Below are 144,179 nucleotides of genomic sequence, written 5' to 3' on the forward strand. Positions count from 1 at the left end.
TTTTCTTATTCAAAGGAAACATTACAAGCACTAGCCATGTTTTTTCTTTTATTAGAATTAGTAGCTAGGTGACCTTGAATTGTACATCCAATAGATCTTCTTTCAGAAACACTCTAGTAATAACTTGAGATCCCAACCTGTCTTAGTACAGAGTTCCCAGAGCTGTTTCCTGAAAGAGTTTATGTTCTTCCTAAAGAAAAGAACATTTTAAAATAAAACTATTTTAAAATGAGGTTTGGGGATGGAAATTTAAGGTAGTTTCATGACAGTAACATTGATCTCTTTTGGCAGTTCTGATATTTATGTATTGGGTTTTCTCAAAGCTAGGTCACCTTTCTCTGCAACCATTTGGTCTGTTTTAAAAAGTGATTTCCTAAAGACCAAAGACTACCTTTTTCTATTTAGAGCCCAACTTCACACTGTCAGAACTTAAAATTCTCCAGATTCCCATGGCAGAGCTGCTTGAGGTCAAAGTACATCCAGGTATAAATGCCCAAATCTACCCTCAAAAAGGTCTCAGTCTTCAGAAAGGTTAACTGTACCGCTATGACACACTCTGCAACTGCCCCATTCAACTGTTGTGACTACAGACCCCCACATCCAGATCTCAGACTTGGGTTTTGTTAGTTCTGCAAATACTGGGTTGGACAAATATTTACTCAGCACTATACCACATAAAGTACTAGGCTCTCAGAATACAAATTTAAATAAAACATGGTTACTGCCCTTGAGAAATCTATTATATTTTGATCATTTCTTTACTCTGACAATATTCTACACTTACTTCTGTGTTTTTCCAGGTCACTGACTCCTAGCCTAATATCACCTTAATAACTGATTTCCCAGACATCCTGAATTCTAGAATGTTCTAGAGCTCACTGGTGCCATGACCCATGACCAAAGGTTTTTCTTATAGTCTAAAACCATTGAGATTTGACACTGACCCAACAGAACGAATAAAAATGCTTAGCAAATATTAGATAACACTATCTGTGCTCACTCTAAAGTTTACAGATTCGTCCAAATAAAAAAGGCCATGAGAAATCATCTAAGTTGGTGCACCACATGTATGCATTTTAATGTACATGATGAGCACCTGGACAGGTCGCTAAAATACAGATTCTGATTGAGTAGGTCTGAGATGGGGCCAGAGACTCTGCATTTCTAACAAACTCATAGCTAATATCCATACTGCCAGTCCATGGATAAGCTTTAAGCAGCAATGCTCACTAGATTTTTCCCACTTCTGAATGAAGGCAAAGCTGTGACAGATGTTCAGGATCCAGTTAATACGGTCTTAAACTCTGAAAAAAATAAATAAACATTATTAAGTGAATTCAGTCAACCAGTACAAAAATTAACTAAAAAAAAAAAAAAAAAGTCAGCAGCTACCTTAGTGGTGATGGAGTGAATGAGCAGAGTTCTCTCTATCTAATCGGGACCTAAAATTAAAGGAAATTAAAACTGTACAGCAGTATATTTAAAAATTTAAAAATAGAGGGGCGCCTGGGTGGCACAGTGGGTTAAGCCACTGCCTTCAGCTCAGGTCATGATCTCAGGGTCCTGGGATCAAGTCCCGCATCGGGCTCTCTGCTCGGCAGGGAGCCTGCTTCCCTCTCTCTCTCTCTCTCTCTCTCTCTGCCTGCCTCTCTGTCTACTTGTAATCTCTCTCTGTCAAATAGATAAATAAAATCTTTAAAAAAAATTAAAAAATAGGATTATTGTATGATTCAGCAATTCTGCCTCATGGCATATGCACAAAAATTGAAAGCAGAGATTCAAAGAGGTATTTGCTCATCCATGTTTATAACAGCATTGTTCTTAAGAGCCAAAAGTTGGGAGTCCCCAAATGTCTATTGACAGGTAGATGACATGCTACGACATAAGCAAACCTTGAGGACATGATGCTAAGTGAAAGAAGCCTGTCACAAAAGGACAAATACCATGTGATTCCACTTACAGGGGGTACCTAGGGTAGTCAAACACATAGAGACAGACAGTAGCAAAACAAAGTGAATGTGCTGAATGCCATTGAATGAAACACTTAAAAATGGTGAAGATGATAAATTCTATGTTCTGTGTATTTTGCCACAGTTACATTTTTTTTATTTAAATGAGGTTAAAAAAGACTTATATGAGGGTGTGAACTAGCCAATGGAATAACATTAAAGATGTCTTTGGAGTCAGATTTGTCTTACAAGGGTTCAAGTTCAAGGCAGCAGTAGAGGAAGTTATAAGACTTCTCTTTATTCAATTCAGACAGAAAATCAATTAATGGTATGACTTGTACCCAGGATTATGAACAATAGAACTAACTTCTTTATAGAACAAGAGCATTGTAGAGGAAACAAACAAGAATTCAATACATCTGTCAGCACTGTAATTAGAATTACCCTGCGTATCTGTAATCCTAGGTTTTATGTCCTGGCCAAAATTCCCTGGGCCTATTTTCCTGCAGTTGGTAGCCACAACTTTCTCAGAAAGATAGTATTTTTCACTGGTGGATAAATGTCTTATAACTCTAAGAAGTCTTTTTTATTCAAGAAAAAGTATTAAGTAAATCCAAATCCTGTTAATAATTTGTGTAAAGATTATTCTGCAGATTTGATATTCAAAGTATTCATAAGTTAGATAAATATCTTTAGGATTTAGCCTGATGATGGAATATGTAAATGAGGATATATAATCAAACATGCAAAATATATAATTAAATAATTGATTTTTAGTTTTCAGACTTTAAGTTGAAAGGTGTAAGTTTATTTCATGATGTTTGTAAACATTCTTGAATTGATTTTAAAAATGTGGTTTACTATGTTTATAAGTTCTAATTGTTAGACATAATAGCCTTTAGTACTTGCATTGTCTTACTTGCTAAGTTGAATATTTGAAGAATTTATAAGTGAAAGTTGAATATAGAAGGTGCCTGGGTGACTCAATCAGTTAAACTTCAGCCTTCAGCTCAGGTCATCATCTTGGGGTCCTGGGACTGAGCCCCACATCAGGCTCCCTGGTCACTCATGCTCACTGTCTCTCTCTCTTAAATAAATAAACAAAATATTTTTTTAAAAACTTGAATATATTGAACTTATAAACACAGTTTTAAATATTTAAGAATATTATGGGAAGAAGATATAAGCAGACACTTCTCCAATCAAGACATACAAATGGCTATCAGACACATGAAAAAATGTTCATCATCATTAGCCCTCAGGGAGATTCAAATTAAAACCACATTGAGATATCACCTTACACCAGTTAGAATGGCCAAAATTAACAAAACAGGAAACAACATGTGTTGGAGAGGATGTGGAGAAAGGGGAACCCTCTTACACTCTTGGTGGGAATGCAAGTTGGTGCAGCCTCTTTGGAGAACAGTGTGGAGATTCCTCAAGACATTAAAAATAGAACTTCCCTATGACCCTGCAATTGCACTCCTGGGTATTTACCCCAAAGATACAGATGTAGTGAAAAGAAGGGCCATCTGTACCCCAATGTTTATAGCAGCAATGGCCATGGTCGCCAAACTATGGAAAGAACCAAGATGCCCTTCAACTGACGAATGGATAAGGAAGATGTGGTCCATATACACTATGGAGTATTATGCCTCCATCAGAAAGGATGAATATCCAACTTTTGTAGCAACATGGACGGGACTGGAAGAGATTATGCTGAGTGAAATAAGTCAAGCAGAGAGAGTCAATTATCATATGGTTTCACTTATTTGTGGAGCATAACAAATATCATGGAGGACAAGGGGTGTTAGAGAGGAGAAGGGACTTGGGGTAAATTGGAAGGGGAGGTGAATCATGAGAGACTAGGGACTCTGAAAAACAATCTGAGGGGTTTGAAGTGGCGGGGGTGTGGGAGGTTGTGGTACCAGGTGGTGGGTATTATAGAGGGCACGGATTGCATGGAGCACTGGGTGTGGTGAAAAAATAATGAATACTGTTTTTCTGGAAATAAATAAATTGAAAAAAACTTGAATATATTGAACTTATAAACACAGTTTTAAATATTTAAGAATATTAAACTATTGAACTTTGAAAATAAACTGATTATTAAAAGCATTTGTTGTGTTTTATCTAAGTTGATTGAATATTGATCAAAAACCCCCTTGAAAATAATTGCTAAAATTTGTTACATATGGAAATCAAAAGGCTTAAATAAAATAAGACCTCAAGTTTAATGCTGTAATAAATTTAACACTAATTTAAAAGACTAAGGAAACATCATAATTGTCTCTGTGCTCAAAAACCCACCAAAAACTTCACATTGGCAATCCTAACTCAGAAAACTATTCAGCCTGTTTCACAGGATGAAGGAAGTCGATTCCAAAAGCTTGTTTGATGGAGTTATGTAACCTTTAAACAATGCCTTATTCCACTCGTGGTGGTCCTGAGGCAGGATAGGTTGAAAATCTTGAGGCAACATTGAGCACTGAACCACCATAGGCCTGTTGGAGAGGACCCTCGGTCTAGAGGAAGTCTGAGAAATTAGCTGTCAATGGCACACTGAGTGCCAGCAACCAACTGTATGGCATGAAGGATTTGAAAGTCAGAAATCAATTACGTAAATCATACCTGAGGAAAGGGTAAAATATCAGTGTTAAAGCTTACAAGTGGGACAGAAGCCAAGCAGGTAGACCAGAAGCCTAAAAGCAGACAAGGAGCTCCTTGAGAGCAAAGACAGCCTTGATCTTGTTTACTGCTGGACTCACAGGCAGGCATCACGTCTTATTCCTCTCTTATATCATCAGTTAACATGGTTCCAAGCATCAAACAGGTACTCAAATATCTGTTGAATGAATGAAAGACAAGATAACAAGGCTTTAAAAGATTCGGTAAGCAAAAACTAAGGGGGAGGAAAAGGCAAAAAGAGTGTTGTGTGTACAAAGACTTTAAGAATCAAAGAAACTAACATTCTGTCCCTTGATCTGCCTTCCAGTGTGGTCAGCATTGATTCAACAGGTAATTGAAAATAAGACAATTGGGAGGGTTTGTGGACAGAAGCTACTGTTGATAGACAGACAGTATCTCTGAGCCAGATGCAATCATCACTGAGGACCACAGACTTTCAGCAAGCCTGATTTGAGGCATGGATAGTTTGTCATTCCCTGAGACCAGTCTTTCTGGGAATGTGTTCTGTACACCATAAATCCTGTGGGGTGATAGTGAGAAAAAGATGTCCAAACAAGATTGCTAATGTAATTAATTCCTAAGCCTAAGATATTCAACTTCAGTTAACTAACTTTTTTAAACTCCCTTGATGAGCCTATATCCAACTTAAAAAAAAAAAATGTGAATAGATGTTACCCTCTCCCAACTAAAAGTGGGAGAGGGTTCCTCTCACCAAATAAGTTAAAGAAATGTTAGTTAAACAAAAATAAACACAATGGCTTTTTTCTTTGTGGGACTCCTCAGAGTCAATAATATTTTTATTTTCATTGTGAATTTTTAAAGAAGTATGCCATTGGGGCGCCTGGGTGGCTCACTGGTTTAAAGCCTCTGCCTTCGGCTCAGGTCACAATCCCAGGGTCCTGGGATCGAGCCCCGCATTGGGCTCTCTGCTCCGCAGAAAGCCTGCTTCCTCCTCTGTCTCTGCCTGCCTCTCTGCCTACTTGTGATCTCTGTCTGTCAAATAAATAAATAAAATCTTTTTTAAAAGAAAGTATGCCATTGTTTTCTAAATTTTTTGATGCTTGATTCCAAAGTGACCTGAAGAAATAATGCTTCATGGATCCTGCTTAAGTCCTTGAAACCAAGCCCAACTCAAGTTTGAAAATCAATTAGCAAACAATTCTTCATAAGATCTCACGAAATTTGGCTATTGGTATATATAATTTTATTTACTGTTTTACTTCATTGATTCAATTCTTGGTAAAATGCCCCCCCTTCAAATATAGCTATCAGAGTTAATGATGCAACTTCACAGAGAATTTTTAAATGTAATGCCGACTATTAAGGACTTTACAGTAATAGACAAAGTCTGCATATGACTCTCACACTTTTCAAAGAACTTTCTCTCATTTATTTAGGTGACTCCAGTACTCCTGTGAAATAGTCATGGTGTACGTAACAGCAGAACAAGACTTGTGGCATCTTATGGACAAGTCACATCTCGGCAATGTTTCTTGATTTAGAAGCCAGACAGTGTTATCTGTTTCTGAGTTGGGTTTGTTCATCACCATTGTGCAAATGTTTATTCGCTACCCTTAACAAGTATAGTATGGAAAGGGCCATGATGACCTACTGAAATGCAGATTTGAAGAATAAAATTTTTACATAAAGAATTTTTCAGGACAATTGGGTGGCTCAGTTGGTTAAGTATCTGCCTTCAGCTCAGGTCATGTCATGTTCCTGGGATGGAGCCACGTATCAGGCTCCCCCCTGCTCGTGTTCTCTCTCTCTCTCTCTCTCTCAAATAAATAAATAAAATCTTAAAAAAAATTTTTTTTTTCACAGGCAGAACAAATAGGTTAGTGATCAACCTAGAACCTTTGATTCAATTTTTTTCCAAATGAGTTGCTCTCCCACTCAGAATATGCGAAGTAAAATTTCTTCCATCTCTGTGTTTGTTTTTTAAACCAATTTTTTCAACTTTTGTGAATGGCACAGTCTGTTAAACCAATTCCCCTCACTGGTCCATCTCTTGAACATTAAACTAGCCAACTGGCTTGGCAAAAATACATCCCAACACGACTTAGATGTTTTCTAAATAATTTTTCTTTCTGAAGTTTGGGTGAAATATCAAAAAGCCTGGTCCTCACTCACATAGGATGCCAGGGTCAGAACCAAAAAGTATCCTAAGTTCTTGATTCTCCAACTGACCAAATCTAAACCAAGTGACCAAATCTAAAATGGATGTTACAAGAAATGTTTCATTCCAAAGATGCCCCAAATCAAGTTGGTAATCTCATGCTTTGAGCACAAAAATGATTCTAAAGTAGTGATAGATGCTGTTATAAATTCCCCACCATCTCAATTTCCTTTCTATAGACTATAAATAAGAAATTGTTGGTGCGAGTGAAGAGGGGCAAGATGGCGGAGAAGTAGGAGACCCTGTTCCAACCGGTCCCCTAAAGTGAGCCCCATTTAACTATGGACACATGAATAAATTTATATTTATAATATAATAAATATTATATAAATAATAAATTATTAAAATAATATTATATAAATAATATTATATAAATATAGTATAAATTTATATTCTCATTTAACTATGAGAACACTCTGAACACCTATGAAATCAGCCTGAGGTGTATGAAGAAGTTTTGATGATTACAGGATAGGAATCTTTTATTCATTTCATATTTTCCAAGCACTTGGTATAGTGTTTGGCTCACACAATGGGTTTTAGAAAGGTTTATTATTCTTATTTACTTCTCTGCCTGACAAAAGTAAATAAGTTTCCATCATTTCTTGGCCCAATCCCAGCATGATGCTAAGACACTGGGATAAATCCAGTCCCTAATACATAAAATTCCTTTCCCCAAAATATTCAGAGCATCAGATAAGTTGATGACACAGGCCTGAGATAAGAGAGCACCCATCAGGGTTTTGGTGTTTTGGTTTTATAAAAACCTTGAGAAATTCTGTTTTGAAGCTGATATTTTCAAAAAAGTTCTTTGAATTTTTTAGAACATTTCAATCACTGCTTTTCAAGGGAAATTTTAGTAATTTTTTCCAACTGAATGGAAAGCTGTGCTATGCAAACAACAAAGATTTCTTTCTTTTGAAAGTTATTCATGTCCTGCTTCTAGGATTGCCAGGGGAATTGAATTTTCAAAAAAAATTTAACCAAGCTGAATTACATTGTGCTAGAAACAACCTAAACTCTAAAGTTCAGAAGTTTTATGTTTCCTTCTTAACTTGGAGCCCATGGTTTTCGCATGGGTTCTTAAGTTAGCTACATAAGTTTGCATGACCTATAGCCAAATTTGTCTTATTTTTCAGTGTGTATTTGTTTTTGTTAACTTTTTAATTTCTTCCTTTAGTCTTATGTGGGCAGCACAAAAGGGTTTGAATTTGCACATGCCCCTCAGCTATAGAGCAAACTCACATTTGGGATAAAGCTGTACTCACATTTTTTTAAAAGATTTTACTTATTTATTTGACAGAGAGAGAGACACAGAGAGAGGGAACACAAGCAGGGGGAGTGGGAGTGGGAGATCACAAGTAGGCAGGAGGCAGGCAGAGAGAGGAGGGGAAGCAGGCTCCCCGCTGAGCAGAGAGCCCCCCGATCCCAGGACCCTGAGATCATGACCTGAGCCGAAGGCAGAGGCTTAACACACTGAGCCACCCAGGCACCCCTACTCACATTTTTTAAGATATCACTTTTTCAGTGCATTTCCTCTTGCACATTAAAAATTTTCTATAATTGCATGTGTTACTATCTATATTTTAAACTCAAGAATACTGAAGTTCAGTGTCAAATACCTTTGTACAACAACTCTGCCTCAAATCTAGAACTGTTCGGCTCCAAGGCCTACCTGTGCTCTACTTTCCAGTGGTTCTCAAATCTCGGTGTGCATAAAATCACCGGAGGTAGTTTCTATTCAGATTCTCAGGCATTGTTTCTGGAGACTGTGACTCAGTGGCTCTTCCTCAGGCTCAGAAATCTGAATTTTTAATAGCAATCCCCAATGGTTCTAAACCAAGTCATACAGATTCCAACTAATTGGATCACATTCTAATAAAGATGTGTCTGTACCTGCCTCCTCTCATCAGCCCCTGGAGATGAAGCAAGATTACACACGTCCACAGTCTCAGCTCTACCACCAATCACCATATGGTATAAACCGGAGCAAACCACTTCCCCTGTTTGGACCCTGGTTTCTTTAGCCTATTAAATGAGAAAAAAATGTATTCTCTTTACTTCAAAGGATTGATACAAAGATAAAATGCCAGGATAGATACCATACATTTATAAGAGCAGAAAATGTGATTTAAATGTTTTAAGGATATCCCAATGACAAAAAACATAAAATGCAAGCTTCTTTGTATGTTTTAATATAGGGTTGTCCAATCACAGTGCTGCAAAGAATAGTTAGACATTCAGTCTTTTCAATCTACTTCCCCTTCATCTATAACCACTATGAAGTGCAGAAAATCCTTTGTTAATGTATGCAAACGCACACACACACACACACACACACACACACACACGATGGTCACTGTTAAATTAGTTAGATATCATGAAAAGATTGAAGATATTTCCTTTTAAGACAATGCAGGTGGGTTAACAGCCAAGTGTTATTGTCACCAACACTCCCACCAAACCACATGGGAATTGTAGGACACCCCCCACCCCACCACCACCACCAAGATGACTCCTTTCTCAGGTGTATGGACATCTACTACCCTTTCAGTGGAAGGAAAGCTCTGAAACAATTGGTATGATAAAAGAGACTGACACCAAACAGACACAGCTTGATTTCATGGCACGCCACATGGAATTTTTCTAAAAATGAAGAAACTTTAGCATTTCCTTGTTATTTGGGGCTACAAAGCCATAAGCCTCCCACCTATCTTGGTCGGCTTTGAAATGAGCAGACCGGCTGGAAAACAAGAGGCAATTTGCATGTGAAGAATAAACAAACAGAAGTCTGCTGCATACCATGTCAAAAAAAACAGAGTTGATGTCTTTGTTTAGAAAGGAGAAGCAGCAAAGTTTAGCAGGTTAGTAACACAGCACTTTTCCCTTCCTGCCTCTAATACATATTCTAAATAAACCTAATTTGACCTCAATACATCATCAATAGCTTTCTCCCAGGCCTCACTGATTCAAAACTTTCGCCCAGTCCGGTATATCAGGCACAGAGCATCAAATGTCTTAAACATTGATCTCACCATCTCCCCTGCACTCTAATCGTGTAATCACTTTATATTGCATAACCTCGAGTCTCTATCCCCACCTTCCATAAATTCTTTGCTCTGTCAAATTTGCAATTATTCCTCCATTTGCATTCACCTCCCACTCCAGCCCACCTTGCATTCTCTAATTGTTACTCATTATGTCTCATCCTTTTTATGTGTTAGTGAATTCGATTTACTCAAACCAGCCAAAAAGTATTGAGCGAGGGGGCCCCTTGGGTGGCTCAGTCGGTTGAGGATCCCACTCTCAGTTTAGGCTCAGGTCATGATCTCAAGGTCCCGAGACTGAGACCTGCGCAGACCTCCACACTCGGCGAGGAGTCTGCTTGTCCCTCTCCCTCTGTCCCCCCCTCCCCCGCTCACTCACTGAGGCATCCATGCTCTCACTCATAAATAAATAAATTATAAATAAATAATCGTTTTTGGAAAAGTATCCAATGAGACGCCATGTGCTTAAGAGACTATGCAAAGTCCGAAGGGAAAGATTCCAAATGGTAAGATTTAAGGAGCTGGTCTCTACCATGGGTAGCAAGACATTTATTCACACACATAATCACAAATACCTGCCGAAAGGACAACTTATGTGGACACTAAAATCCATTTTCTATTTCTCCTAAGAACACACTTATTTTGTTGTGAGGCTATATTGTCTGAGTTCTGACCAGAAGACTGGGACAGAAGGGATATACGTCTCTTTCAGGCCTGGCTCATAAAAGCTTATGATCATCTGCGCTGTTTCTTCTATCTTCCAAGAGGGCTCTGGGACACTATAGTCTATTAGAAATATAATAGAAGTCCATGTGGAATTTTAACTTTTCTGGTAGTCACACAAAAAAGTTCAAAAGCAAAGGTGAATTTAATTTTAATAACATATTCTATTGCACTTAATATATATAAAATATTTCCATATGTAATTTTAAAACTATTAAATCAATGTTTTATTTTCTTTTTTAATTATACTACATTTTTCAAGATCTGTGTGTATTTCACACTCCCCATACATCTTCGTGCAACAGTACATCACATTTCAAGTACTCAGTAACCACATGCAAGCTAGTGACAACAATGTTGGACAGCATAACTCTAGCGGACCGTGAAGTCCCAAGATTGAAGGAGGTTTGTCCTTCTTTTTCTTAACTTAGTCCACCACGAGTACTCCCAGTAAAAGGTTGAACAGAAGAAGTGAAATTTGATGTACATTTATACTTACTGATCTTAAGGAAAAAGCATTTAGTCTTTCACAATTAAGAATGATGTTAGTTATAAGTTGTATATAGATGAACTTATTAGGTTGTGAAAGTAGTAAGAGTCTTAACTGATGTTAGATTTTAGTAAATGCTGATCTGTATCTATTGAGATAATCAAATAGATTAATTCTTTTGTTGGTTAATAATTCTTTTGTTGGTACACTACATTGATTGATTTTGAATGTGAAACCAACCTTGCATTCTGGAATTAGACCCCTGTTGCTCCTTTTGTATCATCCTTTTAATGTATTACTGAATTCAATTTGCATAAATTTTGTTTAGAATTTTTACATCTATGTTCACAAGGGATTTTGGACAGCAAAATCCCTTTACTTCCTATATCTTTACTTCCTATATCTTTGTCTAATTTTGGTATCAGGGTAATGCCCACCTCATGAAATGAGTTGGGAAGTAGAATTTTATAGAGAAGCCTCCATAGACTTCGTATCAAATGTTTTATAATATTCACCAGTAAAGTCATCTGGGCCTAGAGTTTGCTTCCTGGAAAAGTTTGCAACTTCAAAATTTAATCTCTTTTCCAGGTATAGCGATATTCTAGGTATAGTGATTTTCTAGATATAGCTGTTTCATCTTCACTAAGCTTTGGTAGTTTGTACATTCCAAAGAATGTGTTGATTTCATTAAATATGTCAAAATTATTAATACAGTTCTTGGTAGTATCCCCTTATGATTTTGGTGATATCTGTATAGCTTTAGTGATATTATCTTTCAGATTTCTAGTATTAGTAATTTGTGTATTTTCTGGTTTTTTTCCTCATCAGTCTCTAGAGATGTTTCTCAAACGAACTGATTTCAAGGAGCAGCCCTTAATTTCAATTATTTTCTCCATTGTGTTTCTATACTGTATTTCTTGATTTCCAGTACATTGATTTCCTTTTATATTTATTTTTCCTTTGGATTTTATGCTTACTTTCCTTTTTCCAGTTTTTTAAGATAGAATCTAAAGGCATTGATTTAAGACATTTCTTCTTTTCTAAAACAAGTGTTTAATGCTATAAATTACCTCCTCTAAGTACTACTTTAACAGTATGTCATCACTTCTGTATTTTGTGCTTTTGTTTTCTCTCAGTGCAAAGTATTATTTTTCCTTTAGATTTCCTATTTGACTTAGAGGTTATTCAAAAGTATGTTGATTGATTTCCAAATATTTGGTTATATTCCAGTGATTTTCTCTTATTAATTTCTGATTCAATACCATTGTCACAACATATTTTGTATGACTTGAATACTTTTAAATTTATTTGCACTTGTTTTATGGCCCACCTCTGACCTAACCTGGTAAATATTTTGTGTGCCTTCTTAAAGAATAAATATACTTTCATTGTTCAACAAATACTGATTAGATCAAATTGGTTAAGAGTATTGAAACTATACTGACTTTCTATTCGTTTTGTCAGTTATTGAGAGGTGGATGTGAAATTTCTCACTGTAATTGCGACGTTGTCTATTTTTTCTCGCAGTTCTATCAGTGTTTGTGTTCTGTTATTAGGTATGCAAACATTTAGGATCACTATATATTCAGGATGCCTGGGTGGCTCAGTTGGTTAAGCATCTGCCTTGGGCCCAGGTCATGATCCAGGGGGCCTGGGATGGAGCCTCACATTGGACTCCCTCCTCAGTGGGGTGTCTGCTTATCTTTCTCTTTCTCCCTCTGTGTGTGTGCTCTCTCTCTAGCTCTCACTCTCTCTCAAATACATAAATAAAATCGTTAAAAAAAAAAAAAAAAAAGGATTGCGGGCACCTGGGTGGCTCAGTGGGTTAAGCCTCTGCCTTTGGCTCAGGTCATGATCTCAGGGTCCTGGGATGGAGCCCCACATCGGGCTCTCTGCTCAGCAGGGAGTCTGCTTCTCCCTCTCTCTGCCTGCCTCTCTGCCTACTTGTGATCTCTCTCCCTCTATTTCAAATAAATAAATAAAATCTTTAAAAATAAATAAATAAATAAATAAATAAATTTTAAAAAGGATTGCTATATACTCTTGATAAAATCACTCCTTTATCATTATGAAATGACCTTCTTTGTCACTGCTAATAATCTTTGCTCTGAAATCTGCTCCTTCTGATATTAGTATAGCCACCCCAGGTGTTTTTTTCAAATTACCATTTCCATATTATATCTTCACCTAACCTTCATTGTTAAATTGGCTATGTCTTTATGTTTGAAGGGACTTTGTTGTGTACGCATATTGTTAGATTTTGCTTATTTTACCTAATCTGACTGGTTTTGCCTTTTATTTATTTATTTATTTATTTTTAATTTTTTATTTTTTATAAACATATATTTTTATCCCCAGGGGTACACGTCTGTGAATCACCAGGTTTACACACTTCACAGCACTCACCAAAACACATACCCTCCCCAATGTCCATAATCCCACCCCCCTTCTCCCAAACCCCCTCCCCCCAGCAACCCTCAGTTTGTTTTGTGAGATTAAGAGTCACTTATGGTTTGTCTCCCTCCCAATCCCATCTTGTTTCATTTATTCTTCTCCTACCCATTTAAGCCCCCATGTTGCATCACCACTTCCTCATATCAGGGAGATCATATGATAGTTTTCTTTCTCTGCTTGACTTATTTTTTTAAGGATTTTATTTATTGGGGTGCCTGGGTGGCTCAGTGGGTTAAGCCTCTACCTTTGTCTCAGGTCATGATCTCAGGGTCCTCGGATTGAAACCTGAGTCAGGCTCTCTGCACAGCAGGAAGCCTGCTTCCCCCTCTCTATTCCTGCCTCTCTGCCTACTTGTGATCTCTGTCTGTGGAATAAGTAAATAAAAATCTTTAAAAAATTTTTTAAAAATTTAAAGATTTTATTTCTTAATTTGACAGAGAGAGAAAGAACACAAGCAGGGAGAGCGAGAGAGGGAGACGTAGGCTTCGTGCTCCCAACTGTCCCGTTTACCTGTCTCCATTCTCAACCCTGTGCTATGGCTGTCATGCATGTTACTTCTACACATTATCACCCCACACAATATTGTGATTATGTATGTTAAAATACTTATGTTTTAAGGTGATTTAAGGAAAAAGAAAATACTTTGTGTCACTGTAATTGCGAATGTTGTTACCATTTCTGATAGTCTTCATTCCTTTTATATAGGTCTTTATTTCCATCTGATACCATTTTCCTTCTGCCTGAAGACCTTACTACAATATTTTTTGCAGTGAGGGTCTACAGGTAATAAATTGTTCAAATTTCGTTATGTCTGATACATTCAGACACTCTAACTAATGGCCAAGGTTAACACACATCCTCAAAGGTAACTTTGTGAAATTCTTCCTTTTCTTTTCTTTTTCTATAACTTTAAGGTTGAGTTTTTGCTTTACAAATGTATCTCCTGCCAATCAAGCCATGATTCTCATTGACTCAGCTACCATTTATTATACACTTAATATTTTCCAAGATCCCATGAGTACTGTAACATATCTCATTTAATTCCTCTAATAAAGATGAGATATTTTTATCCTCACTTTACCTACCTGAAACTCAGGTAGATTGTCATTGTCAAGTACACACAATGGCAGAGAAAAATGAGGCTTTTTTGAACTCAGGTCTCATCACTACTGCCATAAAGATTTTCCTATTTTGCTGGTGTACCAGGAAGCTAATTGGGTGAGAATCTAATTAACTGAGATATAGCACATCTTATTAATTTTAAAACACTAGCAATTGGAATTCATTTTATGGTAGATCTTATAATTTATCTTACAATTCCTGTTGCAAAGTTAGTGATCATGATGCAGCTATGGTTGCTTTTGCTGGTACAATGTCTTTCTAAAAGATAAAAAGAGCACTGCTGTCAAAATTTGAAGAATGGTTATCTCTACCTTGAAAGAAAATCCTAACAATAATAGTAGGATATAATTTTAAGAAATACTAAATCACCAAAACTCTTGATGACACAGAACACAATGTTATGTAGAAAAGCAGAAACATTGACAATGCTAAGTTTAAAAGCAATTCCAAGTAGGAAAGACTCAGTGTGAAAAAAGTTTGAGTATCTTGAACAATTTTACATTTATTGTTGTGTGTCTTCTTTTTTTTTTTTTAAAGATTTTATTTATTTATTTGACAGAGAGATAGAGAGAGCCAGAGAGTACAAGTTGGGTGAATGGCAGAAAGAAAGGGAGGAGCAGGCTTTCCGCTGAGCAGGGAACCCAATGTGGGGCTCAACCCTGGAACCTTGGCATCATGACCTGAGCTGAAGGCAGATGCTTAATGGACTGAGCCACCCAGGTGCCCCCTTTCTGTTCTTTTAAAGAAATCTTTGGATATGTAGAGGTTAAGGATATATTCTCTTACATTTTCTTCTAGAAGTTTATATTTTTAACTTTCACATTTAGGTTTATGAGCCTTTTCAAACTAAGTTTTGTGTATGATATGAATTAGAGATAAGAATTCACTCTTTTCCCATATAGATTCCTTCATCCCAGAGTCATATATTGAATGGTCATCCTTTCCCTTACAGAACTGAAACAATCTCCAACTGGTCTTCTTGTCTCCAGTTTTGCCTTCTAAAGAGTCTTTTCCTCCTGTAGCAACGAGATGAATTTTTAAAAATTGTGCATTGTATGATATTTTTCATGCTTAAACCTTTTAATTAGCTTCTCATCACACTATAAATAAAAGTAAAGAATCCCATGACACACAAGAACCCACATTACCTGGTTTATATGTAACCTGCCTCCATATTTGACCTCATGTTCTGTCACTCTTTCCATCACTCCTACTGCTGTAGACATACACACACACACACACACACACACACACACACACACACACACTGGCCCCTGGCCCTTGAACTCTCTATGGCCTTTAAACTAGTGTTTCCTGTTACTCAAAATGCTCATTTCCAGGTATAAGCATGACCTACTAGACCCTAGTTCTTCCAATGCCATTTCCCCAGAAAGTCCCCCTGTGACAATTGTCCTAAATGATCTGTATTAGGACTGAATCTCTGTTCCTCTGCTACTTTATTTTTCTTCATGGCACATTTCACTACCTGACGCTATACTTGTTTGTTTATTGTTTGACTCTCACAATAGAATGTAAGTGCCATAAAAGCAAGGACCATGCCTCCCCAAAACAGAACAGTAGTGATATATAGTAGGAACTCAACTGGTATTTGTTAAATGAATTATTGAATGCATGGAAAAATGAAAGTCGATGCCAGTGATGTAGAAAGACATAAAAGGATGCAGAGAGAAGAGGAGAATTGAAAATGTGCTTCTCTCTCTCTCTCTCCTTTGAACGCTTCATTATTTTGTGTTGTGATACTGTACTTCTGACATGTAGCTTTGCTGTTGTTTATACAACAAAATGCATATATATATATACATATATATTAATATCAAATTAAGATTTGAACCCATAGATATATCTATAGACATAGATATAGATATAGATATAGATATAGATATAGATATAGATATATCTATGGGTTCAAATCTTAATTCCATCATGTACCAGTCCTGTGATCTTTGAGACTCTCTGAGCTGCAATTTCCTGTGAAATGGGAATTAAAATACCTGCCTCACTGTGTCATTATTGTCGGTATTATAAACTACCCATGTAAAATGCCTACCCAGGCATGCCTGAGTCGCTCAGTGGGTTAAGCTGCTGCCTCTGGCTCAAGTCATGATTTCAGAATCCTGGGATCGAGCCCCGCATCGGGCTCTCTGCTCAGCGGGGAGCCTGCTTCCTCCTCTCTCTCTGTCTGCCTCCCTGCCTACTTGTGATCTCTGTCTGTCAAATAAATAAATAAAATCTTAAAAAAATAAATAAAAATAAATAAAATAAAATGCCTACTCAAAGGTACATATGTAGGATTCCAAAAATGGTAACTTTTTATTATTATATAATTTCCTATTTATAAATTAAATGAAGGTACTACAAATTTTAAAAAATCTCTTGGTATACTTCAGTCACAAGTAGAATTTTTTGCGTATGTGAAGAGCACAATAAATATTTTTAGAATAAATGAATAGATACAGACAGGCTATCTTAACTAAAATTCCAACAAGAGTCTGTTTTCTTCTTTCTGTCTGTATTTCCCATTGATTTATTGATTAATAGTGGAATTAAACTGTCCTTGGACTATTTTGTTAGAAAGATCTCTGGAGGAAAAAAAAAAAAAAAACAGTTTACATAGTCTCTTAGTCTCTATAAAATATTTTTGACTTTTTATTTCTTCTCTAACTTTAGAGTTAGACCTTTTTGATTCCTCGATATGCACAATTGTATATTTCAATGATTTTTTTCAATAGGCGAAATACTTCTCCCCCTTCCCTTTTCACTTCTAAAACCTCACAAGCTGTTAAAATGTCCATCCCTTCTGCTCCATTTCCTCACCAAAATCCTATCACATACCATATGAATTTTTAACCCTAACACCTGTCTACCCACATGGTTCCAGAGGGGTAAGTTAAAAACAACAACAACAACAACAATAAAGCTCACACATATCTTTATGCAACTAACCCACAAAATATATAAAACATAGTTTGTCTACACTGATTACCTACTGTGTGCAAAACTCCAGAGACCAAAAGAATGTAAATTGTGTGTATTAATATCACCGCTTTTCCACTCTCCTTGGTTCCTGACCAATGATTGTGTTACTCTTCAGTTTGTATGGCTTCCAAACCCTTGAATTTAAAGCTTTTGTCTCATCATCCAGGTGCCAAGCCATCCTCCAGGCTGCAGAAAAAGCTGTTCTGTGAGATCTGCTTCCGCCTTAGGGTGTGGTGTATGACAGGAAAGAACAAGAAGAAAGTGTGTTAGTGCCAATTTTAATTTAATTCATTAATTACACAAATGCTTGGTATTAATTCTTATTCTTGTATTGGGTGTGGATAGAGAAACCTTTAAAGAAAGCTTCTGCATGAAACTGTAGCTCTGTGAATATTTGAATTTCTATATACCGGAAATCAGTTAATGCTTTTGTAGGGTACCTGGGATGATTGACAAGCTTCTCCCCTAAGCATCCTCTTTTATCCCATACTTCATCATGTTAACATTTATGTATGTACGTATTTATGTATTTATTTATTTGTTTATTTATTTATCTGATGATCCAGTTTGGGGAACCAAGGGGAAATGATGTGTAAAAGTAGTTTTCCTGGGGCAGGAAGCAGTATTACTCACATTGTTCAGAAATGCTGGTACATGGTGATAAAGAAAAGGAGACTCCAACTTTGAGTTGGTTTTTCATTGTTTCATTTTAGGTAAAAAAACCTAACCATTGAAGAAAAGATTAAAAATTGGACTTCTTTAAAATTAAAAACACCCATTCACCAAAAAGAATAAAATTAAGAGAATAAGAAGTGTATGTAGGTATAATCCAGAAAATACAAAGAATCCCAACATAATAAAAATATGGCAAAGAAAAATAAAATAACTATAGAAATGAGAACCCATCATCCTTGTTATATTCTGTTGTTGCAAACAAGTCATGGTTCCCACCAACATTCAAGACACAAGGACACGAGAACCAGGAGGCAAGGATGACTGAGGGTCATAGTAGAGCTGTGCATCCCATATCCCACCCTTTTCTTACACGAGAGGAAGCCTTCTATATATACTATTGTCACCTGGCATTTTTTTTTTATGACACTCTATATTCTGTCACTCATTCCATAACAGGATATAGAAATCTTTCCCATTCCTTTTTAAAGTTTCAGAGTATTCTTTTGTGTGAATGTGCCATTTTTTTTTTTAAATCAGTCTCTTATTAATGGATATTTTGGCTGTTCCTAGTCTTTTGCTATACAAATACTGTGGCAATGAATAGCCTTGCACGTATATGATTTGTTTTTCCTTTTTTGTTTTGTTTTGTTTTGTTTGTTTTGTTTTGCCAGTTTAATCTATCAGATATATTTTTAGAAATAATTTCTTGGTCACCAGGTTAATTCATATATAATTTTGTAATCCCTTCAGTAATATATGAAAGTGCCCATTTCCTCACATGTTTGCCAACAGAGTGTGTTCTCAAACTTTTGGATATCATACCTCATTGTAGTTTTCTTTCTTTATTAAAAGATTTTTATTTATTTGTCAGAAAGAGCACAAGCAGGAGCAGTGACAGGCAGAGGGAGAAGCAGGCTCCCCACTGAGCAAAGAGCTCGATGGGGAGCTCCAACCCAGGACCCTGAGATCAAGACCCAAGGGAAGACCAGCATGCCTTCACTGTACTTTTCATTTGCATTCTCTTTTGAGCAATATTAAGCATCTTTTCATAAATTTTTTAAAGATTTATTTATTTATTTAAGAGATAGAGCAGGAGAGAGAAAGCGAGATACTTATCTTGAAAAATAATTATGTTCATATGTAGAAAAAAAAAGTTTAATTTCTTCCTTTCACATTTTTATGCTTCTATTTGTTCTCTCTTATCTAAGTTTATTGAGTAACATTGTATCAAATAGTACATAATGGGCATCCTTGTCTTTTTTCTAACTTCAGCCAAGAAGAAAAGCCTCTGGTGTTTTCCCATTACAAAAAATGTTGACTCTCTAGGGCTAACATCTGTGTGTCTATACAAGTGAATGTAAATGTAAGTATATAATCTGGTTAAGGTAGTAACTACCAATTGACGACTGTTTATTTTTAATATTAACAATTCTTGAATTTTGCCAAATGCTTTTTTTTCTTGACAATTGATAAAATGTTTTTCTCCTTATCTCTATTAATAATTTGTTGAATTATATTAATGACATTCTTATTATTGAACTGCCTTTATATTCCTGAAGTAAACGCCACTTGATCATTATGCATTTTTTAAGGTTTTTACTTTTTATGTCAGAGATTGAGAGTTAATGAGCATGAGGGAGGAGCAGAGGGAAGGGGACAAGCAGACTCCATGCTGAACACAGAGTCCATTGTGGGGCTTGATCCCAAGACCCTGAGATCATGACTTGAGCTGAGATCAAGAGTCAGACTCTTGACTGACTGAGCCAACCAGGTGCCCCAATCATTACGCATTTTTGAGTGCTCTTGAAATCTGTTCGTTAATTCCTGATTTATAAATTTGCCATTGATAATTTGTAGTTTTCTTTTTGGTACAATTTTTGTTGGGCTTTTATATCTATTTATAGTTGTTTCATTAAAAGAATTAGGAAGTTTTCCTTCTTTTACTAAGCCCAGGAAAAATATGATTAGCTTTGGGATAGTCTTATGTAAAGATGTATTTTATAATATTTTGTGTCTTTCACCTCATACTCATACCTAGAAGTTTGACCAATAGGTGGGAAAAAAGCATGAATTGTGCAGGCTACTTCAATAAGGTGTTGCTATGAAGAGAGATTCTTCAGACCGATACAGTATCCTTTGAAAAGAAAAAAAGTTAACAGCAAGAATATTTGTTACAAAAGATCTTTTTTTACCCAGACCAAGAAATTCAAGGCTACTATAGGTCATATTAATCATGCATTTTTCAGAATTTGCAAAAGCCTAATAGGCAATCTTAAGACAGGGTGAAAGAAAAAAATGAGGTGTAGAAGGGAAGGACATGAGGGAGACTAAGCTGTGATATGGGAAGGGTCAGAGCAATGTGGGAGAATGATCTGATAGGTCTCTCCAAAACCCTTCCTGAAATGTGCTCCAGACTAAGTACTATCTACATTATGAAAGTCATCTGTAAAAAAGAAGCTTAGGGGCAGGCACTATACCCTGTTCTTTCCTGTTGATCTAAGGATCAGACACAGACTAAAACCCAATGTTAGGAGGCTTAGGGAAATGGACAGAGTTCTCAAGCCAGTTGCTAAACAATAGAAGCTACAAAGGGAGGCCAAAGTGCAGATTATGATGATAGTTTGCATTCAAGGACCATGACTGGTTAAGAACACCAAGACTGATGAATAGCTAACTAGTGTGTAAAAGAAATTCCATAAAGTGGCAAGGCGATTAATTCTTTACCTGCTGTCCCCAACAAACCACGTCCCCAGAGTGTGAGAGGCTCAAGGGCTGCAGTTTCTAGAATAGAAATCCCTCTGTGTCTACTGCAACTGTGGCCATGGAAGACAATGAACAAGGCAGAGACTTCTCTTGGGCTCACCAAGAAACTATCTCCCCTGCCACAGCAGAGATTCCTTGTTCTTCCTGCCCAGGAGAGGGCTGGAGACAGTGAAATTCGTAATCAATTCATTGTCAAATCCTGTGGAGCCAAATCTGGACCCATCCTCAAGGAAAACCTATCATCTGGAATTGGGACTAGATGCAGTAGCAAGAAGTGACACGATGTGTCTCCCACTAGGAAGGAGTGAGATATTTTTAGTTGCAATCTGAGATGGCTCTTAAAATCATAAATGGCAAAAAGCACACAGGTGCAACTGTATGTATTGCAATATGTATGTCTTAGCTTGAGGGTGTAAGAAAGCAGTAAGTCAAAGAGAGTAGACTGTTACTTTATCTGTCTAGCAGCTCTCACCTCCTGGAAAAGAATTTCTCCTTTCTAATGGAGAATATTTATGCATCGTTTAGATAGGGCTGACCTCACCTTTTCCCTAACCTAAGTTCTGGGTAGTGGGGCTATAGTAGTGAATGAAATAGACCTTTTGGAGCTTTCACTCTAATCATTAGAGAAAAGCAGTAAACATAAAAATTAATACATTTCAAGTAGGTCTGAAAATGTTATGTATAAAGAGAAAGAGAGAAAGGAAGGAAGGAAGGAAGGAAGGAAGGGAGGGAGGAAGGAAAGGGAGATGGAATTGAATTATTTAATGACTAATAAGTCAGAACTAAAAGTAACATTTATTGGATTTTTATGCACAGTATACTCAATCTTGAAATGTAGGGAAACAGAAAACAAAAATCACCATGAGTAACTTTTGGAAACTTTTCTCCTCTTGTGGTGCCTCAGTGGCTCAGCCAGTTAAGTATCCAACTCTTGGTTTCAGCTCAGGTCACCCTCTCATGTGTCCTGGGATCAAGTCCCACACTGGGCTCCTCGCTCAGCAGGGAGTCTGCTTGAAGTTTCTCTCCTTTCTTTCTCACTGTCCTCCCTCTCCCAAAAAAATAATTAAATCTTTAAAAAATAAATAAAAAAAGTATCCTCCCCCATCAAAAAATTTATTAAATTTTTCTCCTACATCTACAGCTTATTTGGTCAATACTGAAAATATTTTGAAGCTAATGTATTATAACCACCAAAATAAACTTTTTATCTTATTTATGAGATGTTGGAGAGATCTGCAGATATTCCGAAACTTACTTTTCTTTTGTGTAGTACTGTCAAAGTAGGGTCTGTGACTTTAAAGTATCTTAAATTCATCTCTGCAGACTTTTTCTACTTTTTCAGAAATACACCATCGTGCGTAATCATTTTGTTTCAACCCATGTGCAGAGGAAACAATAGAAGGAAAGTTTTGCCATGTAATCATTTTTAAAGAATACGTTTTAAACCATATTCACAGAAATTCATGAAGCTTTAAGAAGAAAAAAAAGATTGTATGTCATCAGCTTAGCCATACCAAACAAGAAAACTCATGCATTAAACATCTCAAAAGGAAGTAATACAGCTTTAGTTCAATATGTAATTTGTGACCTATCACAGAGATTCTGGCTTGGCACCACTCAAAAATGCTCACTGAATGTCACTGCAAAGGTTTGAGAGGACTCTCCAAGGACCAATTAAAGGAATGGAGAACTAGGGAAGATTGTTCACTAGTAGGAAAAAGCAAGAATAATGGTGCAAGATGGATGTGGTTTTCCAATTTTCTTGTTTTGACTGTAACGATGGAAACCCAAGCCAAAAATAAATAATAATAATAAACATCTCATCCTGTTATGTTTATAATCATTAAAAAGGGATTTTTGTCCAGTCCATTCTGTTCTCATCCTCTCTAACTCCCAGTGGCCTTCACCTGCAAACACCAGACTAAGTTATCGACTACATTGTCACTGCTTCTTTACCATGCATCACACACACACACACACACACACACACACACTTTGAGTTTATGTTCATTTTATTAACAAGCAGTATATGATGCAAAAAAATAGAAACCAATATACCTATTTAAGTATATGGACAGAAAATTCTTTTTAAGAAATATGCTTTATCAACTTAAACTCCTGACTAACCATCAATTTTTTTATTTTATGTATTATATGCATGGGTCATTGACACATATATGTTGGCTTCTCAAACAATCCATGGCATATTATAGACACACAAATGTTGATTTAATAATTAGTCAACTAGTTGAATAACTGGACTGGTTGGACTATGATTTTTACTAAGTCATTTTAAAAAGAAAGTCTTTCCTCTTTTTTATATGTCTTGTTTACCCAAACTCAGTTGATATTTTCAGAAATTTAAGGAGAAATTTGCTGACTAGGTTCATGACAGAGAATGCCTCCTCTCACTTTTAAGTTTTTGTAAGTCTGGAATATGAACACAGGAGACCACAAAAGGAAGACAGACAGAATGGACAGAAAAGCAGGTTCTCTTGGTCCAACAATATTAATTTTCTCAAAGGTAAGGACCTTCTTCTATAATTTTCTATATGCCTGGTGATAAATAATAGATCTTCACCAATTACATGTTATATTAAGGAAAGGCAGAAATTTAGAGAAAATTTAAATCCCCCATAGTAATTCTTCCAAAGGTTTTTCACTTTCATTTTTCTTACCTTTTTACTTTCAGGTTGCTTTAGTTCTTTTGGAGTTGAGCCTCTGAAATATACTAGAGCAATTTCTGTTCTCAAACCACAGAAGGGCGGAAAGTCTGACAAAGTAGGAAAGCCCAGTGCCACTTCCAATTAGAATAATAAGTAAGAATGACCACACAGCCTTGTGTTGAGCAAAGTCCGGGTCTGGACATAGCAAGTGGTGAAGTGGAAAGAGCCCTAGGCTGAGTAACCAGGCATGTCCTCTTATACCATTTACCTTCTCAGTCTGAGATCCAGTTTCTTCATTTCTAAAATTAAGGGATGAGTCATGTTTCTTTCCAGCTCTAATTTTCTATAATTCTAACAATTTCCCTAAAGTGCATACTTATCAATCATTTACAAATACCACAGATACATTTTGCACAGACATGTCAAATATCAAAGTGAATAAATATTCCCTAAAGATCTTTTTTATTAACTTTGCTATGGCCAACTGGTATGTAAAAGATGAGTTCCATTCAGTGTAAAGTAAGGTGTGAACATACTTTGTACAACTAATACAGAAATTGTAACAATACTTTTTTATCATCAGTTTACAAATCCTTTAAACTCTGTAGACTATGAGCTCCTCTGGGACAGTACTATTTTTTTCATCATTTTTATATCCCCAGTACATGATTTTGGTATGAAAAAAAATTAAATGTTTTTAATAATTAATCTGAACAACTAATCCAGGCTGGAGAGAAGCATGTGGAAGAAAAACATGCTGAGTGATCTCACTTCTAAGGCATGACCAAGAGCCTTGGTGGTCCTCAGCCCTGCATGGAAATCATACTGTATTTCCCTAGATCATCCATGCTACACTCATGGATGTCTGTTACAGATTTCATTTTCTATCCTCTAATCCTCCAACACTTCCCACCTCGTACTTGCTTCAAAAGAGACCATTCACGATCTCCCATATACATCCCTCTAGCATCTGTATCATATGGTAAGTCTTCCTGTTGCTATTAAGAATGAACTTTTTATGCTCTTGGGCAAGTCAATGACTTCACCTGTACAACAGAACCATCCTCTTACATCAGTACAAGAATAATCATTCCTTCCTGAATTCTCCTCCCTCTCTATTGAATCACATGGATTCTCTCTCTCCACTGGATCTTTTTCCATCAGTGCACAAACATTTTATTTTTTCTCACCCTAAGAAAAAAAAAAAATGAAAACAATAACAGAGACTCTCTCTTAACCCCACCTCTGCCTCTAACCACTGTCCTATTTAATTTTTTAATTTATAATTGAAGTATAATTGACATATGATATTTTATCAGTTTCAGGTGCACAACAGAGTGATTTGACAATTCTATATACTATGTTTACCACAGTAAGTGGAATTATCATCTCTCACCATATGACACTAGTACAGTATTATTGACTCTTCCCTCTGCTTTACTTTTCATCCCCACTACTTACTTATTTTATAGCCGGAAATTTGTACTTCTTTATCCCCTTCATTTATTTCATGTATCCTTCCTACCCTCTTCCTTTCTGGCAATCACCAGTTTGTTCTCTATATCTACGAGTCTGTTTCTGTTTTATTGATTCGTTACTTCACTTGTCTTGCTTTTTATTTCATACAAATGAAATGACATGGTGTTTGTCTTTATCTGTCTGGCTTGTCGCATTTAGTATAATACCCACTAAGCTCATCCGTGTTGTTGCAAATGGTGACACTAAGTTTGCTTCTATATCCATACCTACCTTACTATATTCATTCTCAACCTCCTTTATGGGTCTTTCCTCTTCTTCCCAGACACTAAATAAACAATGATTAACATCAGAACTGAGGGTTTAGGTTTCTCTTTTTCCATTACTCTGTTATCTGAGCCAGATCCACGGATTTCTAATTCATAAAAATGCTCATAATTCAAAAATTTATAACAAATTTATAATGCACAGGTCAACCAAACTCCCCATATCCAAACTTGTATATCCAGTTGCCTTCTTACCATCACCACTTTGAAGTCTGATAGACCTCTGAAACTCAGTACATCCTCAAGTCAAAGTCATAAATTTCTGCTTCAATCTGCTCTTCCCTTAAGCTTTTCCATCCTAAATAATTATAACTCAATAATTCCAATGGCTCAAGCCAAAAACTCTGGAGCCATTCTTGAATTCATTCTTTCTCTAATATCTGTAATCACGTCCTATCAAGATAGAGCTGTAAGCTGTATCAAGAGTGCAAGTGTCTTTCACATCTTCACCTTCACCAGTCTGTCCCAAGCCACCATCATCTCGCATCTGAATTATTGCAATTGCTAATTCTTTTACCTGTGTTTGTCTCAAAAAAAATACTCAGCAGAGCAGCCAGGATGATCCCAGTAGGTCAAATTAGGTCAGAATTCTGTAATCTTGTCTCATCTCACTCAAAATAAAAGCAAAAGAAAAAATAAATAAAAGGTTTGTCGAAATTGTCGGGCCCTTTAGAACTCCCCTTTGTCCATCCTTCCCTGCTTTGTCCCACTCAGCCACAATGGTCCCTTTGCTGTCCTCTGAACACTGCTGGTACATTCCTATTCAGGCCTCAGCACGCGCTGTGTTGCACAGCCTATCACATTCCCCTCTCAGGTAGCTGGCTCCCTCCCTTCCCTCAGGTCTTTACTCAGATGTCAACTCAATAAGATCTTCCCTGTCCTACTTACCTAAATTTCAACCCTTCCCCACCAACCTCCAGCAGTCTATCCTCCCCTTTCCTGCTCTATTCTGAAACATAGCAGGATCTTACATAGTTAGTGAATGAACTGAAAGAAAGGAAGTCACCATGCCACACAGTCAATATTAGAGATAATTTTTGAGAAATGAAACTTACTTTCAAATGCCTCCAACATTCATGGAGAAGCCTCTGAAGACTTTCTACAATTAATAATTAAGAGTTGTTTGTAGTGAGTACATAAACGTTTTGGCAACAACTGGATGTTACTAATATACTTAAAATAGTTTGAAAAAAATCTCAAGAATAAGATATTGACAGATGATAATTTCACAGAATTAACGATCGTTTGTCTTTGCTAAAGACAAGCAGGAATTTATTCGTTTCTCTGTTGTAGAAAGACATAGGAAGAAGAAGAAGCAGTTTAAATCTAATTTGAATTTTATTTTCATTATCAGTAAGAACATAAAATTCAATAACACACTGAACATAAAGCACTCACCTCATACATGCACAGTAGAGAATTAATAAATGAAATGTCCCTTCCTCTAGTATATTACATTTATTATTATTTAGTAAACTGTTTTTACAATTTACTATCTAAACTATCTGTCATATCATAATCACAGTGCTTTCTTAAGCAATTGAAAATGTTTTTCCCATACATATAATTTTCTGGAAGAAAAAGATTTGGTCACTAAGTAGAATAAAACTGAAGACTTTCTTTTTTACTCATTCCAGTTTTTTATGGAAGGGGATTCGCTTCATTGAACCTACCTTCCTGAATTATCTTATTTAATTACTACTGCAGATATTTAACATTTTAAATAATAAAGGATCCAAAAAACAAAAGTTATGAACACTGTAATATTTGAATTAAAATTTTAAACTGCACCTGGTATTAAGGATTGAGAAGGTGGTAACTTGGTTAGTAACGTCTCATCCTATCTTGTAATTAAATGTTCAATAAAAAGAAATGCAATCATTATTTTTTTGAAGGAAGAAGATGTTTGGCCACCTTCTGATGATTTCTTAGCCTGGAGTGAAGCTTCTGAATATAAACTGTTAGAATGACAGTGGAGAACAGAAGTTCAGCAAAGTCTGGAGAGATTTAGGAAAACAAAGAAAGATGATATTTAAAAAAAAAAAAAAAAGAAGAAGAAGAAGAAGAAGAAGAAGAAGAAGAAGAAGAAGAAGAAGAAGAAGAAGAAGAAGAAGAAGAAAAAGGAGAACTCTGAAATTAGTTCTTAATCCAGAGGGCCAGACTCTCCTGGTTTCAAATGAGCTCTTGAACTGTAGCCAAGCTGTTCAAAATGGGGGTTGCTGATTGAAATTTTTAGGAAGAAGAAAGTGACTTGCTACTTCTGTTCATTTTCGTGATTTACCCTTCCTCCGGACATTGTATTACCCCCTTTCAAAGATGTGGCTGAATCTATTGTTTAGTAGATGGGAGTTTTTCATTTACCCATCAAAGCACCCTCCCTCCCTCTTTTCACAGTATTGTCCAGGGGTGCGTCCAGGAAGATGAAAGGAAGGATATGAGGTCGATGGTCACCGGCAGAAATTAGCTACAGTTATAAAAATAAGTAGTAGATATCCAGTGGTTTTGACTTTCTGTTCTTTGAAGGTCTCCCTGGAGAGATGAGGAAGGGAGAAGAAGGTCCCTTTAGTTCCTACAGAGTTTTCCTCTCTAGTTAGTCATAAACTTGAGTGACAGAGCAAAGATGATCCAAGGCCCCTGCTGCTCCTAGAAAAAGGAATCAGTATAAGAATGTTTTTACATACCCTTGCACAAAAACCATCATTATGTGTGTGTAGCCTCTTGCTGCACCCAAAACCAATCCCAATTAAAGTGAGAACAGGACTAAAAATCACCCAGAGAATCATTTCTCCAACCTCCACAGCACTTCTTTTTCTGAATAGAAGAAATAATTTCTCCTATCTTTTGGTAATATCCCTGTGCATTTCCACTGGTAGATGATGTAAAAACCTTGAACTATCATACTAGCCTCCATTCCATGACAAACTGCCACATAATGGATGTCATATCCCCTGTATTTTCATATGAGGCTCTGAGCCTTCCTTATGAATATAAAATATTAATATTAAATGTAGAAGTTACATTTACCATTAAGATGGATGATAATGCATTTTTCAAGACTTCTTAGTCTCTCTGTTTGCACTTGTGATCAGCCCAGAAAAGGGAAGAAAGTAAAATCTATCTAGAGTCATGATACTATCACATGATTGGTCTTGAGCCCTTGGACCCCACCCAGATCACAAATTTGTGAAAAATTCGTTCTGAGAAATCAATATCTATATCAGTTTTCCAGTTGATAGGGAACATAGGCCAAGTATGTATGGGTACCTGTGAGTGTGTGCACGTGTGAGTGTGTGTGTATCTTACTTCCTGCACTGACACTTTGGAAGGCCTACTTCATCGCTGTGGGAACCATGCAACACATTCCCACTGAAACAATGAGAAGTCAGATAAATCATAATGAACAGATCCTATCCTGAACCATCCCAGCCCCCAACCCAAACAACAAGGTTAGATGTTGCTCTGCTTTAGATTGTATATAATTGCTTTTGATTGGCCTGAGGAAACATGTATCACCTTGATATTTATGTGTCCTCTCTTGTGTCTGTCATGGCTAAAAGAAGATCATAGCTAAGCACACTGTTCACTTTTACTCCACACCTCGCCACCCATCATCACACCTACACTTTGTCAAGGACATCCTTACAATCCTCCTATCACATGATATTTGTCAGGAATGTTTCAAAAGTAGCTATAACGAACATGGATAATTCTTTAGTATTTGCATTATCAAGCCAACAAAAATCTTGTAATCTAAGCATCCTTACCACAGAGAGAACTGCAGAATTGACTCACCGTAATTTGATGGAGAGCTTATTTTAAGAAGAGTAAAGTACCATTAGTGAAATGTGAGCTAAGTGCGGCTGAATAATTCAGAAGGTGAGTCAAAGTCCCTCTAAAGAGGGTGCATCCCTAAAAATGATAAGGCCAAGGTCTGCAGGTTCAAAATAATCCTGGAGATTTCCAGAAGGGCAACTAGAAACAAAATTGAAAGTATTACTTAAATCTGATGCAAAATAAGAACTTCTCCCTGAAAAAAAAAAAAAAAAGCAGGGGGAGAACTTAGGGAAAATTGGGTAGAAGATCGTTAACTAGAGAGATGGAGGAATCTTAAGAAAATACAATTTCAAAGGGCAATGTTTGTACCTTGTGCTAAAACTATGAGTAAAGTCAATTAAACTTTCACCAAATTTGAAATCTTCACAACCAAGACCCACACCATGAAATTTGAAGGAGATATTTTTAGGATAAACAAATCACCTTTGTGAATAGGAATTTATCATACAGATTACCTCAAATAGTTGCATCAAGAAGAAGTATAGACATATACATGGAAAGAGATCAAAATAATAAATGTATTAACTAGATAAGGGAAATCCAGTTTCATATCTCAGAGTTTTTTAGGTAAAAGTAAGTAAAGACAGTGATGCTTTCACACAAAATACTATTTTGCCTTCCTGTCAATGTGTCAGGATTGGACACAATGGGCTGTTTGTCTCACCCAAAGAAGTGTTTCTTTGCCATGTCAATGTCAAGAGTGTGGGCTTTGAGTCTACTTGCCTCTTCTATGTTTGAATCCTGGATCCATCACAAGCCATAAAATAACTGCCATTGTTTCCTTAGCTCTAAAGCAGTAATAACACAACTACTTTAGAGCTAAAGAAACAATGGCAGTGTTAGGGTGAAAATTAAATGAGCTACTCTGTGTAAAGCATTTAGCACAATTCAGGATACATAGTAGGGGCTCAATTAGTTTTAAATATCATCCGCAGTATTGTAAAATAAGCATTTACTCTAAAAAAAAATAAAGCGATAGCTCCAAGGCCTTCTTAATAATTCAGTTATACCCTGGGAATTCTTTTTCCTTGTCTTGGTCAATGACTTCACCCTCTGTATCATCAGCTAGTGCCACAATAATGCTGCATAACAAATAACCTCCTATTCTAGATAGATAACATCAACAAGTACTTGTTTTTCTTGTTCACAGGAGCTGAAGTTTGGCTGAGCTCAGCCAGGCTCAACCAGACTTGGCTCTAGGACAAGGGCTAGGTCAAGCCTGTTCCATGAGTCTGATTCCAGGGTCAGGTTGAGGGACAGCAGCTACCAGGACATATCCATGTGGAAATGGCAGAAGTCCAGGAGTCAAGCAAAACTATGAAAGCTGTTTTAGACTTTTATAACATTCCATGGGCCAAAGCAAGTCACACGGCCAAAGATGACATTAAAGGGGGCAATAAAGTGTACTCTACCCTCAGTAAGAAGGGAAGAGAGCAAATATGTGTTGAACAATAATCTTAACTATCACACCAACTGATAGTGAAAGTGAGAAGAATTTTTTTAAAAAGAGTAGTGAGGTGGGGGGGGGTGGAATCCAGCTATTTGCAATAACATGGGTGGACCTTGAGGGCATTATGCAAAGTAAAATAAACCAGACAAAGGCACGTACTATATATCACTTACGGTGGAATCTAAGTAACTTATAAAAACCGACTCAAATCGTGGTTACCAAGGAGTATGGGTGGCAGAACTGGGGAGATGTAGTTTGATGGTACCAACTTTCTAGTAGATAAATAACTTCTGAAGATCTAATGCCCAGCACAGTGATTGCTGTCAAGGATACTACATCATATGCTTCAAAGTTGCTAAGAGGCTGGATCTGAACTTTTCTCACCACAAAGAAGGAATGATAATCATGGGACATTATAGAAGTATTAGATAATGCTAGCATGGCAATCATATTGCAATAGATAAATGTATCAAACCATGACGTCCTATACCTTCAATCAACACAATGTTAGATCTCAATTTAAAAAAAAAAAAAAATAGTGTGGGAAAAGATTCTCATTGTCTCTCACAGCCCAGAAAGCATACTCAAAATCTGCTTCTCACAGAGTCAAATTTGATAAATACAGAAGGAAAGTATAATGGGAACATCAGGCTATTCCCAAAGAGATCTCATAAACCCCAGTATCTAGAGTTTCCAAAGGGAGAGTGGCATGATCTCAAAAGGGCATTTCACACTGATATCACCAAAATGGTCATACTGTTACTCACTTAAGGAATATGCTCTGTTCAACATTGTGTTTATGTCTTTAAGTTAATACTCATTATAGGAAGTATATATACTATTCAAGTAAATGTAGTTGAGCCTGAGGAGCCATGCCATGGCCTATTTCGTCGTGACTATAAAATACTATTCTAAAGTTTGTACATCAATAATAGCAGCAACACAAAACAATAACACATTACCCCCGGTTATTAAAAAATATTGGAAAGAAGAAAAGTCTTGAAAGATAAAAGGTAGAGGGATCATATGTCCAGAAGCAACTGCATGGGGCCAAGCCCTCTGGTCAATGACATCAGTTACTTTGTAAATGAATTGGAAGTCCTAATTCTGCTTTAGCTTAGAAATCTGATTATCCTAGAGCTTGTAAGAAATCAGCTTTAATCCTCTTTTAAATGTCATTCAACAGGTTCTCTGCTGTACGTGGGATGCAAATGAATTTCCCTTATCAGATCCTTTCTAATTCACTTTTCTTCCACAGGACATCCTCAGAAATAATTTAAGACTGGACTCTGAAAATTGTTCCAATCTTGAATAACATATGTTTGAAGCATATTGTCTCTCCAATCAGCAAATCACTCCTGAATCGTTATTCAAAAACAGAAACCCTTGTTACTCTAAATGAAAATTAAACAAGAAATTTTTCTGACATATTATGTCCACAACTAAGCTGTTCTCTGTGTACTTCTGAGTCAGCTCAAAATGAAATTTAAAAATCCCAGCATGGTCTACTCCCATTCAAAATACATGACGTTTTCTTATTACTAGTATGATTATAGCCAAGATTGCAAGGAAATGAGGGATGTAACTCAAGTTTACTTACTCCTCAAACAAATTACAAGGAAAATGAACACTGAAATGGAGTCCAAGTCCTGGTTTCAGTCCCAGTCTGTAAGATAACATGGGAAAAGATCCATCTTTATAAATTATTTTGAGTTGGAAAAAAAATGAAATTTTGCAGTTGTAGTGATAATTAAGTCCTTTTCAGAGGCATAGCTGCTGAAATGTACCATTAAACAGTGAATTTTATAATGTGTTTGGTCTAAAACTAAATCCATACCGTTGTTGAATCCAATTGGGAGATTTAAAACGAAATTTATAAAGTGTTGTTAACCATGTGTGGACCTTCTAAGAAAGCCTTCGAATGCATGATTTGTGTTTCTCTCTTTGCTTAGATGTAGGCATTCATAAGTGTTAAATGATTTCATTTACTCTACACCAGTGTTACCTTTTTGATCTTTTAAATAAGTTGTCTTATCATTGAAGATCAATATTACACTTAGAGTTGGGAGAACATCAGTCAATAATTGTCAGTGTCTTTCCCCCCTAAGACAGAGTTTTGGGTTTGTTTTTTTTTTTTTTTTTTTGTATCATCCAGTCTTTTTATCTCTATATATGTACACATATAATATGTATATAATAAATTTTATTATGCATAAGATATAGATCCAAAATGGATATCCAGGTGAAATTAACATGTATGACTCCCAGTATTTTAATCCTATTTCTAGATTTTAAGAATTCCTTATTTTGTAGGACCTGGTAGGGGAAAGAATCTGTCCCCTGGTGGGAAGTGGAGAACTTCTGTTACAGCTAGGCAGGACTCATGAATTAGGACTGGCCAATCAGACATAGTTCTTCCAGGTCTGATTCCCAGAGCTTCTAGTAGAACAAAACTCCGGAGTGGTGGTGGATGCGTGTTGGAGGTGGTAACAATGGTTCAGTGTTCGATAAGCAGAGGTAGTCTTTCCCTCAGCAGAATGGTTCTAAGCCATGATTTATGCTTGAGGTTCACACTTCTTGGCTCCTTTACCTTGCCTGTTCTCCAAGTCAATTTATCCAATCTTCTGGCAATTCAGTGAGCCACTCAAAATCTTTTCAATAACTTCCTTTCTACATAATCAGCTAAAATCAGTTTGGGTTGCTTGTTATAAAGAATCTTGCTAAGTTGCACCATTCTGTGAATAATGGAAAACTTGGGCTTTGCAGGAAAGATATCAGGGTGTGAAATATGCTAGCTGTGGCATCTGGCAATCTTTGAGGGAACCGTGGCATACAATCTCCTAGTTGTAACTACCTTAATAAAATCATAATAGTTGGTCATCTAACATTAAACTAGTAAGTAGTGGAAAGTTCTCCTTTGACATGCTTCTTCCACCATGACTTACTGAGTTCAATAGGCCACTGGAAACCTGCATATCTGTTCTATTCAGTAAGGAGGGTAGATTTTAGGTGAAGTTAAAGACTTAAAATACATTTCTAGGGATGCCTGGGTGGCTCAGTTGGTTAAGCAGCTGCCTTCGGCTCAGGTCATGATCCCAGCATCCTGAGATCGAGTCCCGCATCGGGCTCCTTGCTCAGCAGGGAGCCTGCTTCTCCCTCTGCCTCTGCCTGCCATTCTGTCTGCCTGTGCTCGCTCTCTCCCCCTCTCTCTCTCTGATAAATAAATTTAAAAATCTTAAAAAAAATACATTTCTAAAATTACATTCTCTCTATCAGCACAGAGGGTCACTGCGCCACTCCCACTTCTTAAAATAGGCTATAAAAACCCTGTGCTAGTTTTTCTCAATTGGCTTCCTCTAGGAACCCTTTTATGGAACCCCACCCTTCTATGTCCTTCTCTGAATCCCAGTAGGCTCACCCTGTAATTTGGACTCTGTGGCCATTTATTTTTCCCTTTGGATTGGTCTGTGGGTGGCAACAATGTCTTCAGCAGAAGAAGCTGTGGGTCAGCTCCTGTTGCGAGCCCCTTTCTATCTGATTCAGCTCTCAAAAGTCTCTAATAATACTAGTTTTTTCTCCTCAGTCTTAGCCGTCTCCTACTATTACATCTACTGATTTATTTTTCTTGGGTAACTCAACATTCTTCGTTCCTTTAACCCCAGCCATATCTCTACAAATGACTATTTGTAGTCATTTCATTTAAGTCTCATTATTTGCATCATCGTAGTTGAATTCCCCTTTCCGCCATAACCTCTACTCACATGACAGTCTAAAGACAGAGGCTGGATCTTACTCACTTTTTAATCCCAATGGTCAGCAAAATGCCTTTCACACACAAAGTTCTTAGAATATGTCGATGCGTCTCAACCAATTATACAAGGAAAGCTCCCAGACAGCCTCCACAATTAGACTATACAAGTCTGATTTTCAGTGAGCTCCCCAAATCTACTCCACTGGAGCTCCTAGGACCCCTCCCCTTGTGTCTGGAACTGATATGCTGGAGTAAAACGAGCATGGAATTTAAAGATAGGTAGCTAGGTCTGTGTGACCTTAGAATAATCATTTAATTTACCTCAATCATTTAATTTCTTAGTAATAAAACTTAACTTAAAAGACTGAATTGATTATTTTATAGGCTAAATCGTGGTGTCAAATAAATATAAAAAATGGAATGGCATTGACGGAAGTAGTTTATTTCTCCATACATGAAGAGTGGCTTGCACTAGAGGAGCAGGTTTATTCAGTGTGGTCCTTCAGACCAAGGTTTTTGCTATCTCATTATTCTTTTACACTTGGGACAGTGTTTTTCTCTGCTTAGTAGAGGCTGAGGGATGACTATCATATGAGTACCTAAGCAAGAACATGGAAAACGGACAATTTATTTTTTAAATGTTTTCCTTTTTTCCATTTCTTTTATTCTAAAATACACATTATTAACCATTTTCAAGTTTACAGTTCAGTAATATTAAATGTATTCACATTGTTGTGCTATCATCATCTATCTCCGAAATACTTTTCATCTTGCAACACTAAAACTCTAGACCCATTACATCATAACTCCCCATGACCTTCTCCCTCATTCTATTCTCTGAAACTATGAGTTCTTCTCCTCCTCCTCCTCCACTTCCTCCTCCTTCTTCTTTTTCTTTTTCTGTTTGTTTTTTTTTGTCAGATTTCACATATAAGTGAGATTATGCAGTATCTGTCTTTTTTTAAAACATACAATGTATTATTTGTTTCAGGGGTATGAAGTCTGTGATTCATCAGTCTTACATAACACAAAGCGGCCCCCACAGTCTCCCCAGTGCCCCCCCATGTCCATCATCCAACCATCCCATTCCGTTCACCCCCTTCCGCTCCAGCAATCCTCAGTTTGCTTCCTGAGATTAAGTGTCTTATGATTTTTCTCCCTCTCTGATTTCTTCTTTCATTTTTCCCCTCTTACCCTTTGATCCTCTGACTTGTTTCTCAAATTCCACATATCAGTGAGATTGCATAACTGTCTTTCTCTGACTGACTTATTTCACTTAGCATGATACCCTCTAATTCGATCCACATCGTTGCAAATGGAAAGATTTCATTTTGATGACTGCATAATATTCCATTGTGAATATATACAACACCTTCTTTATTCATTCATCTGTCAGTGGACATCTAGGTTCTTTCCATAGTTTGGCTATTGTGGACATTACATGCAGTATCTCTCTTTCTATCTCTGGTTTATTTACTTAGCATAATGTCCTCCAGTTTTATCATATTGTCACAAATGTAAGGTTTTCTTCCTTTTTTAAGACTGAATAATACTGGGGCACCTGAGTGGCTCAGTGAGTTAAGCCTCTGCCCTTGGCTCAGGTCATGATCTCAGGGTCCTGGGATCAAACCACGTGTTGGGCTCTCTGCTCAGCAGGGAGGCTGCTTCCCCCTCTCTCTCCGCCTATCTCTCTGCCTACTTGTAATCTCTCTTTCTCAGTCAAATAAAAAAGTAAAATCTTAAAAAAAAGACTGACTAATACTCTACTATATACATATAATATTAATATAATAATTATAATCCATACAGTGAAATATATACAATAAAATTCCATATATGTGCATACACTTTATACACACACACCCCATTTCCCACTGACAGACATTTCAATTGTTTCTATATCTTGCTATTGTTAATAATGCTACAGTAAACATGGAGCTACATATATCTCCTTGAGGTAGTATTTTATTTCCTTTGGGTATATACTTAGAAATGGTATTGCTAGATCATATGGTAGTTCTATTTTTACTCTTTTGAGGACCCTCCTATTTTTCATAGTGGCTATACCATTGGTCCTCTGTGTGTGTGTGTGTGTGTGTGTGTGTGTGTGTGTGTGTTTTGCTTGAAGATTCTAAGAAAATGAAATAATTCCAGACTCTGGAGTAAGATAGTTAGTTTAAATCCTGGCTCCTATTCTTACTAGACAGGTCACTTTAGGCAAGTGACATAATGTCTTTAATCCAATTTCCTCATCTATGAATTATGGAAAAAAATAATGAATACTTCATAGAATTTTAGTGATAAATAAAAAGACAATATATATAGCTAGCACAGCTTCTAGAACATATTATGTGCCAAACCAATCATTATTAAGAACTGCATTTCTGTGGAAACTGAGGAAGGCAAAGATAGGTCTGTTTATTTCCCAAGAAAGATGGATTGGAGTGGAACACTGTGGCATTGCCATCTCAGTCAGCTGTTAGACCAAATAGTTTAAATTAGTATTAAACCTCATAAAGATAGTCATATTGTTATGTTCACCTTCACCTAGGCTGAGGATTATATAAGGACTTTAATTTATCTAGTTGAGGACATCAAAGGAAAGACAGATGTACAAACATGGCAAAACAGAAAAAAACAAAAAATTGACCACCTTGAACTATAATATTTTTTGGAGAATACTGTAAAACTCTAGCATCACTTATTGCTTCTTTCCCACTTCGAGATATAGATCTCTATATAGATCTATATAGATCGATATAGATCTATATACAGGTATATATATTAGAATAATAAAGGTATTCTTAGGCTGAACAAGAAAATAAGAAGCTCTAGTTCGGTGGCTCAGTCAGTTGGCTAGGTGGCTCAGTTGGTTAAGCTGGATGACTCTTGATTTCAGCTCAAGTTATGATCTCAGGGTTGTGAGATTGAGCCCTGCATCAGCTCTGCACTGGGCATGGAGCCTGCTTAAGATTCTCTTTTTCTCTCCCTGTCAAGCCACCCCTCATTTTCTAAAACAAAACAAAAAAACAAAAACAAAAACGAACAAACAAAAACACCTCCAAAACAAGAATCCCAGCCCACAGACAGGGTGGAAGCTTTTCCAGTTTTGTAAGTCATGCAGTAGTATCTCCTCTACAACATTCTATTAGCTGAAAAGAATAACTAATCAGCTTAGACTCAAGGATAAGCAGCACAAACACATTTCTTGATGGAAAGAGTGTAAAAAATTTTGCAGACATGTTTTAAAACTTCCATAAGGAATAACACGGAGGACATAGGGAAATGGAGGGGGAAATGAACCATGAGAGACTGTGGACTCTGAGGACCTAACTGAGGGTTTTGGAGCGAAGGGGGTTGGGAGGTTGGGTGATCCTGGTGGTAGGTATTGTGGAGGGCATGTATTGCATGGCGCACTGGGCGTGGTACATAAACAATGAATTCTGGAACACTGAAAAGAAATTTAAAAAACAAATAAAAATTTTTTTAAAAAGAAAAAAAATACTTCCATATAATGTATTATTATATTTTTGGACTCGGGTCCTAAGTTTTTATATACGTATTCTGGGTCTGTACTGAACATACCACGTATTCTGAAACGTAAAACTACAACTCAAACATTATTTAGACAAAGCCATTATATTGCCCATAATATATATTTTTTAAATTATTATGGCATCCGTTACCTTAAATTCTCTTTCCAGAGTTTGTAAATATGTATCAAATGTAACAGACAGAATATATTAGCAAAAAAGTGTTTGTCATAGCAAGAATTTTCTCAAAATGATTGTTAAAAATACAAATTAGATGTAAATGCTATGTATTTTTGTAGACAACAGATGACATTAAATAGTCTTGTAGATGTTTCCCCAAAACTTCCCTCCCTAGAATTACCAGTGCATTAAAAATGATGCACTTGCTTAAAAGGCAGTATCCTTAACTTAAGAGCTCATACAATCAGCTTTATGGTTCATATATTTTAATTGTCATTATTTTAATTAGAAGTTATTCATTCCAGATCACATCTAATTCCCGAGTTGGTGGTACTCTGTTTCCTAGATTATAGCTTTAGAAAAATACAATTTATTGTTCAGTGACAAGAATATCATCCTTATTTAAGGAAGGTTAAATAGTAGAACTGGCCTGGAAAGAATCTGACACAAGGAAAACTCACTAAACTTGACTCTAGCCTCCCGCTTTTGGTTTGATATGATATGACCCACACTTCTACCCTAATGTAATTCTCTTATCCAGTTATCATCTAAGCAGTCCCATAGGAAGTTGGGGTTTATGCTTTGAATGTAAGTATCATTTTCCTCCTAAGAGCAAAGAAAACATGAGATTTTTCCTGCAAAGAGAAAGGTTTAATGTAAAGAACAAAATAGAAGTGATACCCTCGTTCTAGCATAAAAGGAGAAAAAATTATCTGCCAAACAAGAGTTAGAGGTAGAAAATGTGAACTAATTATTATGATTCTGTAACTTTGATTTTTAATGCCATATATCAATGCTTAGGCTATGACCATGTTTTTTTTAGAACTCCTCTCCCCACCAAGTCCCAGGAAACTAACTTAAACCATTCTGCCCCATGTTCTATGTCACATTTATTACATTTTGCCATTTATGTAATTGACTGCCATTCATATAATTGATTTTACATGTGACTATTATTTCCTCAACTGGATTGTAAGTTCCTCAAATTCTGAAAATTATGCTTTATTCACTTCTTAAAGCCTTCCTTACTATCTAATGAGATATTAGGCATAAATAAAATAGGTGTTTACTTATTTTTTAGAATTTAATTGAATTATTGAGAATTAATATGTTAAACTTACATCTAACGGAGGGCAAAATACTAAGTTAACTAAGTCAACTTTAACAGTTGATACTCAGTTTAATTTTGTATATTCAGTCTCTTCAATAAAAACAAAACTTTGATATAAATAAATCATCATGACCCTGATTAACAATTAAGAGAGCAATAATAATCATTTATGTTTCAACAAAGAATTCATTATTCAATAATACTACAAGATAAAGTAGATGGGAGTAAAAATAACAGATAAACCATAAATTGTCAGAGAAAATAAGTAAAAGGTGAAATAATCTGATGATTTCAACTCTGATTGTTGACCAAAATTTCGATATTATTTATCTGTATTTGAAACAAACTAAAAAGAGTGACTCAAATAAGACATACCTTTTTTAAGATTTTAGATTTAAGTACTCTCTACACCCAATGTGGGGCTTGAACTCACAACCTGTAGATCAAGAGTCGCATGCTCTTCCAACTGAGCCAGACAGCCACACCAAAGGTGATACATTTTAACTCAAAAAAGAATGTCATGGGTGCCTCAGTGGCTCAGCTGGTTAAGCCACTGCCTTCGGCTCAGGTCCCGGAGACCTGGGATCAAGTAACGCATCGGGCTCCTGGATCCACAGGGAGTCTGCTTCTCCTTCTGACCTTCTCCCCTCTCATGTTGTCTCCCACTCTCTCTCTCTCTCTCAAATAAATAAATAAAATCTTTAAAAAAAAAAAAAAGAATGTCATGATAGGACATGGAATGAAAACTTCAGAAGTTCAAAGTGTTCAGTTACACTCATAGAAGGTCAGAACATGAAGAAATCTTAAGGTGTCTGATATACCTGCTTAACATAAGAGATAAGGATCAGAGACCAAGAGATTTACTACAGGTGTGAAAATTAGTGACTGAACCAAGAATAGAAAAAACATCTAAGTCTATAAGTGTATTTTTTATCACAACGTGCCCTTTATACCACAATAGACAGACATTCGCTTATCTATCATGTATAATAATACACACAGGCTCAATTATAAATACCCTAAAAAACTTCTTCTATTCCAAGGAATGCCTCAAATTGTGCATTTATCTTCTTTTTTCTTCTATTTATCAATAGAGTCTTTACGGCTCTATTGTCTATGTCATACAGTATGTCATGGACAAAGGAAAAACCTAAATTGAAATGGCCTCTTGTCTAAGGCTACTTTTTACCAGTAGATAAAGTTTGGGCACTCAAACATTGACTTCCTATTCAAATATCTTGTTGAATTCTTAAAAATGAATTCTACTAAAATTGGTGCAAACCTTGATTTTTTTAAAAAAATGCATTTAATAAGTACAATAAGCTTGTATTCTATGAGCATTCTGGCAAAAGAAAGAAAGAATCAACCCAAATTAAGGGCTTCTTTCATCAATTTGGGATGTGTCTCCAATACGTAAACAAAAAATAATTTCAGAAAATACACTATGAGTAAAAACCAGCAGAGTGCTTCCACAGAGTAGTTAATCAATAAACGTGTATTTAAGGAATACAGTTATTTTTCTAGATAGTGTTAGGGTTTTGATCCCCTTTGCCTGGGGACTTAGTGTCCAATAAAATTTTAAGAACTGTGTACAAAAATAAGTAGGAGCACCAAAAGGTAAATTATCAGTGCCAGATGTAGATGCCTAAAACAGACAACAGTGCATGCTCCAGTAGCTCAGTGAAAGAAGAAATGTTTGGCAGGGGGTGGGGAAAGGGATGGCTCATATAACCGGACTGGTAGTTGTTGCTACAACAGAAATGTCTCAGAAGAAAATAAGAATGATTCTGCAATTAAATCCTTTGAAGAGTTGTGCCACTGTTTCCATATAGACAGCTTTTGAATGCAATATGTAGGACAGCCTACCCAACTGAAGTGCAAAAATCCTTTTCAAAAAACGCATTTTCCTTATTACCTGAGGATCAAATAATAAATAATAATAATAAATGCAGCTTGAGGAGGAAAAGCCACACTCCCATTTATTCTTTTCTGTGTTTTACCTTAAAAGAAGCTTTGATATTTTTATACATCAGTCAGCATCCAGCTCATTTCCGTGCTCGTGTGTTAACCTTCTCCCTCTGGACACTTGGGATATTAATATTATCCTCTGTAACAATCAGCAGAAGAAATAAAGCATTTACGCAAATACTGCAAATTAGATTAAACTGCAGTTCTGATGTAACCCTGTGACATACAGTTTTTTGCGAATTAAGCCAAATGTACAAGCATTTAATGACTAATCCTTTTAGGTATTTTAATGCCCACATGAAGATTTATTGAGGAGAAAGGGAAAGCATATGCGGTTTTCCGTTAGAGCCTGCCTGCGGGCGGAGGATTGAGCAGATTGGCTTTTTTTAATTAATATTTCAGTTCTTTGTGTTTTGGCGGGCAGGTTGCACGTGGTCCTGGTACTGAACGGACAGCTCCTTTCTCTTAGGCTGTGCGCTGGGGGCTAGCAGTCTAAGAGGGCAGTGGCAGACCCTGAAGACAGGAGAGAAAAGAGACCAGGAGAGTGAAATCAAGTGCTGACTCCCCCTTTTTCCTTATACCCCACACAGCCATAGGCTTGCCTCCTCCAGAAATTAACCTACTGATCTATATTGGTAAAATTAGTTATACTAGAAGCTTTCTCAGTTCAGCCACAAAAGGGGAGGAGAAAGCTTGTCAGACCCTCCTCCCTCCCCTGGGCTTACTACAAACAACTTTTCTGATGCTAGGAGGAAACCTTTGAAGATAAAGGCAAGTTCGCCTGCATTTTAGGAATCCCTCCTGCAGATGGGAGGATTCTAACTAATGAAATCTCAAGGATCACATTCGTTTTTAATGTTATAAAACCTTGTTAAAGAAAGTAATACATGTCTGCGTGTATGTATGCATATATACATACATATATGTGAGTGTATATATATGAGTGTGCATGTACATACGAGTATGTATATAAGAGAGATGGAAATAGATGCATAGATTTGGATGGACATAGAGCCTGATCAACCAGCTTAAAAATATCAATGATCTTGAAAAGTTTCTTCTATTTATTCCACTGGCACACTGCTTTCAAACAAGATTTTAACTTTGTTTTAAAGTTCATCTGGGGGCACCTGGGTGGCTCAGTGGGTTAAAGCCTCTGCCTTCAGCTCTGGTCACAATCTCAGGGTCCTAGGATCGAGCCCGAGTCTGGCTCTCTGCTCAGCAGGGAACCTGCTTCCCCCCACCCATCTCTGCCTGCTTCTCTGCCTACTTGTGATCTCTGTCTGTCAAATAAATAAATACAATCTTAAAAAAAAAAAAAAGTTCATCTGCGTAAAAGAAAAAGATGTAAGGAATTAAGAGCTATCGGTAATCACACATTGCATTCATTTAAGTGCCTTGAAACATTAAGATGTTTTCACAGAAATATGAGTTGGAAAATTTAGGAATCTTTTGATGGTATGTTCAATATCAGTGCTGATATCATCTGAGTCAAAGTCTCCAAAATAAAATATATTTGGCATATATCATATATATCACACGTTTTTGTTAAACTAGGACCTAGAACATGCGTTCTATTTACATATGGGAAATGTAACTATTGTTTCTCAGTTGTAGTTCTCCCCACCTTCTCAGTATGTGGGAAGATTACGTTCTCTCCTTGCCCTGTAGTTAACCACAGTCTCATGCCTGGCTCTGGCTTGCAACAAAGAACTTATTTACTTGTGCCAGAACCTCCAGACCCCTCCCTAACATAACCTTGTGATAATGCAGAGATAAAGATCTCACTAGATCTCTGGACCTCCATATGGAGAATAATAGCCTTGGTGAGGTGTCCAGATCCATGATGAACTATATGTGTGAGAGAAATAAATTTTGTTGTGTTAATACACAGAGATTTGGGAGTTATTTGTTACCACAGTGCAACAGGTCCTAATCTGACTAATAAACTCCTTTAAAGAAAAAAAAAAAAATAGCAAACTTCCCGTGGTCAGAATTGCCAACGACTGACCTTTCTTGGGACATTATAAACCAGTGCTGCTCGACAGAAATAAAATGCAGGTCACATAAGTCGTTTTAAAAATTCTAGTACTAATGCTTTTAAAAGAAAAAAAAAGAACAAGTAAATTTCCTTTTAATAACGTATTTGTTAATATATCAAAATATTATCATTATGGTCAATACAAAAGTTTTGATATGATTAAAATTTTCTTTTTCAAATAAGTATATGAAAATCAGTTGTGTATTTTATACTCACAGCACAGCTCAATTTAGACTAACTTTATTTCACATTGCCAATGTCTTCTAGCTAAAAATCACCAAACACACACCTGTAGTTGAAGAAATTGGGTTTATGACTTGTATGCACCTCATAGGGAATCTTGGAACATAATCATAACATCTTAATAAAGGGGGTTAGGAGGGATCATATAGGATTTAAACTTCGGTTGAGTTTTTCCAGGAATGGTCCAAGGAAGTAGAGGTTCACATTGGATTGAGTGTTCTCAGAAAGAGGGGGAAATTTTGTGATTAGGTATCCCAATAAACGTTTTACACTGAGGGAAGACTAAAGCAAAAGCTATAATTAGTAAAGAAGCAGCGGTCCCTTCCATTAGCCATTAGCCAGGAAAGGAGTATGTTGAGTATTTCCAGGAGTGAACAATGTTCGTGTCTTGTCTGTGTTCAGACATGATTGCAGAGTAACCTTGTGTTCCTCTAAATCTGTCATGGTCACAGAGAGGCCCTGTGTAACGTTGATGTTCTGTGAGATGGTTTGTATTCAGCAGAACACCAACACCTGAGCATGAGTTAAGCCAGCCTGTAGCAACACCGTGGCCTAGTTGATAATACTCGTTCAACTCCTGGATGTCAGAAGCCATTTGTGGGGCTATGCGGGGCTGGAGGGTAGAGTAGTTTAGTTTTCTATCAAAGTGATTGTATTTGTCTACTAGGTCTGCCATAACAAAATATCACAGACTGGAGGCTTAAATAACTGAAACTTATTTTCTTGTAGCTCTGGAGGCTGGAGTCCAAGATCAGGGCGTCAGCAGAAGCCTTTCTCCTTGGCTTGGCTGCCTTCTTGCTGTGTCCTCACATGGTCTTTCCCCTATGGGTACACATTCCTGGTTCTTGTTCTTCTTCTTAGAAAGACATGAGTCATATTGGATTAGGGCCCCCACTCTTTTTTTAAATTTATTTAAATTCAATTAGTCAACATATAATACATCATTCGTTTCAGAGGTAATGTTCAATAATTTATCGGTTGCATATAAGACCCAGTGTTCATCATATCACGTGCCCTCCCTAATGCCCATCACCCAATTACTCCGTCCCCCACCCACCTTATGGCCCTGCTGTTATGACCTCATACAACCTTGATTACCTCCTTAAAAGCCCCATCTCCAAATATAGTCACATTGGGGGTTAGGGATTTAATATGTGAATTTTGGAGGGAACAATTCGGTCCATAATGACACTCCATAACTACATACAGCTAGGCATAAAACAGTACGATTATAGACAATTTGAAATTAATTGTGTCCATTTGCTAGAGACTCACATTGACTGGGGACATTAATCAGTAGAATAAAAAGTTTGTGCAAGTTTCACTGCTAAAAGGAACTCTGGATATTTTTGGTCCCTCTTTTTATTATATCCTTTCCCTATAATGTAATGTACTGACTTCATGGTAAAGAGTTCTGTAATTAGGTGTCAAGATGACCCAATTTTTCACATTAAGGTGTAGTTCCATGAGCAGTTAAATAAAGTGGGTGAAACACCTCTCTATCCTTTTACATTTCCTGATTTCCAGTCAATGAATCACTTCTTGAGAATAGATTTTACAGTGTCATAGGAACCCTAACTCTTGTCATTCCAAGCCACCAAGGGACATTCTTCCCAACCTAGCAAGCATCATTAAAGAGCCTCTGTCTCATGCTAGATATAACACCTTAGGAAGGGACAGGATGAACTTTCTATACTTATTTCTTAAGAGGCCAGTAGTCTTACTTTTCTGTGGAAATGGGAGTAGGTTCCAGTTCTACCAAAAATCACAGATTTTGGAGTGATCTTTGGTTTCTTGATTGTGAAAAGGGAGAGAAATATGTTAGCACAAACAATCTGAAATCCTGGACCTTTGAAAATAAAACCCTTTTGGGTTATTCTGGCCACCATAATCTACATAATGATGGTAAATAAGCATATTGTCAAAGTATACAATTCCTACATCTCAAGGATGTTGGATTTTGTCGTCAACTGTACCTGAGACACACTTGACCTTGTAAATGGAAAATGCATGAAAATGATGTCTCTCTAACATTCTGCGTCGCTCCTCCTCCTCCCTTGCCAGAGTCCAGATAATTAATGGAAGAGCTTCCTCCTCTAAGTCAAAACTGGCTGTACCAGCACAGAGCATCTACAGGTGTTTAGTTTGTCACCATCTAAATCTTAGCATTCAGATTGGAACACACTCCTCAAAGACTAATGCTGTTTCAATGTATTTAACTAGGGAAAGAAACCTGTTCTCCTTAACTGCTGGCACATAAATATATGAGAAGTAGATAGTGTTCAATCATACAAAGAACCTTACACTGTATTATTTATCAGAATGTCTGCATTCATTACTGATATTTCTAATATGTGGTACATATTTAATACATCACAGTCTATACGTGCTCCCAGTGTCTTATACTAGAGAGAAGTCTCAATGCTAGATTTAGTCTCTAATTTTCCAAAAGGAGGGCCTGAGAGATGTTATTTTTACATCTGAGGATTTACATTAACCCGTACCATCCCCGTTTCACTGAACTTCTTAAAATGTCATGGAATCATGACATGCCCTTGTCCCAGCCAGATGGACACGATATTCCTAAGGGGACAAGACTCCAAGAATCATGAGAGTGGGTTATCTTCTTTTCTGCAGTAATTTCTTCATTAAAGATGCTTTATCTGAGGACAAAGAGAGAGAAAGGGAGCGATTGAGAGCAGAAAATATACCAATAGTGAGAGGATGACCAGAAGGCAGCAAGGGTGATAGGTTGTTTCTGGGATTGCTACCTCCATCCTTGGCAGAGAACACTGAGAGACAGAGAGGATTTAGGAGTATGCCTGTAAGTTCCCTCAAGGCTTTTCACAGCACCAGAATGAAGAAGAGGCCTGAGCAAAGTTGTCCCCTCTGAATCTAGACGGCAAAAAGACAGTACTCTGACATGGAAATCAGTAGAAATGTTAACAACGAAAACAAACCAGAATTTAGTGTTGGAAAGGATGGGTCATGGAAGAGATGCAATACTCTTCATCATTTTAGGATTGATACAAACCCATGAGAAGCATTGGCTTACCAGCAGGAAGGTAATTTGCAGAAATAAATCTTACCTAATCATTTTAAAGTTCATTACCAATTACAAAGTTGATTTGTACATATTTAGCCGTATATATTTAGCCATATATTTTTTTTCATATATATTTACTATAAACCATCCATGAAAGGGAGCAGAGTGGTTAAGTGACTTGCCTGATGTCACAGAGCCCATCAGTGGCAGAATCTATACATCTTTTGCCATCCTCTACTTGCTTGAAAGTGGAGGGAAATCAAAAGAGATAAATTCATCCTAGCAAATGTCTAATGCCCATATGATGCCGGAAGTGACTTAGGAGGGACATCACCTCAGGTGACCAAAAATGTCAGGGCCAAGGCAGGAAAAAAATATTTAACGGTATGTCCTGTTAGGTAAGATACGTAATAAGGCAGAACAGGTACACATTTCTGGACAATGTCCCTGAACATTCCAGGCAGCAGACAGATAGCAGGTAACAAAGGAATAAGGTAAATATGGATGGACCAGGAGTTTCAAAACAAAACTATTCAAGGGTAAGTAAAAGACAGACGTGAGGTCTAAACAGCATGCACAGAGCGTGGAGATTCGGCAAGATTACATAATGAAGTCAAGAAAGTGTAAAGGCAAACACTAGCACAGCCAAGTTGAAGAATAAAGGGCGATTGCACCAGAGATTAAGATAAATAAAATAATAAGGCATTGTTCCAGTACATAAGGAAGAAAAGGTCAATGGAAAAATAAACGGGACCTCTGAGAGGCGTGCTGGGGTAATTGACAGAAGAGGAAGACAAAGCTGTTTCAGGGAAGAAAAAAAAAAGGTAACTGGAGGCCTTGATTGCCTCAAAGCTCCTCAAGGCTACTAAGAGGGAGAAGAGGCAGGGGCTTAGGGTCAGCCACCAGACACATCAACAGGGGTCAGTTAGAAGGTAGACAATGAGATATGTACTAGAGTGACCAGAACTTGAAGTATTACAAATGGAGAAACACACACAATCTCTCAGCCCTCATGTTACTGAGAAAATGCCCACAAGAGGCAGAAACCTATGGATACTGGAAGGGAGGGAACTAAACCAGAGCAGAATCCCAGAAGGGCATGTGTATGAGGGCCCTAGGGCAAAAGTGGGGCGGGGGGGCAGGGGAGAAGGAGGAAAAGAAAGAAGTAGAGAGAAAAAGGAGAGGGGGAAGAGAGAGAGGAAGGGAAGGGAAGAGAGAGAAGAAAAGAGAAAGAAATGAAACTCAAAGTTTTAAAAGACCAAAATATTCATTAATCCAGGAGCAAACACGGGAAATAATTAGCCATAAAGGACAAGGAATGCGTGTGGTGTGTGGAAGGAAGACTAAGCTGTCCATTCCCTGGATATTGAGTGAGAGAGACTTTGCACCAAGTGATGCAAGCTTCTGAGTTCTAGCCCCAGCCCTGGCCTTGTCACTTGCTTAGCTGTGTGACTTGAGCAAAAAGGCTAAGACCTGATGACCTCCTACATCTCCCCCAGCTGGATTTTCTTTGCTGCCATCTGTCCAAGGGCTGCAAAGACCAACTCTAACGAAGCTAGTTTGCCCTAATAACGTCTCGCTTCCGTTACCTCCTTCCAAATAATAACACCCAACATTTCTTAAGAGATTCCCTCAGCCCCGGCTGATCAAAGAGATATATATATTCACTTAAGCTTCACAGTGTTCTGATAAGCTAAGTGTTCATAGTCTTTTTCTCGTTTTACAGGCGAGAAAATTAAGTAACTGGCTGAGGTAGAATCGGGGTTGAAGCCCCAGGCCCTGTGGTTGCACGGGTGAGGCAGGGGTCCCAGTGTCTAGCGCTGGATCCACAGAGAGGCACCCTCCACCTCGCCCCGGAGCAGGTGCTGAGGGAGACTGGCAAGACCCTGTGCTTGTCCCAGGCGTCTTTCTCTTCCGCACTCCCCGCAGGCCAGAGCCACTGACTCCCAGGGCTAGGGCCCCAGGCCGGCGCTCCAGGGCAGGGGGCAGGCTCCGGGAGCCCGGCACGCAGTCGCCACCAGAGAAGAGAGAGGTGAGATCAGGGAGGCCAGATTTGAGGCCTCGGGAGTCTGAAAGGCTTCCCCCAGAAGGTGTCAATGTGGCGCATCTCTTATTACAGAGGAAATCTAGACACGGCCTCCAGGTGGGTGGTTTCCGTCCGTCAGGAATCTAGAACTGAGGGACACAAAGGAAGAAATGAAAACTCTGGAATAGTTTCCATTCAATAGCACGGGGCAGAAGATGTAGCAGTAGGACACCTGGGCGATCCCTCCTACCGTTTTAAGCTTCACTTTCTGGAGGCTTGCCTAACCTGCGGGGGGGAGCGGGGGAGGATCTTGAGCAACTGCCAAGTGCCTCAGTTTCCCCTGAGAGGGGCACTTACCCTGCCGCACCTCCAACTAATATCAGCACAACCTCTACCTACCTCCTAGGACTGTTGTCTGGATTAACCGACCTAATAATGCTAGTAAGGAGTCTGAAAACAGCAAGTGCTCCCTAAATGCTGGCTCCTGCTATTACTTTGTTGCTAGTCTTTGCTCTATAAAAACAAAGTAGTAACTATGCAAATCCTCCCTCCTTGCGTTGTGGGGACCAGAGCGTTCTCGGGATCAAATGAGTCAATACTTGCAAAGGTGTTTGGTGAAGGAAGGCGCCATGGACGACCCGAATGCCCCCGAACACCCCTAGCGCCCCGGAAGGTGAAACACTGAAATACTGGGGGCGGGGAGGAGGACAGAGCGCTGCCCTTTGTGAACTCACGCAGTTCTTCGCGGAAGGGAGCAAGTTTCCCCCGAGAGAGCAAGACCTTAGCTGAAGAGCCAGGAGGTCTCCGGGGCGCCGCGCGCTCCCGGGCTCAAGCGGCTGCCAGGGGTGAGTGCCCTCCAGGACGCCGCCGGGCTGTGGAGACCGGCTCCCCCGGCGCCCGGGCCGCGCGGAGAGGGTGCGCGAGCCTGTGCCCGTGCCCTGCCTGGGTCCCACTCGGCAGCCGAGGCTGAAGGGCGAGGAGACTGCCCTCTCGCGTGAGGGCCTTGGCTCCAACTTGCACTGTTATCAAAGAGAAGACTTCAGACGCGAGTTCCTCTATTTAATTTTCGACTAATACATTCGCAAGACTTTTTAATTGCTTGCAAATGCATCTTCTCTGTACGATTATGGAATCCGTGTTGCCTGTCGGCTGCAAGGCTGAAGCGGAATACAGATCCGCGTTAGGCTTTTGACAAACAGCGCGGAGGGCGGGGTAGGGTCGTGCGGGAGGAGGTTTAAAAAAAAAAAAAAAAAGGAAGTAAGAAAAAGGAATTTAGAAAAATCAATGACAACCCTTAAACTGAAATGACTGGAGAGTCTGTCAGAAATGTTAATTTCCCTTAAATACTCCAAAGCTCTTTTTAAAAATGGTCTGCCTTTTCTCGTTTGGAATTAGGTAACATTTTACGCAAAAGGGTCCTTCTGTTGTTGAAAGTGGAGGTGGTGGGGGAGATACCAAGAGAAGGCAGAAGAGTTACCACATCCTGACTGGAAAAAGACATTCAGGGTCAGCATCAGCTTAGGCTAACAGAAGTAGGAAAGGCAAGCAATTCGTTCTTAGCTGGGGTGGGGGGTGGGGTGTTTCACCTGGAGTGCCTACACATGAATGCCCGTCCTGCACAAGCCTTTTCTCTTCAAATATCCTGGCCCTTGTAACTGGGCCAAGTTTTAGCTTCTTGGCTTCTGACCAGAATTTTCCTGGTATTTGGAACACTCTTTTCTCTCCATCTTGCATTCATTACTAATGAGGGAAAAAATGAATGATCAGGGTTCGGAATACTGTGTCCTGGACGCAACCCCTTTGCTTTTCAAAGACTTGAAGAATTGGACCCCCCCTGCCTACCCGTAATTGGGAGAGATAAGAGGAACCAAACCTGAGGAAGTCCTTGGATAAGACCTTTCCATTGTCATTAAAATCCTGAGAGATTGTGAAACTTGGACTCCCTACCCAAGAGGGCCTTGAGACCTCCCTCTGTTTGGCACTAGGAACCCCAGGCTGAGCCCAGAAGCTTATCCAGCCAGGATGGAGGCACTGGGGGGGGGGGGCAGGGGACTCAAGAACAGGTGGAAGGGTGCCTGAGAGAGAATAGAACCAGACACACTAAGATAGGACAGAGCAGGGGTGCCTGGCTGGCTCAGACCATAGAGCAGGCACCTCTCTGTCCTGAATTCAAGCCTCACATTGGGTTCAGAACTTACTTTAAAAGAAAAAAAGGACACAGCGGTCATTGGCTTTCTTTAGGCTCTCTAAAGGCCCCTCTGCTCTGTATGTGCATCCAAAACAAAAAGTGGAAGGAAAGGATTGGAAGGATTAGGAGAGGTACTGATATTCAGATCTACACCTCTTGTTTTGCTTTGTGGAAACAAGGTCTGCCTACTATGTTGGATCTTCAGTGCTCTGCTCTTTCCCCCATACTAGTATTCTTCCAAAGCTGTGTTTTGTAAAATTATCTCCTCAACTCATGTCTGGGTTATGGAACTGCATGCCCCACTGGAGCAGAAGACACTAAACTTCATTGTTAGATAATGTACACACATGCCCTGATATGGCATAAGTTTAATGGATTCAGTCTCATTTCTACCTTTCTCTAAAGAGGGAGGGAGGAAGAAAGGGTAAGGAAGAAAGAAGGAAGGAAGAAGAGAGAAAGAAGATACTCTGGTTGATTCAGATGAATGAATATATCGAAGGAAATAATTTGGGTTAAAAGTGTCCAAATAATTGCATTAATTACAATCTCTACTCCATTTCATTTAGCATTATACAGGCAATTTTGTGAGGAAAATCTATTTAGACAACGGGAAAACACACAAAATCTGTTTGGAGGAGCAGGGAAAATCCCAAGTAGGAAAAAGAAGAGGAGGGTGGGGGAGAAGGGGGTGGGAGAGGAGGAGGAAAAGGAGAAATGCGTTTAGTAAAGTTAGGGTGGACACTTGTTTGCTGGTGATTGTTCACCAACTTCAAAAACGCGATGGGTGGAGGACTCTTTCAGTAGAGATGTTTGGGATTGGATGATGACTGAGGCGAGTTGTATGATACCAGCACAGAAGCTCAGGAACAGACCTGAGCTTCCCACGCCAGCATCTGAACTGTAAGAAACAGTTCAAAACCTCCCTTTTCTACCTCTGGACCCTAACTAAGACAGTAATGATAGATTTAATATATATAAAATATAATAATAGATATAATATAGATATATTGAAGATTCCTAAAGCGACTGCAGTAGAACAATCCCTCCTGGGGTGTGGAACATGGAATCAGAAGGCAGAACAGAAGCTCTGGGTGCTAGGGGAGACCCTTCTTCAGCTTCTAGGGCCTGAGGCTGGCGGGGGGCGGGGGGGGGGGGGGGGTTCTCTTGTGCTTTTATGAGCTCTCTCGAGTGGGCGGGAGCTGGCCGGGCCTTAGGCTCAGGCTAGGATGCTCACTACCGATTTCTCCAGGGAGGGAGCCCCAGGCGATTGTCACCAAGTCTCCAACGCGCCGTGGCCAGTTAATTCAATTAAGCGCCCGCTGGAGAATGTGTGGCCAATCGCTCTCCCGCAAAAGGGCAAAGCAGAGAAAGAGGAATTAGCTTTGCTGAAAAGCCCAGTCTTTGGGTCAAGCAGGATGGCACTTATTAATTGCTCAAGACTATTAATTGGATGGGAAGGGGAGATGGTGGGGGGCAGGGAGAATGACAGAAACAAATCGCGTGCTCGCGCGCGCGCGCGCGCGCGCGCAACACACACACACACACACTCACACACACACACAACAAGCGCAGCCATACACCTGCCTCGATGAGTTTCTTTAGAAAAGGGGCGCGCCGAGCAACCCCATAGCAGATGGAAGGGAGCGCTGACCAGTATGTGCATATGGCGCGGATGATTTCCCCAACTTTTCTTTCAGGGACAGAGAGCTTTTTTTTTTTTTTTTTTTTCTTTTTGTTGGGATGAGGCGAGAGGGAGCAGTTGGCCAAATGGAGTTTCCCTACCGTTCAGATGCTGGTGTGGGAAGCTGGGACACTGGAGTGGGGGGACAGCCTTTCAAGGCAGATGTGGACCCTGGCAAAGTAGACCCTTAAGCTAAGAAACGCACGTCACCCTCCCAGTTTCGTTTCCTTTAAATACAAATACAAGTTTGTTTTTTTTCTCATTCTGCCAGATCTTTAGTTTCCTAACTCCACAAAGGTTCGAGAAACAGTAAATGAACCCTGGACACCTTTTGTCTTGGTATCTAGAAGTCACTCGGGAAAACGAAATGGGGATAAGGAGTGGAATGGAGAGTTCAGATTGCCTGTTCTTCCGCGATGTCCAGAAGGACTTAGAGGGACGAGACAGCTAGAGGTCATTCTGTGGATGTACCCAGCTCCAGGCCAGAGCTCATTACCAAGAGTGTCAGCAGTGCGGGGGCTGCGTGTGGATCTTCTCCCGGACGGGGACAAACACATGGGCCAAACGCGCTGGCACACCAGGCAGAGCAGGAGGCCACCGCGTCCTGAGCCTCCTGGTCATTCCCAGGGGAGAGGGTTTTGCGCCTGCTGCCTGGACCTAAGCCGGGGAAAGAAGGTCCCTTCGCCTTCAATGAAGACGTATCTGACAGTAGAGCAGTTGGGGGAGGGGTTTACAGCTTGTCTGAGAAGGGGCCATCCTTTTCCATTTGAGCTCAGACCAACATCATCTACTTAGAAAAGCGCGTCTGGCAATTCCCAAGATAACCTGCGGGTTCTACCCCCTCCCAGGATGGGGGCTGGTGGTGGTGAGAGAGGTTACACCTCCGCAGAGGCGGGGTATCCTGGGGTAAGGTCGAGGGGGCCGGTCGAGCTCCCACAGACGGTTATTTATTTCCTCTGTGAGTGGAATATAGAGGCCTCACTCAGTCCTGACAAACAAAAGATTCCGCTGCAAGCATTTTGGGATTCAGCCCCTCGGTGCCAAGGGCACTCATCTTACCCCCTCCTGCTTAAAGATTAAGTTGGGCATTCTTTCTTTTCATCTTCACTGGGCTTTCATTCTCCTGACTTCATTAGACCAAAATATAGAATTTCAAGGGGGGGGGGATGAGGGCGGGGGCGCTTGCGCACCTTGAAAAAGGGTGCAAGTGTTGGGGGCTGACCCTTGTGCAGGACTGAAGTATCACGGATCTCCATTTCAGACAGTGCATTTCAATTCTTGTCGTGTGCCTTTGTCCATTTATATAAAGCAAAGAGCGCTGAGTGACAGCCCCAGTTAGCCTGCATGAGCAGATCCTAATAAACCCTCCCAAACCCCGACCTAAAAAAAAAAAAGAAAAAAAAAAAGCCACATGCCTGTTTGCCTGCGGCTTATTATTAAGACACCTTCCCAGCTTAAACACTTAAAAGCTAACCAAATGAAATGGCAATTAAGACTAAATTACTCCTTCTATCTCTGAGATGAGTCTGTGGGGCCAGCCAGTTCTGACGGGATAGGGTTGGAGAGCGGACCTTGCAAAGCCTCAGTATTCCCGGCATGTAGCCACCGCTACCCCCACCAGGTGCTGGAACACTTGGTGCAGGAAGCTGAATTTTGAACGAAGTAAAGCTCAAATACTGTTTGAAAGTCAAGAAATCCATCAAAGAGACAGAGATAGGTGTACACTGCCTCCTTTCTGCCCTCTCTTTGTAAAATATAACTTTCAAACATTTAAGGGTTATTTTGGGGTAGTAGTGTTCAAGTACCTGGTGTCACTGCTAAATGGTCTTCACCCTCCTCCCCAATCCAGCTCTGTTTCAGAAAGGGATAAAGGAAAACACAAAAGAGGGGGAAAATGGGCTGGGTTGGGGAGTGGAAGACAACGTTTTACCTAAATGTAGAATCTTGCCACACGTCTTTATTCTCTTGTATTTTTCTTAAATATATTGCCAGTTACACCATTTCTTTATGATGAAAAGTTGGGGCTGTCCACCGTGGCTATTTATTTTAAAAGCTGCTGAAAGTGTAAGCTACCACAGGGTGTTGCCTTTCAAAAAAGGGAAAAGAACCCAAATTCGATGTAAATATGGAAAGAGCAATATTGTTTCCACTTGGGTAAAGGCAGACACCCCAATCTGGGTGAAATTGATTTGGGTGCTTGTTGGAAAAAGCAGTCTTCAGCATCTAGGGAGTGGAACCAATAGGAATGAACACTTACTCATGTAAAAGGAAGCTTTAATTACTATATATTTCTATCTCTAATATACACATATCGGGGCTGGATCTTTATCTTCACAATAAAATGTGTGCAAATGCTCTCTTTAGAGATGAGTCCCCACCTCAGTCGGTATAGAAAAGCATGATAAAGGTTGGAAAAAATGGATAAAAATGTTGAAAGAACCTCCAGTTCCTTATTAGGCGAAGATACAATATTTATTCCTTGTCTCCTGGGATAAATCTCTTCTGCCTATTGTCCTCCCAGTTCTCAGTGCTGATGCTTAATTTTCAAAACTTCTATATTACCAAGGGACCTACGACATCAGCCAAAGAAATACTCAGCAAGTACAAAATCTGTTCCAGGGAGCTGCTTTTGTGCAGAGGGAAAATTTTGTTCCTACAGGTTTTTAAGTGGGTACGAGGCAAGGAGCTATCTGATCCGGGCAAAGCCATTACAATTTAGATCTCTATCTATAGAACATTTTTTTTTTCCTTAAAAAAAAATTGGAAAATACAAGAAGTTTGGATTTTTTTCCCGATTCTTTTTTTGGAGAGGGAAATTGCATCGTAAGCTTTCGGAGAAACCCAACATGTCAACTACCTTTCCGGGACTAGTCCACGATGCCGAGGTATTATTACTTTTTTTTTTTTTTTTTTTTTTTGAGCGCGCGTGTGTGTGGCGGCGGCGGCGGCGGTGGCTGCGGTGGTGGCAGCTTTCCCTGTCTCTAATCTATATTGGACCGTTACGTTTAATTATAATCTGGCTTTCGGGAGAAGTTAAGGAAGGAAAGGGGAGAAAGTTCGTTATGACATCTGTCGCCAGGAAGGGCAACTCTCTGCCATGTTAAGAAACATTTGCCATAATGAGGGGGAAAACATAATCCTAATAATAAAGAAAGGAAGGAGGGGGTGAGGAGAAAGAGATAAAGATGGAAAAAAAGATACTCAGAAAGGCAAAGTAAAGAGATTGATGGGGGGCGGTAGGTGGACAAGGGGGTGGGGAACAACGCACCCCTTTGGAATGGGCTTATTCTAGGAAAGTGAAGCAGAAAGAGGGGAGTCGGATTCCTTGCCCCAAATGGTTAAGGAAATGAACAAGTTGAACGATTTGCACAGACTGGATTTTGTAAATATATGGATAATGATTTTGAGCAGCTCTGGCGGAACAACTCAGCAAGGACAGCCGCGGAATCCCGGTGTTGGGATCTTGTTGCAGCGGCGAGGTGCGGGCCTGCGTTCTGTGCGTGTGGACTCGGGTTCTGCTCCCCGCCGCCCCGGAGTCAGGCGTAAACCTGGCTCTCAGCGCCCAGCTCCCTGTGCAAGTTAGGCTGTGTGTGTGTGTGTGTGTGTGTGTGTGTGCGCGCGCGTGTGTGTGTATGTGTGTGTGGTGTGTCACCCGCACCTATATAGGGTGGGGGATTTTTTTCCGCCCTCTCGACTGTGAGGACGAGGCCGCCCACCCCCAGTTCGCCTGCTAGCAAAGGCTCTCTGGCAAAGGCGCTGAGCCGGGGCTGCGGCTCGGCCCCAGCCCTGCGTGCTCGCTCCCCTTGGAGAGCCAGAGAAAGCTTCTGGCTCCGGGAGAGCGGCGTCTCGGTTGCAAAATGACAAACCTCAAGTTTTTCTGCTCTCCCTTTTCCCCCTCTTCCTTCCAGATACGTCACGACGGATCAAACAGCTACCGTTTGATGCAGCTTGGCTGTCTGGAGTCCGTAGCCAATTCCACTGTCGCCTATTCCTCCTCCTCTCCTTTAACTTACTCCACCACCGGCACCGAGTTCGCGTCCCCCTACTTCTCCACTAACCACCAGTACACCCCGCTCCACCACCAGTCCTTCCATTACGAGTTTCAGCACAGCCACCCGGCCGTCACCCCCGACGCCTACTCTCTGAACTCGCTCCACCACTCGCAACAGTACTACCAGCAGATCCACCACGGGGAGCCCACCGACTTTATTAACCTGCACAATGCGCGGGCGCTCAAGTCGTCCTGCCTGGACGAGCAGAGGCGGGAGCTGGGCTGCCTCGATGCCTACCGCCGGCACGACCTGTCCCTCATGAGCCATGGCTCTCAGTATGGAATGCACCCAGATCAAAGACTCCTGCCAGGGCCCAGCCTGGGGCTGGCCGCCGCGGGAGCGGACGACTTGCAGGTAAATAAGCATGCAGCGAATTTGTCTGCGCCCTCCCCTCTTTGCCCTCCCCCTCCCGAGCCGTTAAAGCTCTTAACTGTGAGCCGCCTCTCCTCTCCTCTACCCTTCTCTCCTCTCTTCTCCTCTCTCTGTCTCTCTCTCTCTCTCTCTCTCTCTCACACACACACACACACACACACCCCACTTATTATGGAAAGTTATCAAAACAATTAGAGGAGGCGTGCGCCATTCTGTCACTCTCATTGGATCAAGGCATTTCACCTGGACGCCCGGGAGTCTGGCTAGCTGCGGGCCCCCACTTTCAGTTGGTCTGCACAGAAATCGGTTGTGAATCCTCATTTCTGTCCCTGAGGGGATGGGGCGGAGGAGATCCGGGAGGCTGGGTTGAGCCGACTGGACTCCGAGTAAGACTCGATAAGATGATGACCAATCGCACCTTCAGTCTCTGCGTTTTGCTGGGTCTACCCGCCGGCGTCTTAGGTGTCTGTCCCAGACCGAGCTTGTGGAAACTTACTAAGACCTGGGCGGGGAGGAGGGGGGGGGCTGGTTTGTACTGCGACTTTGTTGGGCTCTAGCAAAAGTTTCCCCGAATATACTAGATTGCTGTGGATAGTAAAGAATTGCAAATGAAAGTCTCAAAATTCACACCAATCAAAGAATCTGCACAATGCAGTTCACCAGGCTGTGGAGTTGAACCCAAGTCTGTCTAAGGAGACCCAATCCCACCACTCAGTTGGGTAATTCACAACTTTATTTTTCTCACCGGGTTATTAACTTTTCCACAAGATGCAACTTCTTAAAAAGAAGGAAATTAAGAAATAAATGAAGGGAGAGGGGAAAGAAATAAGGAAGGAAGAAGTGAGAAAAAGAAAGCTTAGAGGGATGAGAGAGAGAGCAAAAAGAGAGGAAGGAAGGAAGGGGGGAGGGGGAGGGATCTAGTACTGTGGAAGCCATCAATCAGATGATCTCTCTCTTACATTTTTCTTAATGTATTTTTGCACATTTTTTGCCAACAATAGAATTTATAATTTTTCAGACATACTGCCACAACCACATTGCAAACAAATAAACCCACAAATATCCCAAAAAAGAACTGAAAAGACATGAATTTGTAGCTTCTTCTGGCTGAAAGGACAGCTGTAGCTGAGTGTCTACTTTTTCAGTCCGCACAAAGCTGGCCACCCTCTCCACAGCCTCCATAACGAAAGGAGAGATACTCCAAGAGCACAAGTTGGAGACGTAAGAGATCCCTTTTTGCGCACGGAAAATCTTTGCCTCTCATTTACCTCCAAGCAAGGGATCATTTTAAAATTAAAGTGAAAGCCCTTACAGTCCCAACAAAGAGCCGTGGGCACAAGATCGGCACACAAGAAAAAAGATTTGGCTCCATAAACCTTGACTTTCTACATTTATATTCACAAAATAATTTTATACGCTCAGAACATTTTTACATTTTTCACAAGGATCCCCTTATGTCTCAAGGGGGGAAAAATCTGCCATTCAATGCTTAGCTCAACTAAAACCTATTTACTCCTTTTAATAGCCGCGTCTGCTGCTGATTTTTTTGTATCTGTACAAATTTTTTTTCTGTGCTAGGCACAAAGCCGGGCATTTTTCAAAAGAGGGGATTAGAACATTTGCAAGCACCAAACAAAGGGCGAATCCCGTGCAAAAGAACACCGTAGTTTATCCAATTTTCGACTTAGTGCCATTCAACTGGTCATTTATGCAATGTCATCCGACCAAACAACATGTTTTACTTATGAGGGGGAAAAGTTTGTTAAGTGTAGAGACCAAGATTCGTTTCTTCTGAGAAAATAAACATCTTAACAGTGCGCCAGAGAACGGGAGGGAGAGTGGTTCGCTCCCTTGGAGAGCTTCGAGGCTCTTTACCTTCTACATTTCAGATATCTTAAGACCTTTTCTTCAGTTTATGTCTTTTTTATATTTATAGTCTTTTTTTAGTTTTTTAGTTTACTGCTCATACTGAGGGAATATTCATACTGAGAAACACTCCAACATTTTAGAAGAAGTTGAAGAGTTTGATATGTGATGTATTTATGTATCTATGTCTATAGACATATCTATATATGTACATATCATTGTGTATGTGTGTGTATATATATGCTATATGTGTGTGTGTATATATATTATATATATATATATGAAACAAGTTGTAAATCTGGTAAGTTATTTTCTTGCACTCCTCTTGGACTTAGTTGGCAGAATGAAAAGGAAAGAGAAAAAAAGTAATAGCTACTTTTAAAAAGAGAAATAGGGAGGGGATGTGTGGGAGAAACCCGTCTCTCTCCTTTTATTTCTTCCTTTTTAAAACATTCATCAGCATATGCCTCATTTCAAATGCAACAAATGTAAATATACTTTTCCCTGCACAGAATTTTAAGTGAAAGTCCAATGGTTTGCAGGGCGGTCTAAGTCTGCCTAACAGATGCAAACAGTCTTGTGGCTTCAGTTCCATCTTTGAGTCCCCTAAAAAGATTTGCTATGGCCAACAAAGGAAACTGTCACACCTTTTCCCATCACCGCTTTAATTTATGCTCAGTCTCCAAGTTTTTTTTTTTCATATTGATTTGATAATCACTTTAAGGCAGAACATTTAAAATAAGAAAGAGCTCGTGAGTAGGTTGAAAAGGGGGGTCTTACAGGCCTGCCTCAATATGGTGAAAATGGGGAAGCAAAAGGGAGCCAGGGCTGTAAAGGTTGTTTTGTAAAGTGGGTTTTTATTATGCACCGACTCTCTCCGCATTTACTTAACTCTTCACGGGCTGTTGGGTAGGTTAACACCCTTCAAGGCCTCTTTCATGTCCAATACCTCGTTTGTTTGTAAAGGAAAATGAGCCTTTAACACATTTCAAGTCAGGGGAAAAAAGACAGAGAGAGAAATTTTTATTTTTCTTTATCAAAAATCAGCAAACCCTTTCCTTCTTCCCAGCTCAAATGATCCCTCAATCCATTAGGAGCCTGAAGATCTACAGTGAGTGAACCTGAAGGTGTTTCCTCTCTAAGGCATATTTTGGGTAGGATACTACTACTTCTATGGTAAAGCAGAACCAACATCAGATATCTTGAAGGCTGCACTTGAAATGGCTCCTCTGAGCTCCCCAGAAACCCACAGTGCCAGACTTGACACTTTTAGTATAATTTGCTCCACGCAGAAAGTGCCGTGGAAACTGTCTGTATATATGCTATCTGCCTTGATGGGGACTCAAAGGGCTTCTCATTCCCTTATGCCAAGATGAAAGACTCTCAGGTACTTTGAAGTGTAATAGTGTATGGTGCTGCAAAATGCATACCTTAAGATTTATACAACTTTTAGATTGTGGTTTTTCTGGCACTTTTTTCCCCCTTAAAATCATGTGTGCTGCCAAACTTGTTCCAGCTCAGTGGTTGCTTTTAACTGTCTACTACAGGGATATGGGGTTCAGGAATGGGGCAGATTGAAAGACTTAACTCCTGTGGTCATACCTATTAGTACCTATTTGAGTGCTTTTATTTATCTTTCTTTTGTTAAGGGCTCCGTGGAAGCCCAGTGTGGACTTGTTCTCAATGGTCAAGGTGGAGTGATAAGAAGAGGTAAGTGACATGTTAAAATGAAACGTTCTTCTCTCGTCTGATACTTTGAAGATCTGGTGGTGTTTTTGAGCATTGGATCCCTTGCCTGATGATTAAGAAAACAATTACTCTTGGTCGATTACTTTAGTCCCACATAGGCATACTCCCCTCCTTCACTGAGGCTTGAACCCAGACTGTGCCCCCAAAGAGCTATGATAGAAGAGATTTGCTATTCTCCATGGAACAGTGACACAATCAAAGTTAGAGGGGGAGAAAAAGAAAAAAAAGAAGAAAGCAAGAAAAGAAAGGGGAAAAAATCCTTGTCACACCTCCTTTCCCCATCACCACATCCTCAAGCAGAATTTCTGGTCTCTTTTAGTCCTGAATGTGCCAGCCACAGCCTGGGTGATTGAGGTGATGGTGTTAGCTTGAGGCTTTGAAGGATTCTATGAAAGGCTAGATTCATTGAGGCTTCGGGGAAGGCTAATGAAACACCAATATTGTAGCTGCCCTTATTTTTCTAAGTGTCCAGAACATTTCTTTCTTTAAGGGAGGTGGGAGGAGGAGGTGGTGTTAACTGTACCGGATAAAGCTTTCTTGTTCCCATCTGTTGAGGAAAACATCTGAATCCAGAGTTACCCATGGTATTGGAAGGTGGGGGAAAGCAAGAGTTGAGAGCTGTTGATTTTGGCTCAGACACTGAAGGGGGCTGCATCTCAGATGTTCCATTTTGACAAAAGGTTTTGAACTATGACATTTCAAGGGCCTCAAGGCGGTGCAGATTTTGCTGGCTTCCCCACTTAACTGTACCCAGAGCCTCTGAAGCTTATTTTCCCAGCAAAGCTGAGTAACCCGAGGAGCACACAGGCAAGGGGACCAGCTGTTATCCCAACTTCATACGAATTAATAAGATGTGGCCTATTCACCAGGACTAATTCCAGCTCCAGGGCCGCAGTTGTCTTTAGTAACAGAACTACTAAAGACTGAGTCACTTCTGATGGTACCAAATAAATGTCCTTCAGTCCCTGTCCATCCTCTTCAAAGCTTATTGAAAGAGTCCAGTGCTTTTCCAAAGAAAGCAATGGATTCTTTCATGTTTAAAGTACAGGTTTTACAACCCAGTGTCCAATGTGAAATTCCATTTAAATTTAGGAGGAACAAAAACAAAGACTGCTTTTCTTTTGGAACTTAAGGATTGTCATAGTGGACACTTGGAACTTCCACTAAATGTAAAATAGCTATTAGACTCCGTTGTTTTACTCCAGGGAGATTTGAAACTATTTTTCAAAAAACCACTAGTGTGGTTCAGTAAGGATTTTTTTTTTTTAAATGAGTAATAGTAAGCTTGTCAGTTAGGCTAATATTCAGCCATGTTAAAGTGAGATGAAATAGGCCCAAGACTAGTAAAAATGAAATAAAATTCGCATGCTATTGGAGGGAGGGATTAATATGCCTGGTGAAAGAAGGGTCAGGTGAGGTGTGCGGGCCTGGGTCTGTAGCGGCGGTCACGCTAAAGGTGAGGCTGAGCAGTCAGGGCGCACGGAGATGTCGGTGGTGCTGAAGGACAGCGCCACTAATTAGCGCTCGAAGCCGGCTCCTCCCAGAGCCCGGCTGGCGCGACTGCGGTAGACGCGTTCAGTTGCGCACTTAGTCCAAGATCACCTTCTCAAATGCTTGGAAATCGCATCAGACCTTACAATAGCTGGCAGAGGGTGGGAATTATTTGAGACCGAGGGCGAGAGCTGGCAGGGAAGTGGCTGTGTAATCAGTTGAAGTTTTTGGAGAGAGATTTAGGGGACACACGCTCAGCATTCCCCCGAGAAAGGCCTACGATCCTGGATAGCTACAAAATGGGAACTGTGGTCCTGTCCTATTAAAGCCACAGAAATGGTCTTCCGTGGGTAATGTTTTATTTACAGAATTCCGTGTCACCTCGTTTCACCTGAAAATCAGTATGGAGCCTGTGATTTTAAACCAAACATTGATCTTTTAGGAGAACAGTATAGCTCCAAAGAGAAAGGGGTGGTAACTTGGGGCGTCTATCTGTATTGTTTGACTAAATCCCAGACCTCACCCCCCCCCCCAGCCCCGCTCCCTGCAAAGGAATTCAGAATTTAGCTGCTGAATTTATTGCATTTCCACATGTCTTAGAGAAAGGCCAATTAACTTGGTTGAGCTCTGGAGACCAAGTGTGTGTCTGTTACTCTGAAACAATCAATGTTCATGACAGTTTACAAATGGAGAGCAAGGAATTCTTGCTTAAAAGGTTTTGTACATCCTACTGGAACCTGCCCAGCCCCTCATCTCAGGACTCCTCATTTTTGAAGAAAAGCTGAGGAAGGCCCTTCTCTGTCTTGTCATGGTAGTGCACCAGAATCTTAAACTAAATAGCTCGAGTCACCTTCGCTCATCAAAAACCAGGAGGGTATTAAGTTAAGCACTCTGCCGTATTGCCATATTGTGTAATGGTTTTGTTTAGGTAGGAATGCCTGTTTCTCTTCTAATCCATGTTTACAGGTAACTCTCCGCAGGAAACATGATTTCTTGAAAACCACAACTTTTTGCCAATTTTCCTTCCCTTGCTATGTTCTCTGATAAACTTACATTTCTAATGATTTCTAGGATTTATTGTGGGAGGAACAAAACAGATTTCACTTCCAAAGTCTCCTGAGTATTCTTCTAGAAGAAAGATCCCTAAGTGCCTCCTATGAGTTCACCAGGGAGAGGCTGTCCTGGTTTGCAGGGTGTGTGTTAGGGGGGGGGGGGGCACTCAGTTCTTTAAATTTAGCCATCTCTATTTGCAAAGAACAAAATACCATTTCTCTGACTCACTTCAGTAAGTGGCAGTTACATTGTCTTTGCCTATAATGAAGGCCAAGGAGCCAAAGGAAGCGTGGAAGAGGGGCAGCGGCAAGGTAATTACCACCTAGATAAAATATTTGCCACCGCCTCTGAGATGCAGCTCCCGCACGCTCACTCTCACTTAATGGTGTGCGTGATTTTGCCCGCAGCTCCGCCACTCCAACCATCAGAACCAATAATCTTTACTTTACCCTGTGCTCTCGTATCGATAGCTTCTCTCGCCTCCGGCTTCGGCTTTGATATGTTAATATTTCTGAGTAGCAAATTCTGCAGAGATCATATTAATGTTGTACGTACAGAGTGGAGCTTTGCCTTCGTTGAATATTCAGATACTAGGTTTCAAAAGGCGTCTCTTGAAGAAATGAGGCTTCTATTTACAGGAGTCGTCTGTGTTTTTAATCATTAAAAAAAGAAAGGAAAACCCACTCTTCTTTTCCCCATGAATCTTCTGAGGCTCCCTCATGGCCCCCTCCCCTTTGTCAGGCCCTGGTCCCTTTCATTTCTCACTCTGAGAATTTAATAGTAGGAGAACACTGTTGATGACGACGACGATGATGATGATGTTGCTAAGAATGAATGGATCCAGGTTGGAATGGCAGGGGTAGGGGTTCGAGTGGGTAGGGGGCTATGGCCTGCAGACGCAGATGGAGATGAGATGAGAAGACCCAGCTTTTCCATATTTGGGTGGGAAGTGACATTTTGGCCCTGGTCTTTTTTGAGAAATCGGAATGGCAACTCTGAAAAAAAAAAAAAAAAAAAAAAAGGAAGAAAGAAAAAAATGAAAAAAGTGAAGAGGGGAAGCGCCCTTGTTTTGCTTTGTGATCACTCTGCCTTGCAGCCCCAGGCTAATTTCAGACGCTTAAATACCGCCATAGCCTCTGGGCCACGCAGAGAGGGAGCGGACCCGGCTATGGGCAGGCAGGAGCACTTTCCGGATTGCCCGTGGCTACACAAAATACAAACTACTTTGAATCAAACATTTTGGGGGAATTAATATGATCTGAACTCTGCACGTTTTAAGGGAGCTGGAATTTGTCAGATCGCTTAGAGGTGACTGGCACGCTGAGGAGGAAGCATTTACGCTGAGGTACAAACATTGTCAGATCTGATTTAATTTTTTAAAAATGCTTCTGTGAAACGGAGTTTAGCAGCACTCGCCCAGTCTGCCAATAAGAGGGTGGATGGACCTGACCGCTCTCCCCTTCTACAGTCCCCACAGCTGGCTGCCCACAAGCTGCTTGGGCAGAAAGATGAGCTGCTTCTGCTCTTTCAGTTTTGCCGGGGCTCTGAGTTTTGGAACTCGAGTTAGAAAGAGCCTCTGGCTCTTTCAGCGACTTCCAGGAGGAGTACAATTGGAGTGGGGTGGGAAGCCTTCCTCTTCTTCTTTTGTCAGGGCCCCCAGAACCTCTCTTCACTAGAATTGCCCCAAATCATCTGTATAGCTCATCCATTTTGAAAATAGAACCAGAAACACACCTCTCCTGCCTTATTAGTCCCCAAATACAGATGCTGCAGATTCGGAATTCAATCTCCTTTATATGAAGACGAAAATTCATATACCAAAGGATCTATAGGCATGGTTTTGGGGGAAAAAGTTCTGTGGGGGAGGGGAGCTCCTTTCCATAGCCCACTGCCATCTCTCCATTTTCTTTATCGCTGTGAAAATCACCAAAACCAAAGCAATCCCTGCATTGAGAAATGGGGATTAATACATACACACACACACAATTACACACCCACCGGCACATTAAACCAATGTCTCTCTGTACAGACCTCCCTTTCTTTTGTTCTGCCTGGAATCTGCACAGGGAGGAGCGTGTCCAAACCTCGTAATCCAGTTATACCTGGAAGGATACATTCTCCCCCTCAAACAGCGCAGTAAGCGGCTGATGCATCATTTGAGGCCCATTTGATTGCAGTTAAACCGCTATCCCTTTGCTGTTTGATTACAATGAGTATCTGCGGCGAAGGGGTGGGGAGAAGCGGGGAGGGGATTACCCGAGGGGTTTGGGATTGAGCAGGGCGAGGGGCTAGAAAGGAAGCAGCCGAGAATGATCCTACCCCACCCAGTTTACGCGCGCACCTCACAGAAATGCACCCGCAGAACAAACAGGGACAGGAAACTCCTATAATCGCTTACACATTTTTAATGTGTCAGAAAAAACGAGCGATCACTGGAGATGAAGAAGGGGAGAAAAAAATCCCTGCCGTTTGTATTTCTTTCATTTGAATTGTAAACATCTGTTTGGCTGTAAGGCGAACAGAACATTTATTTTGCTCTCAAGATTTGGTCTAATTATGTCAACACCGAAGCGACGGGGAGTGGGGCGGCGCTGCGGCTTTGGAGAGGCTGCGCGCGTCAGGCCCGCGCCCGGAAGCCAGCCAGGAAGTATTGATTGCACCTGGAGAGCGCGCAGGGCCTCTAGCCATCTAGCTCTGTTCTTTGAGAGGAAGGCACCCAGAGGGGCTGCGTGGCTTACAGGCAGCCTTAGGGGCGCCAGGAGAGCCACAGCTCCTTGGAGACGGTCGCGGCTGTTTCCTCTGCCCTAATTGCCTGGATAAGAAAAGGAAAAGCGCACTCAGGCGTGGGCGCTTGTCTTTCTATCCCATAGCCGCGCAAAAGGTGGACGGGGATCTTGTTGCGCTCCAAAGCTCGCGCCCCTGAGCGGTGGTAGTTGCTCAGCACGATGGTGGAGTTCGGTGGGCTTTATTCAGGATGCTGAGCACGTGTGCGTCCCTTTCCCGTTGCACCTCCCACGAGCTGGGGAATAAAGTTGAGCAGGCGTGAGCATCCCCATTTTTCAGATGGACAGACCAGGGCCCAGAGTTATTCATCAGAGGTCCCATGGGTCGCTAGTTGGCCAACCTCTTACTTGCAGCCCAGTCTTTTTCCCACTCCCTAGGCTGTGCCTGCCAACACAGGGCCAGATATCTCCAGGAAGGGCACAGCCCCACTCCGTTTTTCTTTGGCCTCATGGGTTCTAACAAGGTCTGGCAGCTGAAGGATCTGCTTCTGTGTTTTGTGCCCAGTTTTGTCCTCTGCACAGTTTCTTTGCCTGATATTTCCCTATAGCTATGGCAGAGTTATCCGTTTTATGGTAGTCATGTTCTAGACAAATGACCTTAAGTAGATAGTCCCTGACTTCTTATGCTGTTTCTATCGCTACAGATCTGAGTTTGAGCATCACTGGAAATAGGAAGCCCCATGACCAAATTTCAGTTTTGAAAATAGTGTCCTCCATAGGAGTATTGCTTCCGTGCACTATGAAGGAAAAGGGATGTACTCGAGAAAAGCTCTGTATGAGTGCCCTGGTTCTGGCGCCATAGGCATCTCTAACTGGAGTGCTGGATCTAGAATGAACGTTATGTAATTTCAATAAGAGCCCACCTGCAACACAGGTACCATGAAGAACTGGTAACCCTGGGGATGAATACTGCACATGCCTTGGCATGGATGACTCTCATGGCTTTCCTTTGAAATCTCGTCATTGCTATCTCTAGTCTGGGTCCCCTCCTCGGACCTTCATTCTAAACACAAAAATCTGGTTATGTTGACCTATTAATCTCTTCTTCCTCCCCCAAAAATAAACCACTGGGAAGAAAGATATCAGGTTCCCCAAGCTGCTGTAAACTCTACAAGTTGCCAAATCTTTAGCCAGGACGAGAGAGTTCCCCAAGGCTGCAGCAATGCCAACTATCAAAGCAACAGAAATTCCCTTTAAAGATGCTGTGACATAAAAAATAAAAGACTCTAGAGTTGATGGCTAATCCTGAATACAAAATAAATCTTCCAGGCAGTTTGTGTGTGCATAAAGCATACTCTTAATATACAGCTGGTGTAACTTACTTAATAAATGCTTATTTGAGCGAAAGCCAGAAGCCTAACCTGGATGCAGGAAAGACCCAGAGCCCAGGGTGGTAGCACTTGGCTAGATAGCAGATCCAATGACTTCCCTGGAAGCAGCTAGCTTTCACCACACAGGGTTCACTTTGCCAAAAGGCGGCAATTTTTCAGTTGGAGAAAATCTTATTTGACTCTCTTTTTTTTTTTTTCAACAAAGATCTTTTATAATCTTCTGTATCTCCCTAAATTAGGTTTTTGACCCACTGTAGATTGGTGAATATAGGAAAGGTCTAAAGTTGTGTCCTTCTTTTCCCTTGACTTACCGGGAAAGTAGCACATGCACAAATATTCTTCTCTCATAATTTACTTGAGACCCATTAGGTGAGACTGCTTGTGTCCTCAGTTGCGTATTGGCTATTTTACCAGAGAGGAGGGTTTATGTAAAGTGTAAATTTGTTTATGATTCCATAACAATAGATGGAAGCCCATTTTCAGAAGAGGGCTCTGTGAATTTTGAATATAGATATTATGATTCTTTAACATGTTTTACTTCAGATGGCCCCACAGTGACCAAAGTCCTAAAGTTACCAGGCTCCTGATTCTGACAATAGGATGCTAAAGGCCAGCTTCACTGATAGCCTGTTCATCATAATTTTTGAGAAGTCACGATTTTTCTGTAAAATACATTTTGCATCTATAGGTATAAAGGGAGAGCATCAATGAATGAGGATAATGGTAGTTCCCGGCCCCCAAATCTGGGAAAACTATGATGATGAAGAAGAGGAGGGACAAGGGAGGAGGATCAGCTTTAAAATTCTCTGTGACAAGGTTAAGTGGGATAGTGCAGATGAATTCCTGTTTGGGGCTCCCAAGACAGGCATTTGCATGGTTTTCCACTATGTTGACCACAAGTTTAATGCCAGGAAAAGGATTTCAAATTGACAGATGAAATTGTGACCTCTCAGATTTCAGACTGAGGGTCAGTTTCCTGGCACCAGCACTAACATTGGGAATGTGGCCAAGCATGCAGGACTCATCTTCCAGTCTGGAGAGGGCTGGTTACTCTAAGGTTCTCAGTATCCTCTCTTCTGTTTTGGGGAGTATTCAGGGTGATTGCCAGCCTTAGAATGCTTAAGGAGAAAGAGTTGCAGCACTTTCAGGGGAAACTTGGATGACTCTAAGACAGCCTGGAAGAATTCCAGGTAGTACAGGGGTAGAAACATTTTAAGAGAGGGGTAAAACTAACCTGTTCTTTCCACCCAGGTCCAGGACCCCTTCACCGTTTTAAACATCCTCCCTGGTTCCTTAACCACTGTGCTCAGAGAACATATGCAAATCTGAATGCCAGAGACTCCAGCAACACAACATCCTCCCTGAGCAGCTTAGTAAAGGAGGGGAGGAGCTTTGTGGGAGGCGAGTGGTGAGCCCTAGACTAGGACTTCTCAAACTTTAATGTGCCCATGAACCCCATGGGGATCTTGTTAAAATGCAGATTCTGACTCAGAAGGTCTGGAGTTAGGCTTGGGATTCCACATGTCTATCAAGCTCTCAGGAGATGCCAATGCTGTCAGTTGAGAACCACCCTTTGAGTAAAAGGATTTGGGGCAACACTCTCCTGCTTGTTTTTCTTCTTCCAGCTACTTTTCTCTCTTTTCTCTCATAGAACTTGACCTTTTGTAGAGATGAGTCTTAAGATCTCCCATAGTTGAAGAAATCAAATGCATGCTTAGGAAAGCAAGCCTTGAATTGGAACTTGCCAGTGAACCTCATTAGCTCTGCCCTCAGATGGCTCAGTACATGAAGAGGCAGCCTTGAATGCCAGGGCTGTGTAGCCACCATGTTGGTAGTATGGACACTGGATCAGGATTTTTGCAGTATGGGAAGACTGGGCAGCAGGAAACTCTAAGGGATTATCATCTTGGGTTCTCAAGTCTCCTTCAGGTGCCTGAGGCTAGGGAATGTACTTTTTTGTCTTGGAGGAGAGTAAAGCTCTAGGGGCTTTCTGGAGCTCAGAGGTCAAAGGCAAGATTGCTTTGGTGATTTTGCTATTACCAGTTATATTGCTTTGTTCCCTAATAGTAATAATGAAAACTACAACCAAAACAATAATATTATTGGCCACTAACACTTAACGTGGCTCCTCTTGTGCTGTATTTGACTGTGTGTGCCAGTCCTGAGGGCTGACATGTGATAGAGAGATGTGACCTACCATCTACCCACATGGGTTGCAAGTTTATGACAATGGGCAGATTATTTTTGGTGGTGCCTGAGAAGTGAGTGATTCTAGTCCCTATAGTTGGTAGGTGGAGGAGGGAAAAGAGATGGCAGTTCTCAAGAAATTTGGAAAAGAGATTCCAAAACTTTGGTCTGTATAATAAATCATGGATAAAATATAGCCATCCATTGTGTCTATTGCACAGACAAGCACACACATATACAGAGCCATGGAAAAGTAATACAGACCCTCTGTGGGTTCAACTGGCAGAGTTTGGGGTTTTCAATTAATTGAAGTGGTTTTTTTGTGTGTATGATGTCAAAATTAGCACTGATGGGCCAGCCAGCAATACGTAGGATAATTTTTGCTTAAATTAAAAAACTGCATGTTCTATATGATATTTGAAAGGTAAAACTTTTATTGTTATCTGAAAGGACATCTTCAGAGCAGCTTTCTGAGATGATCCCGATGATGTATATATGAGAACAATTGTTGTTGTGTATTCCCAAATCCCAAGTGGTGCCTTGATGTTAACTGTCTTTCATGCAATTATCTTCTCTCACTGTGACTAATATGTAATATACTTCCCCTCCCCCCAACAAGGTGGCACCTGTGTGGTGAACCCCACAGACTTGTTTTGCTCTGTCCCTGGCCGTTTGTCCCTTCTCAGTTCAACTTCCAAATACAAGGTGACGATTGCCGAGGTGAAGAGACGCCTTTCACCACCGGAATGCCTCAATGCTTCACTCTTGGGAGGCATCTTGAGAAGGTAAGATAAGTGTTTTCTGGCACATCGTGTCTTCTAACTGTACTGACACCGTACTCCTCAACCCTCAGTCCTTCGGCCTTCTGTCTCACGTTGAATTGGTGGTCAAATCTTCTCATCATTTCCCTCAGAATATGAACTTCCAAAACTTAGTTTTTATTTTGTTTTTGGACAGAGCAAAATCCAAGAATGGGGGCCGCTGCCTGAGAGAGAAACTGGATAGGCTTGGCCTGAATTTGCCAGCAGGAAGACGGAAAGCAGCCAACGTTACCCTCCTCACTTCCTTAGTTGAAGGTATGATTTTTCAGCTCAGCAAAGTAATGGTACAAAGTTAACAATTCTTGGAACTCAGGCTTGTTAGAATATGCTGTTTTATTTTTGACTATAGTATTAAGTAGGACAGTTAACAAATTTGGTGAATTTCCCAATCAATCATGATAAAGATGACTACATTAGACAGCATAAGGCTCAGATAATTCATAAAATGTCATTTAATATGCTAATCTTGACAATAATATGGAAGATAATACAAGATTTAAGTACTTCAACCAGTATTTCCTAAATAACAGTAACCAAAAAGCTGGCTGGGTTTTGTCATTTTTATTAGTGTTTATTTTAGGGTTCAGATAAATCCAGCTTAACTTATTATTCGGTGCACCCTGATCTATAGGAGAATTAATCACCCTTTATATAGGGATCACAGGAGTCTAGGCATGATACAAAGCCTGAGAGCATATTGGGTTAATCCTAGTAGGCATCTCTTAAGGTACAGTGGCATTCCATGGCTTTCTAGGTGCATGAGCTGAGTCCCAGAAGGTTAAGGTTAATCAGTGATATAGAGACGGAGGTAACAATATCTTCCCAGAAGTTATTTTTTTTTCCCAACTCCCCCTTTCCCTTTTGTTTCTTCTGTAAGGACTAAACTACAAAATCTTATTCCAACTTGTTTTAAGAAGAGGTATTATCAGAGACTTATTTTTGACTTTATGGGAGAACTTTGGAATGCCAGATTAGAGTTCTCCCATAACCCAGAATGCTGTTATTTTCATTCTCACCTGAACTCACCTGAACACACCTGTGACACTTTTCTTGCACTGGGTACTCTCTTGTCTACAAGGCACTATGGGAAGTGAAGAGTAAGGAAAACACACACACAAACATCTTGACTTTATCCAGATTATCAATTTATACCTTTTACTGTACCACTTTCTGAAGTAGTATGTTCTAGACATTAGTCTGGGAAAAATTGGTTGGTGATTTTGCAATTCATTATTATCTTCACTTTGTTCCCTAATTATAATAGTGATAGCAACAGTAATATTACTGACCACCCACATTTAACAAGTTAGTTACTGTTACTGCATTTTATGTCTTATGATGTGTTTGCTTGTCGATGCTGATACTAAGAACTAACAGACGCCAGAGGAAGTGGATGTGTCATCCACTCATATGGGTTGGAGGTACTGGGGAAGGACATGGTAGAAAAAATGACACATGGGTTGATTCTAAAGGGAGACAGATTCCTGCTCAATTTAAGGAAGAAGATAATTATAATTATAGCTGTTTAACAATAGAATAAAACACTTCTTCAGAATATAATGAGGTGGATTCAAGAATCATATGGGTATGGACCTGGGTGGCTCAGCCATTAAGCATCTTCCTTTGGCTCAGGTCATGATCCCAGGATCCTGGGATCGAGCCCCACATCAGGCATCCTGTTCAAAGGGAAGTCTGCTTCTCCCTCTCCCACTCCTCCTGCTTGTTCCCTCTCTCGCTGTCTCTCTCCTTTCTCTCTCTCTCTCTCTCTGTCAAATAAATAAATCTTTAAAAACAAACAAAAAAAGAATCATATGGGTAGTAAGAGTTGACTAGCTCTTAAACCCAACTCTGTAGGAGAATCAGCCCTGGAGGTTTATTAAAAAATACCTGGGACCCTTCCCTAAACCAGTTGAAACTCAGTCTGTAGGGGGGTATGACCCAGGCATCTACACTTCTTTTTCAACATCCCCAGTGAATCTAATGTATATGAAGTTTAAGGATTATTGGTCTAAATGTTTCTTGAGATCCTTTCCACTTCCTAGGACGCACTGACTGAATTCTTGTGAGATTTGTAACTGGTGTGAAAATTAAAGGCCCTAAGAAAGACCATTTTCTGGGGTGTCCTTGAATATCCTGGCTAATAGAAGCTGAAGAGCCATACATGAAAAGGTATATTCACAAACCTTCTTACTGATTTTTTATGGAGGCCAAGCACTAAAGTATTCTGAGTGGGAATTCTCAATCTGTGATAACAGAGGAGGTGAAAGTTAAATATGTGAACCCCTAGGGTGATCTTCAAGGTACCACAGAAATATCTAACTGTGTTCTCTGTTCTTCTGGCTTGTGTTCATGGAGGAGTCACAATTAGCCTTGGTGGACGAAACCCAAGATTTAATTCTTTCCAGATACTTTAATTGGATCCTTTTGAAATCCCCCAAATATTCATGATATAAAGAAATACATATTTTTTGTTTAATTCCAGACTGTGATGGAACTGAGGAAAAGAACTTTAGAGGCAAAGGACCTCTTGTATCCCTTAACTCCCCACATATTATAACCCACAAATACACATGCACACTTTCTCTTTATCTCTCTCTCTCACACACACACTTAAAAGTTTTATTACAGTGTGTTATATTCTCTGATTTCTATTCTGGTCCATATTTTTGTGTTCTTTCTAATACTGATGATAAACCTACTGAATTTATTTCAAGACTCACCCTGAGTCATGACACACAGTTTAAAAAACTACAAGTTGTCTGAGGACACGGAGAGAACTTAATACTCGAAGAACAGGGACATTCCATCTAAATTAAAATAGGCTTTATTTTATCCCTGGCTAACAGGAAGAGCAGTTTTAGAGTTGAGGACTCTCCTGTATCTTTTTATTCCCACATTTTGGTTGGGTTGATGATGACAGCCGATGACCTTCTCCAGCCACCAAGATGTCATTTTCTTTCTGCATTAGGCTCATAGTCATTGGAACCGTGTAGATGATGCTGGATGGATACGAAATAACAGTGACTCAGTTTGGATTTGTCAAGCCCCTGAAGATTGACATAGCTAATGCTTCTCTTCAGTACTTTTGGAAACTTGATCTTTTTTGAACTAACATGGGTCTGATTTAGTTCTTTTGGATTTGTTTTGCTTGTGTAGTTTTAAGTGGTAAATTAAAACTTTCTAATATTTAACAGTTGGTGTCCCTAAGACTTTGAGTTGAGCCTGTCTTTGAGTGATCCTTTTTTTCTCTTTCTATCAAACATATTCTGTAAGAGCCAGCAACATTTCAGGTTGATTTTTTCAGAAATTCCAAAACTAGATTCCTAGTCATCAAGAAATGGTCCATCAACTCTCTTATGAATCTGTGGTGTTATGGGAAGGAATAGTATTTTTCTTACCATTTGTATTGATATCTCCTTTTTACCTCCTAGATTTTCTGCAATAACCCACATATATATTTGAATACCCATACCTAGTAATTTAGCTTCTCTTAAATGGCTTTTTTAAAAGTTTGTCTTTTAATTTATTAGTTAAGTTACAGTATAATATTAAGTTCAGATGTGCAATATAGTGATTCAACAAATTCATACGTCACCTGGTGCTCGTCATAGTAAGTGCCCTGCTTCATCCCCATTGCCAAATTACCCCATCTCTCCCCTGACCCCTGTAACCCTTGGTTTGTTCTCTATAGTAAAGAATCTGTTTCTTGGTTTGTCCCCCTCTCTCTCTTTTTCTCCTCCCCCTTACTCATTTGTTTTGTTTCCTGAATTCCGCATATGAGTGAAATGATATGGTATTTGTCTTTCTCTGAGCGACTTATTAACCCTAGCTTCCTCCATGTCATTGCAAATGGCAAGATATCATTCTTGTCTTTGACTGAATAATATTCCATTATATATACCACAGCTTCTTTATCCATTGATCAATCGATGGGCACTTGGACTGTTTCCCTATCTTGGCTATTGTAAATAAGGCTGCTATAAACATGAGGGTGCAGGTATCCCTTTGAATTAGTGTAAACACCCAGCAGTGTGATTGCTGGATGGTAGGGCAGTTCTATTTTTAATTTTTTAAGGATCCTCCATACTGTTTTCCACAGTGGTTCCACCAGTTTGCGTTCCCACCAACAGTGTACCAGTGCTCTTTTCCTCTATGTTCTCTCCAACACCTGTTGTTTCTTGGGTTGTTGATTTTAGCCATTCTGAAAGATGTGAGGTGATATCTTACCATGGTTTTGATTTGTATTTCCCTGACGGTAAGTGATGATGGACATCTTTTCATGTGTCTGTTAGTCATCTGGATGTCTTCTTTGGGAAAATGTCTATTCAGGTCCTCTGCCCATTTTTAAATTGGATTATTTGTCTTTTGGAGTTTGAGTTTTCTAAGCTCTTTATATCTTTTGGGTACTAACAATTTATCAGATATATCATTTGAAAATATCTTTTCCCATTCTGTAGGTTGCCTTTTAGTTTTGTTGATTATTTCTTTTGCTGTACAACTTTTTATTTTGATGTATCTTAAATGTCTCTTAAGGCCCTTGATTAAAACTCTTATAATTATTTCTCAAATATCCTGATGGTCCAATATATTATTAGCATTAAATCACACACCCCACGCCATCCCCATTTTGCTAAAGGACTTGAGCATAAGTGAAATAATATCTAACTGGCTTTATTTCTCATACACCAGACTTTGAAATAAAGTTCATGAAAGTCAGCTTTCCATGATGTTACCGTACTTGTCAGGCCTTTTCTGGGGAGGATTTGAATATAGCCTTGCCATTGTTTCTATTTTGATAGAAATTAAAAAAAAAAAAAAAAAAAAAAGGGTAGTTCATGTAAACTCTGGTAGGCATCCCATGCCGAAATTATATAACTGGGACGCCTGGGTGGCTCAGTGGGTTAAAGCCTCTGCCTCTGGCTCAGGTCATGATCCCAGAGTCCTGGGATCGAGCCCCGCATTGGGCTCTCTGCTTGCTGGGGAGCCTGCTTCCTCCTCACTCTCTGACTACTTGTGATCTCTCTCTCTGTCAAATAAATAAATAAAATATTTAAAAATAAATAAGTAAATGTTAAAAAAAAAAAAGAAGTTATATGACATTTGTAAAGATCCAATTGGTGAACAGCAGGGTGCATTTTATAATGGATATTGAAATTAGCAAATAAAAATACCCAAACATTGGTTTTTCAAGAACTATCCCTCTCACTGACATAAATAACATTACTTTAATTATGATAGTCCAAATTTCCATGCTTGCCTTGGGCTTTACCATCATTCTGTTTTTAATTGTTTTATAATAAATCTCCTGTGTTTCTTTTAAATGGAGTCACTCAATTGATAGGACCACCCTTGCATTGTTCCCAAATCAACATATTGAAGTAATTATTTGGGGATTATTTTAGGAATTTAAGGGAGAGGACTATTTAATGCAAATTTATACTTAAATCACAACATTTGTTACAAATATCGTTGTACCTAGTGAGCACCGGATGAAGAACTTAAAACTGACTTCTTTTCCCCTCATAGAGTTGTTTGAAAAGTGAACAGTCTGGTAAGGCAGTTATTGGGGGGGGGGGGGTCCATGTAACAGACATAACTGAGCTGGAATATGATATGAATATTTGAATCCAGAGTCCTCAGAATGTAGTAGTAGATCATTTCCCCTTTTTATCCATCTTCACCGAATGGGTTTTAGATATATAACTAATGGTTGGAACATCTTCTTCCCCACTTTATCATAAACTTGATGTCCTTTTTCTTTCCCCTTGTTTTAGTTATATTCCTGTGACTTCTCTTTTGTCTCTTTCTGGTTATCTATGACATCAGAGAGATGCTACTCTCCAGAAAATGTGGTGGGTTAGAGCTGTTTAACCCAATGCATGATTCTTCCTGAGGAGATCGTGGGGTAATCCCCACCTCTTGTATAATGATAATAATTCTATCTTTGGAAAACATTCAAAGAATATGGCCAATATTATTGTTCTGATTCTAATACTCTTACTATATATTTATTATTTATGAATCAGCAGTTTCTGTTCGCTGCCTCCTCTATATTTTATTCCAGAATAATCTTTGTGGAGTTGGTGGTTGTTAAAATAAACATGAGGAGTCAATGATGTAGTTATTCGTACCCATTGCTTCCCCCTCACTTGACGTTTTCCAGGATGGCCAAAGCTGCAGAGTGTTGCACAAAACCAGAGTGTTGCTGGTTTTGTGCTCTGGAGTGGGAGCTGGGACAGTTCTGCTGAATTTGGAAAAGCTCATGTAACATTCTCGGGCAACACCAGGAGTTCTGAAAGCACCATTTAAGTCCCTAAACATAAATACCTTGACGTGTAGTTTGTTGTGACAGGGGGTCCAATCCTGTGTGTGTGTGTGTGTGTGTGTGTGTGTGTGTGTGTGTGTGTATTTCAAAACCATGGGGCAGAAAGGGATGTGAATATACACCAGCAACAGGAAAGGGATCATTTACAAATATTGTAAAATAATCTCCATTCAGGAGTCAAAGGATTTTGAGTTTAAATCCTTCTTTGTTGTTGTTTCATTCTTTAGTTTCAAAAAATGTAACCTTCCAGACCCTGCCCTGCACATCTTCACATGAACTAGTTGTCCCGCATGAGCTAGATGTATTTTCCCTTGGGCAAGTATGCCTCCCGAGTCCCCAGTAAAGTCACTGTTGAAATTTTGTCAGACTTTGAGGTGGTTACTTAACCTGACTCAGCTTTATTTTCTTAGTTTATAAATAAAGATAATAACTATAATGGTTAGGATAATGTTAGTTATTATAACAGTTAATTCCCAAATTATCAGTGGCTTACCATGATAGAAGCCGATTTCTCGTCATAGTCTGATGTGGGTGTACCTTACCAAGGGCCTTTTCTCACAGTTTCAGTCAAGGACCCAGAGTCCTTCTCTCTGTAACTATTGCCTTCTCTAGGTCCTCGGAACCCCATTCATTAAGCTCACAAGAAAGAGAGACATGGTGGCAGAAGTACACAGCTTCTTACCCACTTGGCTGAGTCCTGCCTGCCCTTGCCCACTTTGGTCCTTTTCACTTCTCAGTCTTGCAGGCTGTGCTACTCAAAAACACATACTGTGTTACTTCCCTCATGATTTTATTTTCTTCTTTCCATTATTCTCTCTTTCAACACATATGCCTTGACTAAAGTACTTTTCAAACACTCGGTTTCTTCTTTATTTCCATGATTTAGATTTATCAAAATTCATAGACATTTTAATAAAAGTATAGAGTGTAGTTCTTCCTACTGATGTCCATATCCTGCTGAATAGCAATAGCAGTTTTAGAATTGTTTGTATTTTAATTTACGACAAATATTTGAGTTTAGAATGAAATCTCTTTAAGAATGGAGTCAAAGAGTAATTTTACTTTTGAATTAATATAATTTAAGTAGATAATTTATTCAGATATTAGAAGAAAATTTAAAAGTTACAAAAGAGCATACAGTAAAATATTTGTTTTTCACTCTATTCCCTAGTTGGCCAGTTCCCCTCCTGGCAGAAAACAAATGTTCTATTAAACAAACGGTTTCTCTATTTCCTTCCAATGATGTGTGTGTGTGTGTATGTGTGGAATATTTTCATTTTTTAAAGAAATTATAGTATTCTGTACACACTATTCTACTGTTGGGTTCTTTTTTTCACACCTTATAATAGTGTTTTTTCTCAGGGCTTACAACTTGTCCATTCCTTTAAACACTCATGATATTCCTTATTTGAGTGTTTCATAATTTATTTAACCAGTTCCCTACTGAATATTATATAGATATTTTCAATCTTCAGCTATCACAAATCGTGCTACAATGAGTAACCTCACACTTACATAAATAATTCTGCAGATAGGCAACTTTCGGATCTTTGCTTATCTGATGGGTTAAAAAAAAGGGGGGGGATACATTGGTTATGAAAGAGGTTGAGTTGAGTATTCCTAGAATAATTTAGAGATCTTCGCTGCCTATTCATTTGCTTTGTCCTTATGGGATATTTTTAAATATTTTCTTATTGATTCGTAAGTGCTCATTATGTAACAGGAAGCTGGCTGTATGTCTCTGATCTGCATTGCAAGGACTCCCAAACACGAGCTTTAGTTTGTCTGTTTGACGTTATGAGTTTTCTGTTGGTTTGCTTATTTGTTTAGGTCTGTGTCTTACAGAATTTTTGATATGAGTATAATCATATGTCTCATATATTTTATATCATAGTTTTTAGTTTGACTTGTAATATTTTAAAAGACTTTTTTATCCCCAGACTGTGAAAGAATTCTGTCATGTTCTAATTACTTTGTGGTTCTACCTTTTATGTTTAAATTGTTGATCCATCTAGGCCTTGTTGTTAGATGCATGGTATAGATCCAATTTTATTTGCTTATTTCCAGATGGCCACCCAGTTGTCCCAACACCTTTTCTTGAAAACCTATCTTTTCCCTACTAGTAAAAGAAAAGCAAGCTTCATTTCACACTATATCTCTCCATACACATAGACTTTTTCAGTAGATTTATTTCGTTTCCTTAACAGTGCTATCTGTTTCTCCTTCAACCATTACATTTCAGTTTTTTTGTTTTTATTTTTTAAAACATTTATTTATTTATTTAAAGTAGGCTCTACTCCCAATGTGGGGCTTGAACTCATGACCCTGAGATCAAAATTTGAATGCTCTATCAACTGAGCCAGCCCGGTGTCTCTCCTTTTTTTTTTTTTTTTTTTTTTTAATTTTTGCTTTGTTTTTAGAGTTTATATTATGTCAGCCAAGTAAGGCAGAACCTTTTATGCAAAAGCCCTGATAGAGATCTTTATAGTTTAAAATTGACTGTATAGTGACTGCTTTCCTTTTGTATAAGCCACAGAATTCTTGTATTTCCCTACGTAACACTTTCCCTTCACCTTGGGACAGTAGTTCTTAATGTTGGCCTGAGATTATTTCAGGAGTCTCAAAATAGGCAAATACCCTGAGACTGATATGGAGTGACACCCGGACATTAAAAACAAAAACACAAACCCCAGGTTATGGGAGTAGCGAGTGTTTAAAAGTGTAGGTATAGTCTATTTTATAAAATGGTTCCACTGATAGAAGGATATACTCTATTTTTGTGGATCTTCTAGAATGAACTATATGTTCATTCTTTCTACCAATTCTTTGTTCTAGTTTTTCACCATTTTCATTAGAAGTCTTCACAAGACTATTGTTGTAATTAACCAATAAGATATTTCAAAGCTTTTTCACATGACAGATGTTTACTGAGTACCTATTTTGAATCAGGGCTGTGCTAAGTGTATGGCATGCGATGGGGAATAAAACTATTGCTTTGAAAAACAAAGCGTTGTTTAAATAAAATCATCATTAAACTAGGGAATTACTAAATTATAAGACAATTACTTATATCATAGGTTATATTATATGTAGTGATATAGAGTACATCCTTTTCTGAATAGTTTGGGAAACCTATAATATATTAATTTTGTCCTTCAGCTCTAGGGTTTACTATGGCTTGGTATTACAGTTTATTTAATAGAGTACCTTATCCAGGTTTAAAAATATTCTCAAATTTGTTTTTTTGTTTTGTTTTGTTTTGTTTTGTTTAAGATTTTGTTTTTAAGTAATCTCTACACCCAGTGTGGAGCTTGAACTCACAATCTTGAGATCAAGAGTCACATGCTCTACCGACTGAAGAAGTCAGGTGTCTCTCAGATTTGCTTTCTAATAGGTACTTCTTAGAATAATCCCACAGATAGATTTCAGCGTGCTAGTTTCCCATACATATAAGTAAAATTGAAATCATAGACATGTGACTAGAGGTTAACACATATGAATCATTGCTTTTATCTAATAACATCGGGTATTGCAATACTAAGTTAAACAAATTGTTGTTAAGGCAATACTGTTACAGTGGCAGTATCTGGTAATCACAATATAGAGGTATCCTTTAGTGCAAATTAGTGTACTAGATGTTGATTTTTCATTATCTGAAGTACATTTTTCTCTAAAATACGACAATTCTAAAGGAAGGGAAAAATCCTTAGTGACATAGAAGGTTGACATGCTGGTTATTTATTTCTATTTAAAAATACATTTAAGGGAGCCTGGGTGGCTCAGTGTGTTAAAGCCTCTGCCTTTGGCTCAGGTGATGATCTCAGAGTTCTGGGATCGAGCCCCACCTTGGGCTCTCTGCTCAGCGGGGAGCTTGCCTCCCACCGCCCCACCACCACCTGCCTCTCTGCCTACTTGTCATCTCTGTCTGTCAAATGAATAAATAAAATCTTTAAAAATAAATAAATAAATGTACATTTAGATCTTCTTGTAAAATAATGTAGAAGTCCAGAAACTCGATAAAACAGGTAATCCAGAAAACTTTTTCCCATCAACTTTCTACTTCTAGGCTGCATCAGTGAAGTTCATTTAAACTTTTCTTAATAATTTCCCCTAGTTGTTCACTTTTTTTTGCTTTTGAGTGAAAAATGAGTGCCCTGACATCAGGGAGCAAATTCTTTTTTAAAAAGAAAGCATGTGTATAAAATTCTAGGGGATCTGACTGATTTGTGAAGGTAAAGATCAATGAGCTTCTGTGTCTCCTTGGTAGGGCAAAGGCAGGTATAGCAACCTGTGGTAGAAGAATGATTCAGGAAGGGCTGAGAACATTTTTCCTTCTGTTTCCATATGGCAAATACTGCTGTGTCACCTCATAGCCTTGTAAGATGAGGTAGGATGCCCTAGTTTTTGTTTGCAAAACAAGTTTAAGTCATTTTGAAATCTTAATGCACTGTGCCACTTGACCAATCAGGACCTTCCACCCTTTTTCACACGACCAGGCAATACACTGACTCCAGCATGGATGACCACCTTATACTGTATTATTTCAAGGATATTTTAGATGTAGGATGGATGTTTGGGGTTAGGGTTATTGTTTGTATAAGAGTATGTTAAGTGCAAGTCTTTAGGGTCTATAAGCTAAGTAGTCCTTATCTCCCTTTCCAAAAAAAAAAAAAGAAACCCCTAAGAAGTATTCATTTTTTTCAATGCTAACATCAGCAGTAGGTGACACACTGCGTAACTCTCTCAAAAAGTTAACAGAAGTAAAATTACAGAATATGATATGAGCATCAAACAGACTCCCCACTGAGCATGGACCCCCCCTAACATTGTGGGGTTTGATCTCATAACCCACAAGATCATGACCTGAGTGAAAACTAAAGAGTCTGATGCTTAACTTACTGAACAACCCAGGCTCCCTTTCAAATGCTTTTTATGATCCTAAAATTTCTATTTTTCTTAAACTTGTTCATTCTAAGGTACCTGCTGTACAGAATTTAAATACAGATTTGTCCTCCTTGCTGGATATCATGTGTATTTTAATTCACGATTCATTTACTCATTCATTCTTGGGTCCTTACACACAAAGCTTTTGTGGCGTGATACACATATTTTAACTACGTATCAGAGTGCCTTCACTTGCCATTTCTTTTAATGTAACATAGCTATACATCCAGTAACAATGTTACATTGCAAGCCAGAGAAAGCAGTAAACAGAACTAAGGAAAAGAAGGATCTGGCTGTCAGTGTAAATGTAAATAGCAGCTGCTCCATTCAAACTGCTTTAAAAACTACACACGGTGGGAGCTTTGCATATAATGGACCAGAGTAAGGTTTTAACATCAAATTTAAGGGACATGCGGCCACCCTCCCATTTGCACTATTTCATTTCTCTCACTACTGCAAAAGCAGTAGAGGACAAATGAGTGTGTGTGTGTGTGTGTGTGTGTCTGTGAAAATGCTTTCCAAATATCTTTCTGTGACAATATTGCAATATGCAGATATATCAATATCCATAACTCAACACAATGTACAAAGATGACACTGCGAATGGGTTATTGTGTTAGTGGCAAGATACTTGTAAATCCCAAGATCACATGAGCTTATCCTCTGTCATGTGTTAGGGTCACTGCTTTAGACTATATGCCTCAAATTTGAAATGTCTTGAATTATCTCCCTTCTGTCATTTTTCTAGCAAAAGTGACCGTCCTATATGGCATTACAATGTCTTTTTTTTTTTTTAAGATTTTGTTTATTGGTTTAACAGAGAGAAAGCGAGCATAAGCAGGGGGAATGGCAGGCAAGGCGAGAAGCGGGCTCCCCACTGAGCAGGGAGCCTGATACGGAACTTGGTCCCAGAACCCTGGAATCATGACCTGAGCCAAAGGCCGACACTTAACTGACTGAGCCACCCAAGCATCCCACAATGCCTTTATTTATTTTTTTCCAAAAAAAACTTTGTGCCATTTTTCTGTCAAATATGCATAAATTTTCTTTCTCAATTGGTTAGGGGGATAAACTGCTAGTAATAAGCCCTTTAAAAATATTTCTTGTACATTGCAGCTTTATCTAAAACCGTGACCCTTCAATAATCAGCACTATCCAGACTCCTCAACATAGGGACCCTCTGCATATAGTTATGCCCTCTTCCTATTTAGAGTGGATGACTAAGAAGGATATTTCCTACCATGTGAATATGCAAATCTTAACTAAAAACTGGCCACTGCTTTGAAATTGGGGGGGGGGGGGAATCATAATCTCTAATTCACAAAGCATTATCTGACCTAATTCCCCCATGCTGACCACCTTTTCCCCCTTTGAACATCAATAAAACATTTTCTCTCTAACACTCACATGATGCTTGTAGTACAATAGCTTGTGTTATAAATAATAACAACATGATGTCAGTAAACATGAGCAGATGATAGTGCTCATATAGGTTGCTGCATAAATTAGAAAGTGCTACTAAGGTGTTTTTTGCTACTGTTATGGGAGTGGTTGTCGTTGCCCTTTTATATGCCTCATTACTTTTACATATGCACTGCACCTTGAGCAAAGTAGGAGCTCAGTATATGTGCAGTGAAAGCTTGTTTTTGTTTTTGTTTTGTTTTTTTGAGTTTTCGTGCTCAAGTGAAATTTGGCTTGAGCTTTAAAACTACTATTGTTTTCAAGGTTGAACTTTATCTCCAAATCTTACTTGGCAGATAAGCCATTTTTACCTCATTTCTTACCAATTTATTCAGGTTTAAGATTTTTGTGGAAGACTAAAAGTTACTTATGACTTTACTATACTTAAAAAGCACAATGTTTTTATTAGTGTGCATAAGAAGCATTGCACACTGTGCTAAAAGGTACTGAAGACTGCCATGAAGCCTGATATGCTGGTACTATGATCACAGAATATTGCATCCTTGCAAACAGAGTGGTATGAAATCAATAAAATTCATTGTTCTCCCCTTTCCAATGTGTTCCAGGTTCTTTGGAAAGTTACTTGGACCCTTTGTCAATATTTTGATAGATCTCCTAGGAAAGATATCTGAATGTTTCAAATACACTAAGGTTAGGTTTTAGGTTGATCAACAACAGAATGGCAAACCCATGGAGTTTTTCCCTCTGGCATTAACCTGTAGGATCTGAGAAGCTAAACTGGTCTCTAGGAAAATCAAAACTCCTAGATTGTTTTTCTTGTTTTCCCCACAGTTTTTCACACGCCCCTGCCTGGTAAGTAGCTTCTCTGTTCCTCAGTTTCTCCTCCTCCTAATCTACCCCCACCCCAAAAGTCTTCTCCTTAGTATTATTTAGAACAAATAGGAAGAAATGATCTATCTGACCACAAAGAAGGGGGAGGCTTGAGGAAAATATAAAGTGTTACTCTTACTGAGTTTAGACATTTGTGGAAAACTGACTTTTATTGTCTGCCAACAGGGGAAGCTTTACACTTGGCTCGGGATTTTGGCTACACTTGTGAAACAGAGTTTCCAGCCAAAGCTGTAGGAGAACATCTTGCCAGACAACATATGGAACAGAAAGAACAGACAGCACGAAAAAAGATGATCCTAGCGACCAAGTAAGCAGAATGGGAAGCTCTATATGCCTTCTCTCAGTTTTTCCATTTTCTTTGAGTGAGGGAAAGAGTCTAGAAAGTACCAGCTCTCTAAAGCAGGGGTCTCACGTTTCAGCAGATATATTACACAAGGACACACCCTTAGCCCTGGCCTTGTGCCATAGCAAGATTTACAAACTGCCTTTGTTTAGTGATGATGAGTTTTTAGAAAACCTCTTCAGAATATGCAGGCATTCTTAGGAGAAAGTATTAGGAAATGTAGATTCCAGGCAAATATGTCATTAACTTCTATGTGATTTGGTCTAAACCACTCACTGCACCTTGGTACATGAGGATGAAGATCTCTAAACACTGTGAATGTCTGGAGAATATGAAAAAAGAGGACCCAGGTATGTGAGAGGTAACACAGAGTCCGCTAGCACCAAGGGATCACCATCACTGCCCCCATCTTTTCTAGTGTATAATGAAGCAAACAATCCCTATCCTGCCCCACCTGAAGTGTTGATACTGTCAAAAAGAAAAGATGGCATGTATGAGAAAGCTTCTGAAAATTGTAAAAAGTCCAACAAAAATGTGAATTAAAATAATGACAGAGATGATGTAAGAAAGGGGAAGCTTGCATAAGATGAGTTCACACTCCCTCAAACTTGACAGTTCTTTGATAAGGAATGGAAGAACTACCATAGATGCTGTGAAAAGCCAACAAAATAGTCAAACTGTGCTGCAAGTCATGTTCAAACTTTTAGAGAAAAATCTTTCAGACAGTAGCTAATTCTTACTCTCTTCTCTTTATTAAAATAAGTTATGCTACATAATAGACTTAATAATATTGCTAATATCCTAACTGTATATTCAAATTTTAGAACTAATAGTCTCAAGTGGGTTAAACTATCATCTCTAAATTAGTTTCTTATTTGGGGAAAACTTTCAAAGAGAGAGTATAAGGTAGATCGCATTAAAGACGTTGCTTCTTAGAAACTGATGGAAAAAGACTTCACAACAGGTTAGCTAAAATCTAAATGGCCTCAAAATGCATAAAATCAAAACTAAATATTTCTTCTACCAACTTCTAATGTCACATAGGTCTTTTTGTGTGTTTTTACAAGTTTAAGGGCTTAAATGGGATACCTACCATCCAACAGTCTTGCTCACGATATTGAGTCCCTTATTTGGGATTGGTGCTGCTTGTGGCTGCACTGTTTGGGTTTGGGATATACCTTTGTATTACTCTTCTGAGAATAACTTAGATGGTTCGTCTTGCCCCAGAGAGAAGGAAAACAAAAGGTGGAGGCAAAAGGAGAAAAAAAGTAAAACAAGAAAACAAAAGGGAAAGGAACAGCTGAGAAAGAAAATGAAGACCAAGAGTTAGAAAAGAAACTTATAAGGCAGGTATAAAATGTGGATTTAAGATTTTGGAATAGATCTTATTGTGTGCAAGCTCCTGAAAACTTGCTGTTAGAAAGAGCTGAACCTGGATTTTTTGTGTGGCTTATCTCCTGGGGGATCTTTTCTTCGGTTTGCTTCTGCTCTTACCCCTTACACGGAAGGACCCAGAGGGGTCTTCATCAGTAATATTTCAGTTTCTCCAGGAGGAGCAGAAAGTACACATAGTCAGTACGAATTCTCAATATCATAAAGACATGTTCAGATCAAGAGAATAATACACTGCTAGAAGTTAGCTAGTATCCTGCAGGTGTTCCAAAGCTTGGTCTGTTTCTAGCCAGCAGGATTATACAGATTTTTCCAATATGTATACCCATAAGACACTTCTGAATGACTCGGTTATCCCCAGATATGCGTTATCCAAGAGAAGTCACCTTTATATTTTCTACCTCAAAATTAGTTTGTTATAGTCTCATCAGGCTTATTCTAAGACTTTCTCTCCCTACTCTAGAGCAGTCCTTCCTTTTGCGCCCCTTACCCCACAAGGGTTCCATAGCTGCTCACCTCTACCGCCCACAGCAATGCCGCCATTAACATTCAAGTACCCATTTTCTTGAGAGTTCCCATAACTCTGTTTAAATGTCTGTACATTCAAACCAATGCAGAGATTTTGTTTTCATGGAAGTCCAATGTTAGAACTAGAGGAGATTAAGAGAAGTATTTTCATATTTGCCCAAGTTGTGCTGAGACATCTATTTTACAGTAGTGGAGTCAACTTGGGAGTAGTATTTTCCTTTTGCCTAGGATCTCAAAAATGTCTATTTTTAGATGATATTTTGAACTTTGGTTTCATAAAATATTGTGAGAACAGAAAACATGTACTTTTCTTCAATCTTTCTGCCCATAGCTGGACATTTGTAAACCATTAAATAATCAAGAATTGGGCTCACTGATTCCAGTAACCTTAAGTTTTATATGAGTAAATAGGTCATAAACATTTAGAAATTAGGAGAGAGCCTGTATAATTTTTCTTTGTCTTTTTGGTTGTGTATATCTGCCCCATCTTCTTATTGGAAAATGTGAAACAAGAATGAGAGACTGTGTAGTCATTACAAATATATACAAGACAAGGAGTTATCAACCTAAGTGGATAAGTTAAGGGATATGTAGGAATAACAAGCTTTTCCTACAATATATGAATGGATCCAATATGTGTTCTGAGCAGTTTCTAATTTTCTAATAGTGAAGTTTTGGATATTTTCAATTAAAATCTTCAACATTGAAATTAACTAGCCTACATGGATACCCATGCATTCTAGTTAGCTCGTCTTTGTTCACAAGACTGTGACAATGGCATCAAAAATACATATGAATTTCAAAATCTTTGGATAAGAGATCCAATAACTGATCTGCATTGTTGGATTGGCTTACATGTTTCTCTTTTACCTCTATGAATAATGGATTCAGTTGTATGTAATTGTGTTGCCAACTGTATAATTAAATGAAAGGCCTATTGACGAAGGGTAGAGCCTCCTAATTCCCCTTAATTTCTTGTGTTTTGTTGATTAACCAAATATCTTGGTGTAATTAGACAATTATATAGGAAAGACAGACACTGAAATAGACCATTTTTGAATTCTAAAAATGTACTGGACAAAACATTTGATTCATAGAAAACACATTAAACTTCTTCATTGAATTTAGAACTAAATATGCTTAACATTCGATCTGCATTAAGGTAAAGCAGAATCATTAACACGTTTTAATTGTTACCATAACAATAATTGTCAAAAAGGGAAACACAAAACTTGAAATTCAGACATCGGCTTAAAAATTATGTCCTTAAGGACAGTGACGTAAGTGATAAAGTTAGAATTTATGATTCACCGAAGATCATCGTGTGTTACATAATTCATAATGTGTCATTTTGTTTTGAGAAATGAGTATTTCTTATTGTAGTTTTATAAATAAAATTTAAAATAAGGACGAAACTAGTCATAAAAATAATAACTCCGTAACTGTCATAATGAGATGATGATCATAATTGCCCAAGGGGAGTCTACAAAATTGTCATCTGTTTTTAAGTCAAGAAGCTGTCCTAAATCAGTGAGTTAAGAGCAGCAGAATCAAATACCAGAGGTCGAGAATTCTGGAACTGCTCCTGGTACAGCTTCCTTTATAGTGTAGCTGAATTGCTTAGCATAAGTTCAATTTTTCCACACTTGGCCTTTTCCTCATTTCTTCAGCAACTTTATTATAACTTGCTGTATTATTTATACAGTATAAGGAAGTTGATTTACCAGCTTATAAACTAATTTATTCAATCATCCAAATAATTCCAATATCATACCACAAGAACTAAAGCAATGTTTTGACATTCGAATTTTTAAATATATTTTAATCTGATATAAAATTAAAAGACTCATCTTAAACAACTCCAATATTTTTTATAATAATGGTTCCTACTGATGACCTACCAAATAGTAATTCATATTGCCAGTCTGAAAAATGATAGCATGAATCTGGATTTTAAATTTTATTTAGAAATTGCCTAAAAAATAAAGATAACAGTATATCTAACTCTATTCAGTAACACAAAGTAACAGATAATGATGCCCTACCAAATTACATCATTTGAGGCTACCGACTGGCATCAAAAACTTAGTTTAAATTGTAGTAAATCTGAAAGTCAATCAACTAAGTCTAACTCAGAACAGAAAAAGTGATAAATTCAGATCAAATATTCTTAATGAACATATATACACATGCAGTTGTTAAAAGCATGCATTAAGATGCTATATCTCAGAGACTAAAACATTAGCTGGAGGATATGGAGGATCCTGTTTGATTTAGAGCAGATCAGGGCTCTTTCTGGTTTTTTGTTTTTCCTCTCCTTATGATCCGCTTTTACTTTCAATTGGGTTCACAATGAAAAGGGCAATTTCTGTGAACTCACACTATCTGAAAATCACACTTAAGGGTACCTTTTGCAAGAAACAGTATTACATGGGACATAACAATCATTTTTGTGAAGCTAGTGGGCTGAATTGTAGTAAATGACTTTGTACTTTAAATAGTAAAATATGAATTCAGTTCACAGCAGTCTAAATTTTAATGAAATGCTGGGAAACAGGATTTTCCAAAGTTTGCTTGAATCATGGCCTTGAAAGGAAACTGTAACTTGAGTTAAACTTTTTACAAATGTGATATCCCCTCCAAAACTCATATTTTAATTTCTTAAAAAAACAATGGTTCAGTGTGATTCTTTTGTATAGATATTTTTATGCTGAGGTTGATCTGTGAATATTCACCTTAAAAATGAACACAGTTTTGTCAGTGTCATGGGCTGTTGATCACTTCCAAAATTTTTACAGTTTTCCTATAGTTTGGGAGCAAAGTCACCATTGTGAACCTCATCTGTTTGTTGTAGATGGAACTTTGGAGGTTGCTTTATGAACATTAACCTAGTCCTCTTTTAATTAATTAATTAGCTAATTAATTAATTATAATTTTTTAATCTCATCCTCCTTTAAATGAGAAAACAAACTTTTGGTAAATATCATGGGATGAAATTAAAGCCCCATATTAAGAGTTCAACTTCAATGATGAATCTTTTATTTTAGACAAATTTGTAAAGAATTCCAAGATCTCTTGAGCCAAGATAGATCACCACTGGGATCCTCCAGACCCACTCCAATTCTAGACCTTGACATCCAGAGACACCTAACACATTTCAGGTAAGACTGGTTTTCCAATCTCCTCAGACTCTCTTAAATTCTTTTTTTTTTCTCTCTTTTAAATTCTTAAATCATCTTTATTAACCCAGATACTTTCGTATTCCTATCACAGTTCTATTTAAAAACAGCACTTATATATTCATATAGTGACTGACTGGATCTTTTGAAATTGTAAGCATATAAGATCAAATTATAAAAATAACTAATGCATGAAACATTTTAGATCAGAAAATTTAGCGTCTTTTTGCAATTTTGAGGAAATTGTGACTTTGCAAGTGAACAATATTATTTCAAGTAAAGACACTTTTGTTTTTTGTGGTTTTTTTTAAAGATTTTATTTATTTATGTGACAGACAGAGATTACAAGTAGGCAGAGAGGCAGGCAGAGAGAGAGGAAGGGAAGCAGGCTCCCTGGACGCGGGGCTCAATCCCAGGACCCTGAGATCATGACCTGAGGCGAAGGCAGAGGCTTTAACCCACTGACCCACCCAGGCGCCCCAAGTAAAAACACTTTTGAATCAGGATTCTGAAACCATTTAAATAACTTCTTTATCTTGGTGAGGTACATTGTTGAATGGACAGGTGATATGACACAAACTAATGGGACATCATACACTGATTTTACAAGTGTATATTAATAATTTCTGCCAATTAGAAGCTGCAAATGACTCAAATTAGACTACACACGTATATTTTAAAGCTCCTGGAATGTGTTATTGAAAGCGCATTTAATATTTTATTTTCTGATTTGCTTTGGAGAAGAATAGAATTTTTTTTCTGGTTAATTTATACCCTACATGCAATATGGAAAGGAAGAAGATAATTACTCAGGTAACTTCCAGTTTCAAAGCCCTAAAATTCTAAGCCTTACATGATATTTCTCATCAATGTAAAAAAATATTTTATCCTCTTTTAACTATCACTATTTGGTTTAAAAAACAATGTTAAGCAGGGGGTCCTGGGTGGTTCAGTTGGCTCACCATGTTGATCTCAGCTCAGGTCTTGAGTTCAAGTCCCACGTTGGGCTCTGCACTGGCTTGGAGCCTACTTAAAACAAAACAAAGCAAGCAAACAAATAAAAACAATGTTAAATAAAGACAATTGTACATTAAATTTTAAAATGTTTTCAGTACCTCTCACTAATGATAATGCTGTCAGGGAGGACACTGCATTATATAAAATAGTAGATATTTTGATGAGTTGGAATTTTATCTGCAACACCAGATACTTTTAAATAGAGTATTTTATCTGGCATCATGCCACAAGTCTCCTTAAGATATGGTAGACACATCTTTGAAGACTATATTTTGGGTTTACTTTCTAAAAATGCACCAGATAGACCAAAAATCTATCTCACAGGACTTTTTTCCCAGCACTCAGTTGGGTTAGTGAAAGTGAGTATAATAACATTGGTAGAAATTGCAATGCCCAGAAGTTAAGGGGAAGAGGCTTCAAAGTCCATAGAACCATCTTCAAATCCAGACCCTCATTCTGGTGAGCTGGGTAGTTTTGGGGTGGCATGCATTCTTTCCAACCCTCAATCTCCCTAGCTTTAAATCAAATAAGAACCCTTCCATTATATGACAGTAGTAAGCTAACATGACAGAACGCATATAGGGGAGCCGGCCTGGCTTGTAATTCTGGATCTTGAGGCTGTGAGTTCAAGTCCCACCTAGGGCATAGAGCTTACTTTAAATAAATTAATATGTGAAAAATAAAGTGAGATAATGAATATAAAGTAAGCATTTAGTGAATGATGGGTTGTTTACTTTGCTGCCAATCAAGGTTTAGAAGGTATGGTTTGCTCCACTGTCCTATCTGTACAAATATTTTTTCATATTTTTTATCCACACTAAAGATATTTGTAATTTTTACAGAAGTTCAGTTCTGAACTTAATTTTTATGCAAAATCAAGTCCTGATTTAAGGAAGTTTGTGAAGTGACAAATACACTCTATAGAAGAATTTACTGTTAAAACACAGGGAATTCATATTTTATATCATAGCTACGAGGTTATTTCTAGTTACAGGTACCACAGCCTTTGTCAGACAGTGAGCTGTCCTTTTTCAGACTCAAAACAAAATACAGCATCAATGTGTAAATTGAATACTAGCGACAGTGTAAAATAAATAGGCAAGGCATGTGTTTGCTCAGCATAGGCACAATCTGCTAATTTATTGATACTGATAATTTATTGATAATCTGATAATTTATTGATATTGTAGTTAGTTGCCAAATCAATGCCATAGAACTCCTTAAAGAGAAAACTTTGACTTCTAAACGTGAGCTGAGTGTTTCCTTCCTAGGCTTTATTTGCTTGTATTTACCTCCCCCTATGCAGAATATGGTAATAAGCTAGTCTGGTGTTGTCCAGAAAAAAGCTACATATACTGAAAATTGCTCCCCCCTCCTCCCATCCTCAGTTAAAAAAGAGATTATATTTTGGGTTAAAACTCTTAAGGTTACGTATGGCTGCAGATTCTTAGTCACAGCAACTCGAAATATACAGCCATATGTTAAAAGAATTTAACACTACATGGTATATCTACTTATAAAAGTATCATCAATAAAGTTTTGGTATTATTATTTATATATTAATATATATGGGCACAAATATAATATATTATTATTATGAATATTGTTATATATTAAGTATTTTGTTATTTTAAGTATTATTTAAGTATTATAAATATTGTTATATATTAAGTATACTTAAGTATATATTAAGTATCAGAAAGTTATGATTTCCTATTTATTATCCCTTTTTAAGATTCTCCAGATTTTTTATTTGCTTTGCTTTCACTACATTCCAGATTATTTATTTTGATGAGATGTTCCGATTTCATAATGGAAGGTCGTAGGAGGATAGAAATCACTTAACTAAAATTCACTTTATAGCAAACTTCCTAAATTATATCTTTTTTTATTGTGATAATAAGCACTTACATAAAATTTACCATCTTAACCACTTTTGAATGAACAATTTAGCAGTGTTAAGTACAGGCACATTGTTGTGCCAACAACTCTCCAGGACTTTTTCATTTGGCAAATCTGAAACTCTATAACCATTAAACAACTCCCCATTTCCTCTCCCCTAGCCCATGGCAGCTCTCATTCTACTTTCTGTCTCTGCAATTTTAATTTTAACTCTGTGTCTCTAGATGACTCATGTAAGTAGAATCCTACAGTATGTCTTTTTGTGCCTAGTTTATTTCACTTAGTATAATGTTCTCAAGGTTCATCCATATTGTAGCATGTGTCAGAATTTCCTTCCTTTTTAAAACTGAGTAATAGTCATTGTCTGTATATGCTACATTTGCTTATCTACTGGTTCCTTAATGGGTACTTGGGTTGCTTCTACCTCTTGGCTGTTGTGAATAGTACTGCTATCAAAATGGATATGCAAATACCTCTTTGAGATCTTGCTTCAATTCTTTTGGATATATACCCAGAAAAGAATTCGTATATTCTATAGTAATTCTTTTTAATTTTTTGAGAAGTTATCATAGACTTATAATACATGAAAGAGACTTTATAATAGAAGATTAAGCAGAGTACAGTTAACTACCTGGGGTGGTTAGATAATGCATTCATCTTTCTATCCACAGTACTTGACACATGGTATGTACCCAATTAAATATGTTAGTTGTTTTTCTTAGCGTCTGCACCATTTTACATTCCCACCAACAGGACACAAGGGTTCTAATTCCCCCACATCCATACCAACACTTACTATTTACTGTTTCTATTTTTTTAGAAGATTTTATTTATTTATTTGACAAATACAGATCACAAGTAGGCAGAGAGGCAGGCAGAGAGAGAAAGAGGAGGAAGCAGGCTCCCTGCTGAGCAGAGAGATGTGGTACTCCATCCCAGGACTCTGGAATCATGACCTGAGCCGGAGGCAGAGGCTTTAACCCACTGAACCACTGAGGTGCCACTCTATTTTTATTTTTAATAGCAGCTATCCTAATGTGTATGAAGTGATATCTCATTGTGGTTTTGATTTGTATGTCCCTAGGGATGAATGATGTGAGGCATCTTTACATAAGCCTTTGACTGTTTCTATGCCATTTTTTGAAGAAAGGTGTATTCACGTCCTTTACCCATTTTTAATCTGGTTATTCGCTTTTTGCTATTGAATTGTAAGTTCTTTATATAGTCTGGATATTAGCCTCTTTTAGATATAGGATTTGAAAATATTTTCTTTCATTCTGTTGGTTGCCTTTTTATTCTGTTGATTATGTCCTTCGATGTACCACAATTTTTATGTTGTTCATCTTGCCTTTTTTTTTAATTTAACTTTTGTTGCCTGTGTCATATCCATGAAATCCTTGGCAAATTCAAAGTCATGAAGCTTTCCCCCATTTTCTTCTAAGAGTTTTATAGTTGTAGGTCTTATGTTTAGGTCTTTGATGGATTTTGAGTTAATTTTTATATATAAGGTAAGGTAGATGTCCACTTTTATTTTTCTACATGTCTTAAACTATATGTCCTTTTAAACAAAAGATACATGGTTAACATTTCCAGTTAAAACCCAAATCAAAGTCTCCTGATGTATATCAAGTTTAAATGTATGTCTTTTTTTTTTTTTTTACTCTGCATTTATCTAAAAAATCCTCAAAAGAATAGCTTAATAGGACAATAAAGGTCAGTTTGTAGCCTGACCTTGAAAAAGACTTCATTCACACTTTTTAAGTGTAGCCCTTAAACCTGGTTTCACAGCAAAATCTCTCTTGGAGCTTCTTAAAAAAAAAAAAAAAAAAAAAACTCAAAGACAGGAGTACACTTTAAAAGTTCTAATTTAACAGGTCAAGTCTAGCATTAGAAAAAAAACTCAAAGACAGGAGTACACTTTAAAAGTTCTAATTTAACAGGTCAAGTCTAGCATTAGACTTGAGCATCTGGGTTGTTTGCCGAATTCTGAAGTTGGTTCTAATAGTTAAACAGCTTTAGGAACTGCAGCCCTAGGATGTTTCTAGACTATTAGCTTTTTTTTTTTTTTTTTTACTTTGGAAGAAAAACAATTCTAATTCATTTTTAAAGTGACACTGAGAATTATATAAAGTTCTGTCTAGTATACCAATGTATTGAAAGGATTCTACTTTTATTATTCTGCACTGACAGCGGTAACTTTAATTTTGATAGAAGGGTAAGGTCAAGAGAAAAATGAGTTAGAGAAGAAGCATAACACATTCGACTTTGAGAACAGCCCATTGGTGGAATCTGATTTTTCTACTGTGTTTGCTGAGTTCTGGCTGGGAAAGAAGTAAGGAGAGAGTGTAATCAGATAAGCATAGAGAATGCTCTGATTAGTAACATTGACTTTTGCTATTATTTTATTTGGTCAAAAATACTTCCTAATGTGGACCACTTGAATTACACCTTACAGGGTGGTTGATTTGGTACCTCAAGGGCTGTGGCTTCCTTTCAGTCCATTGAATATGTCCAGATAAAGCTAGGGAATGATCTGACCTCATAAAGCACAGATAACTACTTCCAGTCTTCTGTGGTAGTTGACATACCTGTGTGCTCTGGGAAACTGTACAGCAGTGACCTTTCTCACAACCTATAGCCTGGAAACCTGCTTGTTTCCATCAAAATGACAGCAGTCAGGCTCATTCATTATTTATAATGTACCAAGTACCACCCAAAGTGTAGAGCACACCGCAGACACTCTAACACTCCTGGAAAGGGGAAGAGAATTGATTGAAATCTGCACAAGACCCCACAGATACAATTCCCAGGAACAACAGTGGCAATTAGACAAAGGTGGTATGGGGCCTCATGGACAGAACAGATTCAGCTCAGACAGAAGCCCAGGGCCCTCATTTTCTGCAATGTTAAGAACTTCCCTGTTTGCGATCTCAAGGAGGTCTTAGCAACTTTTCCCTTCTTGATCTCTTACGTTCTCATAATCACCTTGAATCTGAAGTCAAGCAAAAACATGTCTGACAATATAAGGAAGGGGAGGGAGTCAGACTATCTTTAATGCTCTCTTCAGAAAAAACAGCCAATCAGAAAAAGGAGGAAGCTTTCTTTCTCAGCACCCACCTTAGGTGCCTGAAATGTTATTGTTTCTTGTATTTTACAGTGGTAATGGCCAGTGGTACAATGGTAATGGCCAGTGGTACAAAGATTGGGGCTCAAGGATTGTCCCATTCTTAGGAACTTGCAATGTGGAGGAAAATTACTTTCAAAAACTTATACTATATGAGAGATTTTGTAAGAAAGGATTAAGCACAATACAGGTAATTACCTGGGGTAATTAGGAAATGCTTTCCTCTATCTATCCATAGTACTTAGCGTGTAGTATATACCCAATAAATATGTTCATTGATGTGGATTATGATAATATCTCTATTAGGTCCTGGATGTATTCTCCACTGGGTTATTCCCAGGGCCATGATGTTTTAACTGAAGCATGGGTTAGGGAAGTGAAATAATCAATAGGCTTAATTCTTCCCTTTTAGTCAAAATGTGAATTGACATCACACCTTCTTAGAAATAAACCCTCCTACTCATCCCATAATTCCTAAAAGCAAGAAATAGATAGGTACTTCCCAGATATCTGTATATTTGCTGGTGACAACATCTTCTTCATTGATTCTCAATGTTAGGAGGTCCCTTACAATTTCTACTCTCCTTCAACATTTGGATCTTCTCTCCAGGGTACTTGTTAGGTTGTCACCCATTCCAGATTTAAAAACTTTCAATGATAGGCTGTTCTTTCATTGCTTACATGTCCTTTCTACCTCTGACAATCTATCTGAAATGCCTTTCTTCCACTGAGGCAACATCTGTCTCCTTAATGTCCCACTCCTTGGGGGCCTTCCATAGTCATTTTAATTCCATTTCCCTCTCAATTTCTGAGACAGCTCTGGTGTCTGAGTTTTCTCTTGCTCGGCCGTTCATCCCCCTTTTCTTTTCTTTTCTCTTTTTTTTAAATTTTTTATTTTTTATAAACATATGTTTTAATCCCCAGGGGTACAGGTCTGTGAATCACCAGGTTTACACACTTCACAGCACTCACCAAAGCACATACCCTCCCCAATGTCCATAATCCCACCCCCTTCTCCCAAACCCCCTCCCCCCAGCAACCCTCAGTTTGTTTTGTGAGATTAAGAGTCACTTATGGTTTGTCTCCCTCCCAATCCCATCTTGTTTCATTTATTCTTCTCCTACCCACTTAAGCCCCCATGTTGCATCCCCACTTCCTCATATCAGGGAGATCATATGATAGTTGTCTTTCTCTGCTTGACTTATTTCGCTAAGCATGATACGCTCTAGTTCCATCCATGTTGTCGCAAATGGCAAGATTTCATTTCTTTTGATTTTTTTTAAATTTTATTTACTTATTTGAGAGAGAGAATGAGAGAGAGAGAGCACGAGAGGGTCAGAGGGAGAAGCAGACTCCCTGCTGAGCAGGTAGCGCAATGCGTAACTCCATCCAGGGACTCCAGGATCACGACCTGAGCCGAAGGCAGTCGCCCAACCAACTGAGCCACCCAGATGCGCCATCCCTATTTTCGTTTTGTTCCACATATGACATGAATTCCAGTCAGCTACTATCTTCTAAAAGCCATACTTTCAGCAGCTGACGCAGGAGAGTGCACATGTCACTTGAACGCGACCTGTTTGGTTGCCTCTAAGGAGCCTAAAGTGTATATAGATTTTTTTTTTCTCCTTTTAGTTGAATGGGAAAGTGGTAGGGAAGGTAATCAGCAATGGATGATTCTATTAATCCTATGAAATCACTCAGCATCAGAAGAGAAATGAAGAAATTTCCATTTAATCTCTAATCTCAAAAGAAAACATCATGAATTGAATCATACAACAAGGCTTCTTAGCATGTAAGAAATAAAATTAGTAAGCCTCCTTCTGGATGTTTTGCCCATTCAAGAGGACTTCCAGGACCATTTTGTTTAAGAATATTCAAAATAACAGGACTGAACTATGAAGGAAAAAAAGTCCTGTATTTCCACTTAACCTTTTCTATGTAAGATTGAAATTCAACTTTAAAACTCAAACTTCAAAAACTGTGTGGCATTCCCAGGTGCAAAGAAAAACATACCTGTAAATGTTCAGGTCTTATTCACTAGTTAAATATGGATAGTTTCTATTTACATAAGAGTAAAAATAGTCTCCCTTGAAGTAAAATTTTCACTAGTAAAAATGTCGGCTAAAAATAAAACAGGCAACAGTTTCCACACCCTTAGCAGACAGGTGGAATTATGATGAACTTCTTGTATGAATCTACATTAAGTTACTTACGTTTATTTAACATTAAGCAGGAAATTGAATAAATCAGTTGCCAATATTTATTGTATTTCACAAGTTGCATGGCACCAAACCAAAGCCTGCTGGAGATCTATGTATAAAAGCATCCCTCGAAGATCACTTGATGACATGTTAAATGATTTTTAGGTATAGCACATGGGAGACTAGTAATTCAAACGACAGAATTGAGAAGCAACTGTTTCTAACAAGTTCCAAACATGGCACTGTAGAAACAACATGTGTGAATAATTGGGAACTGCATAGTTGGTGAAGATATTTGGGAATTTAAATAATTTCTGTCTTTATTGAGCTGTGGATTGGAGGACAGTCTGGAGAGAGAGCACAGGACTGCGGGAAGCACTCAGGATGGGTTTCAGGAACCTATCTCGGTGTCCTCTTGTTACCAGTTGATAGTGTGGATTTAGAGGACAACTTTTACCAGTCTGGCCTCTGTACATTCATACACATATTGATACAGTTAAGCTGGATGATCTAAGGCTTCTTCTAGACCAATGATATTTTACCACATTCTCCATTCACCGTTCTGCGTTAGTTAAATCATTATTTATGCTGTGTTTCTGTATGATCTCATCTTTTCCTCTTTATGTTTTAAAAATTTGTTCATTTTAAAAAGTCAATAAATGGGGCACTAAGTGGCTCAGTCAGCTAAGAACCTGCCTGCAGCTTGGGTCAGGACCCCAGGGTCCTGGGATCAAGCCCCACATTGGGCTCCCGGCTCAGCTGGGAGCCTGCTTCTCTCTCAGACCCTCTGCCTTGTTTGTGGTCATGCATGCTCTCTCTCTCTCTTTCTGTATGAAATAAATAAATAAAATCTAAACCAAAAAGAGAGAGAGAGAGAGATAAGTAAAAAGTCAATAACTGAATAGAATTCATCTAAAAAAGCACAAGAACCCTAAACTCAGTCTTTCCATTCCCTTATTCTATATAGAAAATATGAATTGTCTGATAGGGAGAAATGTAAGGAGATAGTCCATTTATTCCTAATCTGTATTCTTATATGCAAAAGTAGGGTACCAGTATTAAAAATGTCTTTACCTTCAGAAAGTTGACTTGAATGTGATTGACTTTGGTGTTTCAAATGCGTGTGCAATGATTATATCCGTAACCTCCTTTGCTAATGAGCTGGACTGAAGTAAAATGGAATCACAAGGACTCAATCCCCTTTTGGACCTGAGTAAGTAGCTGAGAAGAGCAGGAGGAACATGACCTTAGGGCAGTAGATGGGCAGCACATATCCCAATCTGGCAGAGATTAAGGCAGTCATAAATAAACTTCTCCAAAGAGAGGTTTTGAATTTTGTAGAGCTCTAGCCCCATGAGGTACTCCTTGAAAGTATCTCATGGTCAACTGTTATATGGCTCAGGAAACCCTGCCTATTATAATCTGCTTGACATATGCCAGTTACAAATTAGCATTTCAAAAACTCCCAGTACCCTTTTTGAATAGAAGGAATATTCAGCTCCATGTTTCCAAAACACTCTTTTTATCTCAGAGTCACTATTAACAGCCCATGGAACTAAGGTTCTACAGACGTTCTAGGGGAAAAGGCTGAAGTTCTTCATTCTGTTTTTCCTGGGAAGGATAGCAGTCTATCCTTCCCAAGAAGGGTTTACTTCTTGGCCCTATGGGAACATACCCAGCTTCCTGGCTGCATTTAAATTGAATACATATTATTTTAACAATGCTGATGTTTTAGACCCATGCCAAGTAAATTAAATCAGGATCTCTGGAAGGGAACCTACACATTGATATTTTTTTTAATAAGCTCTCTGGGTGACTTTTCTATGTATCTGTGGTTGAGAAGCACTAGCTGAAGGAAGCACAGAAAGTTTGTGAGTGCTGTCAAGGTCTTGCTAGTGAGTAGATTTCAATAATTTCTCACCACCAGAGAACTGTATACCTTCATTATGCACTTTAATTAAACCCCATTGGAACCATTTAATGGAGATTAATTAAACTCCACTGGGGCCATGGGACAATATAATCTATGTAGAAAATAAGCACAATCAGACAGTCCCTCTCTTCCTCTGTGTCCATGGCCAAGATATAGGCTACAAAGGGTAGATATTATCAGCTTTTAAGAGGATAAGCCCCAGCTACTTTCCTCTACTCTCTGTCCACGACTTATATTCAGGATTTGCGCTGCTTCTGAGAGATGAAGTGCCTTACCCTCCTAGCTCTGAAAAGAAGTAAGGTTCTGCAGAGAAGCCCCGTAATCCTTTGCTGGTGTTCTCCAGGGGTGTTCCCCAGCCTGCTGCACTCACCACTGTTCTCATGAGTAGAAGAAGGCATTTTTCTGACTGCCCCCTAAAACCATAGTGGGGAGTACAGACTGAGCCTCAGGCTACATTTGGACCTAAACTTGCAGTAGCTGAATAATCCAGGAGGGAAAGAGACAGAGGCTTATCTTCCCTTTAAATCTTGCTGCCTGCCTGCCTCCCAGCGACCAAAACAGAGCTGAGGTTGGTGACAGTTGCATCTGTATCTAATTCGGGGAATCAAAGATACATGATAGCAAATACCCATTGGAATGATGCAACAGAACAAAGTAATGAGAATAATAACGCAACTATTTCAACTTTTATACGCACTGAAAGAAGAGATGGTTGCTTGTCAGACATTTTCCAGGTAGAAAGTTGAAATTTGACAAAATAAAGTCAGCTTTTACTCAGATACCTAAATGATGACAATGGGCTATTTTCTACACATGTTCTGTCTCCTAGTTTGTAGTATAAAAAATATCTAAATACGTTCAGCTTTTTGTATCCCAAAAGAAAGCTAGAAAAATCCATCCGCTGTTGTCAGACACACCTGAAAATACTAACGAGACTGGCATTTCCTTTTCGGTATTTTTTATTTATTTATTTGCTATTCTTTACTTTTTTTTTCTTTTTTTAATTATTAAGTAGACTCCACCCCTGATGTGGGGCTTGAACTGACAACCCCAAGATCAAGAGTCACATGGTCTACTGACTGAGCCAGCCAGGTGCCCCACCTTTTCAATACATTTTAAACTAGTGTTTCCTTATTAGTATTTAGAAAGGATGTGCTGGACCCTAGGCCCAACTCTTTAGGTAGAAAGAATTCAGGGGGAGTTTCCATAGGCATTTGCTCTAGGCTATGTTTTAGAAAATAGCTTTAGTGTTTTAATTTAAATCAGTTTAGACAGATCAATTAAAGCATTTCTGAAGGACAGCTAGAGCAATATGGAAACAGTTTTGTAACATTTCTCTAGCATACAACAAAGCTACTGAAGTATAAACCATATTTACTTAGATTACAGGAAGTAAAATAGCTCTTATTCCTTAGGCAGTTGTCTTTTCAGAATCCTCTATTAATTTATATTCCAAGTAAGGGCTGAAGCTTTGGAGATTGTCTCCTTCTTTTTTTCTAATATTTTATTTATTTATTTGTCAGAGAGAGAGAGAGTGAGAGAATGAGCAAGCACAAGCAGGGGGAGCGTCAGGCAGAGAGAGAGAGGGAGAAGCAGGCTCCCTGATGAGCAGGGAGACCCATGTGGGAGTTAATCCCAGAACTCTGGGATCGTGACCCAAACTGAAAGCAGACGCTTAACCAACTGAGCCACTCAGGTGTCCCTCCTTTTTATTTTTATTTTTATTTAAAAAATAAAAGATTTTATTTAGCTATTTGACACAGAGAGCGCATGCACAAAAGCTGGGGGAGCAGCAGGCAGAGGGAGAAGGAAAAGCAGCCCCCCCATGGAGCAAGGAGTCTGATGCAGGGCTCCATGTGAGCTTAATGCCTGGCTTAATCCCAGGACCTCAGGATCGGGACTTGAGCTATAGGCAAATGCTTAACCGACTGAGCTGCCCAGCCATGCCTGAAGATTTTCAAGAAAAACTTACTTATAAGGCCTTAGCCACAAACAAAAAATGCACTTAATGAGATACCACAAGGTGTGATGAGAAGTTTGTGAAATTTCAATTATACAGAAGTTTCCTGATAGATTCTCATCATTCATGGCAAGTAGTTTATAAGCATAAACCCTGAGTTAAAGCTGGATTTTTCCTAATGTCTTATTGGCAAAAACCACACAGGAAAAAAGAAGAGGATTATAATTTATTCTCTCTCAAATAGCAATTTCTTCTTTTCCATCTTCTATTATTACCTCTGTCATTTCTGTCTCCATTTCTTCATTTTTAACCTTATTGGTAGAGGATACAGTTTGAACTATGATAATATATTTTCCCTTAAAAAGTTAAAGTCTAGGGGCACCTGGGTGGCTCAGTGGGTTAAGGCCTCTGCCTTCGGCTCAGGTCATGATCCCAGGGTCCTGGGATTGAGCCCCACATCATGCTTTCTGCTCGGTGGGGAGCCTGCTTCCTCCTCTCTCTGCCTGCCTCTCTGCCTACTTGTGCTCTCTGTCTGTCAAATGAATAAATAAAAAAATCTTAAAAAAAAAAAAGTTGAAGTCTATAATCAGTAGAATTTATTCAGGTCAAGCCCATTGGTCAAGAGGAAACCAGAATGCCACCTTATATTTTAATTATTTTATTTTACTTTAATTTTATTCATTCATTCATTCATTCACTTATTCATTCATTCATTTATGTATTTATCTTAAGGAGTCTCCCTGCCCAGCATGATGCCCAATGCAGGGAGCTTGAACTCACAACCCTGAGATCATAACCTGAGCTGAGATCAAAGAGTCTGATGCTTAAAGGGCTGAGCCACCTGGGTGACCCCGGAATGCCACCTTATAAAAGACAAAGAACAGTATAACTCGGCAGGTACATGTGTACACACAGTCATACTCTTTCCCTAAAAAGGGTGGTTCTGCTCTGAGCCATCCCTCCAATTGCTGTAATCTGAACATATCCTAACACTTAGGGGGAAAGTCAGAAGTAGAATTTCATCTTTTAGATCCAGCCATAGTTACTGTCTCTGAGCTCAGCCAATTTGAAAAGATGGTTTATGTTGCAGAAAGATGCTCTCGAGAATATTTATTGGGGGATCTAGCAGAATAGGAGTTTTTAAAACCATGAATAAAATTAAGACCATGACAATTAAATAGAAGTTGCATTTTCTCTGACATTAGGTGCCATAAACTATAGCAGCCTGGATTTTCTCAATGGGTAATTGTGTTGCTCACAGTGAGTTGTCAGAACCTTCCTGTTCCTCGGTATGAAACTGTAATAAGAAAATGAAATCAATGAGCTGGAATCTAGTTAGGGAGAGAGAGAGAATAGTTCAAGGTAAATACAGCTTGTGAGCCTGACTAGTTGTGATCCAAACCTAAAATTTGACCCTTGCTTTTTTTTGTTTTTTGTTTTTTGGATTTTTTTTTTTTTTTTTTTTTTTTTAGCTTAGATTTACTGATTTGGTGAGCCTTTCTTTCCCAAAGAATTGCTCTTGGGTCAGATCTCTCTGTCAGGATACTGCAAATGGATATGTTTTTAATCTCCCCTAAATTTCACACCTTTGATTTTGGCCCACCACAATGCTTTTTTTTAACCACATTAAGATATTTTAAAATGTTGGTTCCATTATCCAAGGCAGGAATTTTCCTCTCTATTTTAATGCCAGCACTTAAATCTAGGATGCCTTCAATCTTACTGTCAGTTAACATGGCAGGCAGAGGGGGATGCATGGGAGAGTCTTGGGTGCACTCATCCGGAAACGTCCTTCAAGGCTGACAAGTGCCCTAGGTCTACACTTTGGGTCTCATTGTCCAACCAGCTGTGAGTCTCCCTAAGTTGGCCTTCATCTATTCACGTGTCCTCTCAACTTATCACCTGGTATTTGGGGAGATTTTTGTAAGATGCTTTGTAAAAAGCCTATAGTAACATGCATTTTTAGTCCTTGATAATACTTTGTTAAAAAATACTACTACTGGGGTTTGGCTGCCTCAATCAGTGGAACATGCAACTGTGGATCTCGGGGTTATAAGTTGAAGCCCCATGTTGGTGTAGAGATTACTTAAAAATAAAAAAATCTTTTTTAAAAATGCAGTTACTTTATTGGGCTCCTTACTGAACCCTTCCATGGTCTCTTAAAATATTAACATTTCAGAATTGTAAGGGCCCATTATATGAACAAATGGTAATTAAATCCATTCAATGGAATACTTAACCAGCAATAAAAAATGATCTATTGATAAGCACCGCAACATGGATGAATCTCAAAATTATTATGCCAAGTTATAACAGTCTACAGACTTTATTATTCAGTTTATATGACAGTTGGGAAAAAGTAATAACTACACGGATAGAAATTAGAGCACTGATTCCCAGGAGCTGGGAGAGAAGGCATTGATGGGCAAGGAACATGAGAAAACGTTTTCGGTAATTGTAGTGGTAACACAACTGCATGCGTTTGTCAAAATTCAACAGTCTGTGTTCCTTAAAAGGGTCAATCTTACCCTAGGTAAACTAACATTCAATGCTCCTGATTTTAAAAATGTTCCATTACCGGGGCGCCTGGGTGGCACAGTGAGGTCAGCATTCCACTCTTGGTTTCGGCTTGGGGTTGTAACGTCAGGATCCTGATCTCAGGGTGATGAGGTCCAGCCCAGCCCCAAGCTTAGCTCATCAGTGTCTGCTGGAGATTCTTTCTCTCGCTCTCCCTTCTCCTCTGTTCCTCCCTACTCTCTGTCTCTAAAATAAATATATCTTCATTTTTTTAAATGTCCCATTGCAAGAAACTTGTTAAGGGATGAATTACATGTAATTTAATAAACTAGAGTTCCCAAAGTCTGTCTCCTTCCACCCCCCCTTTGATTATTAAGGAAGATTGCTCTGTTCTCTGTCACACCTTCTCTCCCATCTTCCTTCCTAGATTTTTTAAAGATTACTTAGCAACTCCAGTCTCTCAAAAGCACATGCCTATTTTCTTTATCCTGAAATAAGAGTTTCCTATACTTAAAAAAAAAAAAAGTCTCAACGCCATTCATTATATCATTGCCAGTTTTAACATTAAACTGTTTGAAAAGAAGGCCGAGTATCTTAATTACCATTTAATCTTTCTTCTGCTAACATAGCACCATCTCCTCTCCCCTCCTGCCCTTCTCTGCAGCATTCCTCTTTCCCATTCTTGGAACCTAACTTTACACTGAATCTTACTACCATGGGCTTCAGAGACTCCCAAATGAAGCCTGGGAAATGTTAGCCTTTCACTAAGTCAGTCATTCCAGACACTGAGGTACCCCGCCCCCTCTCACCACTCTCGCCTGAGGCTCCTGCCTCTGGAGGTCAGCAGAAGTTAAGTGCTGGCCGCTGATAGAGTACAGGTTGATGATAGTGTCCTAACGCAGCCCTCTTTGTTTTTGTTGCTGTTGTTCATTCGTGGTTTATTTTTATTTTAACAACTTTGTATTTTTTAAAGAGTTTTTAATTTTCTTTCTTTTGAAGATTTTTTTTATTTATTTGACAGAGAGACACAGTGAGAGAGGGAACAGGAGCAGGGGGAATGGGAGAGGGAGAAACAGACTTCCTGCTAAGCTGGGAGCCTGATGCAGGGCTCGATCCTAGGACGCTAGGATCATGAACTGAGCTGAAGGCAGACACGACGACTTAGCCTCCCAGGCGCCCCTGTATTTTTTTTTTTTTAAGATGAGACTATAACTTTAGATTACTGATTTTTATATTACCACAGAATTTTAGAGACACATATAGCATATTATTCACCATTCTACTAAGATCTAGCGTACTTGGATTATCAGTGGACTATGAATCCACGAATATGGCTCCCAGGGCTTTTCATCCCTTTGTGATTGAGATCTAACCCTGTCCTCCTGTGATCCTTCCAGGCTCTGGTTTTACAGTTTGGTAGCAGGGGGAAGAGATGTTATTCCTTTCTCCTAAAAATTCTATTTAAGTTCTTTTATCACTTTGGCAAGTTTCTATCCTTCGGCAGGAGCGCATCTTTTTCAATGTCTTAATCAAGGGACCAGGAAACTAACTCCCCCCCACCACCCATATCATCCAAGGAGCTTTAGTGGGTCAGTGGACTTCAAGTTCAGCTGAGAAAAAAAGGGAGGTCAAACGAAGGTGCCCAAGTAGGAATGACCAGGTTTGGGGATAGAGAAGTGAGGAACCTGAGATCAGCCTTTCAAAAATAAAGACCTAAAACACATAATTGCAAAGAGGGGAGGAAGGAGGCCTGAGAAATGCAAATATGATAGGAAATCTGATACAGCATTTATCTTGGCTGCCACCTTCAACAGTTTTGAAAATGTGGCATGATGAGAGCACAATGCTACCTGGCTCTTTCACTTGTTTTGTTCCTGAGGATACACTTTTAGATGAATTTGAATTTAGAAGAACTTCTAAATTTTGCCTACCTACTTCAAACCGTTCATGGCTACCATTTAACCCAGGTAATACTTGCCTGTGAAATGCCCTCTCCTGTTGATCTGATGAAAATATGTGCACATGCCAAGTATAACATCAATATTAAGTCTGTGCTGAAAAATATACTTCTAAAGGCAAAATTGATCTCTGTTACCAAAGATTTTAGAGATCATAAACAGATGACATCAGTTTATTTTCTAAGACTGAAAGTCAGCCTTAATATTTCTCTTTTTTCTTTTATTTTTTTTCTGTGGACTCTACATTATTCCTTTCCACTTTTTGTCTGCCACTATGAATGAGATATACACCTATTTTCAGCACTATTCTTTTTTTTTAATATTTTATTTATTTATTTGACAGAGAGAGATCACAAGCAGGCAGAGAGGCAGGCAGAGAGAGAGAGAGAGAGAGGAGGAAGCAGGCTCCCTGCTGAGCAGAGAGCCCGATACAGGACTCGATCCCAGGACCCTGAGATCATGACCTGAGCCGAAGGCAGAGGCTTTAACCCACTGAGCCACCCAGGTGCCCCTTTTCAGCACTATTCTAACACAATATTAAATTGCTTTAATTATTGGATTAGTAAACCTCACTGAAAACTGCTAGAACAGAAGCTATATTTTGTACTTATTATCATCCTACATAGTGTGCCATGTATGTTTTTTGATATGCAGGTAGTGTTAAATGAAAGAAACTAACAATTTACGTGGTGTTTCCATGTTGAAAGATAACATTCCAAACAATTACCTTTCTTTTTCTTTTAAGTTTTGTTTATTTTTATTGACGTACACTATTATATTAAGTTTCAGGCATACAACATAAACAGTTACTTTCCTGGAGTTGAAGATTCCACAATCCATTTTAGACTTCTCGGTTGAGCTCAGTGGTCTTCCAGTTTTCATCACCTTCTTTCCATGTCCTGGCTTTAAAGAAGAGCATTAGCACCTGTGGGTTGAAGGTCAGGGTTGGAAAGAACTTGCAGATGTCCTAGTGAGACTATTGTCATCTTACCAAGCTAAATAACTTCTTCCAGATCACAAAGTGCCTACAGCCAGAGCCCGTGTGAAGACGGCATAGTGGGTTCTCAGTGCTGGGCACAGATGAAAGTGTATCCTACTAATGATATTGCATCGTGTAAAAGCAAGCAGGACCATCAGCAAGGAAGGAGACCATCTTAAGTATCTTTCATTATGGGGACACTACTTCTTCACATGGAGAATTAAAGCATTTCTATAGACCTACCCACTTTGTACTTGATTTTTAAAAACCTCAGTCTTAAAAGAGTAAGAAGTATTCTCATTTTCCAGGCCTACAAGTCTGCCTACAGAACCAACTTTGAAAAACAAAGCTAAAACTGCCAACAGAATGTGATTTCTAAAAAAATAAAAGAAAATAAAATAAAACACACCCACATCCTGAGAACATAGGCACAGAGGCAATGCAGAATATCAGATTTCCCAGAGAAATTACTTAACTCTGCACATTATCTTCATATGATTATATGGAAATAATCATACCTAATTCTTAGCATTGTTTCCAGGATTGTAGAAGGTGATACAGAAGGAAGCATGTAGAGCAGGGCCTGGCATATGTTCCGAACTCAAATACTGGCTTATTAATTTTAATATTTAACCTAGTGAAACTGAATTCTGCATACTCTGCTGTAGATAAAGAGGGCAGCCTTCAGCAAGAGGACATGGCACTAGAAAGAACAATAAAATTCATCCTGTGGTACAAGGAGCTCAATCAAAGGAATTAAGCGTGAGCAGAGACGCCGATTGTAACCAGAGCCAAGTATTTCAACACTAATGAACGGGTTCACTCAGTTGTTTTTGTGGCAGCCACCACGATTAATTCTTCCACCACTCCAATCAATTCAATGTGTTGTCCAGATTCCCTGATAGATCTTAAAGCATATGGGTTCCCTTCTAGTTATCTCACTGAGAAACAGAGCTGAGATCAGTTTTCCAGCTCAGCAATGCAAGATACTATAACAAAGATATAGATGCTTGAATTATGATAATGTCTTATACTACAAATATTGGCATGCATAGTTGTCTAAGCACTACCTGTTCTTATTTTCTAAATAATCGAAGACTGAAGACTTTCCTTTTTAATGTATATTGATTATGACCCAGGCACAGATTATGACATTTATAAAATGTTCAGTTGAAATGTGCTGGCAACCTGTACAGTATAGTGTGAGACATGCAGAAAATTTTACTCTTACCATGAGTATCCCATAGCTAACAATACCTACCATTTATTGACCACTTACTATAGGTCTGGCAACATCCTGAGCCCTTTTTATGGACTAATAGAAGCAATTTCATGTGATAGATCCCGTTATTATCACCATTCAGACATATCCACAGGCTGCCTTGGACTGTAAATCCTTCATTTGCATTGTTTTAAAATCTCCTTATTTTTGCTCCTAAAGATTACATAACTTACAAGGGATAGCAAGCAAGTTAACATATTTTGGAGGATGAATCTGTCTGATTTAAAAACTGTTAATGTCATAACAATGATACTAGGACTTGTGAGCAGTTACTAGCTCTATCTATTGAATGTATAATACATACTATGTTGTATATAACATATGCATTATATATGCCAAACATATATTTCCATATTATTACAAGATATTAATTATGGGGAGCAGCCAGGCAGAGTCTCACTTCCGAAACAATTGACGAAATGAACAAGCTAGGGGTGTTCTATTCACAACAGTGAATCTACAATTACGTATTTGTTCAGCTAGAGGTGGTCATGACTGGAAGGGTTACGTGTGCTGCAGTTGCCAACAACACTCTCTACATTTTCTCATTATTTATGATTATTAGTTAATTGGTTAGCCACTAAAACCCAAACATGAAGTGGCTTACATAAGAGAGAATTTTGTTTTTCTCTCACTGAGGACACTGAAGGTGAGTGAGATTCTTCAGTTGTGTTCTACCTGTACCACCAGGATGATTATCTTCGTCTGCAGAGCTGCATAACTATTTTGAGAGAAAAATAAAGAGCACTCAATTTCCTTGTAAGCAGGTGGGAATCACATACAACTCTTCCCTTCATGTTCTAGTGTAGGAAGGTTCGTCCCATGTCCAAACATAACTACAAGGAAAGCTTAAAAATGTCATTTCCAGCTAGATGACTGTGTACCCAGATAAAACTTTGTTACTATGAAGGAGAGAAGAATGAAGTCAAAGGAACAGCTAACCATCAAGAATACTCAGCCAATCTTTAGTTCTTCTTGTGTGAACTATACTCATACAAATATAAATGTTATTCTTAGAAATGAGATGCTTCCCAAGTACAGAAAGTTGTAATTCTGCCTTTTTTTTTAAATTTTGGCTTTCTTAATGAGATAGAGAATCAGAGCCAAATCCTGTGTTAAATATTTAGGTTTGCTGATCATTAGTGTTTTTCCAGTCTCTCCATGACAAGTCTACATGCATCCTGAATCTGTTATGGCCAAAAAATATACATTGACTTGTGTTCTATCTTTCCTACTGCTTGACACCCCTTAGGAACACAATAAATGCCTGTTTGATTGAATGTTCTGGATCAGATGCTTGTTCTGTATCATACTACAAGTTGTTCATTTCTTTTTCCTTACCACTTCTCATTTCCAGTTTGATCACTCATGGCTTTGGGACTCCAGCAATATGTGCAGCCCTAAGCACTTTCCAAACAGTCCTCAGTGAAATGCTGAACTACTTGGAAAAACACACTACCCACAAAAATGGCGGAGCAGCGGATTCTGGCCAAGGACATGCCAACTCGGAGAAAGCCCCCCTGCGGAAAACTTCAGAGGCTGCCGTGAAAGAGGGCAAAACAGAAAAGACAGACTAGCTACATCAAACAGAATCTATTTCTAGAGAGTCTTGCTGCTGATATTTTTTCTAATATATATATCATTGAGGGTGATTAATCTTCAGTGGACCAAATCTCTACCCTCCCCCAACCCTCCATAAAAAACAAAAATGGAAATGAAAAATGAAACAAAAAGGACAACCCCCCCAAAAAAAAGAAAAAAAAAAAAGGAAAACAGCAGTGTAACTGTGTGATGAAATTGTCACTTTTTAATTTTATGTTATGATAAACTCTTTTTGTGCACGTAATTTATTGTTCCAGATGATATACATCACAGTTTTTAAGAACTTCTGGACTCTGGAGAGACAGCACATGCTTTTTCACATCTAACTGATGCACTTTCTTATCCAACCATGTAGTTAGGGATTAGAAAGCATGACCAACTGGAATCTACCACCAGTGCTTACCGCTCCAGTCTTTCTTCACTTAATTCCCTGGGAACAGAAGAGTGCCTCTTCCCATTAAATAGACCAGTCTGGCAATCAATCCATCAATAAATGCTTTGGGAACTGAAAAGGGCAGTCACGAATCTTTGTCTTATGGATTGACAGAAATCCTGAAATTTTGGTCACCCCTACCCTACTTAACTACCAGTGCCTTGGTGGTATTTAAAAATTCCAGAAAAATCTGCCCTGTTTATGTATGACGATTCCCAACCCACCCTAGGACCTCCCTCCACCCATAACTAAGAAGAGACAGCATAATATGGAAGAGCTAAGAGATGAACTCTTCTATTCATTTTCTTCACATCCCCAACCTCACAGTTCAAGGAAATAGACTTGCACTTAGTGGCTTGGGGCAGGATGGATACAGGAAAGGGTAGCTTTGCCACTCTTGGGCTCCTGAAGGAAAGCAGTGCTAGTTTGCTGCCTGGAAAAGCACAGGAATAGGAACAGTGATGTTTCCAGGGATCCTTGCCCCTCAGAGATAGGAGCAAGTCCAGGGGACCGGTGGAGGCGCCTTGAAGCGCTGGTGGCCAATGATTATCTGGTTACAATAAGAGCCATTCTTTTTCTGCCTTCTTCTTCTAAATGCCTGATGGCCGTGTTCTAAACCTTTAGAGGCACAGAAACATCCGGGTCTGGTACTGTGTTCGACAAAGAAAACAAAACCAGGATGATCAGAGAAGACTTTTGCTTTTAAGATCCTTCCTTTTTTTAATAGCTTGTTCTTATACCTTCATTGTCCTTTAGTTAAGACACTGAAAATAAGAGCTTCCTGGCTGCAAAAGCCAGGTGCTAATTGAATGAAAGTTTGGTCCATTTAAACTTGAATGTGTCAAGAAACCTGACTGGTATCACATTGTACTGACCTTTCTATTGTTAACAATTTTCAGACTTCTAGGCAAATAAAGATATAGGTCATCGTCTATGAAAAGAATTATTTTAATAATATATGGACTACTGATACACGTTTAGCATGAAAATATGTCCTCTTACTAACACATTTCAATTACTTTCAAAAAGTGTTTGCCGTATTATAAGCCCACGGGAATATTAGTATTATTTTTAATTGAGAGGAAGCTGCTTGAGATTTTTCATGGGGAAAGCACACAAAATATTTTTACCTAACATTAATTCTTAAAATTATTTGATCTTTATCTTCAATCTTGTACAGAAAAGAACCATAATCAATGAAACTCTAAATTTTCTAAACTAAATTCAGTTAAGAGAAGACACTACTGAGGAATTCTATGATAAAGGTGTTTTATAGTTATACCATAGAAGAGCTTAAAATAAATGTAAAAGTAATGAATTGTGATTTCATGTGTTTATCTAGTTCCATTTTTTAAATTTTGCCATTGTTCATGGATTAAAGTTTTTGAAATAAAATAGAATAAAGCAGGGATTCTGCTGCCATTCCAAATTTCATCACAAAGTAAATAATTCCATTTTACATGAAATTTCCCATATTGTAAAATATACACATGAAACAAAAATGATGAATATTTCAGCTTGATAAGTAATAGGAAGGCTCTATACAGATAATACGGGCTACTAATATTTCCTTAATGAATTTTCCATATTCACTTTCTTTTATTCCTTTTATTATTACCAATTACATATGTATTTAATATGGCATTTTGATATGCATATCTGCTAGATATTTAATGTAGTTATATACCATGTCAAATGTTCACCCATAATCAGATAAAAAAATTAGATCTGACTTATAGTACCACCTTCTCCACCCATAGTTGTGACTAGCTGGGGTTCTTAACACCTCAGTGGGGTGTTATTATCTATTAGCCTTGGAAACAAAAGCATAACTATAAATAACTACAGTGCATATTATTTACCAGGATTCTGGGTGTCTTAAGAGCCTTAAAAGGACAGCACCCATTGTTTAACTTAACCAGCCATTAGGCCATAAATGAATTGATGGACTGGTCATGTTTAGAGTCATTTATTATCATATTCTAATAGACATTGTTAACATACCAACTTTGCCTTGTATATAATAGGTACTCAACACTTTTTAAATAAATGAGTAAATGAATGTGTGTGTGTTCTTTGTCCAAGATGGGCCAAAGGACCTATTACTTTTTTTCCTCCCCAAAACTCAGTGTTTCAATCTGCATTGCTTCTTCCATAGTAATTTATAAATAGCTCTTTTTATTTCAATAAGGTAACATTTTCATTATATCATATTAGTTTCAAGTAGATATACTCAGTATAGGACAATAAAGAAAACTATGTAGATACCCGAACTTTAACAAAAGTGAAGTTATAATCAGTATCACAATTTATAGTAAAGGAAGGTTACCTGAGGAGAAACTGATTTCTAGATATTAAAAATAGTTTGTCCAAACTAAGTATTAGATACAATAGCTAACATTCACATAGCACTAACTATGCCCCTGTTTGCTCTTAACCGATGGGATAATTAACTATGGTTCTGACAGTAATTATGAGAGTAGGTATCTGTTAGTGTCCTCACTTAACAGATGAGGAAATGGGTGTACAGAGAGGTTCCAATAAAAATCTATTTGCTTTTCAGTGTTAAAAGAAATAATAGAGCAATGGAAAATTTTTCAGATTAACTATTAGTTGCCTAGAAAAACTGTGTAAATTTCATACTCACCCACAATTAATAAATGTATAATTTTTATATTTAAACTTGTGAAAGATTAGGCCAAATTCCTATGAAAATAAATGTCTAAGGCTGTTTTAATAACCAATTTATAAATACCACCTCCATGGCTATTTCATTAGAGTTACCATGTCTGGGACAGAACATCACACTTTAGCACACCTACGAGAATCCTGATCCTGTGGTGACAGTGATAAGAATTTGACCTTCTGTCACCTGGTGCTTTTGAGGTAAATGTATGAATAAATTGTCCTTGTTAATGATAAGTAAAATAATATTATTCCATTTCCCTGTATGTTCTTCCTTTCATGCCTCTTTGGGGACATTTTAGAGACTCCTTTACCCAAGGAGCATACAGTGTCCTTATAAAAGCCAAGTCACTTGCACAGGCCCAGAAAAAGTCACTATGCACAAGATGGCCTGGCCTCATGACTAAGAGCATAGACTCTGAAGCTAAATAACCCAGCTCAAACCATGGCTTTTTCCACTTGCTACAGCATGACCTTGGGCAAAGTGCCAAATGTCTCTGTATGCCCACTTCCCCATCTGTAAAGTGAGGACACTAATAGATACCTACTTCCATAATTACTGTCAGAACCAAAGAGTTAATGTATCCCATAGGCTAAGAGCAAACAGGAGCATAGCTAGTGCTATGTGACTCTTAGCTATGGCCTCTAATACTTAGTTTGGACAAACTATTTTTAACCTAGAAATCGGTTTCACCTCAGTTTACTGGACCTTTTCTATATGCCAGGCTCTGTCCTAGAGGCTGTAAATACAGAGTAGAATAGAACATTGTTTTGCAAGCTTATCACAGTCTCCTGTGAAGACTTAGAACATGGTAAGTGTTATAGTGAAAATATGCAGCAGTTGCCCCAACACAAACCAGAGCACTGTCCAGGAAACTGGAGAGGAGGGGTGGGGATTATGTCTGGGGACAGGGAAAGATGATTAGGAAAAGAGACATTATGGTTCTGGGTGAATTGAAAATAGTTGGAGCAGGATGCTATTTTGAAAACTAACGGATGCACCTTTTATTTCTGGTTATTCCTACCTTCCTCTCCCATCTTTGGGCAGCTAACATTTTGCCTGTACTGCCTCAAGGCAGGAAGGTGACCCAATGGAATGCAGGTAATAAAAGAGTTGAACTTTTGTAAAAGTTTACAGTTTTAAAATTCTTGGGCCCTAAGGAGGAATGGAGGTTTAAAAGCATCTCAGTCAGGAGATTTTTCTTACACACACACACACAGGCCCAGAAAATAGTCCCTGTTTTGGGAAAAGAAGAAAACAAAAATGTAGGGAAGCTCAGCTGTGATCGATCTCTCAGAGAAGGGGCCATGTCCTGGGGGTGAGGTTGGGGGCAGAAGGAAATATGTCCCCATCCCCAGAGGAAAGGCCAGGGAGGAAGAACTTCCAGCAGAGCGCAGAAACAGTTAGCAGAGCTGTGTATGTGGTAGGGGTGTGTGTGTGTGTGTGTGTGTGTGTGTGTGTGTGTGTGTATAGGCAGATAGGTCTCAGCCCCATGGGCTTTCTCCCAAAGAGTTTCTCTTCAACATGGTGCGAAGGTACCAGGATGATGTGGGTGGAAGCAGACAACAGAACAGCAGGAATTCCCACACCTCAGGGAGGGTGCAGCACAAAGAGGATATTTTAGGTGCCCCCAGATGCATACAGAGTCCTCACAGGCTGGACACAACCATGCCCAGGAGAAACCTGAGACCTGTCTCAAAGACCAGATGGGAATTCAAGCACATCAATTAGACCCCATTTAGGAGAACAGAAACCTGCTAGGGTTTTCAAGGAGAAAGGATTTATTGAAGAAAATAGGTTGGTCAGGGGTTAAAAGTTAAAAGAGTGAAAAATGAGACACAGACTCACCCAAATATTAATAATTGAAAAAAGCAGCAATCACTCTTACAGATAGAAGGACATAAGGAAAAAGGTGAGGTTACCTGCATGTGGGAGCTCCTGAGACATCCCTCCCCCCACAATTGTTGAACCTCAGAAATAGATGCTGGTGGTACCTCTGAGGGCTAGAGCATGGCTAACTCCAGGAATACAAAAGGAGTTGGGGGCTGGAACCAGAATGTTCTGCTTCTGCTCAAAGGAAGCTGACAGAAACGAGAAATACATGGAGCATTCTTTTCACCTCCTCCTTCCTTTGAATTCCTACCAGTGTCTCCATTGTCAGAGTCCAGTTAGAAGCCAGCTGGCAAAGGGTTGTGAGAAAGATGGCTTTCAGACTTCTACCCCAGCCTCCCACAATATAGAAGAGGGTCTCTTGAGGTGCCAGTAGACAAAGAATCAATAGACAAAGATCCAGACCATATATTCCTCCACACAGCATGGTTCTACGTAAGCCCTCCTCCCCCAAATGTGGGACGTTGATGCAACCCAAGAAGACCCTAAATGGACTAATACTAAATTTCTGCCACATTGAAAAGAAGACTAATATATAAAAATTGCATCATGTCACAGAAAAAAGTGAAATTTCTCATATCCAAATTGGCAGACACACATTCATATCCACTACACTTAAAAACTAAACTTCAGCTACTTTCCATCTGCATCACAGAGAATTCAAAAAGAATGAGACACAGGAAAATCTGAAATAATAATTCCCATAAGAGGCAGAAAAAAATAAAAATAAGTAAACCTGTACATGTGAGTTATTGCCAGTCTGATGTAAGTTTCAAAGCTATTCTTCCTTTAACATTGTGTTTCCTCAATTACTTCATTTATGTCAAGAGGTATTTGGAGCAAGGACCTTACAGTGATATTTCTTTTTAGTGTTCCAAGTCCAATCAGGATGTTCCTGGAGTCAATAAAAGTTAATAAGGTGCATAAATAGTGGGATCTTTTATCTTCACACCCCACACATTCTCCCTGGGCAATATAACCTTGTATTATGACTTACTTGTGACAAAGACCAATAGCCATCTAAGAAAGCCCATTTTACCTTTATCCAGGATATATGTCTATCCGGACATTGGTAAACTTATTCTGTAAAGGGCCAGGTAGCAAATATTCTAGGGAATGCAGGCCATATGGTTTCTGCTGCAAGTAATTATAGCATGAAAGTAGCTATAGACAATCTGTAAACAAATGTGCATGACTGTTCCAAGAAATCTTTCTTTACAAAAATAGGTATTGGGCCTTCTTGAGTCTGAGGACTGTTGTTTGCTACCCCTGGCCCAGATTACATTTCTCAACATTTCTTGCTGTTTGTGGCTATGTGCTTGAGTTCACTCCAGTGGGGGAGTGAAAGTGATATTTGGTACTTCCAGATCCTACAAATGAAAACCAGCCATGTACTTGCCTCCATGATAATGAGTCTGGAGGGCAAAGATTCTCAACCTTGGCATTACTGACATTTTGGACCAGATAATTCCTGATTACGAGGGACTATCCTGTGTGTTGTAGGATGTTTAGCAGATCCTTGGCTTCTATGCACTGGATGCCAGTAGCATCTCTCCTAATTGTGACAATCAAAATTATCTTCAGACATTGCTAAACGTCTCCTGAGGGACAAAATTACTCCTAGTTAAGAATCACTGTCTTAGAGATGTCAGAAACAGAAGATAGAAAGTACCTGGATCCCTGAATGACCATGTGGAAGAGAAGTACCTGTTACTCCAACCTAAATTTCTAGTATGTTAAGCCACTGAAATTGTGGAGTGGGCAGCAGTGTCTGTCTGCTGCTATTCATTAGCCTAGCTTAACACAATCCTGATGAATTACAAATCCATATCTTCATCCCACACTGCTGCTGTGCTCCAGATCTGTGTGATCAATTTTCTAAGGGTATTGCCCTATGAAAAACAGTATCTTTAAATATAGATATAGACATACTGATATATATTAACATATATCAAAAAAAAGATATATTCTTTGGATAGTATTCCCTGGTCTACAATGAAGGAAAATAAATCCTTTTTTATGGTTCCTTCTAAAAAAATAAAAACAACAAAAAAATATATTAAAATAGGGATTTCTATTCAATCCCCTCCCTCAATCTCAATCAAACTTCCTTCTCCTGAGTTTTCCTTTTCTGTTAGTGATGCCCTTATTCAATTGCCTAAGATGTAAATCTGTGAGTTATCTTAAATTTTTAAATTTAAATAAATCTTAAATCTATCTTAAATTTTCCCCATCTCTACCACTTCCTAGAGTTAATAAATAAATACATAAATAATAATAATAAATAATAATATATAATAAAATATATAAATATGTATAAATATATGTTATATAATATATATTATAATAAAATAATAAATAATAAATAAATACAATAATATTATAATAAGTTAATTTTTCAGGGCCTATTGGTCAACTGTATGAAGCAGCCATTCTCCTAGTTCAAGACAACATCAGCTCTTGATTGCGTTATTACAACAGTCTTCTAACTGGTTCTCCTGCCTACAGTGCTGCTCTTCCTTAGAAAAATCATTCTAAAAAGTAACCAATTTTCACATCCTAAATAAAACTCTCTAAGGCTTTCTGTTCCCTTTAAGTTAAGTCAAACTCTTCCAGAAGATTTATAATATCCTTCCTACCTGGTCTTTGGCCTCTCCTCCAGCTTCCTCCAGCTTTAATTTATATCAGGGCTTCCCTCATCATATCCCCTCCTATGGCCCACCACATACACACTCCATGGTCCAGTCACATCAAGCTTCTTTGAATTCCTGAAACTATCCACAAGCTAAGACTGACTCTATAGTTGTCTAAGCTTGGAACATTAGGTTCCACCTAACCTCCTTAACCAAGCCAGCTTCTACTAATGTTTTAGGTATCAGCTTAAAAGTCACTAATTCAGTGCAACTATATAGATTTTCTATTGTTACATAACATAGTACCACAAACTTAATGGGTTAAATTAGCATCCATTCATTAGTGCCATTTCTATAGGTCACAAGTCCAGCCAGGCTCAACTGGGTCGCTGCCTAGTCTCTCATTAGACTGAACTCAAGATAACAGCCAGCCCAGACCCTTATCTAAAGCTTCTAGGGGGAGTATCTACTTCCAAACTCCTTCAGGTGGCTGGCAAAATTCATTTCCTGTGGTTATCGAATGAAGGCCCTCTTTCCTTGCTGGTTTTCAGCCAGGAGTCACTCAGAGCTCCCGGACTCCACTCTCATTTCGGTTATTACATGGACCCCTCCTTGTTCAAGGCCAGCAACAGTGCATTGAATCAACAGTGAATTTGGCTTTCCCTTCAGCTGTCAGGTGGAGAAAACTTCTGCTTTTAAAACTTCTGCTCACATGATTAGATTGTGTATCTCTCTTTTGATTTACTTAAAGTCAACTGATCAGTAGCATTAATTACATCCGCAAAACTCCTTTATCACCTAAGATGTAATGTAATTATGAATGTGATACTACATTATATTCAGAGTCCTGGAGAGTAGGTGGGAAATCTTGGAAGTTCATCTTTAGAACACTTCCAACTAAAGAGGCTTCTCTCATTCTCTAAACCAAGTTGCTTTTCCCTCCTTTGTACTCCTCTACTACCATTTCTCCCAGCACGTCACTTACTAAAATTTTTTAAATAATTATTTACTTAAATATCTTTCCTATTAGATAATCCCCAGTTGCCTTAACTGCTAAATGAGGACAATCATAGTATTTACATCATCGATGTAAATACTATATTTATATTTCATATATTATTTATATATGTATATTTATATATATTATATATTATATTTAGTATTACATATATTAATATTACATTTAGTATTTACATCAGTGTAAATACCATATTAAATATGATTATATTATTTATATCATTTACACACATTACATTATTATAAGAATTAAATTAAATTTTCCACGTAAAACAAGAATAACAGTGCCTGAGACATAGTAAGGGCCCAAATGAGTTGGCATTAATATATTACTTCAAATAGTGGAATTGTGTTGCTTTTTTTTTTTTTAAGTTCTATCTATTTAAGTAATCTCTGCACCTCATGTGGGGCTCAAACTCACAATCCCGAGATGAATAGTCCCGTGCCCTTCTGACTGGGCCAGCCAAGTGTCTCCATGGAATTGTTAATACTATCATTAGGTTTTGAGGAGGGAATCCATGTATCTTGCCTATCTTTGTAATTCCAGCAACTAGCCCAGTACCTACCTAGCAAACTCCTGCCTGGCAGGAATGACTGATAGACAAATGAATGAAGATGAAATTCAATATCAATCCAAGTTCTATAGAGAAAATACATCATATGCTTTTGGAAGAAATGGTGAAAAACTATAAATTACTAGAAGCCCTAGGAGTGCTTTCAGATTCACAGTGTCAGAGTAGAAAGTGATGGGCACAAAACATCTCATGCATTAACACAGAAAGTCATTATCACACTCATGTCTCCAGAGTATAAATCCTGGAAGCGCATTGTTAAAGCCACAATTTTAAATAAAAGAGTAATGGAAAATAAAACTGACAACTTATTGTCTCATCTACAGCAAAGCATTCTTTGTACAAATTATATCCTCAAACAGCACTGAAATCAGTATAAATGCTTATTGTTCCCAATTATCCTAATTATCTATTTGAAGCCTATTTACTAACACAGTAGAGATTTTTTTTTTTTTTTCTGAGGGTAGTTGAGGGGGTATGAAAAGGCTGCATTTCCTTTCTGGCTTCATAAATGTTTTCTCTAATTAGTTAACTTCATTTTAGAGTGGATAAGTTTTTGTTTTCTTAATGAATGACAGAATTCCACTGGAAATTATAGTCTTTTATCCTAGAGGTTATAAAGCTATTACAATGACTTTGAGACAGAAGACTGTTGTAATGGTTTTATGGAAAAGGATTTGGAGATTGCCTATAACTTCTTTAGAACGTGAAAGAAAAAGCACCCCTGTGTTACAGGCACACTGTGTATGTTTTCCCCCTGCTGTCTGGCTAGACGAGCATTATACTAACATATGTGTAGGTGTATTTTATTAACATATGGACATGTAACTCCTGGAGCACATAAAGATAACTTAGGAAATTCCAGATTCTTTTTGCAAATTAGGCTAAAATTCTAATCATCAGCAATAAATAATATTTAATCAATGAGACTTTCTTGAACCCAGAAATGCTTAAAATAAAATTCTTTCACAGCCTGTATCATAATGGAGACTAATTAAACTCATTCATTCATTAATTCAACAAATATTTCTTGAGAAGTCAGTATATGCTGGTCACTATGCTAATCATATACCAGAAGATGTCCCATATGTTGGGCACAAGAACTTTAAATCTTTTTCAGTCCTTTGTTTTCATTGGTCTTGTTTCTTCAAGATTCGTATTACTTTCAAGTCCTGGATCTGAGAGCTCATGCTCATTTCCAGTGGCTATAAGTAGCAATTATCATTATGTATTTATTGTTAAGTAAGTCTTGGTCACAGACTAGAAGTACTTTATTTTATTTTATGCATTTATTCATTTATGTTTCTAGACTCTTCAAAACTAAGATTTAATATAACTTTCAGGAACTTGTGCAAATAATAAATTACTATAAATTAGAAATAGCTGAGAAATAAAAAGGCAAATAAATGGTAAAGGAATAAAAGTAGAATCAGAAATGAGGCTAATAAAAATAGAATTGTGAGTATTTGCTACATACAGATGTATAACAAATTTAACTCTGAGCTTCCTTTTTTGCTTTGTTTGTTTGTTTGTTTTGTTTTGTTTTGTTTTGGGGGGAGAAGGAGGAGAGGGAGAGAGAGAGAATCTTAAGCAGGCTCCATGCTAAGCATGACCCTGAGGTCATGACCTGAGCCAAAATAGAGTCAGACACTTAACTCACTAAGCCACCCAATAGACATTGAAAAATGGAAAAGTTGATGACTGATTCAATTTTGTGTTGTATATGTATTTGTGTTGAAGATTAAGCCAAAATAATTGCTCTGCAGAAATGCAACTATTTCTGACACTTAGAGGGCAAAAAGAATTTTCAAAGAATCTTTGGAAAAAGGTCCAAGAATAACACTCTTTCAGCAGATTGAAGTTCCTCAACCTTAGCACCCTTAACATACCGGCTGGATAATTCTTTGTTGTGCAGTTATGTCCCATGCATTATGGGTTTTTTAGCAGAAATTCCTGGACTCTCCATTTAATGACAGTAGCACTGCTCGCCAGCTGCAACAGCCACAAATGTCTCCAGACACTGCTAACTGTCCCTGGAGGCCACGCCCCCTGGCATGCTTTGTCCATTAAGAACCACTTTAATAGGTCCAACAAAAGAAAGACTGTTTCGTAGACAAATGGCCTTATATCAAAACATAGTTTAGCGAAAACAAGACCGTTTGGGGCCAGAACAATAACCCAGTTACTCAGCCCTCTATTGGCCTGACTTAATTCTAGGCTATAGTTAGAGTAACTAACTGATATCCATCAGTCAGAACTTAAAGAAAACTATTCCTCAGAGCTGAACTTCTAATGGATGCTGGGTTGCAGTGACTACCTTCTAGGTAAATATTATTTGACCTTTTGCTTATTGATACTGATGGTTCTAATTTTCCCACATTCCAGTACTCTTACACCCTTTGGAGGTGCCCTCCCACACCAGCTCAGGGCTTAGCCATGTAACCTTCTTTAGTTCATGAGAAAGTAACAAACTCAATGCAAGCAGAGCCTTGAGAAAGCACTTGTTTGTTCTCTTTCTCCCTTTCTCCCTCTCTCCCTCTGCCACCCTTTGAATTCCTGCCTCTGTCTAGAGGACAAATCTAGACTCGCTAACTGGAAAAGAAGGGACTTGTGGAAAAGAGATGAGCCACTAGGCAATCTACCACATGATCACCTGCTCATGCAAATCTGCTCAAGCCAGATACATGACAACAAGACCCACCAAGCACAATGGAGCTAACTCAGATCAGCAGGATGGCCCAGCAACCATCAGACTTACAAGAAATAATAGTTGCTGAAAACATCCACTACATTTTGAGGTGGTATGTTACCCAGCAATATGCAACTGACAGTTGCCAATTAAAAACTGTCAACAGGTTGACATCCTTTTTGAAAAACGGAGAGACAAAGGAAGGGTGTGTCACCTTTGCTCTGAGTGAGACAGTTTTGATTTGTCTGTTGGAAATGCTCCACAGAGTTGTCAAAAGCACTGGACCCATGGTCAAAGGGAGGAAACTGTTTCAACAGCTTACTATAACAAATGTATTTGTAAGTTTCTGGAGAATAATTTCTGATGATAATATACATGTTGATTTAAGCAAACAAAATTTCCAGCCATGATTGAAAAAACGAACACTGTCTTTTCATTCATAGGACAACTTCACCTTGATTTACTCTTCTGACCTTGGCATTGTGCTGGGTATGTGGTGCTAACCGAAACTGACACCCATAGCACCAGAGTTGGAGAGCATCCCTGGGGGACATATATAGACTGGTTTAAAGCAGAAACTGGAATCAAGCTGTCTGGATGGTGATCTTGGCTTAGCCATGTTCCCATGAGGTCTTTTGCTTGTGCAAATAGACACTTTCAAATTGGATGTAATCTAAGGCTAATTAGTCTTGATGCCTTATTTTTCTTATCTGTGATATGAGGATGTTTATACTAACAGTACTACCTTCCAGGATTGTGGTGAGGTTTGACTGAACAAGTACATGCAAGTTGTTTACCAGAGAGCCTCACACAGAGAGAGTTATTCTGGAGTCAGTTTTGCAAAGGGTTAGGAGTGATGGGGGTGCTGGAGTCAGACTGTTTCAGTTGGAATATGGACCTAACCCCTTGGAGCTGTGTGCCCTGGGGAGTTCCAAAGCCTCTCTAAATCTTGTAAGGTGGGATAAATAATATAAGGAGAATTAAAAGAGATAAATGATGGATAGTACTTAACATATACCTGACTCACAGTAAATATTCATTAATCTATAATTTTATAAAAATTAGTTAATAAATAAACAAAATGGCAGAGAATTAATTCAGATGAAGAGAGAGAGGGCAAAACTCTCCAATGGGTGGGAGAACGACCTGAAGGATAAGTCATAGTTAAAGAGTCCGAGGGGGAAAGAAAGAGCATACCTGGTGGAGGAACACTATCTGCGGAGCCCCTGAGTGGGGAGAGAGCTTGGAGTTTATAGGAGCAGTCAGAGGTAGTACATCAAACAGGGGTCATACAGCAGCGGTCAGAGGTGGCCATACAGCAAACCAGTGCCAGGTGAGCCAGGAATAAGGATGAAGATGATGCTGAAGAAATGTTCTGGGCTGTGTGGCCCTATGGAAGATCCCATATTCCATCACAAGTACAATAGGGAACCAGCGAGGGTTTTAAAACCAGAAAGTGGGCAAACCAGTTGAGGTTTTCGGTCCTAGAAGTCTCTTAACATCTACCCTTTAGACCTCTTATCCCACTCGTTCTTTTTTCCTCCAACTTGTTTTCTAGTTTGAAAGCAGATGGGTGATATGGAGAGCTTGGAGGTAAGTGTTTTTAAATCATTTTTCAGCAATAACACAAATATAATTTTTTTTTTCTGAGACTATCATCATACTAAAAATAATTTTGGTGCCAAATTTAAAAAAAAAATCTATGGAGTAGAAATGGATTTTGAATTGGTTGTGTTACAAGTGTAATTCACATTGGGTCCAAACAAATTGAAATATTCTAAAAATCAAAATAGAATTTGTATGCACCTGAAATTAATATTAAAAAATTAAGTAAAATCTTATTAAGAAAGCAGGTGTGTGCCCGTGAGACTAGGTAGACAAGGAGCATTAGCGAGATCCCAAGGGCAGAATCTAGTATTTGCCCTGCCCTCAGCACCCATCCTAACCCTGAGACACAGAGACACACATTCACGTGAGCAAGATGATGCTCATCTTCAAAACCCAGGGTTGCTGATGTCCTCAGTGCAGACACGCAGCCAAAGATCGTCATGGAACCACTCCTTTCGGTGTCCAAGATTTCCAGTTCCTGGAAGGATGCTTGTTGATAGTGGCTCTGACAATCAATTGATTTGCAGACTTAAGCAACATCTTCTTTTACCTTCAGTGTTGATTCCTTAGAAAGTGAACTTGACGTTTTAGACATATTCCAAGTATTTCTGGAAACAATACTCCGTGTTTTTTGTGGATTCGTTTGTTTTTGTTTTGTTTTTATTTGAGATATAATTGACATATAACATTATATTAGTTTCAGGTCTACAGCATAATGATTCCATATTTGTATATATTGTGAGATGATCAACATGGTAAGTGTAGTTACCATCCATCACCATACATACTCAAATGTTTTAACTCAACTTAATTTTCCATACAGACAAGGTCAGAGGTGCCTGGGTGGCTCAGTTGGTTGAGCAACCCACTGTTGAGTTCAACTCGGGTAATGATCTCAGGAATTGGAGACCAAGTCCCAGGTCTGGGGCAGCTCCACACTCAATGTAGGGTCTGTCTGGCTGCTTGGAATTCTCTCTCTCTTTCCCTCTCCCCCTCTCCCTGTGTGCATGTGCAAGCATGCTCTCTCTCTCTTTCAAATAAATAAATAAGATCTTTTAAAAGAATTCCAACCTTATCATCTTTGAGAGAAAAAATGGAAAAGCTATACTGGTTTAAATATTTCAGGTAAAATTCTTCTGGATTTACCATGCAATTGTTTTTCAAAAAAAGAGAGTATTCAAAGTTGAATATTGCTTTGGATTGAACAACCATTTTAAACAAGATGAATCTTTCAAGAGTGAATTTTTCCCATGCCTACCTAAGTAAGTCATTGGTCTTGTCTCCTATAGTACTTTGAAAATACATTTATCCAGGCAACCCCAAAAGTTGGATGTTTCTGTATGTTTCACAAGTATAATATTTCTATTTTTAAAAAATCATAATAATGGGGCACCTGGCGTGGTCAGTTGGGCATCTGACTTTGGCTCAGGTCATGATCCCAGGGCTTGGAACCCAGTGTCCATCTCCCTACTCCCTGGGGAGACCGCTTCTCCATCTGCCCCTCTCCCTGCTCATGTTTTCTCTCTCTTTCTCTCTCTCAAATAAATACAATCTTTAAAAAGAATAAAAAAATGAAAAGCCATAATAATTATTGCATAAATAATTAAATATGTTCCATGAAAATACTGTAATATTGAATTTCAAATTAACTAGACTTCTAGAGTTAAAAGTAATTAGTCATAATTAAAATACTCTGTATAAGATTGAAAATCATTTAAAGGCACTGGCAAGTAGCCATCAAAAGGACCCCTAATCTTAAAAATCTGTTAAAAGTTTGACCAGGGACTTGTAATATGATGAGCACTGGGTGTTACATTCAACTAATGAATCACTGAACATTATATCAAAAACTAATGATGTACTATGCTTTGGCTAATTGGATTTACATTTTAAAAAGTGTTTGGCAGGAAAATTCTTCATAACCATTTCTTTTTTTTTTTAATTTAATTTAATTTTATTTTATTTTTTCAGTGTTCCAAGATTCATTGTGTATGCACCTCAACCAGTGCTCCATGCCATATGTGCCCTCCTTAATACCCACCATCAGGCTCACCTAACCCCCTCCCCCCTCCCCTCCAAAACCCTCAGTTTGTTTCTCAGAGTCCACAGTCTCTCGTGCTTCATCTCCCCCCAACCCCAATTTCTCCCAATTCACTTCTCCTTTCCTTCTCCTAATGTCCTCTGTGTTACTCCTTATGCTCCACAAGTAAGTGAAACCATATGATTATTGACTCTCTTTGCTCGACTTATTTCACTCAGCATAATCTCCTCCGGTCCCATCCATGTTGATACAAAAGTTGGGTATTCATCCTTTCTGATGGAGGCATAATACCCATTGTATATATAGACCATATCTTCTTTATCCATTCGTCTGTTGAAGGGCATCTTGGTTCTTTCCACAGTTTAGCAATTGTGGATATTGCTGCTATGAACATCGGGGTACAGATGGCCCTTAATTCTTAAGGAATCTCCACACTGTTTTCCAAAGTGGCTGCACCAACTTGCATTCCCACCAACAGGGTAAGAGGGTTCCCCTTTCTCCACATCCTCTCCAACAGTTGTTGTTTACTGTCTTGTAATTTGAGCCATTTTAACTTGTGTAAGGGTGGTATCTCAATGTGGTTTTGATTTGAAACTCTCTGATGGTTAATGATGATGAACATTTTTTCATGCATCTGTTAGCCATTTGTTTGTCTTCTTTGGAGAAGCGTCTGTTCATATCTTCTGCCCATTTTTTGATGTTTTTGAGTATTGAATTTGAGGAGTTCTTTATAGATCTTGGATGTCAGCCCTTTGTCTGTACTGTCATTTGTGAATATCTTCTCCCATTCCATGGGTTGCCTCTTTGTTTTGTTGACTGTTTCCTTTGCTGTGCAGAAGCTTTTGACCTTGATGAATTCCCAAAAGTTCATTTTCGCTTTTGTTTCTTTGTCTTCGGAGACGTGTTTTGAAAGAAGTTGTTGTGGCCAATGTCAAAGAGGTTACTGCTTACATTCTCCTCTAGGATTTTGATTCAGCTCAGGTCTTGATCTCAGAGTTGTAGCTCCAAAAGAGCTATGACCTTGACCATTTTACTAATTAATTTTTTAAAGATTTATTTATTTATTTATTTATTTATTTGTCAGAGAGAGAGGGAGAGATAGCGAGTGAGCACAGGCAGACAGAGTGGCAGGCAGAGGCAGAGCGAGAAGCAGGCTCCCCGCCGAGCAAGGAACCCAACGTGGGACTCCATCCCAGGACGCCGGGATCATGACCTGAGCCGAAGGCAACCGCTTAACCAGCTGAGCCACCTAGGCTTCCCCTAATTAATTTTTAAGAAGAAACCTATTTTTGAGCACATTTTATGATATCTAGTTCTTTTCATTTTACATAAACACACAAATTCAACATAAATAGAAAAGGCAGTCCTGAAGCATGCTAAAAGGTATAGGTTTTCCTACACCTTAACAAGGTACAGAGATATGCACTGTTTTTGCCCTGCCAGCCTCCCCAACCCTATCATCCCCAGAGATCCTGGGAAGATTCTGAAGATTTTCAGCAACCTGGGAAAGCAAGTAGCACCACCTAGATCTTGCACATGCTGGAATGCTCTCTACGCACCACCTTCCCTTTCCCTCTCCCACTTGTGAATCTTTGGGCTTCAATTTATATATCACATCCTTTGGTAAGCTTTCTGTGATACCCCTCACTACCACCAAAACTATCATATAAACCAAATTAGGTCCAATCAGAATACATTCTTCTCCCATTCAACCCATGTTATGTGACTATATTTACTTTTGTCATAGCACTTGCCATATCTGAAGTTACCCTGTTTATTTGTTGGATGATTTATTTCCTGTCTCCATGGAGGTGGGGTACCTGACACAGAGTAGGTCATCAATAAATGTTAGTCAAATAAATAAGCAAAAGCTAAATGGAGGGGCAACATTATAATTCTTTTTTTTTCATCAAAAGTTATTTGCATTTTCTTTTATTTTTTAAGTATACTTGATATACTGCATTATATTACTTTCAGGTGTACAAATAGTGACTTGACATATATATATATATATATATGTGTGTATATATATATATACACACATATATATATGTGTATATATATATACTTTCAGGTGTACAAATAGTGACTTGACATATATATATATATATATATATGTTATGAAATGATCATCACAATAAGTTTAAGTTACCATATGTTATCCTATATAAATCTGTATTTACTATTCTCTGTATTCATTTATGATCTCTACTGGACTGTAAAGTTTACAAGAGAACAGAAACCTCATCTAGGTTATTCCTACAGTGCCTGGGATGGCAGAAAAAGTTGTTACGTCAGACCGCTCAGATAAACACTAAGGTAAGAGGAGTTACTTAGAGAATTTGAAGTTGGAAGGAACCATAGATGGACTATGATCCAGTCATAGATGGACTATGATCCAATCCCTTAGTTCTATAAAAAAATAAGAATTAATATAATATTTAAGGTGATAATGCCTTTAAATCTTATCGAGGACACAAGCTGCTGTGAAGACGATTTTGCTCAGCAAACCCTTGTTTCTCTCTGTTGTGGCCCCTCTTTCTCCATTCGTTTGTTTCTCCAAATTCCAATTTCACCTTCATGGTGGCTGAGGGACAGCTAAATGTCTCCAACACCAGGATATTTCAAGGGGTTGTGATCTGCAGGAATGTTTGGGTCTTCTTTTATTTATTTAACTTCTTATCTTCCTCATTGAAAATTAGCACGCACAGTGATAACCAGAGGGGAAGGAAGGACAAGGGAAGTCTGGATATTTGTGGACGATAAAGATATGTACACGTAAGTGAAAGAATATGCAAACATGATCTAGTAGGTAGTGAGATCCAAGGGCGAGGACTGAGAAAGCTTTCTGCATATCCTTTCCCATTGACAGGTTTGGCATGACCAAACAATGTTTGGGGGAAATAATTATCTATAGGGGGGGGCTCTGGAATATTATCTCTGTCCTAAAAATATTTTAAAGGTATTTTTAAATGTTATCTGAATAACTAATAAATAAACTAATAAAAAACAAATAAATAAATGAACTTATCCACTAAATATTTTAGTAGTTACAAGGCACAGTTTTACTTTATTAAGTAAACTAGTAACCCTAAGGGCAGATATATATTCCCTGTAGCCTATTTCACAGGGAAATACAATACAGATAAAATATTATCTAAATGTAGAAGATAATTAATAAAGATACTTCAAAAGTACAGGATTGTGTGGTGATGAATGTTTTTGAATGACGCACCAATTACCAGTTCCCTAGAGAAGAAAGTTACAATGAGAAATAATTTTTTCTTTTGATTCATAACCACCACTTTTCTCTAAATTTATTTTCAGCAAAATCTCTTACATTACTCTTTCTTCAAAATGTATCTGCTTTCAAAATATCAGCAGTAGCTCCGAAGGTCTTGATAAGCTAGAAAGCGTATTCTACTGCCCTCTGCTGGAAGATGGGGCGCGATAGCGCTCATCAACTAGATTGCCAGAGCCAGTGGCAGAAATGGCTGCTCTCCTTTATTTCATTTATCAACTTGTTATTTAGCACCTGCTAGCCATTGAATCATTTGATATAGATTATAGATAGGTAGATTATTTAGGGGCGATACTGAGTATCTATATTCTGCAACTATTTATGATGTATTTACAGAACTAGGCTAAACTTCTACAAACCTGCAGAATAAAACTGGGATAACACTTGAAATGATAAGGGTGTGATGAGTAGGAATCCTACACAATGTCCAGATAACTGAAAAACTGAAGTGCTCCACAGAGGGAAAAGGTCTAGGGTAGAACATGGGAAAATTGTCAAACAATAAATAAATAATAAATGTGCGGGTAAAGACCTTATCACAACAATTCTTTAATACATTTCTTAATTTACTTCTGAGCCCTACTGGACTGTCGAGTCCAAGAGAATACTTAACATTCAGTGAATAATTACATGGTTTTATGCTTCAGTTCACTGACCTTTAAAGTTTTTACTCTAACATAACAAGGCGACTGAGGATGACAAACTGTGTATTTATGTGTATGTGTGAATTTTCTTAAAATATGGTTTTTAGATTTAATCACATAATTTTAATCAGAACCATGAGTTTTATTCAAAGTTTCTGGAAGGTTTATAGGAAATATAATGGTTTAAAATTTTAATCAGACCTACTCTGGGGACAGATTGAATGCTCCTTTGCCAGCTACTGTTGACCTTCACTTTTGGGTGATGCATCTTAAAACACTGGGTTAGTAGAATACATGTTTGGTTTTGGACACTGGCTCGGCAATGTTATTCCAGTCACTGGACAAGGAACCAGCATGGGTTTCAGATTCAAACAAACTTGGCTTTGAATCTCAGCGCTAACAAAACATTTAATGACCGCTAAAGCAGACACCTGCATAATATGTATCATGGACAAGAGCCCCCTGAGGGAAATGCCATTATAATCCTCATTCACCAAAGAGGAAACTAAAGCACAGAGAGTGTTAAATAACTTTTCTGGACTTAAAGTCCCTGAGTCAGTAGATGGTGGAGTCAGGATTCAAACCCACGGCTCGAGGTTCTAGAATCCTTGCTCTCAAGCCCTACATTATGCCACCTCTCTTCCCTCACTCATACTTTCCTCATTTACAAAATGATAGTAAAGAAACCCAGCTTACTGGATTTGAGAGATAATGGGGAAAATACACATCACAGTGAAATGCTGATCCTGGTACCAGATAGAGGCTGAGTAAAATTGTTGCTGGTATTTTGTATTTTAACAATTTAGTGCCTGTGGGCTGACCTGACATCCAGTTTTTTAAAACAGTGGATCACCCAATAAGGCCACTATAGAGTCTTCCTGCAGAATTCATCTCTAGAAGAGAACCAAAAGACCATCTTTCCCAGACTTTTTATTCTAGAGGTAAGAGTAATGATGCTAAAGAACAAAAAATTTGCCCCCAATAGCACCAAAGCTGAACCCAGAACTCCACGCTGTCAGTTTGGTATATTATTTCTATCACTCTGTTTTCTCCCAATATAGCTTGTTGTCTGAATGGTCCCACCGACTGAAAGTTTTGTGAGGAAGCCTAGACTGCCGTTTTGGGGAGCACAGATCTTAAATCTCATCACGTCACATATGTCAGTTGAAAAAGTACAAAAGAAAAATAATTACAGTATATCTCCCCTGTTTGGTAAAATTTTCCCGTTCCTTCTTTGATTTGGATATCCTTCCTTTTTTGTCAAAATAACTTAGCCCTGAATTTCCAGTATGGTCACATTTATTTCAAATAAGGTCTCTCTCTCTCTCTCTCTCTCTCTCTCACACACACACACACACACACATGCACACACCACTACCACCTACAAACTTTTTTAGGACCACCTGAATCTGAATTATCTGAAGTCTTTGTTAAAAGGAAACTCCTAGACCCTACTCCTGATTCACAGAATCATGATATTTAGGGGTGAGCCTGAAAATTCATATTACCTGTGCAGTCCCCATTAAAGCACCTTCAAGTTTGGAAATTACTACCTTAGAACAGAGAACTAAGGTCAGAACAGAGAGGGCAGGAAAGCACACCTCTGATACCTACCTGCATCATCAGGACTGAGTCTGTTTTGATTCCCTAATTATCTTCTCTTCTCCCACCATTCCTCTACCCCCATCCACCATAATCTCTCTCGCCTTCCCTCTCTTTCTCTTTCTGTTTCTTTTTTGCCTTTTGTTTTATTGGTAAAAAATGGGAACTGTGTAGACTAGAAGATACCTGTATGATTTTTCAGAGCAGTGTTTATGGATGTGTATGGGTGTGTGCTAAGGATTTTTGGTTTTAATCACATTTCTGAACTTATTGTGGTTATTGAGGTTCAGTATCGTAATACCTTTTCAACCCTGGCAAAATCTCTATGGAAACCCCTAGGTAGTTTGGGGAGTTAATCGCATAGAATGAGGTCATCTCAGGACTTTGTAGGGTCAGTGGGTTTCAAGAACTCCTCTCTGGCCAGTCTGCTGAGAAAATGAAGCAGAGGACAGAAGGAAGCACAGAAAAGCCCACCTGTCTCCCTCAAGTAGCTCAAGCCTGCCAGAGAGTCCAGAATAAAGGAGGGATGAGGGGGCAGGAGATGGAAGGGCTAACTGAAAGCGTTGTGGAGGTCCATGAGAAGGTGATAAGCTGAGAGAAAATGGAGTCCCCATGGGGCATTGGAAAGGGAGAGAATAATACCCTTCACTTCACATGTGCCATGACATCCCTGGCTCTTCTTTTCCCCCTCACCTCTCTATGACCAAGATGGTAGACACAACCCTAGGATTGTTTCCCCTTCCCCTACTTGAATTTATTTATCTAGTTATTTATTTGACAGAGAGAGAGATGATAAGTAGGCAGAGGTGGGGGGGGAAGCAGGCTACGCGCCGAGCAGAGAGTCTGATGTGGGGCCTGACCCCAGGACCTGAGATCACAACCCAAGCCGAATGCAGAGGCTTAACCTACTGAGCCAACCAGATGCCCCTCCCTACTTGAAATTTTATATACAACCACAGTGGCTGGAAAGGTGACATTTTTCTACCTCTAGCGCTCACATCTTCACTGATGGAGCAATCCCATTATTCACTTAGATCGGGGCTATTTCATTCTAATTGAACTAATTGCTTATGTTCTAAGAATCTACATGTCCCAAATGCATAGAAAAAGTGAGAATCCATTTATTCTTATTTAGAATAATAATAATAATAATTATTATTATTTAGAAGCAACGTTAAGATCTGGAGCCCACAGTAGAGATGTATTAGTTGCCATTCCTGATGCATAGAGAACTCTAGGGCAATGTGGGTGTCCTCCCCAAAGTTTCTGTAGTATTAGGAGAGATGTCTGTTGTTTCCTGGCAGCAAGTCTTCGGCCCTGGTTCCTCCAGTAACCCTTCCATAATGTCTCCTCCTGGGGAGAATGTTTACACTCCTTGGTTGCCTCCACCATTTGATGTGGTTCCTCCAGAGGATCCAAACGTTAATCTTTAGATCTTTCCTCATGTGTCTGCTGCTTCAACCTGTAGAAGTAAATACCAAATGAGAAGACATCATTACTGTACCTTACTTGTGAGACACAAAATTATATGGTTCATTTATAAACCCTCCGGGGAAATACGCCTTTACTACTCCAGGTTGGACAGTTTGAGGGGCTTTCCATTTAACTTGAGGTTGGTTTCTATGGTACTAATCAGGGCATCCCAGCAACATGTAATAGTTCTACTTTTAAAAATGCTCTAAATTCCTACTCCTGTAAATATTTCCATCTAGGAGTCCGACCATCTATCAATAAGGATAATTCTTAACGTGGATGTGATGTTTGTGGAAGGTTGATGGGTAAAAGAACCTGGTCTTCATTCCTTTGTCATCAGTTGGCCGCACTTCAGGCAAACCTGTCACATGAGTATACAAATTTATATAGTGATAAATTCACATTTGTAGAGAATTCTTCGCTTCTTAAAATAAATTAGTTTCTATTTTTATAAAATGACTTATCTTCATGTTTCAAAAATATGCTTTGTTTCATAAACACAAAAAATAGCCTCATTTAATCAGCTAAGAACATGAAAGAAATAGGTGCTTCATATATATTTGTGTGTATTTTTCTTTATTATAAATGACACCCTCTATTTTTTTTTTTATTTGCTTCTTGCAGTCAAATAGACTAAACTTCTTTGGCACCTTTTTGAAGATATGTCCATAATCCTTTTTAATAATGAGCCTAATTCTTTTCTAGGTTCAAAAGGCCACATTCAGTTAATCAATGAATGTTTATTGAGGACCTACTATGCTCCATACACTCTTATAAGCATCAGGGATCTATCAGCAAATAAAATAAACTACTGTGCCTGCCCTCATGGAGCTTGCATTCTAATGTGTGTTACCTAACAAAAGAGGATGATCTAGGAAACAAGCTTTAATTCTTATTTTTTCAATTTATTTTCTATTATTATTTCACTTCCATTAGCCTCACAGCTTTCATTCCTGTTAAGTGATTGTTTTTTTAAATACCTTTTACTTGCTTCATTCAGATGTTTTTAAATCTAATTAAGCAGCATGGATACAGAAAGCCATGTACACAAGAGAATATATCCCGTAGGTCTATGGAATATATTGAGGGATAGAGCCATGTTGTCCACCCTCAAGGAAGTGTTAATCTTGTCCAAGGAGATGGTCACACCATGACAGATAAAACAATGATTCATTGCTAAACTGTGTGTGCTGACCCCACTGCAACTGGAGAAATCAGTGAGCACTCGAATAACTGGGGGCCAATTCAAGAAGGTGAAACTGGGACTGGTTCCCAAATAATATTAAAATTAGGAAGATCAAAAAATAAAACCTGAAGTAAAATTAGGCAGAGAGTAAGAAAAGTCTAGTAATGGGAACTGGAATTACGTAGCTGATTTTACAAAGATCATAATTTCTTGATAAGATTGAGAGAAATGATCGGTGAAATAAAGGGCATGGAAAAACATTTAGGAGGCCTTCCAGTCCAGGCAGAGGGTTTGATGTGTTAGAGAGCCAGTGGAATTCTCCAACATGAAGGAGGTATTGACAAGTCTGTCTTAGAAGGGTCTGTGCTGGAGACTGATTCTACTGTAAGTTTCTCTTAACAGTAGGCATGTCCTAACATTGTAGGCCTCTCCCAATGAGTGGAAGCCTTCCCTTCTCAGACCTCGTGAATTTCTAAACCCTTGGAATAAGAGAAGAAACCTATATACCACCTGTGTACCAGAGAAAAACCATCATCACTACGCCTCTGGGTCCTCCCCCTGTACCTGTATGGGAAGATCCAAAAGGGGAAGCAGAAGTTTTGACTCAATCTTCCTCCACGAAGCTGAAGAACAATAACTTAGTCTTCAGCATAGACTCATTCCATAATGTGTTCCAAACTTGAAAAGCCAGGGAAAATCTCATTAACATAGGTTTGATATCTTAATACAGTAAGTGCCTGGAGAAACTGTCTTCTTGAGAATCTCAGAGTCGTGCGGCCATTCAGTTGGGAAAGGGTTCAACAGAAAATCCAAAATACCAAAGGCTTAAGTGAGATAAAAGTTTATTTCTCTTGTATGGAAGAAATTCAGAGAAGGACAGTTTGTTAGTAGGGCGGTAACTCTAATCATCAATGGCCAGCCTCCTTCCACCCTTCCCTTCCACTGTCTGAGCCCTAGCTTCCAACTTTAAGATTCTATTCATGGTCCACGATGCCGGCTATCATACCCATGCAGTCAAGAGGCGTGAGCGAGAGAGAAAAGGTCAAATGTGCCTTCTTTGGCTGAAAGTCGGCTACATTGGAGCACCCTTCCTGAAATGTCACACCACACTGCACTGAGAGTTCACTAATCATTTTGACTCTATAGTCAGCTGAGCCTGAGAGACAGCCTTTCAGCAAGGTTTATTCCTAGTAAAACTGAGCTCACCAAGACTATAAAGTAACTGCATTTGAAAGTCTGAGAAAGTCTTTACAGAGCTTTACATTTAACTCCTATTTTTCAAATATTAACGTCGTACCTCATATGCTTTATGTATATATCCTTTCAAGAATAAATTGCAGACATAATGCTTTATGCTTAAATACCTCATTGTCTATTTCCTACATTCAAAGACGTTCTTTTCTATTGCCACAGCCCAATTCTCAAAATCAGGAACTTAGGGCGCCTGGGTGGCTCAGTGGGTTAAGCCGCTGCCTTCGGCTCAGGTCATGATCTCAGGGTCCTGGGATCGAGTCCCGCATCGGGCTCTCTGCTCAGCAGGGAGCCTTCTTCCTCCTCTCTCTCTCTGCCTGCCTCTCTGCCTACTTGTGATTTCTCTCTGTCAAATAAATAAATAAAATCTTTAAAAAAAAAAAAATCAGGAACTTAGTATTGATAGAATACTATTTAAAATCTACACCTGATTTAGATTTTGGCAATTTCACCAACAACATCTTTTATACTAAAAGAAAGTATGGGATCTCACATTGCATTCTGTTGTCATATCTCTTTAATCTATTTGAATATGGAGCAGGTCTTTGGGTTTCTTTTATTATATTAACAATTATTTTGTAGTATGGTTCTAAATTTTGTCCAGCATTCCCTCCTCATAAGGGAAAAAGAGTGACTATAGCAGAGACACCCAGCAGACAATGTTAGAGCCAAATGATCAATATTGATATCCCCAGCTGTAGCACAGATTGCTACAGCTTTGCTTTCTTCAAAAAAAAAAAAAAAAAAAAAGATTTTATTTATTTATTCGGCAGACAGAGACAGTGAGATAGGGGAGAGGGAGTACAAGCAGGGAGAGTGGGAGAGGGAGAAGGAGGCTTCCTGCAGAGCAGGGTGACCCATGCAGGGCTCGATCCCAGGACCCCGGGACCATGACCTGAGCTAAAGGCAGACACTCAAGGACTAAGCCATCCAGGCGCCCCTGCTTTCCAATATGATACAATAAGAGCACATAATTTCTGTGCTATTCCTGCCAAAAATGCATAAAACTTAATCTAATGTCATTCTTTTAGTTTTTGTAACATGCCAAAACCATTCAAACAAAATGACTTCTTTTTCATGCTTCCCTTGTCTCTCTGTTGTCATTGCATGATGAACCATGTGAAATTACACCACGAGTACTGAGTTCAACTACCTTATTTGCTTTAAGATCTAGATCATTTACAGGAGAGAGTGAATGCTACAAAAAGAATGCCAAGTATGTTTTCTTGCTCATGTTCACCTTCAGGTTTCTGAGTTTCCACAATGTGCTCCACCCTTTGTGTCCAACATCTTATGTTCTCACTATTCCCTTGTATATAAATATGTAGACCCAGAATCCAGGAAGTTGAAGGGAAGATTTAATTCCCAACCAATGTTTCAGAATTAGAAAGACACTATTGTTCATTGTATTATTTTTGAACCAATTCCTGAAATCGGTTTAGGCTTCTCATTCAGATCAAAATATTTTAAGGAAAACTTGAAGTATTTGTTAAAATGAACTTTCTGTCTCTTTTCCCCATGAATGCCCAAGTATAATATTGCTATTATTTGCATAGAGAATGAAAGCTATATTTTCTCCCATTGTCGAATGTCAAAGTATGCCAAAATTCAAATTTTCAGAGTCATGTGAAGTTTCATTCCTCATGAAACTCAAGCTACATGGAAATGAAAAGAAACATGTTTTCTTTATCAGCATTTGTTATTTATCTTCCTTTGTCATATTTCATTCATTTTATTCCTTTCATTTTGTATCAGGGATTAATCTGGAATGTCTGATTTTAATTATAAATCCCCTTTATACAGAACTTTTTAAATACGATTTTTCACATAATTTATTCCTGACTTCAAATCCTGTGGACAAGGAATGTCAACAGCTTCTAATAACTTCCTTTTAAGGATTACATGAGTAATGATCCAGGGAATGGACCAAATGAGAACCACTGGGAAAAAAAGCCAAAGAAGGTAAAAGCAAACATAAATCAGTAAGTAAAAATAGAGTCAGATTTGCTTTCAAAACAGAATGGTCTCCTCCCTAATGACCCAAGTGATGCTTCTCACTTACTACATGAGCCCAGGATTGTCTCTTAACCTTGTCATTCTTCCTGTTTTCCCTAGAGAACAAGATGATAACCAGACCTTTCTTGTATTAGGTCAACTTTTGTATTAGGTCACCCTCCCCCCCAATTATTATGGTAAATTAGTAGAATGTGTTTTTTAAACATATTTTTAATGAGCCACATAATGAAATTTCATACCTAGGCTTTAGTATTTTGTTACAATTTCTCTAGAATATTGTTTTAAACTAATTAAGTAGTGTTTTTTTAAAAAAAGATGGTGTTATTGCTGCTCTTTTTTTTTTTTAATCAGTTCACTGTATGTAATATTTGAGTGAGTTACTCTGCTGAACGAAAATATTTGACTACATCAGTGAACCAATTATGCCTTTATCCTATGCACATTTCTGGTCACTGAGAAAATTGAATTGTGTTTTTTTTTCTTTTTTACTCCCACTGAGGGAGATTGCTGGCTAGATGAAGAAACAAATTATTAGATGTGTTTTGTAGGTGTGGACTGTCTGGATGGCACAATCTTGTTAAGAAAATTCCACTTATTTCCACATCCCTGAAGATCTCAGTCTCTCTGCTCAGAACCCCTCCTCACTCTGGCCAGCTTCCCTCTGACTTTGCACACAAAGGCTTCAGGTCCCAAGTTCAAGGGGGCGGGGGTGGTCAAGTTGAATCCAGTTCACCTTGAGTCACTTTATTAGCCTTAGAACACCACCTTAAATAGGACCATAAAAAATATCAGTTTATGAAATGCACATTCCAGTATTATTAGCATAGTTTCTCACTTTTGGAAGGGTTTTGTTTTTGTTTTTGTTTTTTCACAATACCTGGCAAGCGTTCCTCCTGCGTCTCTTTTTTTGTGTTTGTTTCTGCTCCCCTGCTTACCTTAGGTTTTAGCTGTACATCCACATTTTCCCAGCAATTCTCTCTGATTCAAATCATGTTCTGACTAGTACTGGCTTTCCCTCCTTTTAGACTGGGTCAAGCATTTCCATATATAAGTGGGTTCCACCCTCATATGTATTGTTTCCCTAATAAAATACATTCCCAAAGGACCGAAGAATCCTACTGCAAAGCTTTTCATCTCCGTGTACACCGGCCAGTGCTGCATGTGGGATAATGCATACAGCACATACACTTAGACCCTGGCCTGGCACAGAGAAGCCCCAACAAGCATTAGCCATCTTGGTCACTGCCTCCGTGAGCTGGAGGTAAGCAACAGACAACTAACAAAGGTTAGTTCATTCATGTATTCGATTTTAATTTTTGAGCTCCATTCTCCCATGGTTAAGTTACACTCATGAGGAAGTTACACGCATTTGAAAACTTCATTAAAATAAAGGGCAGCAATTTGTGACAACGTGGATGGAACTAGAGCGTATTATGCTTAGCGAAATAAGTCAAGCAGAGAAAGACAACTTTCATATGATCTCCCTGATATGAGGAAGTGGTGATGCAACATGGGGGTTTAAGGGGGTAGGAGAAGAATAAATGAAATAAGATGGGATTGGGAGGGAGACAAACCATAAGTGACTCTTAATCTCACAAAACAAACTGGGTTTGTTTGGGTTGCTGGGGGGAGGGGGGTTGGGAGAAGGGGGTGGGATTATGGACATTGGGGAGGGTATGTGCTTTGGTGAGTGCTGTGAAGTGTGTAAACCTGGCAATTCACAGACCTGTACCCCTGAGGATAAAAATATATGTTTATAAAAAATTAAAAATTAAAAAAAATAATAAAATAAAGGGCAGCAGTGAATTTCTAGTGTTTTCATCAGTTACTCACAAACTCTTGGGACCCCTGGGGGTCTCAGTTTGTTAAGCATCCGACTTCCGGCTCAGGGCATGATCTCAGGGTGGAGAGATTGAGGCCCCAATCAAATGGAATCAGCTCCTCACTCAGCAGAGAGTCTGGTTCCCCTGTCCTTCGGCCCCTCCCCCCAAGCCACCACTCATGCACTCTCTCTCTCTTTCTCTGAAATAAATAAATAAATCTTTCCCAAGAAAGTTCACAAACAACCATCGTTGCAAAACTATAATCTGGCTCGGGGTGCCTGGGTGGCTCAGTAGGTTAAAGCCTCTGCCTTCGGCTCAGGTCATGGTCTCAGAAACCTGGAATGAGACCCTCATCCAGCTCTCTGCTCTGCAGGGAGCCTGCTTCCCCTTCTCTCTCTGCCTGCCTCTCTGCCTACTTGTGATCTCTGTCTGACTTGTGATCGCTGTCTGTGAAATAAATAAATAAAATATATTTCTTTAAAAGAAACCTATAATCTGGTTCAATCATTATTACATTTCTCAGAGGAAAGAGCTAATATTTTTTCAATCATCACAAAACTTTCAAGAGAGTCTGTAAATGTTCATGTGTGTTAGAGATGTGCTTGTGTCCTTGTCTGTTTTTAACTAACAGACCTGAGCAATCATAAGGGCAGGTGCTTAAGTGTTTCCATGATGTGTGTTAGTTGTGAGCAAATTTGGTGGAGGGGGAGAACTAAGAGGTAGAAGAACTGGGGCTTCATCCCAGCCTAGCCACTTACCACCTTAGGCAAGTGATTCACTTGTCTGAGCCCTAACTTCCTCCTCTGTAAAATGATGGGCCTGGTGTAATGGTTCCTTCTGCTCCTCCCAGTTCTAACACCAGGCTTCAAATTCCCCACACAGAACAGTTAGAACATTGTTCAGTCTGGTTCTGCTTCCTTCGAGTTGACTACATTTAGTTGAATTGTAATTTATATTAAAAAACATTACCTAGATCCAATTTATATTAAGGATATAAAATGTACCACTCCAAAACTACATTATTGATTTTTTTTTTCTCTCAGACCTTCAGGGAAAGAAAGAGATTAACAGTACTAAGTCTTCTCTCATGTTTTGTATACCCCAGACTTGTTTGAAGATTATGATGTAAGATTTCTTTAAGAATTAGAGTTATTCTAAAATGTCCCATCTTTTTTTTTTTAATTAATTTTTTATTTTTTATAAACATATATTTTTATCCCCAGGGGTACAGGTCTGTGAATCACCAGGTTTACACACTTCACAGCACTCACCAAAGCACATACCCTCCCCAATGTCCATAATCCCACCCCCTTCTCCCAAACCCTCTCCCCCCAGCAACCCTCAGTTTGTTTTGTGAGATTAAGAGTCACTTATGGTTATGTCCCATCTTAATGATTGGACCATCAAACCCTAGACCAGCATTTCTCAACCTCAGCACTGTTGACATTTTGTTAATTCTTTGTTCTGGAAGCTCTCCTATGCATTGTGGGTTTTTGTTTTGTTTTGTTTTGTTTTCCCAATATTTTATTTATTTATTTATTTGTTTGTTTGTTTGTTTGTTTAAGAATGAGAGAGAGAGAGCATGCCAGCAAGCTCAGGGAGGGCCAGAGGCAAGAAAAGAAAGGACTGCACACTGAGCACTGAGTGCTCGGTGCATAGTCAAATTCTGGGCTCCATCTCACGACCCCGAGATGGTGTCCTGACCTGAAACCAAGAATTCAACAATTCAGACTTAAGTGACTGAACCCCCCAAGTGTCTGTCGTATATGTTGTTTAATGTTTAACATCATTCCTGGTCTCTACCCACTAGAGTAGCAGCACCCCCACACCCCTAATGAGGACAATCAGAAAATGTCTCCAGATGGGGCACCTGGGTGGCTCAGTTGGTTAAGTGTTCGACTGTTGGTTTTAGCTGAGGTCATGATGTTGAGGTCCTGGGATCAAGCCCCAACTTGGGCTCCTCACTCAGCGAGGAGTCTGCTTGGGATTCTCTCTCCCTCTCCCTCTGCTCCACCCACTTGTGCTGTCTCTCTCTCTCTCTCTCTCTCAAATAAATAATAAATAAAATATTTAAAAGAAGAAAATGTCTCTAGATGTTTCCAAGTGTTTCCTGGGGGTGAAGTTTATCCCCACATTAGGTTCACTGCCTGGATAGAAAGCCAACAGCCTACCACACACTGTATCCATTTTCTTTCCTTTATGTTCATTTTTTCTCTTTCTTCATTCATCTTTCTTTCCTTTCCTCCATTTGATTCCTTTTTACTCCTCATTTTATTGTTCTCCTTTTCTCTTTTTTTGTCTCTAATACGTAAGACCTGGTTTTGTCATCATGCACACCATTGGCCCTTGGAAGCCAGAGAAAAGCTGACTCTGAACCTCAATGAAGAGCAATAGACTAGCAGTCAGGCTAAAGGGATAGTTCTGAAGTCAAAGTGGGGCTCAAATCCTGCTTCTGTAATTGACCCATTTTATGACAGTCTGGGAAGGTTGCTAAACCTTTTTGGACTTTGGTTTCATCACCTGAAAACTGCAATTAATAATGCCTTTTTCATAGGGCTTGCAAAGAATAAATAAAGTTAGCTCAAGTGCTTAGTATGCTTAGCTTAAAGCATGGGACACAGTGAGATTTCAACCGGTGGTAGTTATTATTGAGTCATACTAGGCTACTAGAAAGAGGGAGGCTGTGCTTTGATCACAGTGTAGAAATTTAAGAGTGGAAGAGCTCGTAATAGAAAATGAAGCATTATTATTGTCAGTCGTCAAATCTGTAGAAGCTAATCAATCTAAAGAAAATAAATGTTAAGGACAAAGTTAATGATGGTTATGCTTTGAGTCTTTCTACCCAGTTAAACCCACAAATTGCTAATTTAATTGAAGTGTCTGTAATGTGACCAATTCGCAGAGGAAAAGCTGCATTTATCCTCAAATGTAAGCTGGTGGTACTAGAATTTATTCATAATAATCCTTCCAAAAGCTATGGCTCCCTTCTTCTTTTGAAGAAAAAAATAACCATTGGCTAGAAACAATAATTCAACTCACCAAATTATGTTGAGAGAAAGTTTTGAAACACCCTGATTCTGAAAGGCTAGAGCTAGTATACTTCTACCCTTCAGATAGATCTAATGGGATTAGGAAAGCCTTAGACCTCTTGCCTCTGTAGCCAAAGTCACTTTGTTCTTTGGAGTCACTTGAGCAAAAGGCCACTTTGCATCATCATCACAGTCTCTAAAATTGTGTTTCTCATTTTCTGGTACTGTCTTCGTAACTATATCTGAAATGATAGGTATTTGCAAAAAATAACATCAAGCTCACTGATTTAGAGAGAGAAGAGAGAGAGAGAGCCCTTGCCCCAAGATGCCAGGTTAAGAATAAACAATGGTCAGGCTTGCACTACAGATTCGTGAACATCAGAAGAATGCCTGCCAGGTAGAGCTAAGGTGTCTGTAAGTAAGTCCTGAAACAGATCCTTTTTAGCATCTCTAAGTATCTGACTAGTTGCTGCCTCATCCGGCTGTTTCCATGAGCTGTCATTCAACAGGTCAGCGCACTCACTCACACAATCTCATTCCTGGATGCTGAGACCCAAGGAGAGAAGGAAGACCAGCCAAAGCCACAGGCTACATTGGTGTCCAGACCAAGACTTGCCCCCTTATAGGTACATAATCCAGTGCTTTTGTTGCCCAAGGGTCAAGGGCTAAAAGCTATGAAGTGATAGAGACATGGCTTCCACTGGTGACTCATAAATCAAGACCTGGGGACACTCGGGATGTATGGACAAAGTCAGGACTGGCAGAATTTAGAAGTTTCTCCTATTAAGAAATGGGAGAGAGGCACCTGGATGGCTCAGTTGGTTAAGTGTCTGACTCCAGCTTGGGTCATGATCCTGGGGTCCTGGGATGCAGCCCCCCATCTGGCTTCCTGCTCTGCAGGAGACTGCTTCTCCCTCTCCCTGCCACTCCCTCTGCTTGTACTCTCTCTCTGTCAAATAAACAAAATCTTTAAAAAAAAAAAAAAAGAATTATAAGTTACTTAGAAACTTAAACTTAGAAACAAAATACCCCTAAATGTATGTAGTTTCATAGTAAAGATCACAAGCTCCTCACTCCATAATATTTCATTTTCTTTACTAAGACAGCAAAACGTTCTAAACCATTTCCTTCTCCGATTTATCTTCATATGTACTTAATACATGGCAAAGAATATACGCCCTGAATACATATTTTTTGAAAGGATGAGCCCCAGAAAGTCATCAAATGGCTTCAGAAGCTACAAATATGACCTCACGCAAGTCCCCATTTCAATTCCCTGAAGTTTTTAGGTAGTTTTCACAATGAAAATGCGTATTTCACATATTGACCAAAATTCTGAAGGAAGTCAGAGAAAAAGGACTAAAAACTGCTCATTCTTGGCAGGCCTGGGCGGCCCAGTCAGTTAAGCATCTGTCTTCACTCAGGTCATGATCTCAGGGTCCTGGGATGGAGCCCTACATCGGGCTCATCAATCCACGGGGAGTCTGCTTCTCCCTTTCCTTCTGACCATCTCCCCCACCCCGTCATGCTCTCTTTCTCTTCTCTCAAATAAATAAATAAAGGGGCACCTGGATGGCTCAGTGGGTTAAGGCCTCTGCCTTCAGCTCAGGTCATGATCTCAGGGTCCTGGGATCCAGCCCCACATCGGGCTCTCTGCTCACCAGGGAGCCTGCTTCCTCCTCTCTCTCTGCCTGCCTCTCTGCCTACTTGTGATCTCTGTCTGTCAAATAAATAAATAAAAATATTTTTTAAAAAATTTTATAAATAAATAAATAAAAATTAACAAATAAAAGTAATAGGTCTTAAATATTTTTTTACTCTTTGTTTAGATCATAATGCTGGAGTTAATAAAAATATTTACAATACAACAGGAGAAGAACATGCTTCATGATTTCTTTATAAGTAACCATGGGAGTTTTATGAAGAATCTTTGCATTCTTCCGCAGTTGAAGAAAGTCTTGGAAACGATTGCTTTTCTATTTGTTGTGCACTTATTAAATCACCTAAAGATTTTTTTTTGCTTTTATTGTCGCTTTTTAAATTATTTACTCTTTTAATATACCTTTCTGTGAGGTAAGATGACACAGTGTTCCTATAATACGGAGAGCAGAAAGGTTTGCTTATAGAAAAGAACCCAGAAATAAAAGTTACTGTACATTGTTTACAAAAGCAAACTTATAATAGCTTAAAGATTTTGGAAAATTGCTCAAAGGGAGTCTGGCTTGGAGTGTGATCATTGGATAAATCCTCTACCAAAGGATTTATTTCTTTTCGGAATGAAACAATTGTTTCTCAAAAATGATGGCAAACAAATGCCTAAAATGCCTTTCATCCATACTCCAAATAAATAAATCTCCTTTTTTCCGTTCTATAAAAGCACCCACAGAAATTCTATTAAATATGGGGAGAGCGTGATAATTACAGAAGCAAAATAATCAGAGACTGACAGACCAATAAGGTTATTGAGTATAATT

At 38.7% G+C, this 144,179-nt stretch overlaps 1 protein-coding gene across 3 annotated transcripts; it reads left to right on the plus strand.

Moving 5' to 3' along the window:
* Positions 1–55,169: 55,169 nt before the first annotated feature.
* Positions 55,170–112,352, plus strand: TFAP2D (transcription factor AP-2 delta). Of its 3 annotated transcripts, XM_032340229.1 has the most exons (8): positions 55,170–55,492; positions 56,516–57,013; positions 60,547–60,607; positions 70,111–70,276; positions 70,449–70,567; positions 84,060–84,201; positions 89,205–89,318; positions 109,567–112,352. In XM_032340229.1, exons 1-8 carry the CDS (start codon positions 55,454–55,456, stop codon positions 109,784–109,786), a joined length of 1,359 nt encoding a protein of 452 aa, XP_032196120.1. In that variant the 5' UTR covers positions 55,170–55,453; the 3' UTR covers positions 109,787–112,352. The 3 variants fall into 3 exon arrangements, with proteins under 3 accessions (XP_032196120.1, XP_032196119.1, XP_032196121.1); XM_032340228.1 differs by lacking the exon at positions 55,170–55,492 and having other exon boundaries at positions 56,317–57,013; XM_032340230.1 differs by lacking the exons at positions 55,170–55,492; positions 109,567–112,352 and adding an exon at positions 92,480–92,489 and having other exon boundaries at positions 56,317–57,013; positions 89,205–89,327.
* Positions 112,353–144,179: the final 31,827 nt, after the last annotated feature.

Source organism: Mustela erminea, chromosome 4 (assembly GCF_009829155.1).
Source record: "Mustela erminea isolate mMusErm1 chromosome 4, mMusErm1.Pri, whole genome shotgun sequence".
Lineage (NCBI taxonomy): Eukaryota > Metazoa > Chordata > Mammalia > Carnivora > Mustelidae > Mustela > Mustela erminea.

Excerpts from the sequence above, each read along its gene's own strand:
- TFAP2D (XM_032340228.1), top strand. The coding sequence starts at position 56,465 with ATGACAAACCTCAAGTTTTTCTGCTCTCCCTTTTCCCCCTCTTCCTTC. Across the intron at positions 57,014-60,546 it reads CGGGAGCGGACGACTTGCAG|GGCTCCGTGGAAGCCCAGTG; the intron begins GTAAATAAGCAT and ends TCTTTTGTTAAG. Across the intron at positions 89,319-109,566 it reads AGACACCTAACACATTTCAG|TTTGATCACTCATGGCTTTG; the intron begins GTAAGACTGGTT and ends TCTCATTTCCAG.